This window comes from Symsagittifera roscoffensis, chromosome 1 (genome assembly GCF_963678635.1).
Source record: "Symsagittifera roscoffensis chromosome 1, txSymRosc1.1, whole genome shotgun sequence".
Lineage (NCBI taxonomy): Eukaryota > Metazoa > Xenacoelomorpha > Acoela > Convolutidae > Symsagittifera > Symsagittifera roscoffensis.
In genome coordinates, this window is record NC_087062.1 from 72,759,753 (window position 1) to 72,903,931 (window position 144,179).

The 144,179-nt window shown below is 37.1% G+C and overlaps 1 protein-coding gene across 1 annotated transcript; it reads left to right on the forward strand.

Moving 5' to 3' along the window:
* The first annotated feature begins 9,891 nt into the window (after nt 1–9,891).
* LOC134857007 (interferon-gamma-inducible GTPase 10-like) lies at nt 9,892–59,729 on the forward strand. The gene is made up of 3 exons (XM_063873327.1): nt 9,892–10,062; nt 12,276–13,421; nt 58,971–59,729. The coding sequence occupies exons 2-3, from the start codon at nt 12,278–12,280 to the stop codon at nt 59,405–59,407; spliced, it is 1,581 nt and encodes a 526-aa protein (XP_063729397.1). The 5' UTR covers nt 9,892–10,062; nt 12,276–12,277; the 3' UTR covers nt 59,408–59,729.
* The last annotated feature ends 84,450 nt before the right edge of the window (nt 59,730–144,179 follow it).

Sequence of the window (144,179 nt, forward strand, 5' to 3'; positions counted from 1 at the left end):
ACTTCGGCATTCGGTTGTCGTCGGCCGCAAAGTAACTCATTCTGAAGCAAACAAAAACTAAGTCAAAGATAAATTATGAAGTTCAGAATGAACCGAATTGCCAAAATTTTTGACGCGTAAATAAGAGAAATGCGGAAATTCAAATTGAGTATGCTGCACCTCCAACTATGCAAATTTTTCTAAGTTATACAAAAGCTATTTCTCAGAGCAAAAAACATCATCACAGTTTATTGCCCTCTTTTTGCTTAATTGCGGGTTATGTTTGGGCATTCTAAGTGGTTATTAAATTTAACAAAAATGGGGGGAGTTTGCTTTCAATTGTTCATGATCTACAAGATCGTGAACAAACAGTGGACGATCGTTATGACCTTTGAGCGATGGATCTTCTGGGTGTGCTTCGTTTGGGCCTGTATCCATTGCACTCCTCCTCCGCCCCCGCCGCTGTGGCCACAACAGAGTATTGCTCCGTAGGGTGCCCATAGCCACTCTTAGAAGCCACGCCTCCTCCAGAACTCAGTCTGTCCATGCTAGTGATAACTAGATATAACCTAACTTAACTTTTAAAAAGGAAGCTCTAACCATAGAAGTGCCAAATAAAATTAAACTTAGACTTTCCTAACGCGACAGGATATTTTGTGAGCAGAACTCACCACCAAACAGGAAACCAAGGCTGCGAAATTCAACAAAAATTCGGAAGAAAAATAGTCGTAATGAACCTCTTGGTCAGTTTTGTACTCTAAATAAAAGCCCCTATTTTATTGAAAATCATTTATTTTAGTAAACAATAGCTTGATGAGGACTGTCGGGGTAATTGGCTATGGTTTTTACGTGTTTTACGGTTACATATGTTTTCAAAATACCTGACCCCCGATATTATTCGCCGAAATAAGAAAAAGTGACTAATATTTCACGAAACTGATAGAACTGACGGAATCGGAAACTAACTTTCCTGTATTTATAATGAAAACGGTCTGAACGTAGGAGTTTGAAATGAGTCATTCGTTTATATCTTGGTCGATAGTAGGTGTCTTTGTTTCGGACTTAAGCTTCATGATTGTTGAAAATTCAATTACTCGCTGAAGGTGGGATGTTTTGACTAAATTAAACAAAAAGGTGTAGGTATAGTTTTCTCTGAATGACGGAATCCTTCGTATCAAAAATACAAAATCCTAAATATCACTCAGCCTTTATTTTTCAATTAATTTTTTGAAGTAACGCGAATTGGAGGAGTGGAAATAATTGCAATTAAAAATAGAGTTAGATAAACCTAATTTCGTATCGTTTTTAGCCCCTGGGTCGATAGGAGTTATTTTTCTCGAGTAATCTTATTTTTTGCCGAGGTTAAGGGTCTCACTTCGTCTATTGCAATCATGTAAGCCTCTAGTTTTATTCACAATAACAGGCAAAAGCCAAAAAAATATGTATCATACGTCCCTGATTTGTTGAACATCAGCTTAACGAGAAACATCCATGGCTCTCGAGACTTTTATGAACATTTATATTCAGAATGTTTGAGTTTTTTTTTACAAGCAAAACTGCTCAACTCTGAAAAGTATTCTGCCCGATGTGAGTTTCAGATTCCAGGTTGCTAGCCTTATCTTTGAAACTTCGTATGAACTCATCGCCCCAATTAAGCCCCTATAATGTGTCTCGTCATTTTGTTTCTACGCTTTGTTTGAACAACAGATTTTGATTCGTTTGTATCTGGTGTGTTGAAATATTTTGTCAATTGTTCATTTTTCTCTCTTTCTTTTTACCCTTTATTTTCGTTTTTTATTAAAATATTGTTTTTAATTTAGTTGACCTCTCTTTGTTTATCTATTGAAGGTTTTGTCAAAACTTTTTTTTTTGAAGTTATCACGAATGTTTTGATCCGATCATGAATTGTATATTCGGGTATTTTAATTTTTCCTACTTTTTGTTTCCCGCGCAACCTCAGGTAGCATACGCATTTTCGGAAACGCTTTTGTGCGGGGGCGGATTTTTTAAAGTTTTTCAAAACATTTGTCGAACAAATTGATTTTCCGAGCTCTGCGAAAGCATTAAAAATACCCTGTCCTGGCCAAACTTTCTGCGCCGCAGGCAAATTTATGAAAAAAAAAACATGACAAAAAAGTTTGTTTTGAGGCACTTTTTGGAAAATTTTGACCAAAAAATTGCCTTTTTGGCGCGCGCTCCCCCTCAAAAATAATATATATTGGCGCCCTAGGCGCCTTTAGAAATTTTTCAGGGTCCATCACCCAAAATGGATATCTGAAAATAGTACAAATGGGGGACCTTTTGGGTCGGCAGGGGGTCGCAAACCCCCCACAATCCACCCCTGGTTTAGTAATATATCATATTAAAACCCTTGCAGGCAAGATTTGACCTCTATTAAAAATTTCTTAAAAATCTCCGCAGTGTAGAAAAACTTTTTCAAAATTTTTTTTTATTTTTGGTCTAAAGCTGAGCAAAGAAAGATGGCGAGCAGCATTATAATGAGCTAATAAAACGTAAAATTAAGTTCACTACATGAACATGGATTTTTGAAGCTTCTTTCCTTGCTTTCTTGACAACCAAAAAAAACTTCTACGAAAAGTTTGACAAAAAAATTACACATTGTTAGTCGAAAAAAAAATACGTTCTTTTTGCACCGTTTAAGGTGAACATTTCCCACAATATTGCTAGCATAATTAGAAGATATTTTATGATGATCCAGCTAAATCAGTTCGTTCAACCATGAAAGTGTCGGCCTATTTTTCGAACCTTTTTGTAATCTCGACACTCAGTACCTCTTTGCTTGAAAACTTTTTACATTACGAGGCCAAACTGTGCACTGGATAGGCGCACAATTTTGTGCTTGTATGTTCCTGGATTCCAGAGACAAATCTTTAAACATGTTTCAAAAAGTAAGTGGATTCTACTTACAAAAGTTTCGTCGATTCCGCTTACAAATACCTGTAACGTAAATTTGTCGGCACATTTATTTTGTTGCGGAATCCGCAATAAGTAAATACAGCTAGTTGTTCTGGGTTTCGCAACTGTAAATGGAATCCACAAAAAATAATAAGACATGTGAATAGTTACATTAAGCTGTTGCGAAGTCCGCAACTGTAACGGAATCCGCAAATTGTAAGTGGAAGCCGCAAACAAAATGCGGACTCCACTTATAATTTGCGGATTCCATTTACAATTTGCGGATTCCGTTACAGTTGCGGACTTGGCAACAGCTTAATGTAACTATTCACATGTCTTATTATTTGTTTGTGGATTCCACAAACTGTTCTGGATTCTGCAAATACGGAATCCACGAAACGTTTTTAAGCGGAATCCACTTACTTTTTGGAACATATTTAAAGAATTGTCTCTGGAATCCAGGAACTTACAGGCACAAAATTGTGCACCTATCCAGTGCACAGTTTGGCCTCGTAATGGACCTCCTCAAAATTTTTATCCTTGGGTGCGCAGAAAGCTAATTTCGATGCTGGAGTGCGCGCCGGAAAAACGCAATTTTTCGGTCAATCTTTCCAAAAAGTGCCTAAAAATCCATTTTTGGCGCAGCAAATGTTTGCAAATTAGATTTCTTATAATATTTTCGAAGAACTTGGAAAATCAAATTGATTGAACTAAAAAAAAATACCGTAAAATTTTCAACTTTTTTTGAAAAACCGCCTCCCCCCTAGAAAAATTTCTGCGCACGCCACTGCGTCTGACTAGCATAAATTACTTGTGCCTGCTCTTTTTCCAACTAAGAGACGATTTGTTGCACATTAAATTCTGGACTAATTAGAGACAAAAAACACATCTTTTTCATATTATTCTTGTGAAACCTCTCGTGACAATAGTTTTTAGTCTGCCTGATGGAAGGTCAATATTTTTTTGAGCATTGAAATAAATCATTTTCTGAGCAACCCTAAGGACTCTTGGCTGTACCGTTTTGACACTATCTTCTATTTTTGTGCATGAGCAACAATTTTACGGAGTTGTTTACGAGGACAACATGTGTTTGTGATTTCGTAAGGCGGCCGCAGGGTAATTTTTTTGATAATTGAACCGAGTTGATAAAAATTAGAAACACATAAATTGGCATGTGGGGGGAAACGGGAGAAGAGTCAGCCGATTTTTCCTTTCCCGTCCATCTCACATGAGCTTTTAATTTCTAGAGTAACAAATGGTTTTACAATGTTGGGCAAGAACACTAAATTTGGTTTTCATGACCCAGTTAATCGGCATGCTTATGTTTTATAGCAGTTAGATAAAATGAACGAAACGTTACAGGTAAAAATTCTGGGACAGAAGACGAGGAAAAAGAGCCATACCCTAAAGAAAAGCGAAAACTATAAAACGTGGCTCACATTTTAAAGATTTTTTTTGCACGTGATTTCTTTTATCCAAAGTACGATGATTTTAAAATAAATGCTTTGATTAGTTCATATAAACCGAAGAAAACCCAAAAAAACGACTGACTACGGCGATGTCAAACATCCTGATTGGCGAAAGACTAGCAGAGAAAAAACTTGATAACATCTTTTCCCAACTGTTTTCTAATTTAAAAGTTTCTACCAAAAACTATGGGGTTTAAAGCAAAATGATACTCAACAAAAAATTAGTCGTGAGCTGATCGGATTTTTCTCTACCTAGAAAATCACTCAAAGTTATTCAAACCAAGGTGAACTAATTTTCAATCAGCTTGCCATACATTAAATCAAGAGTTTTGCTGGAACTTTCCTAAAGCTCAGTTTCACTACATTATAGTGAAAGGTTTAAGAAGAAAGCGTAGCCTTACAAAATTATGTTCCCTACCATAAAATGCCAACGCTTTGTAGTGATTTTTGACAATAGTGGGGATTCAAAATCGATTTTTATCCTAAGTAACGGAAAAAGTAAATTTGAAGTTTTGTTGAGGGGTTGGCAAATGAAAGCTTCTTTCTCTGCTGAAACTGAGAAAGACTATAAACTGCTGGTGGAGCCAGCGGCTAAATTTTAGAATCGGCTGAATATCCCGCATTTTTCCGAGTATTCAGTTGACTTCGAAGTCAGCGCTTTGATTCCTAGCAGACAGAAGACATTTCATAAAAAAATATATAAAATTATAAGTTTAATTAGATATCATAGCTTGACTTATGTTATACATTACTTATATGTACAACTATGGAGACACACTAGAAATTGCTCAAAATTGAAGCAGCAGACAAAATGAAGAAAAATGAAGAATCACGACCTTTGTCAGCCACGGACGACGTCGCAAAAAAAGAGAGACGATCGTCCGAGCTGTCGGATGACCTCGGTAAACGAGTGCGAACGAAGTCACTCGGCGCGATGCCAAGTCGCCGCTACTCGGATCAGTCTTACAATCTAAATGAAGTTTCGTACCATGAGTATACTGCAAATCAAACTCTATTATCTGAAAGTGCAAAAAAGACAAGAAAAGAGCCGCTCTCGCCCCTGCCCGGATATTCCACGTTCCGAAACAGCGATGTTGAGAACCACCCGAACAAACGAGGACACACGAGAATGCATGTATTGGACTTAACTATTACGTCACATGACGACAACACCCTGACGACATCACTGTCACGTGATCAGTTAGAAACGCTTTCGAGCGAACCATCGCCTTTTGTCGAAGACGCCTTTTGCTCGGAACCCGAAGGCCACGAGCCTGTCATGGCATATTGCACAAGGTGTCGACAGCGAGTTATTACTATAGTCACGACTGAGCGGACGAAGACTGCGTACATAATATTTATATTGTTATTCATGCTTTTAATATGGCCTTTTTGTCTTCTTCCGTTGTACTTGAAAAAATTTAAAATTCCAGTTCATCATTGCAGCTGCTGTGGGTTGACGCTTTCGAGAGTGGAGAACAGAGTTTCGGAGGTTAGGGCGACGGGCAATGAAGCGAAAGAAAAGAAAAGCGATTACAATATGATAACATCACCAGAGAATAAAAGCAATTAGGTATGATATGTATTTATGAATTCACAATAAGGACTGCTATTTATTGAACTGATATAGCAACCAAGAGTTTCAAACGACTATGATGATATTTAAAAACCAAAATGTAATTGTATTCATTTTCTCAGCTACTGCACTTAATTTGTATCAATCACTTGAGTAAATCAAACAAGTGAACGCTACGGAAGCAGACTGACAAACTTCTCTGTATTTTTTTCTGCCATACCACCCGCACTAACAAAATTATTACGAAGCCAAACTGTTCGCTGGATAGGCGCTCAATTTTGGGTCTATATGTTCCTGGATTCCGGCGACAAACTTTTCAACGTGTTCCTAAATGTAATTGAGTTCCAATTACAAAACTTTCGTGGATTTCACAAAGCTTACCAATACCTGCAGGGGCGGATCTAGAATTTTCTCGAGGGGGGAGCTGATTTTCAAAAAATGTGAGAAACTTTTGTCGAACTTTTTTTAGGTTGACCGAATTGATTCATTTTGCGAGCTCTCCCTAAACTCGGTTAAGTCCCTGTTTTGGCCAAAATTTCAGCGCCGCAGGCAAAATTTTGATGACAGTCACTGGCCAGCAAAGTTAATATATATTAGTATATATTAGTATAAATAAATTGGCCAGCTCCTCCCTCAAAATTAGTATATATTGGCGCCGAAGGCGCCTTTGGAAAAATTTTAGGGTTGGTCGGCCAAAACTGGATTTCCTTAGAAGTACCAAAGGGACCCTTTGGTACTTCTAAGGATTACAATTACGGTTGCGGATTCCGCGACAACTTAAATTTAATGAACACATATATTGCTATTTTTTGACCGACTCGACACAATTTGGCTATGTTTTGACCGATTTGATTTAAAAAAAATAGCTTCGATTGTGTTCGATTGCTGATTCTTCAAAATTTGTTACGGTTCCGCACAATTGCATTCTTTTGGAGCAATTTTGAGGATAACCGTGTTTTAGATATTTGTCCATGGAACCCAAACAGCAAAGAAGAACAAAGAGAAATAACAAAGTTGCAGATTCCTGTTGGCCTGTTGAGGAATCAGCTCATAACTCACAAAATTCAAGGTTTGGCCTCGTATAAACTGGTTTTTAACCAATTTAAACTAAATCGATTAATTATACACGTTTTAGGAAACTAATTGGATTTCAAATCGATAGAAATCAGTCTTTTTCTTGAATATTCAAAACAGATTTCAGTTTTTAAAAACTTGATCAAATCCAAATCTTGCTTAAAGCCATCAATTTTGGCTAAAATCCATTTAAAACGTTTCAAAAAATCTTAGGCAGATCAGTTTTAATGGCTGAAACTATTATTTCAAATCGATTTAGGCAAAATCCAAAATAAAAAATCAAGAAAATGGTCATTATGAATCATTTTTGAATTCCAAAAGATAAAATTATAATCTACAAAACCATAAATTTTGATCAGATTTCAAGCAAAAACTTATGTCATGAATCAATTAAGTTTTTGCTATGAATCTGATTTTGATCTTGAGAATATGCAATTAATTCAGAGAAAATTATGAATGAAAAGTAGATTTATTTTTTGAGCTGTAACTTATGAAACGAGCTTGAACAATGGTCAAAACAAACCAAGTTTTGTGCTCAAAATTAGATCAGGATTTGAACGCAAATTATGCAAAGAAATCATCGATATTTTAAAAATTTTTTGATTTTTTTTATGCCACCAGATGCTATGGATGTAAATTGATATATATTTGGCACGGAATTATTGCAACCCAAATTCAAAACTGATGAAAATTGAACCAGAAAAATTGAGAAAAGGTGATTATAGTGAAGTTTTATTGTCTTTAACCATTAAAGTGAAAAAAAAAAGATTATAAAAAATTTGCAATCGATTCGAATTATTTGTTAGAAAGTAGCAATAAAACCCATTTTCAATTGATTATAGTCGATTGTTTTTTTTAACTTTTGTAGACACTGACAATTAAACTCAAATTTATTTCATTTTTATTCATGGAACTCCAATGCTTGATGATAAATTGTTGCCGGCAAGATCAAAGAGATATCAAAGCTAGTAATCTTATTGCGGAATCCGCGGAAAATGCTTATAATTCACAATTTTGTCCTCTTAATGTTGTAGGAAATCTTTTTTTTTTTCAAAAGGGTTTATGAAAGCTTTTTTTTTCATCGAATCTGGTTGAGAATGGTTTCACAGTATAGAATGACTGAAACACTGCTGAGCTACTGCTTCAATTGATAATAAGCTAGAGAAATGAAGCTAAAGTGGTACATTGTCAGGACGCATTTTGATTTTACAATATTTCAAGGAGCTAAACGGGGAAAAGATAGAGAAACACCCGGGTTGAGGTGCTAGACTCATGATTCCACCGAAATGGTCGAACGATGTCCGTTTTCGAGTTTTTTTAGTCGAACGATGTCCGATTTTGATTTTGTTCGACTTTAGCGGACATTGTTCGAATTTGTTCAACTTTGCTCGACTTTGTTCGACTATACCGGACATTGTTCAATTTTTTTCAACTTTATCGGAAATTAGCCGAAGCGTCCTGAGCTACAACGAAACTCGGACATCGTTTGACTGTTTCTGTCAAATCATCTGTCAAAAACCTCAGCCTGGGCAGCCGCCAAATCTAATAGAAATTGCCACAAAAATGAGCATCGTAGATTCGTGTAGCCTGGGTTAAGTTGTTGGACTTACGTTTCAATCAAACAGACCAATAATGGCTATTTTTCGACCGGTTCGTTTAAAAATGGCTATGTTTTGACCGACTCGACCCAATTTGGCTATTTTTTGACCGATTTGATCGAAGAAAAAATAGCTTGGATTGTGTTCGATTGCTGATTCTACAAATTTTGTAACGGATTCCGCAAAATTTCATGTTTTCGGAGCAATTTTGACGATAACCGTGTTTTAGATATTTGTCCATGGAATCCAAACAGCAAAGAAGATAAAGAGAAATAAAAAAGTTGCAGCTTCCTCATTAATTTTCTGTTGGCCTGTTGAGGAATCAGCTTATAATTCACAAAATTCAAAGTTTGGCCTCGTAATGAATGATTTTGAATCAATTTAAATCAAATCGATAAGATATACTTTTTAGACAGAACATTAAAAAAGTTTAGTTTTACTCAAAAAATATATATTTTTTGAATCTTGAGTTATAAAAACTGCTAATAACAACTTTCATCTATGGGAATCTATTTATGAGGCTCACGAATTTTTCATGTTTGGTGCGTACGTATTAAAATATATGGAATTGTAAGATAAAAAAAATATTTTCTTATAAAAAAATTGTATGATTAGAATTTTTGATCAACTGGTTATTGATTTCCGGGATTAGAATGATTGTTACATTTCAACGTATACTTCTACGTCTAATCTTGTTTTTTCTAAATTTGATTTTAAAAATTGCTATATAGTTTTTCCGATCGTTTTCTCAACTTGCATAAATCTAATGCTGATTTTCTTAAGGAAAAACGAACGAAAAAAATTTTATATTCAAACAATTAGGATTTAGATTTTTTAAAGTCAATTTGAATTGCTAAAAGGAACAAACATTAAGGCTTGCAATAACAAAAGTCCAAACGGCTTCAAAATCGATAATTCAAGTGTCACAAAAAAGTTTCCACATCATAACTTCTCTTATCGATCTAGTTTTTTTTTCCAAAAAAAGTTTTAGATATTTTAATTAAGTTTCAATCATAATTCTTTTTGAAAGGTTTAAAAAACGAAGTGATTTTTTTTGCACAAAAAAAAAGAATGTTTAATTTTAATGACGAGTTGTAAATGTTTTACAATCAATAAAAGCATAATAAAAAAATCAGTCCAATACGTAAAGTTATGAAAAAAGTTAATCGTCTAGTTTTTCTGTCTTCATGCAAAGATTTAGCAGCTTAATAAATACAAGAATAACAAAAAATCTAAAACTGATTGTGTTATTCATAAAAACATATATTTAAAAGTTATTTGCCAGTTGGTTCTTTTTAAGTGTAACGTGCTTTTTTTATTATTAACTTGCAGTTTCTCGTCGACAACAGTTAATTCAGTATTTTATTATTGAAACCTTTATCTGTTACCAGGAAACCTCTGATAAATATTCCAATTTGAATATTTTTCTTGAAACAAATTACAAAAAAAGGTAAGTTGCTCTATAAAATTGCAACTGTAGTGCCAAAGGATTTTTCCCCAATCCTATGTAATTAATAAAACTTGTTTCAGTCTGGGACGTAAACTTCGCTTCTTTGTGTATTAAGAAAAATTGAAAATTTATTTTGACAGCTGCTGCATTATTCTGAAACTTTGCACAGCCTTGAAATGCAACTGGTATACTCTTTCCCATCAAATCGCATTTCGGATTTATAAAGTTTCTGGTCTTGCTTAGAAAAAATTTAAAGCGTTGAGCTTTTGTTTATAATGGAACAGGTTTTAGCAAGATGAGTTTGTTGCTTATTTATCGAAAAATATCGAATTATTATTGCTCGATTAGTTTTTTCTCAACGATATTTTTTTTAGCATTTTATAATTTTGGTCATATAGTAGCATAATATATAATTAGGTTACGTTTTTTCAAAATATTGGAACTGACTCATAGTTTCCAATTAGATAATAATATTACAGACTCTGTTTTTCAGAATTGATTGCCACATATTCCATGTTCGTTTTGGCTTATATCTCTTATGTTTTAATAATCAAGAAACAATTCCTTAGCCTATTATATGTTTCCGCAAACAATTGTCTTTTTTGGCAGCCCTAGTTTATGTACACTCAATAAACAATGGATTAAATGTTATTTTCAAAACACAGCAAGTTTTTGTGAGAGCAACGCCGAGTTCAAAAACCACTAATTACAACGATTTGCTGGAGTGTTTTGCATTTGGAAAGATATCTAAGGCAAACAAATTTGGTGCCCTTTTGAAAGTTTTATTAGAAAAACTGGAAACTTTTTTCAGTATTTCAATATTTCGAAAAAATTTGAATAGATAAAAAACGCAACGTTCAAATCCATCAACTGTACCAAATTTTTTTTTAATAATCACTGAGAAAAAAAATCCACCAATTCTGCGTTTTTGTGAAAATTGTCACACATTGGCTGAAACCTCGTGAAATTTGCAAACATAGCAATGACAGATATTTCTTTTTTCAGAAAATGTCACAAAAAAGCACTATAATGAAGCAATTTGATGATTATCGCGTTAAATAAAAAACTAAAAATTTCAACTTTCCAAGGAATGATGACTCAAAGAAGTTTAGTGAAATGAAAAAAAAACTTGGTGAAAAAGTAAGATAACTTAACCAAAAATCTTTTTTTAATAGCAGTTCTAATTTCCTTTGGAAATTGAAGCTGACTGACAAATTTGAAAGAGATGCATCAAATTGATCATTGTTTGAAACGTTTTCATTCAAGTTTTAAAAGCAGTCAGATGCTTCGAAGATTTGATTTATTGCAAAACTTTTCTTTAGTTTTTTCTTTCTTGGCACGCGATTAATCATTGTGTTTGTTAAATCGGAAGTTGTCTTGTTGAAAAAACATGAAAACTCTGTAGTGTAGCTTTTTGAATATTCTCTTTAAAGTATCATTGTTTGTTTATTTCTCAACAATTGGAAGGTTGCGGTTGAAACAGTGAACAAAAGCTTTGATAAGAAATTGGCAGACAAATCGTCTAAAACTCAAATTTTTGCCATTTTTTCATTTTTGCTGAAAACATTGATTGAAAGTGAGGCCAGCTAATTGACAGAAAAAAACCTTTGCCGAGGTATGATAACTGAAGTTGAAAGACAATTTACTTGCAGTCATTTTCTGTATTATTGTGATGTGATTTGAAAATAGTCAGCTGAGTAGTTTGGGATAATTGAAGCGCAAACATTTAAGCTTTCGCTTTCGAAGATTAAAAACCAATCCGAACGGAATTGAGGACTGCGTATGGTTCCAAAACTTATAAACTTACCAAAGGATGCATCAGATTTTTGCAAACTTACCAAAGGATGCATCAGAAACGCAAAAGCCAGATCAGTTGGGGTTTTGCCCTGTTATGTACAGTTTTTGTGTTTGTTTATATATACTTGTGTGCAGCCCAAATTGAGAGCTTCCAGAAAAAATTCTCTATTTTTTTCACTTTTTTCAGCTGCAACTTTTGATTGCACTCGACATAGTTAGTCGCCACTATATACCGGTGAAAAAATTATTGTATCAATTTTTCACACAACACCGATTTTGAAGATGACTGTGTAAACTGCAGCCAAAATTTTCTAAGAAGTTGTAAATATTGTTTGTGCAAATTTTTTTTAAACTCGTTTCTTTTTCGAAACTCGTTGCGAATTGTTTAACAAATGAATGGTTAAAACACTGCTTAGGTATGAATTCAAATCAGGAGATAAGTGAAGCGGAGAAAAACTTCAACCAAACTTTGGAGACTCTTCAAGATTGGAGGCGCCAGGAAATCAATGTTGGTGTGATTGGACAAGCAAAAGTGGGCAAATCGACTCTAATCAATACCTTGCTTGGATATGAGTATGACGAAGATGGTAATTTGCCCTCAGGTGCTGCGGCTGTGAACGAGGCTGGAGTGTGCACAACTGAGCCACGTCCGTTCGAACATCCTGAAAACAAACGAATAAAAATTTGGGATCTACCAGGAGTCGATGGCAGTAATTTTCTTCTAAGAAATTACTGGCAAAAAATCAGAGCAAAAGATTCGCAGCTAAACCCAGAAGGAGATATTAAATATGATTTTTTCATCATTGCTCTGAATAATGTTATTGGGACAGATGCAAGCAGTCTGATTGAAGGAGCGAAAACGATGAAAATAAAGTGGTATATTGTCAGGACTCAAATTGATGTGACAATTGAATTTGCGAAAAAACGAAAAAGAAATGAACAAAAGACAATTGACGAAACCAGGGGAAATCTGATCATACAGTTGAAAGAAAAATGTCTGGAAGAAGGAAGTGATTTCAATCTGTACTTAGTTGATGGGACAGAAAGAGGGAAATTTGAGATGCCGAAATTGAGAGATGATCTACTGACAGACTGCCCGGAGGCCAAAAAGCTCGTGTTGCTAAGACATGCGAAGGAAAATGGCAAAGTTGTCGCTATGGCAAAGTTAACTGCCCTGCAGTCGCGAATACCAAAAGTAGCATCTGCTTGCACAAAGCGTGATAAGATTCCGCTATCCAGTTTTTTTTGCAAGAAAAAACCGGAGCAACTGATCGTGGAAGAAGTTTTGTTGTATCAACAAACCTTCAGGCTACTGAAAATAGACATCGAAGAATTTACTCGCGATCACGCAAAAGGAAAAGGAAACTTCGAAGATATCGTCAGGAACCACTTTGAAGGAGAAGATCCAGGGTTGACATTCATCCGCGACCAGGCGAACAAGCTCCGGTCAACAGACTCGACTGAAGAAGTGGAAAAGACCGCGGCAAGTATAGTTGCACTTGGCGTACTCGGTGGTGTTGGTGTTGGTGTGGCTGCTGTTTCAACTGGTGCCGTTATCGCAGGTACGCAATAGTCGAATTAGTGTTTTGACTTTTGAAGAAAAATGCAGAACTTCATATGATTGAGGTGTTTGTTGTTCAATTCAAACTCGACTTTTTCATTAGCATCTAAAAAGTATGATGCCGAATTCTAGGTGAAATGGATCACAATTGATTATATTGTCAATTGATAGTCAATATCTATAAAATTACAAAAAAAACCTATTATAACCTTTCAAAAATGGTATTTATTATATTTTTTTATATCGATTTAATCCATTATATTCGACTATATTCAATTATAATACATTAAAAATGGATTGAATCATATTGTTTTTTAATCTATATAATCTATTATAATAGATTACAATAGATAATAATGTGTTTTTTGAGAAAAAATTAATTATGAATTTTGTAACTTTTTTTTCAAAATTATCTCACTTTCCTGTTCCGTGCAGTTGCTACGTAATACATTTCATAAATGTTTCTTTTCACTTAAGATTTTATTTATTTAAGCTTTCTCTACTTTTTTTTATACAACGTAAACTCCATCAGTAGATGTTGGGGCTGAAGTGATGGGGGGGTGGCACCATGGAAGACCACATGTACTAAGATACATTTTAATTTTCCGGTCTTCCATGCTATGTCTGCACACTGGTTATAAAGTCTACAAAATATTAAGATAGCGAAAATAATTGGTAAGGTTTCACGGTCTGTGTAATGGTAAGAGAATGGTTAGAAACAAGATACTTTTTTTGGATTTGTGTAGAAGTGTCTAGTTTTTTCACAAAAATTTCGGCGTGCGTTATCCAATTGGTACAATTAATGATTTATTACGTTTATTTTGTGAAATGAACGTCCTGTAATTAGTTTTTTGGTTCATGGTAATTCAACTGTAAGAGTTATTGAGCAAAAACTTAGATTTTTCATCAAAAAAATTTGAAACGTTTTTCAGAAAAACTTCATAACACGATAACATTTTGTATAACTCGACCTATAAATATTTTGATATATGATTTTTTATTTTGGAACAGTGCTCTATCTACCTAAAAAATGCTGAATCCTACTGATACTTCGAAAAATCGATTTTTTTTTTGAGAAAAAAAATATATTATAAAGAAAGTACAAAAATCACTGCATCGTACAGTAAATTTACTGCCATAATTTAAACTTACAATTGAAAATGCCTTTTTACATGAAATTACTTATAAAATTCAAAACATGCTCACCAATAGTGATCTCCTCTATCATTACTTGCAGCTGAGTTGATGATCGCAAAAGCATATTTTGTTGGTTGAGGTACTTTATCAGAGCAGTAAGATCCCATGTACTTCAGCTCAGCAATCTTTTCAATAACTTTCAGAATTAAAAAATTATCCATCTTCGCAGGTTTTTGAAGATTTACATCTGAAACAAAGAAATTGATAGCTTGATAATGATTTTCAGGATTAAGAAAGGTAAGATTAGTGACTTACACGCATCAAATATTGAATCAACAAAGTCCCATACACAAGTCTTATAAACTTGACCAATGTTATTGAACACTGTTTTACAGCCTGGGTGAAGAACTTTCTCGGTTTTTCCATTTAACACTGTTCATTATCTGCTTTTTCTGGAGATTTAAGTCTGAAGAAAAACAAAATAGATAGTACAGAGACAATAACAATGAAATGTTTTTATAGGAACCTTAAAACTCAAAAAAAAACTTTTTTTAGCTATTGTTCCGGTTTTTTCAGTTTGAACATTTGATAGTCTTTCTCCTAAGACTTGATCCAAAGGAAATTGGAAAAACATATCTAATCTCAAGCTTTCCACACTAAAATCTGGATAATGCATTTATTCAGCAGCATCCCGTAGTGAAGACAAGACAAAAACAAAAATTATTGATTTTGAAAATCTTTTATAGAAAGAGCTGGGAAATCTTGGTTAAACTGCATTTCTCTCAAAATTGTAACACAAGGACAATGAGGAGAAGTTGTATCTATTGAAACGATTGTTCCTCCATTCCGAATAATTCTGAGCTCTCTAAAATCAAATTAATGATAGTTGAAAAGGTTTTAGTGAAAAGATCCCGCATCAGCCGAGTTTTTATTCATCGCAACAGTAATTCTTCTTATTGGAGCGTTATTCAATAAAATTTATTTTATCAATTGGTTTTAACAAGATGGAATGATAAAGGTTTTTGCTATAGTTTCCATGTAATTGTAGTGAGCAGGTTCTCTTTCCAGATTCCATTGCAAGTAATGATTATTAGAAACAGCAACTAAAATCATTTTGGTAAACAGCGAAGAATCAACCATTTCCAGACGAACTTTTGAATCATCAGTTGACATTAAAAAAAACAAAGTCCAACTCAAATTAGTTAATGTCGAACTTTGGTATTTGGTAGCAACAATTTTCTGCAACTAAACAAATCAATGGCAAGCCCCCATACAATGAAAAAGCTATCCCAGTTTCTAAGGAAATGTCACTATCAGTGAACGGATGCATATCGAATGTATCAGGAAATTCTTCAAAACTGAATTCATAACAAGCAATTTTTCCTTTAGAACTCACAGCGGACGAGTTGAATTCGTTCGACATTTAAGCCTCATAAGCATCTAATCTATTGGTGTTGTAAACCATTGTTTTGTTGAACAAATTTCACACTTTGATAAAAGTGAAAGTAATTGATTGTTTATATAAGTTAAATAAGGTTCTGGTTCTTCATCTAAACCATCCTCGGATTTGCTTTATGTTCTGCTTTTTTTCAATGAAAGCATCAAACAACCTTAACTGAATAATTGAAGCTAAAAATTTAGATGGGTATCACTCTTATCCAAAAAGAGATTGCGATCCCTTTCGAAATTAAAATCAATACTGCTTTCATGTAGCGAAGTACTAGGGAATACTTCTTGTGTATAAGACGAGATAATTGTTTCCAAAGCTTGAATTCTATCAAAATCTCCAAAGAAGAAAAACTCCGTACCGAAAATGACTACTTCGGTTTGTGCTCAGTATGTTTTGTCAATTTTTTTTGCGAGAGCGACTGGTTTCCGATCTACTTTTTTGAGAAAGGCATCTGGTTCTACTAGTTCTACGATTGGAGTTCATTGTTCCACATCCCAACTGTTTCCGAACTGTTTTTGTTCCAAGATTTTTTGCATGTTCTGCTTTTTTTCTCTTGAAAGCATCAAACAACCTTCCCTTGAATAATTGAAGCTAAAAATTTAGATGGGTATCACGCTTATCCAAATAGAGATTGTAATCCCTTTCGAAATTAAACTCAAAACTGCTTTCATGAAGCGAAGTACGAGGTATACTTCTTGTGTGTAAGACGACATAATTGTTTACAAAGCTTGGATTCTATCAAAATCTCAGAAGAACAATTTGCAAAAGCTCCGTACCGGAAATGACTACTTCGGTTTGTGCTCACTATGTTTTGTCAATTTTTTTTTTGCGAGAGCGACTGTTTTTCGATCTAATTTTTTGAGAAAGGCATCTGGTTCTACTAGCTCTACGATTGGAGTTCATTATTCCACATGCCAACTGTTTCCGAACTGTTTTTGTTCCAAGATTTTTTGGATATACTTTGTGTTGTTTTTTGTCCAGTGACATCTATTCCGATCTCTGATGCTGCAAATTCAAAAAAATCTGCTTCAATTCTTTTTGCAGCTGGTACTATGTATTTTTCAATAAGGAGGTTGCAGTTCTCCTAAGAGTTTGCGCAAAAGCATCAAAATTTTTTCCACTTTGTCTCGCATGTCTCCAAAAAAACTACTGAATTTTGAGCAATCATTTCGTTTGAAGTAGAAATCAAAAATTATTATTCCATACCTCGCGGAACAAGAGAACAACTCGTGTAATTCCTACGGAAACAAAGAAATTTTTTTAGCCTTAACTATCTCCAGTTTTCACTTTGGAGATGATTGAATTACAAAGCAAAAAGCAAGTTTCTGTATCACCGGTTATGTTGTATTCTATAATATCACTCTATATCATCATAGAATGCATTCTTATAATGTCGTTAGAATACTGAGGATAATGCGGTCTTTTTCCACTCACTATAACCCTTGTTTGCTTTTGTTCTAAATCACAACTAAAAATGTGACTCAAACAAAAAATAAATCAGAAACAATGATTGATCTTCAGGTAAATGAATGGTTATCTTTTGTGTAATTTTATTTTTTGATACGTGTATTCCGTTAAATTCAAAAACTTGATCACCTAGACATTCTCGATATTAATTGTTCATGTCTACAACTGTATCAACAATACTTGAATACAATTCTTTTTCAATGTGTATCAGTTCAATCATTCTTTTCTCCTCAGAACTCTCTCTGCCGTCTAGGAAAGTTAACTCCCTCAAAAACTCCCTCAATAAAATCCCTCAATAACGTTTTGGTACAAAAATTGGTCTGATAATTTTGATATAGCAACCTCCCATTCTATTCTCAAATGTATTTGTTCGTGTAGAAAATTTGTAAAAAAATAAGACTACTTTTTGGAAAACAATTAAAAGAAGCGTTAAGAGCTAGCTCAATAATAAAATAACGGTGACAACAGATCGATAGAAAAAAATATACCTATAATTTGAATGTTTTCTCAGCTCTTTTTCTTAATGTTGTCCCTAATTTTATTTCTTCTGTGTCGAGATCTTTTGTAGGAGGATTTTTCGAAAAATTGCAAAATTTTTAAAAGTTTCATCTGTAAATTGTAGTTTGTATCCTTTTCGGAAAGGAATATCATTCTTTGAAACTCTCACTCTATCTCCATTTCGGAATTTTGGCTTCCCATATCTTGTTAGAGGTTTGTTGTACAGAATTGAGAGGAAATTGGTCTTCTTAACATATCTAGTTGAGTTCTCAGTAGATCTATTGAGGCAAAAATTCATTGTAGATATCAATTGACGTAGCATATGTTCGAACTTTTCACCATGCTCTTCTATGAAGCGGAAAATTATGTGTTTTAATGATTGAATGGCTCTTTCTGCAAATGCAGATTTTGTTTCACTCATTGTTGGTTAAGCTTAAATCCTTTTTCTTTGCAATTTGTCTCTGCAAAACTTCATCAGCAACCAATAAAAGTTTGACTCCACTGTTTTGAATTGCTAATTTGTCCACTAAAGCCAAGTCCATACACCAATTTTCCTTGATGGGTTTTGAAAAGCTTGAAATCTTCCGAAGCGTCTGATTGGAGGACCAAATTTTGTATTTGATGTCTTGCTTTGTAAAAACTGTTCTACTTTTTTTTGACAAACCGCTTGCTTTTTCAAGGTTTGCACATAATCGTACGCCAATTTACCCCTACAATACAATCTGTTTAGGCTTAACTTCTCAGATTTTGAAAGGGATTCAAGTTCCTCTGTCTTTGGCATTTACATTCTTGTTGATATCAAGTTTAGGTGGATTTTAAGTAGCTTCCAAAATGGTAGAGTAAATATCTGCAAATAAGAAAGTCTGCAAAAAACGTTTTTGTGTCTCGTTGATCTAATACGTTATTGTTTCACTGAATTGAATTAATTCTATGATAATTCAAAGTAAATGAATAAGATGATTATTGTTACTCGGTTTCAGCCTCGAATTCACAGCACTGTAAATAGAATCAAAGTGGTACAATTTCTTCTCTTTCATGCTTTTGTTCCAAATTTAGTTTTTTTGAAAGCGTAATTTGTGATTGATAAACTGAATAAAGAATCAGTACAAACTGATTCATTTTTTTGTCAATCCTCTTTTGACAAAAAGAGTGATATGAGATATTAGTTGTATGCCTTTAAACGAGCTTGCAATAGTTCTCATTTTGTGCAATGAAATTCTTCTTCGTGTGAGTTCCAGTTTTTCTCTTCAATATTTTACTACGTCTTTTTTTGGAGATCGTTTTAGCTCGCCTCGTAGCAAACTTACTAGACATTCGCTGAAGAACTGAAAATTTTTTTTGACAATGGAGGATGAAAGACTTTTGAAGTTTTGCAAAGATTTCTAAAGAGTATAGAGACATTTTGTATGCTCATCGTCCAAAAATTTAGATTCTGTTAGTGATGGTTAACAATTTTTTAATGGAATTGAATCGCTGTTTGTGCAATATCTTAGCGAACTAACTGTTGCTGGAGTTAAATCATTGAGTAAATGACCATTAGGAAAAGATGTATCATCTTCATACCACCCTTTCAATTGAGATCCTAGACCTAGCTGTTGGCTCAATGTTTCGATTTGTGAAACATTTCTCATGACTTGAACAAGAATATGTGTGTATTTTGAAGCTCTATATCTCTTCACATTTTGCTTTGATGAAACAAGTTATGCTTTTATATTTTTTGTCATCAGTCCCCTGTTTCTTCTAGCAGTAGCCTTTTTTTTTAACAAATTTTTACAATTTGAATTTCTTTCACAAGAGTCATCAAACTTAACAAGTATTTTGTTCCATGCTTGGAAAGGTTTTCAATAAGTTCAAAATCATCAAAATCAACTCCTGCCTTGGATAAATTTTTTTCTTTGTATTTGTCCATGAAGAGGTTGATAATGTGACAAAAAAAGTCAATTTTGTCAGATATGGGTGTTCAAATGAGCCACTTTTCAATCAATCAAAAATATGATGCCCTTTTCCAAATGGACCGAACTTATGATAAATAACTGGTTCTTTGGTAGAAAATGTTTCATTCTTAGATTTGGAGAAAGTACAATATAACCGAATAAATTTCACAAAACTGCAACCCAAACTGTTGTTTCATCTCATGTAGCGGATAACAATATTCGAACGATTGCACATGCTAGTATTAAGTCTATGACAAAAAAATTTGCAAAGGGAAACTAAAAGAGATCTATTACACGTACGTCCAAAAACATCCATGATTCTCCCCAGCAAAAACAAAATTTCCCAAATGTATTTGATTGTCACCCATCTCAACTTTGGAATGAAAAAACTGATAATGATTAAGATTAGATTTTAAAAAAACAAGATAATAAAATTTGATTTATATGATTAACAAAATTTAATTAGAAAATTCGAGACCTTTTTTCGTATGCAAATGCTTTTCTTTCTTTAATTTTTCTTTCTGCACTTGACAAAATGGGTAATTGCTACACCTCCAATCGTTTTCTTCTTGCCGACGGAATTTTACGTTTTTCATAGTTTTTTGCAATAAACTTCGTTTCTCGAACAACAATTTTTTCAATTTTTTTTTCAAGCTCAGTATATTTTTGATAACCACTGCTTCAATTGATTTCAAGACTATGCTTCATAGATTGAGATGGTGAGTTTTTTTTGGCAGGAAGAAAGAAATGTCTAACAATTTGTTCCGTTTTATAAACCCCTATTTCTTTCTTCATTTTGTTTTGAAAACATTCAGAATCCAAAACAACCAGATTCAAGATGATAAATGCTTTTGCTGGAACTTTTGCTTGAAATGACTAAAAATCGAATAATGCATATACTGATTGAGCAAAAAATTTAGTAAATAAACAAAAAAAGCAACCCATCCACGTGACCTCGAAAATAAGAACTTGGATATCTAGGCAAAACCTAACAATAACCAGGTCCCTTATGCGTAGTAGTTTTCACAGATCCAGCTGCATCATATGGAATAGCTTGAAGTCTGTGAAAACTGAAAATTTGTATGTTTGCAGAAAATAATCCATTCAGGAGTTTCTGGATCCATTTAGACCAACGTAAGAAAGTTTTTGGTCAATTTTTTTTTCAAATGGATTTTTGGGTCCAAAACAATACATATACAAAGAAATTAGTTTTTTTTTGTATTTGACGAAAGGTCATATTTAATCAAATCAAAGTTTCTGAAAATTTCATTCAAGTTTTGGATTTATATTTTCTACAGTGCAATCGTGGATAACCATACGAATTTTTTTGAAAGTTTCTGAATGAAACAAAACCCAGGTGGCAAAATCAGCGAATTTAGTGGACCCATCACTTTCCTACTGAAATTTTAAATTGTTTTTCTTGTTAAAATAAGTCATATGCAGTTCTCAACAAACATTGAACATTGCAGTTCTCAACAAACGTCAAGTCTCCCAGTACTTGGGAGAGTTCTTTGTAATCGTTCAAAGTATATTTGGCATAGGCACTTTGCTTCAAGACTTGTTCTCAGGCATCAGCATCGGCTATGTGTCAAGAAGATGGCATCTGCTATGTGTCAAGCATATCCAACTTTCTATTCGGATTACAATGCATAATCTCATTTTATCTCTGTCTCAGTAAAGTTCTATGAAAAGTTCATTGTCACTCGAGTCTACTGTGTATCTAACCACTCATCAATCTGCCCAGTGGAGAATTGCAAGTTCCACTTAGTATTAATCGGATCATCAATCGATCAATTTTGCAATTTTTAGATAAACTGTTGACTGTATTTATACCCTAAAACTTTAACAAATACAGAGTTTATTCCAAATTATTTTGATCAGGAAGTGAAGTTTTCAATCAAATGAACCGTGCAGTCGAGCACACCTTGAAATTTAGAATACTGGAAAAATTCTCCAGTGTTGTAAAAAAAAGCCTGCTGCTAGAAAAAATCAGAAGACATCCTCTCAGCTCTGCCCAGGAGTTTCCGTCTTATAGACTCTTGGATCAGCCTTTTTGGAAAGGACACGAGAACCTCAAAATTCAAAATATGAGTCTTATTTGTTTGAAATTGTTGATTGTTTCATTGATCTTTTTGGTTCAAGATGCAAACTTTGATTTTATTTTTTCAAAAATTTTGCAAATATTGCTTAAAATGTTTTACAAGATGCAAAAATTGTTTTGCTTTTTTTAACAAGTGTCCGAAAAGTTTTATAAATTTTTGAGTTAAATACAATTTTTTCGATTTTTTTTCAAAAACTATGTATGCAAAAAATGTAGTAATTTTTTTATCATGCTTTCGAAGATTGTTTTTGCAGGATGTTATCGTTGATGTTTGCACGTTTACAATGTAAAGGAATGTTTACAATGTAAAAGAAGATTTTACACGATGTTATCGCTGATTTAACTTTTTTTAACAACGTTTGCAAAAAAAAACGTTTTCAAAACATTTGCCAATTGCAAAATTAGTTTGATTTATAATCCGTGTGCAAAATTGATCCAACAATCTTTCCTATGACTTCTTGCATTATCTTTTCGGTCTTATCTCATAAAAGTAAAAAAAATAGATGCAAAAAAATTAAATTACAAAACTTAAGACAACAAATAAATTACTCACAATTCAAAGAGCTGTGGGCAGCTGAAGAGTTTTGCAAAAGTTTCGAGGGAAGCGCAAAGCTGGATTTGCCTAAATCGCCGATTGTTGTCTTGCTGGTTCGCTCTTTGGAATCCTGGGTTCAGAGAACACCTCATCCTCTTCGATTGTAACGGGGTTCTCCACTGACCTCTTTTCTTCTCACGGAAAAAGGAAATCGATAACAGCTTGAGCCACATATCTGGAGTCAGGAACTTCGAGATTTTCCATCCCAACTTGTTCTGCAATCTTTGACATCATTCCCATTGTTTCAAGCTGATTCTCGGTGATGGGAACCTCCTTCAGGTGATTTTCACTGAAGTTTCTCCTCATGATTTTCATCATAAGCCATACTTGAATTGGTGCTTCCGTTTGAGCTAAGAAAATCCCTGAAACCGAATCGAGCACCTAAATTTTCAAAATTTCTGATAAAAACTCCGAGACCGAGCGTTTGAGGTTGTTATTCGGAACGGAGTAGGTCATTCTGAGAAATAAGTTACTCAGTAAAGGAATATGGAATAAGGGATATGACTGAATTACAGCTGATAGAGGAGCTATTTGACGATAGTTAAAAAGAAAGAAAAATGGTTTTCACTAAAGAGTGAGGGGTACCCTCAACTCAGATGGGTGGGATCAACCAATCGGAACAGATTTTTCTGTATATGGACGGTAGTCGTATCAAGTCAGAACTCAGCTTTCTTTTAGGAAAAATTTGATAAAAACCGTATCCAATCAGAAATGAAGTTCCATTTAAGGCGTTTTTTACATTTTCCGTTTCCAATCACAAAAATTGTTCAATTATCTTGTGTTGTCGTATCCAATCAAAAAAACTGCACCTTTAAGGACTGAAGTTTTCCAATTATGTAAAACTACACAAATAGGAAAATGCAAAACAAATGACCACTGGGTGTTTGCTGTAAAAATAAGAAAAACGTTCAAATCAAATAACAAAAAATAATCATAAAATCATCATTTCCTTGTCAACTCATTAGATTTTTTTGAATATAATCAATGAGAAATTCTTGATTTTCGACTAAATAGTCAAGTTGTTTAATTTTGATGTAAAGTTGAGAGGATAGCTAAAAATTTTTCGAAGCAAATCTTTGGAAAACTTATTACAAACCTTATCAAGCAAAAATTTGAATTTAAAAATCTTTAAAGAAACGGAGGAAAAAAGATTTTAGCTGGGGAGTTTTGACAAAATATGGAACCGGGTAGTGGATAAAAAGAGTCTTTGAAGAATTATCATAAGTCTTTTTTAATAACTTCAAATTTTCCAAAATAGGAATTTCTTTCCTTGTCAAGTGTAACTCAGCTGTAAATTTAAAGCTTTGTTACTCAATACACGGTTCTTAAAAAAATTCTTCGTTTCACTAAGTTTCTCTGAATGGGCCTTTGCTTAGTCAGTGAGCTCTATATTGGACAACATAAACATTTAAAAAATTGGGAAAAAAGAACGAATCTACATCTATTTCATCAATAAGGAAACCACACGGAACTTTTTTTTCTCCTGTAGAATAACCCGAGGCAATTCAAATGTTTTTTAATTGACCTTTTTTCAAATAGTCATATTTTTTCATCCAATAATGCAAGTTTTCTTACGTTTTACCCGGATCATCACTCGACCAAACTTTGCGAAGATTGGATAAATATCATTGCTCGGTGATGTTTTGAGTTGAATTCTCGATAGATCAATTGAGGCGACAGTTCATTGTAGTTACAAATTGACATAACTTATGATCGTTTTATGATAATTTTTGATTGATACAACAATTTATGATGAGTTTTTTTTCTACAGTGCAATCGTGGATAACCATACGAACTTTTTTGAAAGTTTCTGAATGAAACAAAACCCAGGTGGCAAAACCAGCGAACTTGTTAGACCCCTTCACTTTGTTACTGAAATTTTAAATTGTTTTTCTTGTTAAAATAAGTCAATTGCAGTTCTCAACAAACATTGAACATTGCAGTTCTCAACAAACGTCAAGTCTCCCAGTACTTGGGAGATTTCTTTGTAATCGTTCCAAGTATATTTGGCATAGGCATTTTGCTTCAAGACTTGTTCTCAGGCATCAGCATCGGCTATGTGTCAAGGTGATGGCATCTGCTATGTGTCAAGCATATCCAACTTTCTATTCGGATTACAATTCAAAATCTCATTTTATCTCTGTCTCAGTAAAGTTCTATGAAAAGTTCATTGTAACTCTAGACTACTGTGTATCTAACCACTCATCAATCTGCCCAGTGGAGAATTGCAAGTTCCATTTAGTATTAATCAGATCATCGTTCGATCAATTTTACAAATATTAGATAAACTGTTGTTTGTATTTATACCCTGATACTTTAACAAATACAGAGTTTATTCCGAAAGATTTTGATCAGGAAGTGAAGTTTTCAATCAAATGAATCGTGCAGTAAATACACCTTGAAACTTAGAATACTGAAAAAAATCTCCAGTGTTGTAAAGAAAGGCCTGCTGCGAGAAAAATTTAGAAGACATCCTCTCAGCTCTGCCCAGGAGTTTCCGTCTTATAGACTCTTGGATCAGCCTTTTTGGAAAGGACGCGAGAAGCTCAAAATTCAAAGTATGAGTCTTATTTGTTGAAAAATGTTAATTGTTTCATTGATCCTTTTGGTTCTGTAAAAATTGAGCCTGTCACTTTTTCGAACAATGATTCAATTTTTGTTTATAAAAATCTTGTCAATGTAATTTCATTTCAAATTTAAAAAATTATCAACGAAAAAATTCCATAGATTTTTAACATGTGCAAAACTCCTCGCAAGATGCAAACTTTGATTTTATTTTTTCAAAAAATTTGCAAAAAATTGCTTAAAATGTTTCAGAAGATGCAAAAATTGTTTTGCTTTTTTTAACAAGTGTCCAAAAATTTTCGTGTTTTTTTAAAAACTATGTGTGCAAAAAATGTAATGATTGTTTTATCATGCTTTCAAAGAATGTTTTTGCACGATGTTATCGTTGATTTATTTTTTTTTTACAATGTCTGCACGTTTACAATGTAAAGGAATGTTTACAATGTAAAAAAAGATTTTACACGATGTTCGGAACGGAGTAGATCGCTCTGGGAAATAAGTTACTCAGTAAAGGAATATGGAACAAGGGATATGACTGAATTACAGCTGAAAGAGGAGCTATTTGACGGTAGTTAAATTGAAAGAAAAATGGTTTTCACTAAAGAGTGAGGGGTACCCTCAACTCAAATGGGTGAGATCAACCAATCGGAACAGATTTTTCTGTAAATGGAAGGTAGTCGTATCAAGTCAGAACTCAGTTTTATTTAAGGGAAAATTTGATAAAAAACCGTATCCAATCAGAAAGGAAGTTCCATTTAAGGCGTTTTTTACATTTTTCCGTTTCCAATCTTAAAAATTGTTCAATTATCTTATGTTGTCGTATCCAATCAAAAAAAACTGCACCTTTAAGGACTGAAATTTTCCAATAATATAAAACTATACAGGTAGGAAAATGCAAAAAAATGACCACTGGGTGTTTGCTGTAAAAATAAGAAAGACTTTCAAAACAAATAACAAAAATTAATCATAAAGTCAGCATTTCCTTGTGAACTCATTGGTTTTTTTTGAATATAATCAATGAGAAGTTCTTGATTTTCGACTAAATAGTCAAGTTCTTTGATTTTGATGTAAAATTGAGAGGATAGCTAAAAATTGATGAATTTATCAAAGCAAATCTCTGGAAAACTTATTACAGATCTTATCAAGCAAAAATTTGAATTTAAAAATCGTTAAAGAAACGGAGGAAAAAAGATTTTAGCTGGGGAGTTTTGACAAAATATGGAACTGGGTAGTGGATAAAAAGAGTCTTTGAAGTATTATCATAAGTCTTTTTTAATAACTTCAAATTTTCCAAAATAGGAATTTCTTTCCTTGTCAAGTGTAACTCAGCTGTAAATTTAAAGCTTTGATACTCAATACTCGGTTCTTAAAAAAACTCTTCGATTGAGTAAGTTTCTCTTAATGGGCCTTTGCTTAGTCAGAGAGCTCTATATTGGACAACATAAACGTCCAAAAAATTGTGAAAAAAGAACAAATCTATATCTATTTCATCAATAAGGAAACCACACGGAACTTTTTTTTCCTGTAGAATAACTCGAGGCAATTCAAATGTTTTTTAATTGACCTTTTTCAAATAGTCATATTTTTTCATCCAATAATGCAAGTTTTCTTACGTTTTACCCGGATTATCACTCGACCAAATTTTGCGAAGATTGGATAAATATCATTGCTCGGTGATATTTTGAGTTGAATTCCCGATAGATCAATTGAGGTTGGAGATTTTCAAAAAAATGAATTGAAATATTTTCAACTGTTATTTTTGCTGACTTTTTCTAAAAAAATCTGAACTCAGTCAAAAAGTTCTCAACTCTTGGTTGACTTCAATTGTTTATAAACGGTTTTGTAGAGAAAGATTTTTTATTTTTTTAATGACCTAGAGCTTATTTTGAAAGTTTTTTTAAGAAAGAAGAAATTCCTTGAAAACTTTTTCTATAATCGCAACCTTGGCTGAGTAACTTTATTTAAATTTAAAAAAACAGCAAACTAACTAAATTTCACAAATTTTTTCCTGAATCTCATCATCTTAAAGTTAGTTCTGGAGTTTTCGAGACTACTGCGTATCTAACCACTCATCAATCTGCCCAGTGGAGAATTGCAAGTTCCACTTAGTATTAATAAGATCATCGTTCGATCAATTTTGCAAATAATAGATAAACTGTTGTTTGTATTTATACGCTGATACTTTAACAAATACAGAGTTTATTCCAAAATATTTTGATCAGGAAGTGAAGTTTTCAATCAAACGAATCGTGCAGTCGAATACACCTTGAAACTTAGAATACTGGAAAAATTCTCCAGTGTTGTAAAGAAATGCCTGCTGCTAGAAAAATTTAGAAGACATCCTCTCAGCTCTGCCCAGGAGTTTCCGTTTTATAGACTCTTGGATCAGCCTTTTTGGAAAGGACGCGAGAAGCTCAAAATTCAAAGTATTAGTCTTATTTGTTGAAAAATTTTGATTGTTTCATTGATCCTTTTGGTTCTGTAAAAATTGAGCCTGTCAATTTTTCGAACAATGAGTCAATTTTTGTTTAAAAAAATCTTCTCAATTTAATTTCATTTCAAATTTAAAAAATTATCAACGAAAAAATTCCATAGATTTTTAACATGTGCAAAACTCCTCGCAAGATGCAAACTTTGATTTTATTTTTTCAAAAAATTTGCAAAAAATTGCTTAAAATGTTTCACAAGATGCAAAAATTGTTTTGCTTTTTTTAACAAGTGTCCAGAAAGTTTTATAAAATTTTGAGTTAAATACAAGTTTTTTCGTGTTTTTTTAAAATCTATGTGTGCAAAAAATGTAATGATTATTTTATCAGGCTTTTTATGTTTTTGCACGATGTTATTGTTGATTTAATTTTTTTCACAATGTTTGCACGTTTACAATGTAAAGGAATGTTTACAATGTAATAGAATATTTTACACGATGTTATCGCTGATTTAACTTTTTTTTACAATGTTTGCAAAAAAAAACCTTTTTAAAATATTTGCCAATTGCAAAATTAGTTTGATTTTTAATCCGTGCGCAAAAATGATCCAACAAACTTTCCTATGACTTCTTGCATTATCTCTTCAATCTTATCTCATAAAAATAAAAATATTGGATGCAAAAAAATATAAATTACAAAACTTAAGACAACAAATAATTTACTCACAATTCAAAGAGCTGTGGGGCAGCTGAAAATTTTAGCAAGTTCCGAGGGAAGCGCAAAGCTGGTATTGCCTCCATCGCCGATTGTTGTCTTGGTGGTTCGCTCAATGGAGTCCCGGGTTCAGAGAACACCTCATCCTCTTCGATTGTAATTGGGTTCTCAACTGATCCCTTTTCTTCTCACGGAAAAAGGAAATGGATAACAGGTTAAGCCACATATCTGGAGTCAGGAACTACGAGATTTTCCATCCCAACTTGTTCTGAAATCTGTGACATCATTCCCATTGTTTCAAGCTGATTCTCGGTGATGGGAACTTCCCTCTGGTGATTTTCACTGAAATTTCTCCTCATGATTTCCATCATAAGCCACACTTGAATTGGTGCATCCGTTTGAGCTAAGAAAATCCCTGAAGCTGACTCGACCACCCTAATTTTCAAAATTTCTGATAAGAACTCGACTGAGCGTTTGAGGTTGTGATTCGGAACGAAGTAGATCATTCTGCGAAATAAGTTACTCAGTAAAGGAATATGGAACAAGGGATATGACTGAATTACAGCTGAAAGAGGAGCTATTTGACGGTAGTTAAATTGAAAGAAAAATGGTTTTCACTAAAGAGTGAGGTGTACCCTCAACTCAAATGGGTGAGATCAACCAATCGGAACAGATTTTTCTGTAAATGGAAGGTAGTCGTATCAAGTCAGAACTCAGTTTTATTTAAGGGAAAATTTGATAAAAAACCGTATCCAATCAGAAAGGAATTTCCATTTAAGGCGTTTTTTACATTTTCCGTTTCCAATCACAAAAATTGTTCAATTATCTTGTGTTGTCGTATCCAATCAAAAAAACTGCACCTTTAAGGACTGAAATTTTCCAATTATGTAAAAGTATACAGGTAGGAAAATGCAAAAAAATGACCACTGGGTGTTTGCTGTAAAAATAAGAAAAACTTTCAAAACAAATAACAAAAAGTAATCCAGCATTTTCTTGTGAACTCATTTGTTTTTTTGAATATAATCGAAGAGAAGTTCTTGATTTTCGACTAAATAGTCAAGTTCTTTGATTTTGATGTAAAATTGAGAGGATAGCTAAAAACTGATGAATTTCTCAAAGCAATTCTCTGGAAAACTTATTACAGATATTATCAAGCAAAAATTTGAATTAAAAAAAAATCTTTAAAGAAACGGAGGAAAAAAGATTTTAGCTGGGGAGTTTTGACAAAATATGGAACCGGGTAGTGGATAAAAAAAGTCTTTGAAGTATTATCATAAGTCTTTTTTAATAACTTCAAATTTTCCAAAATAGGAATTTCTTTCCTTGTCAAGTGTAACTCAGCTGTAAATTTAAAGCTTTGATACTCAATACTCGGTTCTTAACAAAATTCTTCGATTGAGTAAGTTTCTCTGAATGGGCCTTTGCTTAGTCAGAGAGCTCTATATTGGACAACATAAACATCCAAAAAATTGTGAAAAAAGAACAAATCTACATCTATTTCATCAATAAGGAAACCACACGGAACTTTTTTTCTCCTGTAGAATAACTCGAGGTAATTCAAATGTTTTTTAATTGACCTTTTTCAAATAGTCATATTTTTTCATCCAATAATGCAAGTTTTCTTACGTTTTACCCGGATTATCACTCGACCAAATTTTGCGAAGATTGGATAAATATCATTGTTCGGTGATATTTTGAGTTGAATTCTCGATAGATCAATTGAGGTTGGAGATTTTCAAAAAAATGAATTGAATTATTTTCAACTGTAAATTTTGCTGACTTTTTCTAAAAAAATCTGAAGTCAGTCAAAAAATTCTCAACTCTTGGTTGACTTCAATTGTTTATAAAGGGTTTTGTAGGGAAAGATTTTTTTAATGACCTAGAGCTTATTTTGAAAGTTTTTTTAAAACGAAGAAATTCCTTGAAAACTTTTTCTATAATCGCAACCTGGGCTGAGTAACTTTATTTACATTTAAAAAAACAGCAAATTAACTAAATTTCACAAATTGTCTCCTGAATCTCATCATCTTAAAGTTATTTCTGGAGTTTTTATTGGTTAATTTTTTTTTGGATATTTCTAGACCTTAGCAGATTCAGAAATATCTAGAAGTTAATGAAAAAAATGTTTATAAAATGAATTTTTTTAATTGTAGTTTCTAAAAATTAGAAGATTTTAGAATTTAATGAATCATGATTTCAGTTTCTTTGGCGGAAAAATTCTACAATTTTTATAGTTCTACCAAAATTAAATTGTAATGAATTCGTTTGCTCAGCTGTAATGACTTTTTTATTGCATAAAAAAGCAAAAAAAGCTTTCTTAGCTCTGTCGAGAATCATGCCAGACCCTTGGATTGGCTTTTTTCAAGATATTTGTTAAACGAATCTAGTCAAAATTAAATTTTTTCCAGCCTGAACAGTTCTCAACATATAAATATATATAGTTTTTATTACGTATTCTAAAAACTCTCTCAAAAAGTTTTGCAAGTTGTTAGGGAATCTAAAACTTTTTTAAATTGCATGTTTTTTCTTGGTTTTTAAAAAAAATTATGTAAAATTCTAACTTTATTTCTTTATTGAAAAAGCGAAAAACGCAAAACTTCATGTTAAAACACATGTTGAATTGGAAAACTTCTATATTGATGAGTTTCCTCGCTAATCTCTATGTTAATACATTATTGGTTTACTATTGTTTCTGATCAACAGACATGCAAAAATTAGTTGTCTAAAAGAATATTTTTTTCAAAAAAAAAATTGTAGAGATTAATAATTAACTATGCAAGGAAAATTGTAAGGACATATTTCGACAAGATGCTACAACTTATTCAATTTTTTCTTCAAAACCCGAAAAGTGTTTCGTTATTTTTTTTTCGACAAATGCGAATTTTGTTTCACTTCTTTCATCAGAATACCAAAAGTGTTTCAAATTTTCAGCAAAATACGAAAAGTGCTTCAGTTTTTTCGACAACATGCGAAAAGTGTTTCAATTCTTCTGACAAGATGCGAAAAGTATTCCACGTTTTCCAATAAAATGCGAAAAGTGTTTCACTTTTTTCATCAAAATGCAAAGACTATTTGAAGTTTTTTTTTTGACAAGATGCAAAAACCATCAGCTGTTTTTAACTTGTGTACAAACTTTTTACTTTTTTTTCTCTAATTTGTGTGTAAACAATTTTCTAATCAAGTGTCTTAACATGTGCGCAAAACTGCGGCACTAAATTAAGTTCTGTTGTTTTTCAGTAGTTCATCCTGAACTTCTCATCTGTTTTCATAACTAAAAGGAAATTGAAGAAGCAAATAACAAGATTAAAATAAATATCAAGCAGGAATTCTTTACAAAAAAAATTTTCATTCAAAGAGCTGTCGACAGTTCTGAAGGTTGTGGTTTAGCTGGAGGCGTCATTGTTTCTGAAAATCCCACATCTTCATCTGTTGTGATGGGTTTTTCGGCTGATCCTGCTTCCTCCATAGGAAAGAGGAAATCGTCGATATATCTAGAGTCAGGAGTGTCGGGGTTGTTTGTTCCCACAGGGTTAGCCAATTCCTCCATCATTTGCATTTCCTCAAGTTGGTTCTCTGTGATGTGTACTTGCAACGTATGATGTTCGTCAAAATCCCTGCACATCACTTCCACCATGAGCCAGACTTGGACTAGGATGTCCATTTGTGCCAAAAACGACTCCAAAGACTGTTACTCGCACTTGAATTTGCACTAGATCAAACGAAAAATCTACCGAGAACATAAGGTTTATGTTTTGTACTGAGAATATCATTTTGAGCAATAAGTTGAGTACAAGAGAAAAAACAAGAAGAGATTAGTCTTGAGAGAGGAGGTAGTTGATGGTAGATAAATTGAGGTTTAATTATTTAGAGCTGAGAGAAAAGGCAGTTGACAGTAGTTATATTGAAAACAAAATGATTTTTAGTTAGGAGTTGGGGTACCTTCAACTCGAATGTGTGGGTTTAACCAATCAGAATTGATTTTTCTTATTTGGATTGTAGTCGTGACCAATCAGGTTTCAGCTTTCGTTTAATGAAATTCTTCATAAAGGTCGTGTCCATTCGGAAACAGAATACCATTTTAGGTTATTTTACACATGGTCGTTTCCAATAAAAAAAATGTCTTTGGTTCTAATTTCCATATCTGATCAGAGGACCGTTAGAAAGACTTAGATCTTTCAAATAAGTAAAAACATATGCAAGAGCAATCGCAAATAAATGACCAAAAATTGTTTGCTTAAAAAACAAGAAACATTGCCGATAAAATTAACAAAAGAAAGAAATAGAACAGGTAGCTTTTCCAAATTTTTTCCATCAAGTCAATTAATCTTTTTGTATGTAGTCAATGAAAAATTGCTGTTTTTTGAGTTCATAGTTAAGTTCTGCGATTTTCATTTGAGAGAATAACTCAACGTTGATGAATTTTTCAAAGCAAATTTCTGGAAATCGGATTCCAAACCTGATCAAGCAAGATTTTGTGCTTTGAGAATGAATTTAATGAGCTGAAAGAATAAAAAAGATTGCTGTAGGGTTTTCACAATTTTGGGTTTCGCGTAGGGGAAAGAGTGTCTTTGATATATTAGCATACAATTTTTTGGTCGGTTTCAAATTCTCGAGAAGAAACAAATTTTCTTTCCTGATCAAGTGTAATTCCGCCGAAAGTTTAAAGTTTTGATACGCAATTTGTGGATCAAACAAAAGTGAGCACTTTGATTGAGTAAGTTTCTCTAAAGAGACCTTCACTTAGTCGCATATCTCTTTTTTGTACAACAAACCGTCCAGAAAAATAAGAAAAAGTAAGAGTGAACATCTATTTCATCAATAAGAAAAACAATTGTAATTTTTCCCTTTCTTGTAAAGTAAGTTGAGGAAGTTGAAATGTTTTTTGATAGACATTTTTCAACTGATGGTTAAGGTTTAAAAAAAAACGATAAACAATTCACTTTTAGAAAAAGCTGGATTCTGATTGGTTGATTTCTAACAAACATGATAATAGAAGCATACTTAACTCTGATTGGTTGACATTAACTTAGTTGAAAACTCCATGACCATTGTAGCTCGATTCTGATTGGTTGATATCAAAAGAGATAAAAATTTTCTTATGAGTAATGCTCAATTCTGATTGGTTAATAGTACAACTTTTGAAAAGTCTATGGTAAGATTGGACGACTTTTACTTCAGCTAGGCTAAATATCATATTCCTCTGATTTTCTTTCACGTTAAAACAATTGGTTAAGAAATTGACAAAACTGTTTTAATATTTATTTTTTTCTTTTTTGAGGCTATTCAACTCCTCTTTTCTAAAAACTTGGGACACTCTTAATCTCAAATGTTTTCTTTGCTTACTTATTAAGATGCCGTTACTGAATAGAAAAAAAGGAGTTGCATGTCTTGAATGTGGCAGAGATTACACTCGCTTAGACGCATCAAGACATCGTAAGCACTGGGGCGTTTTAAAGTGTTCCAATTGTAATTTTCATACAAATAGCAGCGAGGAACTCACTAATCCAATGAACAAGAAGCATTATTCTTGTAAACATAATGTTATATTATGTGCTCAGCATTCTCAAAAAACACTGCAGGAAAAGGTGAAATTATTATATTTGAAAAGAAACAGAGGAAAACATTTTGAATAATATTTTTTTTTTGAATCTGAAGAGTCTATACAATTGTGATAAATTTCAAAAAATCTAGTTATAATTATACAGTTTTTTCATCACTATTCTTGATCTGTCATTTATTTTTTTTTCAAAAGTTTTGATTGATGATAAAACCAGCAACAATCGAGTTCAAATGTCGTGAAACTTTCAATGGAAATGAATCCGAAAGTCATTGTTCTGCAGTAAAAACTCCATTGATTGCAAGCTTGCGGAGATTTTGTTGCGATAAATTGTAGTAAAAGAGCTGAAATAATGTAAGAACTGGATATTTTTATAACATCGACTAATTGAAAAGTTTTTCCCAGTTACTATTTTGAAGTTTTCCGTGTTTAGTGCTTCTGAAAGTGTTCATAGAGTAATGCAATTTTAAGCAGATAAAGGGGGTTGATTAATTCAAAATTATGGTTTTCTACCAGTTCAAAAAAAATATATGTTCTTCCTATCTATTAAAATCTTCAACTTAATAACATACATTCTCAATCAAAATTTAACTTCAGTTCAAAAATTCAGAGTTGAAACAGCAACATACAGTTATCAGGTTGAGAAAATTTTTTGGAACTTTTTATCAAAGGGTTTATGGTATAAACTCTTCCTAGGAATATTGAACGTTCATTGAAATGATACAGTTTTCCATCTAAACTCATTTTTCAGGTAAAATTTTGTTCAAATTGGATTAAATTTGAAGATAGTAGATGAAGCAGAAACAAAGAAAATATCAAACTGAGATAGGATTTTAAAGATTTTTTTCAAAATTTTGCTTATAAACTTGAAAAAAACTCAAAATAAAATTGTAATGTTTTGAATTTTTTCATCGATTGATATACTAGGTAAACTGATATAAAAAATCAAATTTTTTGAGAGTAAAATTTTGGAGTATACCCAATTCTAACAGCTTTTGGAAAATGATACATGGGGTAAAAGTCAAAAAATTGCTTTCATGATCTACATTTCGTTCTTTTGGATGAAAAATTTGATGTAGAAAGATGTTTAGAGAAAATAATATGGAGCCTACTGAAAAATTCTAAGCAAACTAAAATACTAGCAGAAACAGATGTATGATGACTTAGTTATTTGCATTTTAACAAGAACAGTTTCAAGTAGACAAACAGTAAAATTGTTGTTCTGGTTAGCTTAAATGTTGTTTTTTCAATTATAAAATAACATAGAATTATAGTTTTTTTTTCTTTAATAAACTTAGCAAAACTATTCATTTCTTACAATTTGCTTCCTGATTTTCTTTCCTTGGCCAGGGTTTTTTGTGAATAGATTTCTTAGAAGTCTATAGTTGTTGTAGTTAAAGGGAACTAGAATCCCGTGTGTATTTTTATTTCCGAAAGTTCTGCAGATTACAAATAATAGAGCTGCTCTTAATTTATTCAAAGAAATTGAAGTAAAAATAGACCATTCTAATTTATCTTTGCCCGCAAACTGTTCGTTCAAATGACACTATTTTTTCCTAAAATCCTCAATTCTGACTAAACATTCTTGCACAGTGAGTTCATTTACGAAAAAATGCAGGAGCAGAAAGCAAGAATAAGCTTAGAACATAAAAAATTTTTACACAAAAATTTATGAAATTTTTGTTTTAGAGGCAACAGAGAGATAATCATGAGTTTTGAAGAAGAGTTTGTTGAATATCATACAATCTAATAGACTTTTAAGGAAAATTTACCTCAATTTTAGTCAATTTTACCGGTAAAATGATCAATTTTGATCAATGATCTGAAAGTTGTTATTATTATGAATGTTAGAAAGTTCTCAGAAGTTAAAAGTTTTGTACAAGTTTGGGTTGATCATCGAGAAAAAACTGAGGAAGAGTTGGATCATGGAGCTTGATCTTGAAGATTCACTGAATATTGCGCTTATTGTTCTTTGAATTGAGATTCTTAAGTTAATTCTCCTTGAGTTGGACAAAAACACAGGTTAATTACACCAATGAAAGGTTGCAAAGGGAAAACTTTGGACAGATTCGATTGAATTTTACATAAATTTCTCAAAAATTACGATTAATTACAACTTTTAAAACTTTTCAGAAACTTGATTTTTTTTGCAAATTTTTTCTAGAAAATTTGAAATTTTTTCAATTTTTTCTAAAAATTTGACTATTTTTGAAGTTTCAATAGGTCTCAGGAAAATCAACTAGATTGAGTCCTGTTTCAAAAAGTAAGACCAGCTGAAAAATAATAATTAAATCAAATTGTGTCACATCGTATCGTGTTTTGAAGTTTTTTGAAAAAAATTCCAAGTTATCGCACATCTTACCATCGACTTGCCATGAACAAAAAAACCTAATACTTTCACTACACTTAATTTACACGTCATACCCACCAGTTTTTTACTGCGTGCCAAGATTTTTGCGAAAAACTAGAAATTTCCACACAAAATCAAAAAAATACTGTTTTTCTTACCATTCTCTTACCATCACACTCAAACCTTACCATTCCCTATCTGAACTGGGAAACCTATTCATTATTTTAATGAGTCCTTATTTCCCTACAAAAGTATATCTAATTCGTATACATAAGGAAATCTATATACTATCTTAAAACATGGTAAGATCTGGCGCCAAAATTTTTTTCTTAAAATTACCATATGAAGCCTTACCATCTTAATTAGGAAACCTATTCCCTATCTTAATACATGGGAAATGTATTCCCTATCTTATTACATAGCTTTGAGACCGGATGCTCTATTCCCTATCTTAAAACAACCCTCCCCCATCTTTGCTCACTCTTCTGCTATTCAAGTTTTTTCGTGGTTCTTTAAAAATCATTTGCAAAAGCCTAACTCTTTTGTTTTGCATATGGGCAAAAACATTATTGCAAAAACATTTTCCTTATTCATGATTTTGAGTGATTTTCCTTATCTAAATACAATTTTTTTGATATTTTTGATCAACATACTTGAAAAACTGTATTTTTTCATAATCGAAATGAGAACGAAGAAATATAAAATATTTGTTTCAAAACAGTGCAAGAAAATGTGTGCTAACAACATTGTGAAAACTTTGCAAGGTGTAAAAATTTTAAAGTTTTTAACATGTGTGCAAAAATTGTAACGATAACTTTATCATGCGTGCAAAAAATACTTGAAGTGAACTTTTGTGACACAATGTTAACCTTGATTTAATTTTTCTTAGAATGTTTGCAAAACAAACGCTGTAAAAAACTGCCAATTGCAAAATTGCAAAGTTTGATTTTTATTCCGCGTGCATGTTTGTTTTAACAAATTTTCCTATGAGCTCTTACATTATCTCTTGGATCTTATCTCAAAAAAACCAGATGCAAAAAAAAATAAATTACAAAACACAAGACAGCAACAACTTTTTCACAAATCAAAGAGCTGTGGAGCAGCTGAGGAGTTTTGCAAGTTCTCAATGAAGCGCAAAGTTGGTCTTGTCCTCTATCACCATGGTTGTCTTGGTGGTTGGCGCAATGAAGTCCTGGGTTCAGAGAACCCCTCATTCTCTTCGATTGTGATTGGGTTCTCCACTGAACGTTCTTCTTCCCACGGAAAAAAATTTCGTTTACAAGTTGAGCTACAAATCTAGAGTCAGGAACCTCGAGATATTCCATCCCAACTTGTTCTGCAATCTGTGACATCATTCTCTTTGTTCCAAGCTGATTCACGGTGACGAGAACCTGCATCTGGTGATTTTCATTAAAATCTCTCCTCATGATTTCGATTATAAGCAACACTTGAATTGAGACATCCCTTTGAGCTTAGAAAATCCCTGATACTGACCCGAGCTCCTTGATTTTCATCGTTTCTGGTAAAAATTGACCAAGTATAGGAGTTTGTTGTTCTGAACGGAGAAGATCATTCTGAAAAAAAAGTTACTGAGTAAAAGAATATGGAACATGGGATATTACTGGTTTAGAGCTGATAGAAAAGCTAGCTGACGTAGTTATTTTGGAAAAAGAAGTCTTTTTTTTACTTGATAGTGATGGATAACTTCAACTCAAATTTGTGGGTTCAACCAATCAAAATATATTTTTCGTACATGGACGGTAGTCGTATCCAATCAGAATTGAAGTTCCGTTTAAGGCGTTTTATACAGTTTCCCGTTTCCGATCACAAAAATTGTTACTTGATCTTAGGTTGTCGTTTTCAAATAAAAAAATGCACTTTTATGGACTTAAACCTTCCAAATAAAATAAAATATACACAAAGGAAATTGTAAAATTAAATGACCCCAGGTTGTTTGCTGTCAAAATAAGAAAAAATGTCGAAACAGACAACAGAAAAAGTAAGCAGCATTTCCGCAAGTTTCATCATCATTACATTTGAATTCTTTGTTCATTGTTTTTAAGAAACTGTTATTTCTTGTCTTAACAGTAAAATTCTTTGATTTTGATGTAAATTTGAGAGGATAGCTCAAAACTAAGGATTTTTCAAAACGAATATCTGAACGTCTTATTTCAAATCTTATCAGCAAAGTTTGAACTTTAAAAATTTTTAAAAAAACGGAGGAATAAAGATATTTGCTGGAGAGTTTTGACAAAACTGGGATTTGGGTAGTGAAAAAAAGTCTTTGAAAGATTATAACACGAATTTTTTAAAAACTTCACATTTTCCAAGAAAAAAGAATTTTTTTTTCGTTGTCAAGTGTGATTTGGCGGTAAGTCTGAAGCTTTGATACTCAATACTCGGATCAAAATAAGTTTTTTCATTGAGTAAATTTCCCTGAATTGTCTTTTGCTTAGTCGGAGAACACTATTTTGGACCACAAAAACGTAGAAAAATTGTGCAAAAATACAAATCTAAATCTATTTCATTCAATCAACAAGAAATTTACATTGTATACTTTTTCTTTCCTGTAGAGTAACTCGAGGCAATTCAACTGTTTTTTGATTGAAATTTTTCAATTAATCATTAGAAATCATTCAAAAGTAACTTCTAGATCTTTGGTCTTTAGTTCTGATAGGTTGAAAATTTTACTTGGTTGAAACTTTTGAAGGATATTTTCGTAGTCGATGACGTCACTACCGTAGAAGGAAAATGCGTGGCTGGTGACGTCACTTGTAATCAAATAATGACCTCATCACCATAAAAAGATAATTGCGTGTGTGGTGACGTCACTTCTATTTAAAGAATGACGTCATTGTCATTAAAAGAAGCTGTGTAGGCGATGAGCTCATTGCTAATATAAAAGCGGTTCTTTTACTAGATTAAATCAATAATTTATGTCGCCAATCAACAATAGTCAATGTACTTTAAATGTTACAAATCGTTACTTCGCAAAAAGAGAAAAAGGTTCAATTATTTACCTCAATTCAATTCAATTTTAGCAATAAAATGATCAATTTTGATCAATGGTCTGAAAGTTATTATCATTATTAATGTTAGAAACTTCTCAGAAATTGTAATTTTTGTGCAAGTTTGGGATGATATTCAAGAAAAAAGTGAGGAGGAGTTGGATCTTGGAGTTTGATCTTGAAAATTCACTGAATATTGCGCTTATTGTTCTTTGAATTGAGATTCTTAAGTTAATTCTCCTTGAGTTGGACAAAAAAACAAGTTAATTACACCAATGAAAGGTTGCAAAGGAGAAACTTCGGACAGATTCGATTGATTTTTACATAACTTTCTCGAAAATTACGATTAATTACAACTTTTAAAACTTTTCAGAAACTTGATTTTTTTTGCAATTTTCTCTTGAAAGTTTGAATTTTTTGCAATTTTTCGCAAAACTTGAAATTTTTACAATTTATTCTAAAAACTTGACTTCTTTTTGAAGTTTCAGTAGGTTTTAGTAAAATTTCACCTAGATCGAATCCTGTTTTCGAATGTAAGATCATCTAATAAAATATTTATTGAGTCAATTTAAGTCAAATTGTATCGTGTTTTCAAGTTTTTTTTGAAAAAAAAATCCAAGTTTTTGCACATTTTACCATCGACTTGCCATGAACCAAAAAACCTAATAGCTACATTACACAAAATATACACGTAATACCCACCAGTTTTTTAACGCGTGCCGAAATTTTGCGAAAAAACTAGACATTTCCACACAAAATCTAAAAAAGACCGTTTTTCTTACCAATCTCTTAACATCACACTGAAACTTTAACATTCCCTATCTGAACACATTGGGAATTTTGTTCCCTATCTTGATGAGTTATTATTTCCCTACAAGTTATATCTAATCCTTATACATAGGAAACATTATCTTAAACATGGTAAAATCGGCCGCCAAAAATTTTTTCTCAAACTTACCATCTAAAACCTTACCATCCTAATTAGGAATTCTATTACCTATGTTAATACATGGGAAATGAATTTCCTATTTTATTACATAGATTTGAGACCGGATGTTCTACTCTTTATCTTAAAATACGGGGGTCTGCACTTCTGCTCACCCTTCTACTATACACTTTTTTGTGGTTTTTGAAAAAAAATTTGGAAAATCCTAACTTTTTTGTTTTGCATATGCGGGAAGTGCAAAATTTCTCTTAAAATTTTAAAATTTAAATATGTTTTTTTTTCATTATTGATGATTTTGAGTTGTTTTCCCTATCTTAATACAATGTTTTTTTGATGTTTTTGATCAACATACTTGAAAAATTGTATTTTTTCAGAATCGAAACAAGAACAAAGAAATTTATACTATTTATTCAAAACAAGGCAAGAAGAGGTGTGCTATGAACAGTGTGAAAACTTTGCAACGTGCGAAGGTTGTTGTAAAATTTTTAACATGTGTGCAAAAATTGTAATGATTATTTTATCATGCGTGCAAACAATGTTGTGAATTTTTTTACAATGTTAATCTTGATTTATTTATTTTAGAATGTTTGCAAAACATTTTAGAATGTTTGAAACAAGTTTTCCCTTAGTAGGATTTTTGAAACTTAACAAATCTCCCAATTCTTGTTTGATTGCCTGAGAATTCAACATAATTGGGACTAGTGTCCTTTCTTGAAAAATTTTTTGTAGAGCAAACTGCTCAGATGAGGAGAGAAGAGAAAAATAATTTTGAGATTAATTGAACTTAGAAGTAAACAATATGAGTCAACGCGATATCAACGCGATATACATATATGGATGTAGTACCAAATATGCGAAAGTTTAATATAATTTTTGCCCACTAGCTGTTTCTTCTTCTATATAAATCCACAATTTTCTGCAGAAATCATACTTCACAATGGCAGCTGCTATGTGTCAAGCTCTTTCCAGCTTTTTTTCAGATTACAGTAAAAAATTGATTTTATTTCTGTTTTCAACGAGTTTTACGAAAAAAAAACATAGTAACCCAAGTTTATTGCATGTCTACCACACTTTTTTTTTGGTTCTTTGGAGAATTGTAAGTTCCATTTGTCTTTAATAGGAACACCTTTTAGCCAAATTTTGCAGTTGAAATTTTTGCAAAGTTTGCAGATGAAAGTATTTGCATACTTCACAATGGCAGCTGCTATGTGTCAAGATCTTCCCAGCTTTTTTTCATTTTACAATAAAAAATTGATTTTAATTCTGTTTTCAACGAGTTTTACGAAAAAAAACTTAGTAACCCAAGTTTATTGCGTGTCTACCACACTTGTTTTTTGGTTCTTTGGAGAATTGTAAGTTTCATTTGTCTTTAATAGGAACATATTTTAAATTTTGCAGTTGAAATTTTTGCAAATTTAGCAGATGAAAGTATTTGCATATATCAGGACTTTGCTCAAACACAGATTCCATTCTAGTATTGATACATAGAGCGCAGAATTATTGAATCAGCTTAATTGAGCAGTTCGACAAATCTTACGATGGAAAGGAGCCGAAAAGATGCCTAGTAATGCAAAGTAAAGACTAATTCGGAAAAAAACAGGAGAAAGTATCTAATTTCTAATCAAGAACTTACTTCCACACAAACTCACGGTTCAGTGTTTCTGGACAGAATTCGAAAATTTCAAAATTCAACTTATGAATCTGATTTTTTGACGATTATTGATAGTTTTTTTGATTTTCATGGTTCTTTGAATAGTGATTAAGTAAGCTTTGTGATAAAATTATCAACTGTCCCTCAATATTTTCATAGTAGTTTGCTATGAGAAACCTTTAAAAACTTTCCACGTCGTTGTCACTCTCTTTTTCATGTGCCACACCATGTTTTCCTCTAAACAGAGCTAAGTTACCCTTTCTTTCTTGTACTTTTTATCACGAATTGTTTCAATTTTCCGCCAATCATGTAGAAAAACTTTGAAGGGACTGAAACACTTCTTCGGTCTCCGTAAAAGTTGTCATATTCAACCACTTTTTTTTCAAAAAAAAAGAATCATTTGAAGTAAAAATTTACTTGTAAGCAAATGAAAACTAATTCCGTATCACAGATTCACAACTTCTTCAAAACAAGGTGAAATATACTTTTTACTTGGTGGTGACTACCAATTCTTTTCTAAACTCTCTGTTTGTTTTACTCTCGAGTTCACCATTCTGAAAAATCTATGATAATTGCTCACTAAATTAGGAGTTTTTAATAAATTTGAGAATCTTGATAGATTTCCGTTTCTTTTAAAAATTTTACTTATGTTGATAGAAATAACTGAATTGTTGGAGACTTTCAAAAAAAGTGAATTGAATTATTTTCAACCGTTAATTTTGTTGAATTTTTCTAAAAAAAATCTGAACTCGGTTAAAAAATACTCAACTCTTGGTTGACTTCAATTGTTTATAAAGGGTTTTGTAGAGAAAGATTTTTTTGATGACCTAGAGCTTATTTTGAAAGTTTTTTTAAAAAAGAAAAAATTCCTTGATAATTTTTTCTATAATCGCAACCTTGGCTGAGTAACTTTTTTACATTTAAAAAAACGGCAAATTATCTAAATTTCACAAATTTTCTCCTGAATCTCATCATCTTAAAGTTAGTTCTGGAGTTTTCATTGGTTAATTTTTTTTGGATATTTCTAGACCTTAGCAGATTCAAAAATATCTAGAAGTTAATGAAAAAAATGTTTATAAAATGAAGTTTTTAATCCGTAGTTTCTAAAAATTAGAAGATTTTAGAATTTAATGAATCATGATTTCAGTTTCTTTGGCGGAAAAATTCTACAATTTTTATAGTTCTATCGAAATTAAATTGTAATGAATTCGTTTGCTCAGCTGTAATGACTTTTTTATTGCATAAAAAAAGCAAAAAACGCCTTCCTAGATCTGTCGAGAATCATGTCAGACCCTTGGATTGGCTTTTTCAAATTATTTTTTTTATGATAATTGAATATTTGTTAAGCGAATCTTGTCAAAATTAAACTTTTTTCCAGCTTGAACAGTTCTCAACATATAAAAATATATAGTATTTATTACGTATTCTAAAAACTCTCTCAAGAATTTTTGCAACTTGTTAGGGAATCTAAAATTTTTTAAATTGCAAGTTTTTCTTGGTTTTTTCAAAAAAAAATATGTAAAATTCTAACTTTATTTCAAAACGCAAAACTTTATGTTAAAAAACATGTTGACTCTAAAAACTTCTATATTGTCTACAATTACATTGGTTTACTATTGTTTCTGATCAAGAGAAATGCAAAAATAAGTTTTCTAAAAGAAAAATTTTTGAAAAAAAAAATTGTAGAGATTAATAATTAATTATGCAAGGAAAATTGTAAGGACTTATTTCGACAAGATTCTACAACTATTTCAATTTTTTCTTCAAAACCCGAAAAGTGTTTTTTTTTTCGACAAATGCGAAATTTGTTTCACTTCTTTCAACAGAATACCAAAAGTGTTTCAATTTTTCAGCAAAATACGAAAAGTGCTTCAGTTTTTTCGGCAACGTGCGAAAAGGGTTTCAATTTTTTTGACAAGATGCGAAAAGTGTTTCACGTTTTCCAAAAAAATGCGAAAGGTGTTTCACTTTTCTCATCAAAATGCAAAGACTATTTGAAGTTTTTTTTGACAAGATGCAAAAACCATCAGGTGTTTTTAACTTGTGTACGCATTTCCTACTTTTTTTCTCTAATTTGTGTGTAAACGTTTTCCTAATCAAGTGTCTTAACATGTGCGCAAAACTGGAGCACTAAATTAAGTTCTGTTGTTTTTCAGTAGTTCATCCTGAACTTCTCATATGTTTTAAATTAAAATGAAATCGAAGAAGCAAATTACAAGAACAAAATAAATACCAAGCATGAATTCTTTACAAAAAAAAATTTCATTCAAAAAGCTGTCGACAGTTCTGAAGGTTGTGGTGGAGCTGGAGGCGTCATTGTTTCTGAAAATCCCACATCTTCATCTGTTGTGATGGATTTTTCGGCTGATCCTGCTTCCTCCATAGGGAAGAGGAAATCGTCGATATATCTAGAGTCAGGAGTGTCGGGGTAGTTTGTTCCCATGTGGTTAGACAATTCCTCCATCTTTTGCATTTCTTCAAGTTGGTTCTCTGTGATGTGTACTTGTATCGTATGATATTCGTCAAAATCCCTGCACATCACTTCCACCATGTGCCAGACTTGGACTGGGATGTCCATTTGTGCCAAAAATGACTCCAGAGACTGTTTCTCGCACTTGAACTTGCACTATTTCAAACGAAAAATCTACCGAGAACATAAGGTTGCTGTTTTGTACTGAGAATATCATTTTGAGCAATAAGTTGAGTACAAGAGAAAAAACAAGAAGAGATTAGTGTTGAGAGAGGAGGTAGTTGATGGTAGATAAATTGAAGTTTAACTATTTAGAGCTGAGAGAAAAGGCAGTTGACAGTAGTTAAGTTGAAAACAAAATGAATTTCAGATAGGAGTTGGGGTATCTTCAACTCGAATGTGTGGGTTTAACCAATCAGATTTGATTCTCTTATTTGGATTGTAGTCGTGACCAATCAGGTTTCACCTTTCGTTTATGGAAATTCTTCATAAAGGTCGTGTCCAATCGGAAACAGAGTTCCATTTTAGGCTTTTTTACACCTGGTCGTTTCCAATCACAAAAAATTTCTTTTGTACTAATTTTCATATCTAACCAGAGGACCGTTTTAAAGACTTATATCTTTCAAATAAGTAAAAAAATATACAAAAGCAATCGCAAATAAATGACCAAAAGTTGTTTGCTAAAAAAACAAGAATTATTGCCGATATAATTAACAAAAGAAAGAAAGTTAAAAGAGGTAGCATTTCCAAATTTTTTCCATCAAGTCATTTAATATTTTTGTATTTAATCAATGAAAAATTGCTGTTTTTTGAGTAGATACTTAAGTTTTGTGATTTTCATGTAAATTTGAGTGGTTAACTCAACGTTGATGAATTTTTCAAAGCAAATTTCTGGAAATCGGATTCCAAACCTGATCAAGCAAGATTTTGTGCTTTGAGAATGAATTTAATGAACTGAAGGAATAAAAAAGATTGCTGTAGGGTTTTCACAAATTTGGGTTTCGGGTAGGGGAAAGAGTGTCTTTGATATATTATCATACAATTTTTTGGTCGGTTTCAAATTCTCGAGAAGAAACAAATTTTCTTTCCTGATCGAGTGTAATTCCGCCGAAAGTTTAAAGCTTTGATACGCAATTTGTGGATCAAACAAAAGTGAGCACTTTGATTGAGTAAGTTTCTCTAAAGAGACCTTCACTTAGTCGCATATCTCTATTTTGTACAAAAAACCGTCCAGAAAAAGATGAAAAAAGTAAGAGTGAACATCTATTTCATCAATAAAAAAAACGGTTGTAATTTTTCCCTTTCTTGTAAAGTAAGTTGAGGAAGTTGAAATGTTTTTTGATAGACATTTTTCAACTGATGGTTAAGATTTTAAAAAAACGATAAAAAGTTAACTTCTAGAAAAAGCTCGATTCTGATTGGTTGATTTCTAACAAACAGTGATAATAAAAACAAACTTAACTCTGATTGGTTGACCTTAACTTTGTTGAAAACTCCATGACCATTGTAGCTCGATTCTGATTGGTTGATATCAAAAAAGATAAAAATTTCCTTATGAGTAATGCTCAATTCTCAATTCTGATTGGTTAATAGTACAACTTTTGAAAAATCTATGGTACGATTGGATGACTTTTACTTCAGCTAGGCTAAATATCAAATTCCTCTTATTTTTTTTCCATGTTAAAAACAATTGGTTAAGAAATTGACATAACGGTTTTAATATAATTTTTTCTTTTTTGAGGCTATTCAACTCCTCTTTTCTAAAAACTTGGGACACTCTTAATCTCAAATTTTTTCTTTGCTTACTTATTAATATGCCGTTACTGAATAGAAACAAAGGAGTTGCATATCTTGAATGTGGCAGAGATTACACTCGCTTAGACGCATCAAGACATCGTAAGCACTGTGGCGTTTTAAAGTGTTCCTACTGTAATTTTCATACAAATAGCAGCAAGGAACTCACTAATCTAATGAACAAGAAGCATTATTCTTGTAAACATAATGTTAGATTATGTGCTCAGCATTCTCAAAATACACTACAGGAAAAGGTAAAATTATTAAAAAGTTAAAGAGAAACAGAGGAAAACATTTTGAATAATATTTTTTTTTGAATCTGAAGAGTCTATACAATTGTGATACGTTTCAAAAAATCTAGTTATAATTTTACAGTTTTTTCATCCCTATTCTTGATCTGTCATTAATTTTTTTTTCAAAAGTTCTGATTGATGATAAAACCAGCAACAATCGAATTCAAATTGTCGTGAAACTTTCAATGAAAATGAATCCGAAAATCATTGTTCTGCAGTAAAAACTCCATTGATTGCAAGCTTGCGGAGATTTTGTTGCAATAAATTGTAGTGAAAGAGAATAACATACGTTAATGAGTGCTTAAGTATTTGCTGAAAAAATGTAAGAACTGGATGTTTTTAAAACATCGACTAATTGAAAAGTTTTACCAATTTACTAATTTGAAGTTTTCCTTGTTTAGTGGTTGTGAAAGTATTGATAGAGTAATGCAATTTTAAGCAGATAAAGGGGGTTGATTTATTCAAAATTATGGTTTTCTACCGGTTCAAAAAAGATATATGTTCTTCCTAACTATTAAAAACTTCAGTTTAATAATATACAATCTCAATCAAAAATTAACTTCAGTACAATAATTCAGAGTTGAAACAGCAACATACAGTATCAGGTTTAGAAATACATTTGAAACTTTTTATCAAAGGTTTTATGGTGTAAATTCGTCCTAAGAATTTTGAATGTTCATTGAAATGATACAGTTATCTATCTAAAACTCATTTTTCAGGTGAAATTTTGTTCAAATTGGATTCAATTTGAAGATAGTAGATGAAGCAGAAACAAGGAAAATGTCAAATTGAGATAGTATTTAAGAGATTTTTTTCAAAGTTTTGCTTATAAACTTGAAAAAAATTCAAATTAAAATTGTAATCTTTGGAATATTTTTTATCAATTGATATACTACGTAAACTGATATGGAAATTCAAATTTTTTGAGAATAAAACTTTGGAGTAAACCCAATTCTAATATCTTTTGGAAAATGATTCATTAGGTAAAAGTCAAAAAATTGCTTTCAAGATCTACATTTCATTCTTTTGGATAAAAAAATTTGATGTAGAAAGATCTTTAGAGAAAATAATATGGAGCCTACTGAAAAATTCTAAACAAACTAAAACATTAGCAGAAACAAATGTATGACGTCTTAGTTATTTGATTTTTAACAAGAAAAGTTTCAATTAGACAAACCGTAAAATTGTAGTTCTGGTTAGCTTAAATTTTTTTTCAATTATAAAATAACATAGAATTATAGTTTTTTTCTTTATTAAACTTAGCAGAACTATTCATTTCTTACAATTTGCTTCCTGATTTTCTTTCCTTGGTCAGTCTATAGTTGTTTTAGTTAAAGGGAACTAGAATCTCTTGTGTATTTTTAATTGCGAAAGTTCTGCAGATTACCAACAATAGAGCTGCTCTTTATTTATTCAAAGAAATTGAAGTAAAAATAGACCTTTATATTCTCAGTTTATACTTGTGCTTTCGAATGCCTAAAATTGCACCGATTCTTTCTCATTTAGACATTTTGAGAAAACTTCCGTCAAAAATCAGTTTAATCACTATTTTGCAAGAAAATTGATCACAAAAATTGTGTTTTTGATGAAATAGTTTGCTGTAGCAACTGAACAAGGGAAATAAAGGAGAATATGTTCAAAATACACGGTAATAATTAGACGTTATCAGTTCTAATTTTATCTTTGCCCGCAAACTGTTCGTTCAATTGACACTATTTTCTCCCAAACTCCTCAGTTCTGACTAAACATTCTTGCACAGTGAGTTCATTAGCGAACACATACAGGAGCATAAAGCAAGAATAAGCTTAGGACATTAAAACTCTTACAAAAAATTTATGAAATTCTTGTTTTAGAGGCTACAGAGAGATAATCATGAGTTTTGAAGAAGATTTTGTTGAATATCATTCAATCTAATAGACTTTTAAGAAAAATTTACCTCAATTTTAGTCAATTTTACCGGTAAAATGATCAATTTTGAGCAATGATCTGAAACTTGTTTTTATTATTAATGTTAGAAACTTCTCAGAAGTTAAAATTTTTGTACAAGTTTGGGCTGATCTTCGAGAAAATACTGAGGAGGAGTTGGATCATGGAGTTTGATCTAGAAGACTCACTGAACATTGCGCTTATTGTTCTTTGAATTGAGATTCTTAAAGGAATTCTCTTTGAGTTGGACAAAGAAAACAGGTTAATTACACAAATGAAATATTAAAAACGGAACACTCTGGACAGATTCGATTGATTTTTACATAACTTTCTTGAAAATTACGATTAATTACACTATTTTCCCGAGAAATCTGATGCGTGCAAAAAATAGTTGAAGTGAAGTTTCAATATTGATTCAGCTTATATTAGCTTTCAATGTTCAGAGCATTATCAATTTCGTTTGTAGCTCAACTTAAGGTAAACTTCATCGTGTTTTTCCTTATTCTGAGAGAAAATTGTGTATAAATCCCTTTTTTTATTAAAAAATTTGTATCACTGCCTCAATATGATGCCAATTGAAACACAATTTGAGCTTAGATTTAAACTCTACACGTATGCATATTTTGTCAATTAGATCAGAAGCAACAAAAACTAGCCAAACCTTCAGAGTTTACATTTCTTTCCAAAAACTTGATTTTTTTTGCAATTTTTTTCTAGAAAATCTGAAATTTTTATAATTTATTCTAAAAACTTGACTATTTTTGAAGTTTCAATAGGTCTCAGGAAAATCAGCTAGATTGAGTCCTGTTTCAAAAAGTAAGACCAGCTAATAAAATAGTTATTAAATCAAATTGTGTCAAATCGTATCGTGTTTTGAAAATTTTTGAAAAAAATTCCACGTTATCGCACATCTTACCATCGACTTGCCATGAACCAAAAATTCTAACACTTTCACTACTCTTAATTTACACGTAGAACCCACCAGTTTTCACTGCGTGCCGAGACTTTTGCGAAAAACTAGACATTTCAACACAAAATCCAAAAATGACTGTTTTTCTTACCATTCTCTTACCATCACACTCAAACCTTACGATTCCCTATCTGAACACATTGGGAAACCTATTCATTATTTTAATGAGTACTAATTTCCCTACAAAGGTATATCTAATTCTTATACATAGGGAAGTCTATATACTATCTTAAAACATGATAAGATCTGGCGCCAAAAACTTTTTTTTAAAAAAATCATCTGAAGCCTTACCATCTTAATTACGAAACCTATTCCCTATCTTAATACATGGGAAAAGTATTCCCTATCTTATTACATAGCTTTGAGACCGGATGCTCTATTCCTTATGTTAAAACAACCCCCCATCTTTGCTCACTCTTCTACTATTCAAGTTTTTCGTGGTTTTTTAAAAATCATTTGGAAAAGCCTAACTCTTTTGTTTTGCATATGCGGAATTAAAAGTTTTTTTTTGTAATTTTTTTTTAATTATTGCAAAAACATTTTCTTTATTCATTGCTTTGAGTGGTATTCCTTATCTTAATACAATGTTTTTTTGATGTTTTTGATCAACATACTTGAAAAACTGAATTTTTTCATAATCGAAATTAGAACAAAGAAATATAAAATATTTGTTTCAAAACAGTGCAAGAAAATGTGTGCTAAGAACATAGTGAAAACTTTGCAAGGTGCAAAAACTGTAAAGTTTTTAACATGTGTGCAAAAATTGTAATGATAACTTTATCATGCGTGCAAAAAATAGTTGAAGTGAACTTTTGTTACACAATGTTAACCTTGATTTAATTTTTCTTAGAATGTTTGCAAAACAAACGCTGTAAAGAAACTGCCAAACAAACTTTCCTATGAGCTCTTACATTATCTCTTGATTCTTATCTCAAAAAAAACCAGATGCAAAAAAAAATTAAATAACAAAACACAAGACAGCAACAATTTTTTCGCAAATCAGAGAGCTGTGGAGCAGCTGAGGAGTTTTGCAAGTTCTCAATGAAGCGCAAAGTTAGTCTTCTCCTCTATCGCCATGGTTGTCTTGGTGGTTGGCTCACTGAAGTCCTGAGTTCAGAGAACCCCTCATTCTCTTCGATTGTGATTGGCTTCTCCATTGAACCTTCTTCTTCCCACGGAAAAAAAATTCGTTTACAAGTTGAGCTACAAACCTAGAGTCAGGAACCTCGAGATAATCCATCCCAACTTGTTCTGCAATCTTTGACATCATTATCTTTGTTCCAAGCTGATTCACGGTGACGGGAACCTGTATCTGGTAATTTTCTTTAAAATCTCTCCTCATGATTTCGATTATAAGCAACACTTGAATTGAGACATCCCTTTGAGCTTAGAAAATCCCTGATACTGACCCGAGCTCCTTGATTTTCATTGTTTCTGGTAAAAATTGACCGAGTATAGGAGGTTGTTATTTTGAAAGGAGAAGATCATTCTGAGGAACAAGTTACTGAGTAAAAGAATATGGAACATGGGATATTACTGGTTTAGAGCTGATAGAAAAGCTAGTTGACGTAGTTAACTTGGAAAAAAAAGTTTTTTACTTGATAGTGATGGATAACTTCAACTCAAATTTATGGGTTCAACCAATCAAAATAGATTTTTTGTAAATGGACGGTAGTCGTATCCAATCAGAATTGAAGTTCCGTTTAAGGCGTTTTATACAGTTTCCCGTTTCCAATCACAAAAATTGTTACTTGATCTTAGGTTGTCGTTTCCAATAAAAAAATGCACTTTTAAGGACTTAAACCTTCCAAATAAAGTAAAATATGCACAAAGAAAATTGTAAAATTAAATGACCACAGGTTGTTTGCTGTCAAAATAAGAAAAAATGTCGAAACAGACAACAGAAAAAGTAAGTAGCATTTCCGCAAGTTTCATCATCAACACATTTGAATTCTTTGCTTATAGTTTTTAGGAAACAGTTATTTCTTGTCTTAACAGTGAAATTTTTTGATTTTGATGTAAATTTGAGAGGATAGCTCAAAACTAAGGATTTTTCAAAACAAATCTCTGAACGTCTTATTTCAAATCTTATCAGCAAAATTTGAACTATAAAAGTCTTTAAAAAAATGGAGGAATTAAGATTTTTGCTGGAGAGTCTTGACTAAACTGGGATTTGGGTAGGGATTTTAAAAGTCTCTGAAATATTATAACACGAATTTTTTAATAACTTCACATTTTCCAAAAAAAAAATATTTTTTTTTTTCGTTGTCAAGTGTGATTTGGCCGTAAGTCTGGAGCTTTGATACTCAATACTCGGATCAAAAATAAGTTTTTTGAATGAGTAAGTTTCCCTGAATGGGCTACTGCTTAAATGGAGAACATTATTTGGACCACAAAAACGTAGAAAAATTGTGCAAAAGTACAAATCTAAATCTATTTCATTCAATCAACAAGAAATTTACATTGTAAACTTTTTTTTCCTGTAGAGTAACTCGAGGCAATTCAACTGTTTTTTGTTTGACATTTTTCAATTAACCATTAGAATTCATTCAAAGTTACTTCTAGATCTTTGGTCTTTAGTTCTGATTGGTTGAAAATTTCGAAGGATATTTTCGCAGGCGATGACGTCACAACCGTAGAAGGAAATTGCGTGGCTGGTAATGTCACTTCTAATCAAATAATGACGTCATCACCATAAAAAGATAATTACGTGTGTGGTGACGTCACTTCTATTTAAACAATGACGTCATTGCCATTAGAGGAAGCTGTGTAGGCGATGAGGTCATTGCTAATATAAAAGCGCTTCTTTTACTAGATTAAATCAATAATTTATGTCGCCAATCAGCAATAGTCAATTTACTTTAAATGTTACAAATCGTTACTTCGAGAAAAGAAAAAAAGTCAGTTTTTTTCACTTATTAAATTGGTACTCAAGTTTTTAAATTTAGAACATTTCTTAAGTTCCCATTTGTTCTCTATTTTTCAGATAAGGCCTGCTCTTAAACGAAACAAGAAAGTCAAATGCGAGGATTCCATGATGCGAGGATTCCAAATGCGAGAATTCCATGCGAAACCATGTACACTCGCCAAAACGCAGCCCAACATCAAAGGAGATATGAATACAAAGATGAGCATAATTGTCCGAACTGCCTCTCTTATAAAGAGAGCAATTGGATTATCATGTTGCCAAGAAGCATGTTCAACCAAATTTGAAGCAGTCGACTGCTTTTTCTTCTCGAGAACAAGAGTTCCCAAGTTACTACTCTCACGAACAACATCGGATAAAGGAACATTGAGCTAAAAAACAGAAACCCAGTAATACGGTGGCTGACCTGAACAAGGTTGTGGAGGAAGGATGGGTAGATGTTGAAAAATGTAGGCAGGAACTTGGTGTTTGTCTAAATTTTCTGGTGGATACGGAGATGGAAAAGGGGAGACATAAAAATTTAAACTTCTAAAGTTAAGAGTTAGTTGCTAAAATAATAAACGAGAAGCCTGAAGAAGTATTCAACAGGCCCCGTAAAGTCAACACTGCTGTGGGGTTTGTTTTTGAAAATTTTGAGATTGATGAAAATCTAGCGATATTTCTACGCCCATGAAAAAAATACTTTGTTTGAAAAATTCCATTTGCTTTGTACTAAAGAAGATTTGATAACAATTCAACGGAAAGTAGAAAAGTTTGTGGAGCAATATATCCAAGAACGTCGAAAGACAAAGTGGAGATTCAAGTTGATTACTAACATTACAATTTTTGCTGCTTGGCTAAAAATATCTCAATGGGATGTCCGGACTCTGTCCTGCCCGAGCCTCTACCCGACGCACGCAGGTGAACTGTCTTTTATCTAGCAAGAAACCATACGAAGATCATTTGTGTCTTTTTTGCGCATTGGCCCTGTGCATGAACGGACACAACGATCTCGACTCTCACACTTCTAAATACTTGTTGTACAATTTGTATCAAGGTCAGGTCAGGATCCTAAAATATTTCGATGAGTTTCATTAGAAAACTTACCTGTTGTCGTAGAAATTATACAAAGATACATCTTTATCCCCGGTTTCGAAATGCAACAAGGGTAATATGTGAGAGAATTAGCTCGACGAAGTTTTAAAAGTTTTGACGAAACAAACAAACTACTGAGTTTTCACAATCATATCATTCATACAAATGATATAGATAGTTTCTTGAAGTGTTTCCAGTGTACTAGTTGTGACACCTTTTTCCACAAATCAGACCACCTCAATAAGCTTTTCTTGAGATGCAAGGATCGAGTTTGAGATATTTACACAAGGAACGTGTATGCGCTCCACGAGAGTTTGTTTGAAAAAATAGAAGGGTTCAATTTTCCAGTTTCTGAAGATAACAAACTTTTAATATTCTAGCAATTTTCGATTTTGAGTCAGTTTGTGTTCCTACAGAAAAACTAAAAGAAACAAAACTACAATCTGAATTACAAAACATGGTTCAGTTTTAGTCTCTTTATCATCGAATTTGATTGATGAACCCATCGTTTTGAACAACAAGGATCCACAGAACTTGATGACTGATTTTGTAAGCAACCTCGAACTGTTGGCTGAAAAAAGTAAGCTAAAGATGAGATCAAACTTTCAAGATACTGGTTTAGCTGTCATTTACAAATTACAATTTTAACCAATTTGCGAAAACGATAAGGATTTGTGTGAAAGTGACAAAGACTTGACTGGTCGACCTTTCAATGTTTTCACTCAAAAATCTGTAGTTGATGAGAAATTCATCAGAAGATCATCAATTAAATGTCAAACAATCGCTGGAGTTGATGCAAGCCAGCTTTGCCTTTTTCTGAAGGTAAAAAAGTTCATCAACAGGACTGTTCATTAAATGGAAGTTTGGCGCGAATATGTAAAAGTTCAAAGCTACAACTAACCGTTCTCGCAATTTTGAGAATATGGTCATGTCTATTTAGTTGGAAACAAGACCAGAATGCAAAATTGTGAGCGTTTTGAAATCTGGAAAACAGAAGAAAATTGACAGTTTTATTGTGGACGGTTATTGATATCACTGTAAAACAGTGTTCGAAACAATGAGACGATACTGCCACTTCCTTTCTCGTCAAGAAGCTTGTCCCGGGATATTGACCGAGGTAATGAAAAGAGAGAAAAGAACGATATAAGACTCGAATACATTAAAAATAAAGGACAGTAGGCTGATGAAATGAGGGAGTGTCTGGTGCGAAAAAGTCAAAACCGATGACAAGATGGAAATTTACCTCAGAACCCATATTCCTCACAAAAAAAACTCTTTCTATAGACTCATATTTTGTAAAAATAAAAGATGGATATAGTTTTGGCTATGTTCAAGGCAATTTAGTTGTTTCACTTGAACTAAAATCAAAATTGGCCAAATTCTCAATTTTCAAAAACGCCGACGTTTTTCCAAATAAAACTATGCGATCGAGATAAAAATGTTAAAACAACTTTAGAGAACGCTGATAGCTAGTTTTAAGCTAGAAAATGGAACAATTATAGCTCGTCTGTTCACCTTTTATTTGGCACTTGACTTGCAGTGCACCAAAAATCACTGTTTTGTTCACTATAATTGCACAAAAAATGTTTCAATAAGTTCGGTCAAACAGTGGTTGATGCTAAAAGAGAAGGAGATGAAAACCCTCTATCATATAGCTGAAACAATTAAACTTTTGGGTAATTCCTCGTTTGAATATCAGATCATGTGATCATGGATAGATCCAGACATACAATCTCGACATGACTCAATGATGAAAAAACTCATAAGGCATACAACATACCACTATTCAAGATACTGAACACAGTTGAGAAAGACTTGTATGAGGTGAAATTGTTGAAATCAACCATTGCACACAGAGAATCCATCAATATTGAGTTTTTAATTCTGCAGTATGCAAAACCGAGAATGTCGGAGCTTAACTACAGCTTCTTTGACAAATTTTGCGATGTAGAAAAACTCTAAGAGTTGGAGATGGACAAAGACTCACTTTAGTTAGCACTTGCTGAAGAAAATTTATATGACTGCATCCAAATAGATAACAGTGCTGTTTTGGAAAAATTTAGGAAAACTACTGCAGACTCTTTCAAGGCAGATGCGAAACTTAATTTTTTTTCCTGAACGTGTTGCAGTACCCATAAAATGCATATTAAATGGGACCCGGGGTTTTAGATATACGGAAATCCTCTGTTTGAGTAGCAAGACGTATTGCTGCTAAGACACTAAGTCAGATAAATTCAAACTCAGTAAAAATAGTAAATGTTTGACCAAACGAGTTCTAAAATTTTATGCAGATGGGTCCATGTCAAAGTACAGGAGAGTACTCGATGAAGCAATCAACCTAACATCTACAAATAGAGGATTCAGAGCCGTACACCACATACGAGCAAACAAATTAAGAACTTAGTTATTTTTATCCAAAAGACAAGTTAAAGATGATGGCGTGCATACTAAACCATTGAGTTTAAAAGACCTTCTGCAATATAATAAACTTATAAGAAGTGATGAAATGTATTCAACTTGTGTACGATGCAGTATTCTGCTGGTTTTAAATTTTTTTTGTTATGTGAAAGCGGTAAACTTAAACTACGACGCAGTGATTTATATATTTTCTTTGCAAACAATTTTTTTTCACAGGTTGAGTTTTTTCTCGAAGCAAATTTTATCTAGGTTAAATATAAGATGATAATAAAAAATAAAACATAGCTTGAATAATATAGAATATTATCGTGTCTTGAAGTTTTTTGAAAAATTTTCAAATTTTTTGTTAAGAAATCTAAGTTTCTGCCCAAAAATTCATTCCATTGACTTAACATGAAGCAAACAGACTAATTACAAGACCTTCATTTCACAACTTACACGTAATTAACCATTGGTAATTTCCAATTAGATAAAGCGCGCCGAAATGTTTGCGAAAAAACTAGACACTTGCACACAAAATCTAAAAAACTATCGTTTTCTTACCATTACACAAACCGTGAAGCTTTACCAATTGTATTCCCTATCTTAATACACTGAAGTTTCTTTACCCAATGTTAATGCATAGAATGGAAGACCGGAAACTTTTAACCTAATACATGGGGTCTTCCATGCCCCCCTCCCCACTTCCAACCCAACATCTACTACTTCATCACCTCTTTTAGCAACCCCTTCCCCAGTTTACCCCCCTCCACAGCTTACCCCTCGTCAGTTTGCCATCCCTGCCACCTCCCCCAACCAATTTACCTCTTCTCAGTTTAACCCCCCATGTTAGCATCAACCCCCCACCCCCGTTTACTAAATGTGGGCGGGCGGAAAAAGTAGGGAGAGAGTGGAACAAAAAACATAGGTAAAAAACAGGGGGTTAACTGTAACTGGGGGGGGGGGGGGGGATGGAGGGTTAGGGTTGGGGGTAAATTTTAGTAAACATGGGGCTGGGCGCATGAATAAATGCAGGTGTGGTTTAAATGCAGGCGTGAGAGGAGAGGGAAGGGTAGGAACAAATGCGGATGGGGGCAAAGTGACGAGGAGGGGGGAGGTTTAATTTGAGTAGGTTTAGATAGCGAGTAGGCCGTGACTAACGCAGAACTTTTGACAGTTTTGCAATTTATTTTGCAAAAAATGTAAAGATTATAATCCGTTATAACCAATTATAATGGATTTTGATTGGATTATAATCCATTATTGAGAATTTTATTGGATTGTGTTTTAACGAAAACATTCGAGTATAATGATAAGTTCATCAATTTTTTGGTCTAAATTTGCAACATTAATGGATTATAATGACAATTTAGAAAAAAAAATTCCATTATAATCGATTATTATCCATTAATTCATGGAATTCCGTTGCGAGATGTAACCATCCGCAATTTTTTGTAATGAAACTTTGTGATTTGATTTTGAAATTTTTTGGGAAAGATTACTGTTGTTTTTGATAGGTTCGCTCTTCTGATGAGACATCAGAGAATATAGAATCAAATAGTTAATTCTCCTGAGGACAACTTTCTTGGGCCAGTGCCCATCTTTTGGTCCAATCTAAAAATCAGATATGCAGATTTCTGTTCAGATTCTTCGGAGGTAATTCCAGATTTGCAGACTTATGGTCATTGCTTGCAGCATTTGTGTTGAGGTTTAGCAGACGTAGGTTGAAACTTGGCAGATTTTTGTTTGGACTTTGCAGACTTATATATCTACATTGAAGTCCTAGGTTCAGTTTTTTTAGATTCTTGTTCAGACCTTAGTTTGCGTTGCTACTAGACATTTTTGGTCTGCTGATCGGCTCAAATTTTATGCAGAATTGTGTTCATGCTTAGCAGACTTATCAGAATTCATAGGTCGCAGACTTCTTTACAGACATTGTAGATTTATGTTTGGACTTTGCTGGCTTGTGCTTAGATTTTGCAACTTTTTTCAGACTTCCAGTTATATTATTAGGCTTTGCAGAACCATGTTCAAAAACTGAGAGCCCGTGTCGTCTTTTTTGCAGATTTCTTTGACGAAATTGTAGATTATGCTCAGATTTTGAAGTGTTTTTGTTTAAATTAGGAGACTTTGTTCAGATTTTGCGGATTTTTCCAAATTGCAGACATATTATCAGACGTTGCAGATTTATGTTCAGATTTGCTGACTCACGTTGATTTTTTCAGACTTGTGATAAGAGAGTTTATGATGCAGTTCCAGTTATGCTCAGACTTATGTACAAACTTTTATTCAAACTTATGTTCAGACTTTGCAAGCTTTGATTCGCACTGCGGTTCAAACGTGGATCGTTTCAGACTTATGAATTTTCTCTATAGGCTTAGTCGACTTAAGCACATACTTTTCAGACTTCTTTTCAGTTTTTGCTGCGTTGGATTTAGACTTTGCAGTTTCATCTTCCAATTTTGCAGACTTAAGCTCAAACTTTGAAGCATTGCGTTTAGCCTAAGAAGAAATATTTTTAAGTTTGCAGAGTTGTTTTCAGATTTTGCAGCTTTAAGCTCAGAATTTGTAGGCTATGTTACGGTTTTGCAGAATTTAGTTCATACTATGTAGACCTAGATTTGCGTTGCGAATATCACTTTTTGGTCGCAGCGCGGATCGGTTCGGACCCTCGATTTTGATTTAAACTCTGACAAACTAATCAAAATTTAAACATTGACGAAATAATCAAAAATTTATGTTTCGTTTTTTTTTCTTGAATTTATTTTGCAGACGCTTCTGTTAACTTCAAATGGTTGTATTGAGCGAAGAAAAACATCAACAACCCAATTCGAAATCACGAACAAAAACTAAACAAAACTGCTCGTATCAGGGCGAAGTACTGAATATTTTGACTGCCTTTTAAGGCTTTTGGAGCAGTAATAACAAGGAAAATTTAAATATAATCAAACAAATTGAATTTTTTTTCTTCTAAAAATTGCCATTTTCTTCTGACAGGTTAACTCTTCGCTTACACGTTGATAGCGCGAAATAAATTGCTCGTTAGTTGTCCCAAATTGGCAAAAATGGCAATCTATAAACCCCATAACTTTACAAAAAATGATCTTTTCAAATTTAAGCTCATGACAACAATACCTTCGAATGATATAAAAAATTCTGTCATCAAAAATTGCTAGGTAAAAAGTCAAAATTTGTCTGAAAAAGAACCACTCCGAGCACAAATATTCCGTTACTTTCGTACTGAAAGTCGAAACAAATAGGAAAATTATAAATATGTTTGAAAACTAAACTTATACAACAGGAGCTGGAGGCACAGCTACGACTGGAGGCGCAGCTGCAGCGGCAGCAGCAGGAACCACGGCAGCAGGAGGTACGGCTGTGGCAGCAGGAGGCACAGCTGGGGTGGCAGGAGGTACGGCTGCGGCAGCAGGAGGTACAGCTGGGATGGCAGGAGGTGCCGCTGGGGTGGCAGGAGGTGCAGCTGCTGCAGAAGGCGCAGCAGCAGGTGGTTTGTCAGTGGGAGGGTATGCTTTAAGTGCAGGAGCCGCTGTAGTTGGTGCGGTGGCGGCTGTTGCTGTTGTTTCTGTGACTTCATTGATAATCGGAGGCGTCACAATCTACAAATATTCAAAAACCAAAGATGGATACGAAGAAGAACTGCGCAAAAGACTCAATTCAACTTACAAACTGGCCATCAAAGTGGAAGAAGAAAAGGCAAAACTAGCAGGGATCTACTAAACTCATCGCAAAAGGAAGAGTTCAAAAGCCTTTGACCGAAATTTAACGATTTTATATGAGCTACAAAATTAACAATTTCTGTACAGAATTGAGATATTTTTCCACTTTCTGAAAAAACCACGAATTTTCTTTGCGCCTATTATGTATAAAATTTGGTGCTGCTTATTTTGAACAAATTCTAATTGGCATTGGAGCAAACTCTAATTGGAGAGCTTTTGTTCGATTTTAACAAACGGAAAAAAAATAATGAAGGTGCTTTCAAATAAAACAATTAATTTGTTAAATGTCAAAAAAGGCAAATGTTTGCAAGCAAATCGAAAAAAGCTGCAAATGAATTTTCTGTAAATAAACTTCTATTGTAATCCATTTGTTTTAACCCGAATTAAATAAAGTTAGAAGTTCAATCTGTTTTTTTTTGTGCTGAATGATCCAAAATCTATGCGTTACGTTGCGCGAACCCTTAACTTTCTCATGATATGCAACTTTCAGCTAAGATATGGCTTCAAATGACAAGTGTTTGCAGTTTACTAGCGTTGGCATTGTGGGAGAGACTAAAAACGGATTATCATCCTTGGCCAATGCATTAATGGGATATAGATTTGATGAAGCCGGTGTATTACCATCAGAAGCGGCCAAGATTGACAACGAAAATCCGCCTAAAGAGCCTTGTCTATTCTTATTACCTGAAGGTGAGAAAATAGGTCTCTGGGACTTTCCAGCAATTGGGATGAATCATTCACTGGAAGACTACACACGCGTGATGAACAAAATGACAGAAGCAGGCATGAACATAATTTTAATTGTGTTTCGAGATGTGGTCAGCACAGTGGTTAGATCTCTCATCGAAGATGCTGTGGCAAGACAGACGCCTTTTATGCTCGTGAGAACGCACGTGGACGAAACGATAATGAAAGCGGCGAAACGTAAAGCTCCTGAAAGTGAAGTTGTCGCGACAATAAAGACAAACACATTAAATGATTTGAGCAGCATAGATGGATTGAAACCTGAAAATGTGGCCATCTATTTGGTCGATTGCTATGAATGGGAGAGTCATGACCTTGGAATGCTGAAAGAAGCCCTGATCAAAAAAGCGTCAAATATGCAGACAAATATCGAGCCCACCGAGCAAAAATTACCTTTAAAATCAACAGAATGCTTGACAACGCTGACTCTCGATGTCATAAATGATACTAACCATGATACAGAACCGAAGGAACGCATGTCGAAGACTAGTTTCGAATTTATTCGCACAGTAGGAAGAAACCTCATGAGATGTGGACGAGCGGCGCGAAACCATTTCCTTTGGTGGACCATTCCAATAATCACACTAATTGCCTATTTCATTTCTGGTCACAAGATGCCATCATATTCTGTTGTGTAAGCTTGGGTTTTCACAGGAAAATTACTCTTCAAATGAAGCCATAATAAATTAGATGGAAATATAACAGAAGATGTCAACCTCAACCACAAAACTAAATCAAATCTGAAAAGTAGAGACACGACCACCTGACTCAGCATATATCAATTCAAATAAAAATGTAATCATTTCAATTGTTGCTACTCTCAAGAGACTTTACCAAATGCGTGCACGCAGTAGATCGATCAGCTGGAAAAAACTCGCCCAAAACGAAACACGTCTTTTAGTATCAGGGCGAAGCATTTAACGTTTCCACTGCCTTCTTAGTCCAATTGGACAGTGTTGGCCTAGAAAAAATTGATGAATTTTTCAAACAAAGTGGAAATTTTTTCTTATAAATATTTTATCATCTAACCACACGTCATATAAATAACAAAATGATAGATGTTGCTCCTACTAACGAATAAGTTATGACAAAATGCCAGTTTCAATCAATTTGGAACGAGTTTTCAGCGGGATTAAACAGCCGCTTACATGTGAATAGCGCAAAATATATCACAAGGCCAAATTATCTTCCTTAAGTTTGCAAAAAAAATCACAGGTGAAACATTGTTTTAAGTTTGAGCTCAAGACAACAATACTTTTCTGCTGATATAAAAACTTCGACAAAAATGGCTTGTTGAAAAGTCGGAACTTGTCTGGAGGAAAATAAACGACCCCGATCACAAAAAAGTTTCAAAAGCCGGAACATAAATGAGTCAAAAAGCAAGAAAACTTGAAAGAACGGTTTCTCATCACTAGAAAACAAATTAGACAACAAGTGCAACCGTTTCAAACACTTCAAACAATTATTTTATTTTCCGCAAACTATTTTTTGGGGATCAATTGAAACTGAGTAATCTACGCATTTTAGACAGACCTGGAGCAAAAATTAAAGTGTCAGACTTTATTCTTTTTAATGTAGTAAAACATGAGAAATTTTTCTTTACACGTTAAAACCGATTCAAAGCAGAGTTTAGATACATTCTTCTTTATATATTGGTTACCTATTTCCCCCCTTACAGACTTTGTAAACTATTTACCCCCGTTGCGTGTATTAATATTCATGTATGTAATGCAAAGCCCTGAATGTTCTGACTGCCCTTCAATTGATCTGAGATAGTCTTTGATAAAATGAATTTTGACAAAAATGTGAATTTTTAGCTGATAATATCAAAAATTAAGTGTTTTAATCTCAGTCAGGCATGGAGTTAATAGAACCAATAAGCTGCATCAATTCAATTTCGAATGATTTTGTAGTGTGGGATTAAAAAACAAGCAGCTATAGATATACTCTTGCCAGGTTACTATAGTGTTGTGCACACTCGGCTGGCCCATGGATATCAGAAAATTGATATCTCGAGGGACAAAAATTTCCTGAATAAAAAACCTCCCCGGGCATATATATTCCTCACTTTCATCGAAAGTCGGAACGAAAACCATCCCCAGCACTAAAGTTGCGTTTTCCGTCACTTTTTGCTATAATCTGAACAATAACTCATATTCTCTTAAGTCCTAAACATCTTTACCTGACTGCTCGTATCAATCGCAAGCTCTGAAAATTCCGACTGTCCTTTACGGTCTCTAGAAGATCGAACACTTAAAACGAATGGATGGCTTCTCAAGAGAAATTGAAAATTCAATTTTTTCAATTTTTTCTTTGAAACGCATCTATCCATGCAAAGCGTTTTTTTTTAAAATTCACGCTATGCAAAGAAGAAAGTCGTATTATAAGATAAAGCTTAGTTGTATGCCTTTGAGTATGATCAAATAGTATGCCAAATTTCAGTTTGAAATGTTTTATTAGACGGATAACATCTCTGCTTACGCGTTGTTAGCATAAAAAGATGGTGCGTTAATTATCCTAATTGGTCATTTTAGCAATCTTTAAACCCTCATAACTTAACAAAAAAAGTTCACAAACAAACAATTTTTTAAAATTTGAACTCAATACTTTTTGACTGATCAACAATACTTTGGCTGATAATTAAAATACAAATATTCCGTCACTTTTTCAAAGAACGGATCAAAAAATATTTGCTTCAACATTTGCTTCAAAAGTGATTAAGCATGAACAACGGCACATCTAATATAAAACTCATCAACCACTAACCAATAAACTAATCCGAAAAGCAAACAATCCAGACCTTTTATTTCGGCACTCTTCGAGTTTCTTTTCAAATAGTTTTTGATATCAGATTACGACACAGAAGGCGGCTTTGATATTAAACTACCGTCAACTGTGTTTTTTATATGAGATATCTCTGAGCGCAAGAAGCGAAACGCTCACTATGCCTTTCTTCATCGTAAATGAACTCTTGAAATATACCGTTACCCCTGAACACTGATGAAAATGATTATATTTCCATCCTGTTACATTTTTCTTCTAAACATCAAAAACAAGCACGAAAGCAAAAAAAATGTTAATTTTAGTATATTGTTTTGCAGAAAATTTTCATTGCAAAAAAAAATTTAAATGAAATTTCTAAGATTTCAGTAAATGAAATTAGGATTTTTAGCCTTAAACACTTTGAAAAGATTATTTTTTTGAACACTACTCGGCCGTTTTATTTGCTCCAAAGTGAATCAACACTCTAAAAGTATAAGCCAGTTTTTCTCGTTATTGGGACAATTTTACTGAAAAATATAGAGGTTTATCACAAAGTTAGGAATATCAAATCACGACTGAAAAAGCTTTAAAACAATATTCTATTTGATCCAAACCCATGACCTGATTTATCCTAGTTTTTTCTAGAAAAAAAGAGAAAAAAAGTCATAGCTCCTTTTTCTCGATACTGTTGTAAGTGTCTCGCTCGTTTTTTCTCGATACAAATACATTTTTTTGACATTTTTAAAGGTCTACAGGATCAGCTTGAAAGGATTTTATTTTGACATATCACTTGGCCCATTCCAATAAGTAGTTTACTGAATTTGCGTGAAAAACCAAAAAACTTCATGAAAAACCTTAAAAAAAACCAGAATACAATGTTCGTCCCCATTGTCAATTGTCAAGATGAAAACAACTTTGGCCTGAAAGTTTTCCCGGGTTGACCTCGATACACCGAAAATGCTTATCATACAATTGTATACAACAAAAATCCTTATGATACAATTCCATACATCAAGTATACGGAGAAAACGGACTTTACTTTTTTTAATTATGCTTACCATATAAATTCCATATATGAAACACGTATGACAAGCAATTTGGCCTCAAGGGACAATTTTTTCAAAATTGTTTTGCAATACTGTTTAAAAAAGTTCAAATCAGTTAGTAGCATTTTTAATGAAGGATGAGAACAAATTGCGAAAACAAATCCGTTCAAATCCAAGTGAAGGAGAAGCAACTAAAAACGAAAAAATAAAAATTTCGTTTAAATTTTTTCTCTAGAAATTGGTTTGATGCAAGTAACTTTTCTGGAAACTGTCACCGTTTAGCATTAATAATAATTCAAATTAGGTACTAATGCCTTATAATTATGTAGTTTACTCATTTCTATAAAAAATAATTAAAGATGAAAAAAAAATAGAAATTTTTTTTTCCTTGGCTGAAAAACATTACTTTTGCCTGATAATAAAACGTACAATTATTCCGTCACTTTTTCAAAAAACGGAACAAAAAATATTTGCTTCATTTTTTTTCTGCGAACTTCAGCCGAATGACGAGTTAATTTTACCGATAAAACACGTTTTATCAGCTGGCAAATTTTTTTGTACAAATAAGAAGAGCCAGTCGCTGTGATTGACTATCCAAAAATACCAAAAAACGTTACAATAAAAGATATTTATTAAAAGAATGCATTTACTTCAACTTTCATTTGAGAAAAAAAACTTTGATTGAAATAGTGCATGCCAAAAAGTGACTAACCATGAACAACGGCACATCTAAAATAAATTTGATCATCCACTAACCAATAAAAAAATCCGAAAAGCAAACAATCCAGACCTTTTATTTCGGCACTCTTCGAGTTTCTTTTCAAATAGTTTTTGATATCAGATTACGACACAGAAGGCGGCTTTGATCTTAAACTACCGTCAACTGTGTTTTTTATATGAGATATCTCTGAGCGCAAGAAGCGAAACGCTCACTATGCCTTTCTTCATCGTAAATGAACTCTTGAAATATACCGTTACCCCTGAACACTGATGAAAATGATTATATTTCCATCCTGTTACATTTTTCTTCTAAACATCAAAAACAAGCACGAAAGCAAAAAAAATGTTAATTTTAGTATATTGTTTTGCAGAAAATTTTCATTGCAAAAAAAACTTTAAATGAAATTTCTAAGATTTCAGTAAATGAAATTAGGATTTTTAGCCTTAAACACTTTGAAAAGATTATTTTTTTGAACACTACTCGGCCGTTTTATTTGCTCCAAAGTGAATCAACACTCTAAAAGTATAAGCCAGTTTTTCTCGTTATTGGGACAACTTTACTGAAAAATATAGAGGTTTATCACAAAGTTAGGAATGTCAAATCACGAATTTTGATTTGATCCACACCTATGACCTGATTTATCCTACTTTTTTTCTAGAGAAAAATAGAGAAAAAAATCAAAGCTTCTTTTCTCGATACTGTTGTAAGTGTCCCGCTCGTTTTTCCTCGATACAAAGACTTTTTTTCGAACTTTTAAAAATCCACAAAATCAGCTTGAAAGGATTTTATTTTGATATATCACTTGGCCCATTCCAATAAGTAGGTTACTGAATTTGCGTGAAAAACCAAAAAACCAAGAAAAACCTTAAAAACACCAGAATACAATGTTCGTCTCCATTGTTACTGGTCAAGATGAAAGCAACTTTGGGCTGAAACTTTTCCCGGGTTGACCACCGAAAATGCTTATCATACAACTGTATACAACAAAAATCCTTGTCATACAATTCCATACATCAAGTATACGAAAAAAACGGACTTAATTATTTTTAATTATGCTTACCATATAAATTCCATATATGAAAAACGTATGACAAGCAATTTGGCCTCCAGGGAAAATTTTTGCAAATTTTTTTTGCAATACTGTTAAAAAAAATTCAAATCAGTTAGTAGCATTTTTTATGAAGAATGAGAACAAATTGCGAAAACAAATCTGTTCAAATCCAAGTAAAGGAGAAGCAACTAAAAACGAAAAAATAAAATTTCGTTTAAATTTTTTCTCTAGAAAATGGTTTGATGCAAGTGACTTTTCTGGAAACTGTCACCGTTTAGCAATAATAATAATTCAAATTAGGTAGTAATGCCCTATAATTATGTAATTTACTCATTTTCTATTAAAAATAACCCAAAATGAAAAAAAAATAGAAAATTTTACCTTACTTGGCTGAAAAACATTACTTTTGGCTGATAATAAAAAGTACAATTATTCCGTCACTTTTTCAAAAAACGGAACAAAAAAAATTTGCTTCATTTTTTTCTGCGAACTTCAGCCGAATGACGAGTTAATTTTACCGATAAAACAAGTTTTATCAGCTGGCAAATTTTTTTGTACAAATATGAAGAGCCAGTGGCTGTGATTGACTATCCAAAAATACCAAAAAAACGTTACAATGACGGATATTTTTTTAAAGACTGCATTTAATTCAGGTTTCGTTAGGGAAAAAAAATTTTGATTGAAATTGTGCATGCCAAAAAGTGACTAACCATGAAGAACGGCACATCTAAAATAAATTTGATCATCCACTAACCAACAAAAAAATACCAAAAGCAAACAATCCAGACCTTTTTTTTTCGGCACTTCTCGAGTTCCTTTTCAAATGGTTTTTGATATCAGATCACGACACAGAAGGCGGCTTTGATCTTAAGCTACCGTCAACTGTGTTTTTGTATGAGATATCTCTGAGCGGAAGAAGCAAAACGCTAGCTATGCCTTTCTTTTTCGTTAATGAACTGTTAAAACACACGTAACCCCTGAACACTGGTGAAAATGATTCTATTTCCGTCTTGTTACGCTTGTCTTCTAAACATCAAAATCAAGCACGAAAGCAAGAAAAATGTTACTTTTAGTATATTGTTTTGCAGAAAATTTTCATTGCAAAAAAAACTTTAAATGAAATTTCTGAGATTATAGAAAATGAAATTGAGAGTTTTAGCCTTAAACACTTTAAAATGATTATTTTTTTGAACATTACTCGGCCGTTTTATTTGCTCCAAAGTGAATCAACACTCTAAAATTATAAGCTAGTTTTTCTCGTTATTGGGACAACTTTACGGAAAAATATAGAGGTTTATCACAAAGTTAGGAATGTCAAATCACGACTGAAAAAGCTTTAAAACAAAGTTTTATTTGATCCACACCCATGACCTGATTTATCCTAATTTTTTCTGGAGAAAAATAGAGAAAAAAAATCAAAGCTCCTTTTTCTCGATACTGTTGTAAGTGTCCCGCTCGTTTTTCCTCGATACAAAGACATTTTTTCGAAATTTGTAAAAATCCATAAAAAATCAGCCTGAAAAGATTTTATTTTGATAAACCACTTGGCCCATTCCAATAAGTGGGTTATTGAACTTGTGTGAAAAACAAAAAAAACTCAAGAAAAACCTTGAAAAACACCAGAATACAATGTTCCTCTCCATTGTCAATGGTCAAAGAAACAACCTTGACCTGGAAGTTTTCACGGGTTGACCTCGATACATCGAAACTGCTTATGATACAATTGTATACACCAAAAACCCTCATCATACAATTCCATACATCAAGTATACGGAAAAATGCTCGTCATATAATTTTCATACATTTTCTAAAATCAATTGAAATTAAAATTTAAACAATTTATCTGGAATTTTAGAAACAGTTAAGTGTTTTATAATTAGGCTTACCATATAAATTCCACAAATGAAAATGTATGACAAGAATTTTCGCCTCAAGGGACAATTTTTTCAAATTTTTTCTTTGCAATCCTGCTGAAAAAAGTTCAAATCAGTTAGTAGCATTTTTTCTGAAGGCTGTCACGAATTGCAAAAACAAATCCGTTCAGATCCAAATAAAGGAGAAGCAACTAAAAACAAAAAAATATATTATTTTATTTTAATTTTTTTTTCTAGAAAATGATTTGATGCAAGTGATTTTTTCTGGAAACTGTCACCATTTAGCAATAACAAAAATAATCCAAATCAGTTACTAATGCCCTATAATTAAGTAATTTACTCATTTTCCATGAAAAATAATCAAAAATGAGAAAAAAATAGAAAATTTTACTTTACTTTTGAGCTAACAAAGCTAACATTTTACATTTCCATACCCAAACGTTATATCTGTGATTTTTGCGATCTCTGGTGAAAACTGTGGTTGATATGCAGCTCGTGATTGTAATCTATTTTAGTTTTCAATTTTCAATGAAACAAAAGAATATTCTTGTTTGCTGGATCCCAATTCGGGATTTGGCAATGGAATTGAGTTTATCGGTCATTTTATATCCGTTCAATTTTTTCGGTTGAAACAAAATCTGAGTCGATTGTTTTAACTGCGTCAAATTGTTTCGAAACGTTTCTCTCCTGCCGTTTTCCCCGACTGCTGTTAATTTTTTTTCGAGATTTTTACTTTAGCATGAATTGTTTGCTTTTCAACTGATTGCTACTTGATCAATCTCTACTTGCTTTCCAACCCCTCAGCCCTTCTCTTGCTTGTAAAAATGTTCTTGTAGAAAACGAATTAGTGAATGTCTAAAGAAATGGATTCGCGATGTTGGGCAGATTTGCCGGAAATTTTTTCCATGCAGGGATATGCAGATTTTTTTTTAAAAAAATTGATACAACCCACTCTCCAATACCCTCCAATAGCTGAAAAACAACAGAAAATTTCATTACCAGTTATTTTACCAGAAAAAACGAGCCTTAAACAGAAAGGCGCAATCATAAAAACTGACGGAGGCGTTTGCTGATAGTTTTGCCAGGTTAGTCACAAATCGATACTTAATCAATCAGTAACTCAGGGTTGAAATTCTCAAAAATGAGACGTGTGACTAAGTTTGTTCAGCCAATGTTTTGGCTTCAAAAAGTGATGCAAATATGGAGATGGTGCAAGAAATGATTTATAAAAAAATTTTTTTGCCGTGTTGACCACCGAAAATGCTTCTCATACAATTGTATACAACAAAAATCCTTATCATACAATTCCATACATCAAGAATACGGAAAAAACTGAAATTCTCAAAAATGAGACGTGTGACTAAGTTTGTTCAACTAATGTTTTGGCTTCAAAAAGTGATGCAAATATGGAGATGGTGCAAGAATTGATTTAAACAAGAAGTCTTGAGGTCAGACCAACTCAAAGTCAGATTACTTGATGCAAATCAGTGTGGCGGTGAAAACCGACTGAATTAGTCAAAAATGTTTAAACTTAGACAAGGCCATTTAGTCAGTAACTAATTAACTGTTAACTTTGAGAAACTTAGTTAGTCATTTCATTTATAATCAGTTTCTCATTTCAGTCTTCAACAATCACTACATCTTCTCAAGCCTCAGATTCTATCTCAGTCTCCAACACCAGTCCTCACTCTTCATCGTAACAGGTGATGGGCTCAGATTATTTTTCATGGACTTGAAAGTGTAAGTTCTGATGATTTTCCGGCTTAATCGATAATTTATGTGGCTCAGTGTAAGTTCTGATCATTTTCCGGCTTACTCGAAGATTTATGTGGCTCTGATGATCGCCAAGGCCTGTTCAGGACAGTAATGGGCAATGATGATCTGCCAGATGCTGCACCTCTTCTTGCCTAGAGTCCTAATGCTGATCAGTCCTTATGCTGACGATACCAATATGAGGAGCTGTTTTTCCGATCAATTCAAGAGGGATTACAGAGGCGTATTGTGCTGGTTCCTGAGAATGCAAGGCAAGCAGCCATCTGGTATGGTAACAGTGAATCAATGACGTTACATCGCCGACTGCTTGGAGGTTTTTGGCCAAACTGACTGCAAACCAGTGAGCACGCCGGCGGAAATCAAACCCCAATTGTCGAATAAGGACTGCTCTGAAGCTGGGTCTAGAGTTTTTCTTTTCAAAAGGCATTGGCAGCAATTAGTTGGAGCACCAAGAAGCAACCAACTGCAGTCATATATACCAGTGAAGCTGAGTACCAAACAGAAGCAGCAGCTATTTAAGAGGCTCTATATCTGATATCACTTCTCGAGAAGATGGGCCTGGCTAATGTTGGACCAACAGTCATCAAGAAGGACAACCAGAGCTGCATCAAAGGAAAACAGATTAATTGAAGCAAATCAGTTTTGAGGTCAAAACAGATTAAAGTAGCCAAAGTTGATCGAACTCAGACAAGATTAACTAGCGATCACAAAATAATTAATCAATTGTTAATTATTTAAATCTGTGCCATTTCCTGGGATTGGCCTAATTCGTTCTAGCGGAGGCACTAGAAAAACAGCGATAGAGGCCTTAACGATCATTTCTTATTAAAAAGGAGGGTCACAATATTCTGGAATTTTTAAATTTCAACTTTTCGATTCTGAGCGGCCTATTTCTGAGAAATGCAGAAACGGCCATTTTTAATATAAAATTACGAAAAAACACACAACCGTAGATACTGAACGAAAAACGGTCGATATAAAACACGAAAAAAACGAGACGTCTTATCGTGGTCACAGAACATGATGAGACACCTAGCAGGAAGAGATCCCACGAAAGGAGACTTCAGTGGAAAGCCCGAGTTAGAAGCCTTATTGTCCTGTATTGTATTAGGCGGAAGTTACCGACCCTCCGCCTGGTACTATTTGGCTTTTTATCTTAGTTAAGACCAAAAATTCCGGGGCCGGAGGGTTAAGTGGGAAGTCTCGAGCCCACTTATCCCAAGGCCCTGGGACCAAAAACAATAAAATAGAAAGCGTAGAATCGATCAAAAGTAGTGTATAACTAAAAAAACCAAAAACAAATTTACTTGAAAACAAAAAAGTACAAAAAACAGTAAAAACATAAAATACAGTAACAAAGTACAAAAAACAGTAAAAACAGTAAAAACAGTTGACACATTTTTAGCATCGTTCGGGTACTATTTCATTAAGACTTAAGTGTTGGGGGGCACAAATAGATCGGTCCAATTGCACACTCCATCGATTGCGAACTTCCGAGTTAAGGGTCTTAATTCGGAGTTTTTGGTGCAAAGGAGGGTATAGTTATTTTGATTAACGACTACTAATATGTTATTATCCTTATCATATATTACTTATCTCCTATTTAGACCCGAGAAGCAACCCAATTTTGTCGAAAAAGACTGATTTTCGACCAAACTAATAACCCCAGAAATTTGGATATCCGAGTTTTTGCGAGCAGCAAAAAGCTTCAGGGCAGTGAGCTACTATGTAATTCGACCCCCCTAACTAAAGAATTTTTTTTTAATTTTCCAAATTTTGTCAATAAGTTTTAAGAAACGAGTTTTTGAGTTTTTAGAGTTAGAGTGTAAAAGTCTTTAGGTTGGGAGCCTGCTAGCATAACGTGCTGAGTTGCCAGGGCGATTTTTGAGTAACCCTTCGAATAGCTCCGTGGATAGAGCATGAGACTTAAGGATTGGAAAAGGAAGGAATCGGAGGGTCTCAATTTGATAGTTTTTGGCCAAATGTTTTGTTTCTAAACCAATTTGGTCCAAATTTTTGCATTATTCGAATGCCTTACATGGCTATTACGCTCGTTTCGAGTACTTTTAGGCACTGTCAGCAAGAATTGTGGAAAAAGTCTCTGAGAACCTATATATGTGGTAAAAAAGCCCAACTTAACGAATGCGTTTTTGGTGACTTTGGTACCATAAGTCGACGTTTATGATCAATTTTGTAGAACGCAACCTTTTTTGGGTTGATTACTTCAGGAAAGAAATTTTTGTTTGAAATTTGTTAGTTCGGAGGGTCCAAAGTTTAGGGAACCCTCCGAGCGGCAGAGTTTTTTTTATAAAATCATCTTTTTATCCTACTGGGAGGGTTGACCGAGTCAATCAATCTTGTTTTAAGCAATTTAGACTGCAATTGGAGGGTTTACAGCGGTGAAATGATCTGTTTTCGTGATTTTTAGGAAACACTCCGAAGCAACCCTACGGAGTCAGCTAAGCCCCTTAGCAACCCTCCTTAGCGGAAAAATTCACGTAACACTCTGTGACCATAAAAATGACCCACCAGAGTGTATTTAGGTTGTTTTGATTTCTTTTGAGACTAATTGGGGACCCCTATAGGATGGTACCCTCAAAAATTCAGAATTTTGAGGGTACCCTCCGAAGCAACCGTCGTAGTGACTTAGGCCTCTTATTGACACTTCTTAGTGCATTTAAGGGCACCCTCCGAAGCAACTTAGATGTTTAAGGTACCCTCCGGAATAACCCTCCGGAGTAAGCTAAGTGTCTTAACAACCCTCCGAAGTAACCCTCCGGAGTGACTTAAGCCCTTTAACAACACTCCTTAGTGAAAATTTGGAGGTACCCTCATGGACAATTTAATTATCCTTAGATATCCTCTTAAGGTCTAAATAGAAGTTCGACTACTGACTAGAAGGCGTGAATATTAAGAGAATAGCGGCCCAGTTTTCCCGGAGATTCGCGATTGACTTTGGTTTCTATATCGGGTTCATCAAAAGTATCCGAACAAATTTTTTTTTTGATTGAGATTTATGTTGTGTGGTTGCATTGACCAGCTTAATAGGAAGGCTCGGGCAATCCGAGAACACATAAAAGAAGACCTCTGTGAGTGTATTAGACAGGACACACTCACTTGAGAAGACAAAGTTGTTCCCTACTCTCGTGCGCTTGGAACTGTCCGGGTGTAGGAGAAATTTTGCTAAGACCCTAAATATTTTCGACCAAGAGGTTGCCTTGAGCTACGTAGTAATACAGCTCGGGCAATTGCAGGACATATAAAAGAATAACCTGGTGAGTGCATTAAACAAGACACGCTCACTTGAGAAGACACGCTCACTTGAGAAGACGCTCACACGCTCACTTGTCCTGGGCTTCGTTCTTTTGGAGTGTTCCAATCGAGGGAAGTCTTTTTCTTTAAGAATGAGTTTTAATTATCTGTTACTGAAACCATCACTGCTCAAATATTGTTTGGTTTGAAGCAGTGATTTGAAACGTCTGTAGCGGTAAAGTGATACTGAACAAAAAGATTGCTGTCACCTGTAGGGTATTCTTATCTAGTTATCAATTCTGTTTTGTGTGTTAATTATAATATCTTGTGAAATTTTATGATACTGTTATACTATGTGATAGATGGAATTAGTAATATGTAAACTCTATGTGTAACTTTAGCTGAGTCACTTTTAGCATCTCCGAGAGATTGAAAGGATATTTTTGATATTGAAGGAGTTGAGTGAGCAGGCTTAAGCAAGTTTTTTTTTCGAACTTATTTTTGGATCTTGTGCATTGCCGTCAAAAGAATTTTTTTATCAAGAGACATGCAGCGTAGAGACTCGTTGAGAGAAGTAAGTAAAATTCCCAGGCTGAGCAAGGAAAGCACGCGGATGAATCATTAGTAACATAACGGACGTTTTCGATTTTGAAGCAGCTAGTGAAGGTCATAGTGATCTTTCAGTGAGCGGAATGAAACTAAGAAGTGAGAAGAATCGAGATGGTGTTGAAGAGCGGGAAACCGAGGCCGGGGCGGCTAACTTGACGCCAACTGATTCCTTCGAGGAAGGTGAGCCGACACTAACCCGACCCGACCACCACCATCACGAGGAACAGGAAGAGCCTGGCGAGGAATTTGAGCCGGAAGAAACCGAGCAAACTCAAGAGACCTCGGAGTGTTCCGAGGTCAGAGTACGAGAGGAACTATTGCTTAAGGGAACCTTATGTCAGAGACCAAAAGCAATAGTCGGAGAAAAGAGCAATCCTCTCTAGTCAAGCAGGGCAAGAAAGCGATGATGTCGAGCATAAATCCGAGAAAGGAGCAACCAACTCACGCCAAATGACTCACGGAGGCGGTGTCCGCGGTCATGTAGCGGTCCAGCCGAGATCTGGAACCATAGGGAGAGACCGAGGGTAGACTCGTTGAGGGCGGGTCGGACGAACCCGGCCATGCCAGAAGCGGTTCCCCATGCCCCAAGTCAGATGCCCCAAGTCAGATCGGTGCCAGATCTGACTACCATCTCGCAGTACACCACAATGTACGCCTCAATGTTTGAGCTCTTGAGCAGATCTCTTAAAACATTCATCACCAAACTCTCGAAGTTAACCGAGAGAGGAGATAGGTCAAGAAGGACACTCAAAATGCCGAAATCATACAAGGACGAATCAGATGGCTGAATCGATACCTGGATAGAGGCGAAGAAGTTACCTTTTGCGGAAGAGAATCTCTCCAAATAACAGGAAAGCAGCGCACTGACAGCCAACCTAGAGGGCACGGCCCTTAACTGTGTAATGGCGAAAAGGACTAATGAACGAGACAGCGCTCGCAAAATAGTCGACATCGTGCTGAAACGCTTCGGCTCGGGTGTACAGGGGCATCAGGCTATGGTGAAGTTTGAGACGAGGCGTCAAAGAGATGAAGAATACATAGACAAGTTTTTGGATGACCTCGAGTTAATCAGAAGGAGAAGCAACCCTGACGAAAAGATATCAGAGCGGAACTTGGCCATTGCCTCAAATTTCATGGATGTAGTAACAAATGATGAGCTAAAAACCATGTTGGCCACACACTTCATCCTATCGCTGGATGAAGTGCCCACTCCCGATGATTTGCGCATGAATTCGAATGAATACTTACTCATAAAACCAAGAGCGCAAAGTCGATACAACAATTACGGCAACTATAAAGGAACAAATACTGGCACGCATTCTAGTTGGTATAGACCTCGGGTTGACATGGACAAGAGGAGGTCATGTGCAAATTTTGGTTCGATAGACCACCATGTTTCAGCCTGTTCTACTTACAAACTAAATATGAAGGCGATAGTAGACGACGTTAATGCAACCGACGAGGAGCACGGAGAGTATGTGAAAGGGCTCATAATGAAATATGGACCGAGATGATTATTCTGTAATTTGCAATGAAATTTCAAGTTTGATTGCTCTAAATTCTGGGATGTAGTAGCGGACGCGAAGTTTCCCATCCGTGAATAGGCGCTTTTGAGGGTCATGGCTAGTCGAGCCCGCCTGATGAATGAGGCCGAATCGCGGAAAAAAGAAGTGACAACAGGCACATTCACAATCAAAAAGGTAAAGACCTTACCTGATGAGGCGATAGCCTTGAACCTGGAGGCCGAGTCAGCTGGTGCGCTCAAATTGGATTATGGCCTAGCGGCACGGTTTGTTCAGGTTACGGATTGTTCAGCAAGATATGGCCACCAAAGAGGTTGAACAGTGCGTAAGGTCAAAGTTAGAAAACACGGAGCTGCGCGAGGAACTTGACAATCTAGGAGAAACGACGAAAGATGAAGACAACCAGGAACCCAGGAAGCAGGGTCTAAAGTTGAATGTCATCTCCTGAAGGACCTTCGGCTTGACAAGAGTGGGTACGAAAACAAAGTCGATTATATCGGTCCCGTGCCATCAGGTGGTGAAGAACTTGAGCGTGCCGTCCGAAATCACGACAGTTCACCTGGATATCTACGCGGACTACCTTAGACAGAAAGTCCCCAATCTGGATTTCAGGGCAGTGAGAGCGTTACTCACAACAGGTGGTCCGAGGCTAATGAAAATAGATGGGCACTACATTGAGGTTTATGGCCCATTGCCATTTCTCATAAACGTGGACGACATAAATATTTTCACTAAAGCTCACGTGACCGTTGCAGGTGACCAGGTAGGCCGGATTTACATTGGTTGAGAAGATCCTAAGATCCGACGAATCGTGTACTGGACGTGCAGGGTAATCAACTCTCCGTGAAGCGACTATAAGACACCGGAGCAGTGGTGGTCAGTGTCATGCCGGTGAGCACTTGGACCGACAGGGCGTTTGATAGGTCGGATCTGATTCCGACTAACATCAGACTGGCAGCGGCTAAACAGGGTGCATTATATGTGACCGGAAGGAGCCCTATCATCTCGTTGCAGCTAGGAGGGAGACAACTCTGGATGAGTTTCCTGGTCGTGGAGAATCTTGTTCAGGATCTTGAGGATCTGAAGGCCGACCAGTTCATCCTTGGACAAGGTTTCGTACGCAACTTCGATGTCACGATTTTCCTCAACGACGGTTTGATAAGAATCAAGGACCCTGAGAGGAAGTGTGAAAAGAAACCAATCAAAAAAATCCTGATTAACCAAGCGAAGTTGCCAATTTTCTTAGATGGGAAGGTTAGGTTAAAACCACATCAGGCTGTAATAGCGATATTTAGGATGAGGAACCTGAATCAGTCTAGCAACAACAGACAGGTGTGTCTGGTTCCCAATCCAAACAGTATAAGCTCAGCTATCTTAGGAATATGCTTCTCACTGACTCAGAGCGGACTGTGTCTGAGTGTGTTGCTGAACACAGATGCAACAACGGTGACGATACAAAGAGGCAAGAAACTTGGCTACGCATTGTCTCTGAGCACAGACTATTAGAGTGTGGAGACTTTCAAGAAACATGGAGTAAGTGAATGCCTTTTACACGCTAACCGCAAATGCAAATTAATGAGGATAAGCGAATTGAAGTCTTCTAAAAAGTTGTTTTCATTGAAATCAGAGACAGACGATGGGCTGTATAGTTGCTCAATTTTTCCTGAGAGTGAAACAAAACGGAGTTAGCATCGAACAAACCGGTCCTACCTGAGATAGAGCACTTGAAAGCTAAATTAACAGATGAGGAGTTAAACTCGCTCAGAGCGGTGTTAAATCGGAACGCAGAGGTTTTGTCGAAGCGCAAGGCTGATATAGGCTGCTGCAATTCTGTAGAACACGAGATAGAGATAGAAGAGGGTTCAGAACCTCATAGGGAGGGAGCTAGGAGAATGACCCCACACAAGTCTGAAGCATGCAGAAGAGATATTGAAATGTTAATGGTATACGACATGATGGAACCGTCGAAGTCCCCGTGGGCTTGCGGCCTGGTCATGGCAAAAAGGAGGCAACTTAGGTTTTGTTGTGATTTCCGCTACCTGAATGTGGTAACTATACAGGACGCATACCCGATTATCCGCATCGACGAGAGCCTCTCCAAGTTAGGCGATGCAAAACTCTTCACGACGCTGGATTTGGGCTCTGCGTTCTAGCAGGTTCCTCTCAGAAAACAGGATCGAGAGATGACAGGCTTTGCGTGCGAACTGTGGCTGTACCAGTGGATTATGCAATGCGACGGCTATGTACCAACGATTGATGCCTCAGGCACTCGCGAATGTAACTAAAAAGTATGGCAACCTCACAATGTTTTATGTTGATGACATGGTCATCGCAACACCAACGCTGGAGGACCATGTACGGAGACTAGACAAGGTATTTAGTTGCATGAAACAAGCTGGTCTGAAGTGGAAACGTTTAAAGTGCGAAACCCTCAGATACTCAATCAAGTTCTCCGACCAATAGCCTATGGAAGTAAGGTCCTGAGTGAACGTTAAACCGACGGAGTGACAGAATTTTGTTCGGGGGTCGAGAAAAGTTTAAGAACAAATCAGAAAGCGACGGTGCAGACTCCGTCAGTTCGAGTGATGGTTCAAAATCTCAGTCCTGGTAGAGTGTGTCGGAGATTGCAATTTATTCCTTGCTAGTGGAATGGAAACAGCGCGGGATGGATAGAGACCTGTATCAAGATCCAGACAGTCACAGGTATACTTCCAACGAGGGAGGCACTGTAGTCATTAACGTCGCAGATGAGCTTGAGTTGATAGCACTGTTGAAACGTCCGATTAGATTACTCCCGCATGCTGCGGTTGTCCGTACCAACCTGGAACCATCAGTGCAAGAGATTACACCTTTGAAGAAGATATGGTGTGTTAAGTTGATGGACCAGGCCCATGCACCTGAGATAGTTAGCGGACAACTAAACGTGATAAAGACAAATCTGAAAGCCAGATACCAGCAGTCGGACCTCTCAAGGGCTGAGCAAAGTGATAGAATGACGAGTAACCTAAAGAGATGGATCGAAACAGAGCACCTGACAATGGTGATTTGGAAAAAGACAGCTACAAGATTATAAAGTAATTTAATTTAAAGAGAAAGGACTTGTTGTACTTGAATAAAGAAGGGATGGTGGCCTGCAAACGCAAGGAAGAGGACAAGTTCCTTTACAAATACAATTCAATAGTGCTACCACAGTTCTACCAAACTGAATTGCTCTTTCGTTCACATGATCAGATGGGCCATCAGGGCGTGGACAAAGTGTATAATCGGATACAGAAGCGGTTCGAATGGCCTGACTTGAAAAAGGCCTGTGAAAAGTGGATCTCTGCATGGTTGTCATGTCAACAGGCGAAGGACTCTAGGAAACTGAGTTTTCCTCTACTGAAAATAGAGTCATCTGGGTTCAATGAGGTGGTGCAAATTGATCATCAGAAAATAGTCATGACAGCCACGGGCTATAATCGAGTGCTGGTATTGATTGATCATTTCACAAAAGACGCAGAAGTAGCTCCATACATGACAACTTCAGCGGAGGAAACGTGCGATCACATAAAATGTATGGATAGCGAGACACTGCTGCCCATCACATTGCAATCGTACAATTGCAAAGCATTCGTAGGTGATCTCACGAAGGAGTTAATGAAGAGGTCACAAGTGGCGCAGGCCCACTCGACCACTTATCAGCCACAAACGAATGGTTTAGTTGAAAGGCAAAATCGCACGTTAGTGTCCATGTTGATAGTTTATTGCTCACGATACGTGGACGACTGGGATAGACATTTGCCGCAGATGATGGGCGCTTATAACAGCACCGAACATTCCACCACGGGAATAAGCCCGCACATTCTAACCTGGGTAAGGAGTCAAGAAGGAAAGAAAACGTTCGTGATGTGATCAGGAGGCAGCAGGATCCTAATGACTTATGCAGGAGAAACACGCAGCAGGCTCAAATTAGACAGAAATGAAGATTTGATAAAAAGACTGGGGATGCAAAAACCTACTCAGTCGGAGATTATGTATGGGTGTTTCAGTAGGTAGTTCCACCAAAGAGAACTAAAAAGTTGCTAAAAAAGGGCGCGGTCCATTTCAAATAACTGAAGTGCACGAAGGAGGTCGTTCTTATCGGTTGAGTACCGGACAGGCAGCTCATTACGAAAACATCCAGCCCCCCAATGCCTTATTTGCTTTGAGGACTGGTGTATGCCAGCGACATGCATGATAAAGACTATTTGATAGTGGACCCTGCCTGCGAGGGGAATAAGAAAGGCACTCGCGACAAAAATGAGCGCGTGGAGGTGGACGACGAAACTCTTTCACATGCTAAAGAAGACTGGGACTGCCCAGAGCAAACTGAAGTTGATGAAGGAGTGCAACCTGACTTTCCATTCATCATGGAAACATGCCAGGGTAAATGAGGAAAAAACAAGGAGAAATATAACCCATATGGAGAGGATTTTGTCGTAGACAGGATACTTTTGAGCCATGCAATGGACTCGATAGTGGGCCTGGACGAAATAGTGGCGCCACAAGAGATTGACCAGAGTGATGACACAAAAACAAGACTGGATCGACCATCACTCTGAATCGGAAGTGGAGTTCGGACCGGAGACGGAGCAGATACATGAGCCAGAATTGACAAATCTGCGAGCGCTCGAATGGCTCCATGATCTGCCAGCAGATCCGAAGTAGACAATCTTGACGATTCAAGATGTCGATCAAAACAGCATCAAACACATCAGTCACTGGGTCGCTCCAGATGGTCCTTTACACATTAAGGAATCCAATCTCGATCTGCTCGATCTCGGGCGATCGACGGGGATGTCGATGGATATTTTTTTCCGGGGAGTTGGGGTACGACTCACCCACACCAAAAGTCGTATGATCAAAAGTTTTAAATCAGCAAGGGAAACAGGAGACTTGGAAACAGGGAGCAAAAAGATCAAAAGAACGCTTTTTAGACAAATTTTTGAGTCATAGTTCGACCTACCAAATCACTATTCGAACAACATTGTCATGACAGACAGTGATTTTATGTTCACAGTTATTTCAACGTGCGCTATAGCGATAACTGCGAATGCGGATGTAAGTTTTAAAACAGCACTAGCGGCCGACTTCAAACGAGAGTATGAAATATCGAGTTTTTGTGGAAACAGAGGACTGGTGTAGGAGTGATGGTAGCGCTGCCTACTGTTGCATCACAGATACCAGGAAAAAACTTATGTTTCTTGTTAACAACGGCCACTGATAGGCAACACCGCTTTTTGGACGAATTTTTGGATCAGGTTTTGATCTAGCAAATCACTACTCAAACAATATTGTTGTCACGGACAGTGATTTAATCCTCACGGAACGTACGTGGGCTTTAGCGATAACCGCGGATGTAAGTTTCACGACAGCGTTAGCGGCACACTTTGAAGGAGAGTACAAGGAAATCGAGTAATTATGGAATCACAGACACCAGGGAAATATTAGTGTTTCCTGGTAACTAAGGCCAATGGTAGACAACACGTAAATTTCAAAAATTTGGTGCTGGCCTTAACTCGACTCAGAGATTTGCTGGTCGAGAGATGAGTGACCTCTCTCTTTTTACTATTCTACGATCCCAATAGAGGAAAACTGCATCTGAGAGAGTTGTATGCCCTCGTACTTGTAATATTTTCAGAAACGGACATAGAGGTCTACTTTTATAAAAAAAATATATATTATCTGAGCATATGCTTGAGCCACATTTGGTGTTAACTAGTCTTTGTTAGGTTTGCAAACGCAAGGAAGAGGACGAATTCCTTTACAAATATAATTCGATAGTGCTACAACAGTTCTACCAAACTGAATTCCTCTTTCGTTCATATGATCAGATGGGCCATCAAGGCGTGGACAAAGTTTATAATCGAATACAGAAGCGGTTCGAATGGCCTGGCTTGAAAAAGGCCTGTGAAAAGTGGATCTCTGCATGGTTGTCTTGTCAACACGCGAAGGAATCTAGTAAACTGAGGTTTCCTCTGCTGTCAATAGAGTCATCTGGGTTCAAGGAGGTGGTGCAAATCGATCATTAGAAAAGTTGCATGACAGCCAAGGGCATAACCGAGTGCTGGTATTGATTGATCATTTCACAAAAGACGCAGAAGTAGCTCCATGCATGACAACTTCAGCGGAGGAAAAGTGCGATCACATAAAATGTATGGATTGCGAGACACTGCTGCCCCATCACATTCCAATCGGACAATGGCAAAGCATTCGTAGGTGATCTCACGAAGGAGTTAATGAAGAGGTCACAAGTGGCGCAGGCCCACTCGACCACTTATCAGCCACAAACGAATGGTTTAGTTGAAAGGCAAAATCGCACGTTAGTGTCCATGTTGATAGTTTATTGCTCACGATACATGGACGACTGGGATAGACATTTGCCGCAGATGATGGGCGCTTATAACAGCACCGAACATTCCACCACGGGAATAAGCCCGCACATTCTAACCTGGGTACGGAGTCAAGAAGGAAAGAAAACGTTCGTGATGTGATCAGGAGGCAGCAGGAACCTAATGACTTATGAAGGAGAAACACGCAGCAGGCTCAAATTAGACAGAAATGAAGATTTGATAAAAAGACTGGGGATGCAAAAACCTACTCAGTCGGAGATTATGTATGGGTGTTTCAGTAGGTAGTTCCACCAAAGAGAACTAAAAAGTTGCTAAAAAAGGGCGCGGTCCATTTCAAATAACTGAAGTGCACGAAGGAGGTCGTTCTTATCGGTTGAGTACCGGACAGGCAGCTCATTACGAGAACATCAAGCCCCCCAATGCCTTATTTGATTTGAGGACTGGTGTATGCCAGCCGACATGCATGATAAAGACTATTTGATAGTGGACCCTGCCTGCGAGGGGAATAAGAAAGGCACGCGTGACAAAAATGAGCGCGTGGAGGTGGACGACGAAACTCTTTCACATGCTAAAGGAGACTGGGACTGCCCAGAGCAAACTGAAGTTGATGAAGGAGTGCAACCTGACTTTACATTCATCATGGAAACATGCCAGGGCAAAAGAGGAAAAAACAAGGAGAAATATAACCCATATGGAGAGGATTTTGTCGTAGACAGGATAGTTTTGAGCCATGCAATGGACTCGATAGTGGGCCTGGACGAAATAGTGGCGCCACAAGAGATCGACCAGAGTGATGACACAAAAACAAGACTGGATCGACCATCACTCTGAATCGGAAGTGGAGTTCGGACCGGAGACGGAGCAGATACATGAGCCAGAATTGACAAATCTGCGAGCGCTCGAATGGCTCCATGATCTGCCAGCAGATCCGAAGTAGACAATCTTGACGATTCAAGATGTCGATCAAAACAGCATCAAACACACCAGTCACTGGGTCGCTCCAGATGGTCCTTTACACATTAAGGAATCCAATCTCGATCTGCTCGATCTCGGGCGATCGACGGGGATGTCGATGGATATTTTTTCCGGGGAGTTGGGGTACGACTCACCCACACCAAAAATCTTATGATCAAAAGTTTTAAATCAGCAAGGGAAACAGGAGACTTGGAAACAGGGGGCAAAAAGATCAAAAGAACGCTTTTTAGACAAATTTTTGAGTCATAGTTCGACCTACCAAATCACTATTCGAACAACATTGTCATGACAGACAGTGATTTTATATTCACAGTTATTTCAACGTGCGCTATAGCGATAACTTCGAATGCGGATGTAAGTTTTAAAACAGCACTAGCGGCCGACTTCAAACGAGAGTATGAAATATCGAGTTTTTGTGGAAACAGAGGACTGGTGTAGGAGTGATGGTAGCGCTGCCTACTGTTGCATCACAGATACCAGGAAAAAACTTATGTTTCTTGTTAACAACGGCCACTGATAGGCAACACCGCTTTTTGGACGAATTTTTGGATCAGGTTTTGATCTAGCAAATCACTACTCAAACAATATTGTTGTCACGGACAGTGATTTCATCCTCACGGAACGTACGTGGGCTTTAGCGATAACCGCGGATGTAAGTTTCACGACAGCGTTAGCGGCACACTTTGAAGGAGAGTACAAGGAAATCGAGTTCTTATGTAATCACAGACACCAGGGAAATATTAGTGTTTCCTGGTAACTAAGGCCAATGGTAGACAACACGTAAATTTCAAAAACTTGGTGCTGGCCTTAACTTCGACTCAGAGATTTACTGGTCGAGAGATGAGTGACCTCTCTCTTTTTACTATTCTACTATCCCAATAGGGGAAAACTGCATCTGAGAGAGTTGTATGCCCTCGTACTTGTAATATTTTCAGAAACGGACATAGAGGTCTACTTTTATAAAAAAATATATTATCTGAGCATATGCTTGAGCCACATTTGGCGTTAACTAGTCTTTGTTAGGTTTGCAAACGCAAGGAAGAGGACGAATTCCTTTACAAATATAATTCGATAGTGCTACCACAGTTCTACCAAACTGAATTCCTCTTTCGTTCATATGATCAGATGGGCCATCAAGGCGTGGACAAAGTTTATAATCGGATACAGAAGCGGTTCGAATGGCCTGGCTTGAAAAAGGCCTGTGAAAAGTGGATCTCTTCATGGTTGTCTTGTCAACACGCGAAGGACTCTAGTAAACTGAGGTTTCCTCTGCTGTCAATAGAGTCATCTGGGTTCAAGGAGGTGGTGCAAATCGATCATCAGAAAATTTGCATGACAGCCAAGGGCTATAACCGAGTGCTGGTATTGATTGATCATTTCAGAAAAGACGCAGAAGTAGCTCCATGCATGACAACTTCAGCGGAGGAAAAGTGCGATCACATAAAATGTATGGATAGCGAGACACTGATGCCCCATCACATTCCAATCGGACAATGGCAAAGCATTCGTAGGTGATCTCACGAAGGAGTTAATGAAGAGGTCACAAGTGGCGCAGGCCCACTCGACCACTTATCAGCCACAAACGAATGGTTTAGTTTAAAGGCAAAATCGCACGTTAGTGTCCATGTTGATAGTTTATTGCTCACGATACATGGACGACTGGGATAGACATTTGCCGCAGATGATGGGCGCTTATAACAGCACCGAACATTCCACCACGGGAATAAGCCCGCACATGATGTTGACAGGTCACGAGAAAGCACTTCCATTACCGGTCTTCTCACCTGGGTACGGAGTCAAGAAGGAAAGAAAACGTTCGTGATGTGACCAGGAGGCAGCAGGAACCTAATGACTTATGCAGGATAAACACGCAGCAGGCTCAAATTAGACAGAAATGAAGATTTGATAAAATGACTGCGGATGCAAAAGCCTACTCAGTCGGAGATTATGTATGGGTGTTTTAGTAGGTAGTTCCACCAAAGAGAACTAAAAAGTTGCTAAAAAAGGGCGCGGTCCATTTCAAATAATTGGAGTGCACGAAGGAGGTCGTTCTTATCGGTTGAGTACCGGACAGGCAGCTCATTACGAGAACATCAAGCCCCACAAGTCCTCATTTGATTTGAGGACTGGTGTACGCTAGCCGACATGCATGATAAGGACTTTTCGATAGTGGACCCTGCCTGTGAGGGGAATAAGAAAGGCACGCGCGACAAAAATGACGGGAATGAGGTAGTGGATAGTTGCAATCTTCCACTGGACCCGGAGTTAACCGAGCGCGTGGAGGTGGACGACGAAACTCTTTCATATGCTAAAGAAGACTGGGACTGCCCAGAGCAAACTGAAGTTGATGAAGGAGTGCAACCTGACTTTCCCTTCATCATGGAAACATGCCAGGGCGCTCCCATCAATCCATGAAAAACAAGGAGAAATATAACCCATATGGAGAGGATTTTGTCGTAGACAGGATAGTTTTGAGCGATGCAATGGACTCGATCGTGGGCCTGGACGAAATCGTGACGCCACAACAGATCGACCAGAGTGATGATACAGAACAAGACTGGATCGACGATCACTCTGAATCGGACGTGGAGTTCGGACCGGAGACGGAGCAGATACATGAGCCAGAATTGACAAATCTGCGAGTTCTCGAGTGGCTCCATGATCTGCCAGCAGATCCGAAGTAGAAAATCTTGACGATTCAAGATTTCGATCAAAACAGCATCAAACATATCAGTCACGAAAATACTGAGTCCATTGAGTCGCTCCAGATGGTCCTTTGCACATTAAGTAATCCAATCTCGATCTGTTCGATCTCGGGTGATCGACGGGGTCGTCGATGGGTATTTTTTTCCCGGGAGTTGGGGTAGGACTCACCCACACAGAAAACCTAATGATCAAAAAATTAAAATCAGCAAGGGAAACCGGAGAGCAGGAAACGGAGGGCGAAAACGCTAAAAAAACGCTTTTTGGACAATTTTGATCTACCAATTCACTACTCAAACAATATTGTTGTCACGGACAGTGATTTCATACTCACAGAACGTACGTGCGCTTTAGCGATAACCGCGGATGTAAGTTTCGCGACAGCGTTAGCTGCTCACTTTGAAAGAGAGTACAAGAAAATCGAGAATCACAGATACCAGGGAAATATTAGTTTTTCCTGGTAACTAAGGCCAATGGTAGACAACACGTAAATTTCGAAAACTTGGTGCTGGCCTTAGCTTCACTCAGAGATTTCCTGGTCGAGAGATGAGTGACCTCTCTCTTTTTACCAGACTATGATCACAATAGGGGAAAACTGCATCCGAGAGATTTGTATGCCCTCGAACATGTAATATTTTCAGAAACGGACATAGAGGTCTACTTACATCAAAAGTTTTATCTGAGCATTTGCTTGAGCCACATTTGGTGTTAACTAGTCTTTGTTAGGTTTACTTTTTAGGCACTAGGGTTAGGTTTTAGGTTAACTATTAGGGATTAGGTTATTATGCGATACTGTTGATGTGTGATATTTTTGTGTTATGTTATTTTTGGGTTATGTTTTATGTGTTGTTTAGGTCACGAAAGCCTGGAACACTCCAGGTAAAAACAAGTGACAGCGCTCTATTATGTTGTTCTGACAAGATCGCAGTTGGACGATTCCACTTGGTGCTAGCTTTTAAACTAAGAACAAAAAGAGAACTTTAATCGACTGTTTTTGAAATTAGATGTGAATGATGTTTTATCTCGAACATGAGGCAGCTCCTAATGATTGAACTAAGTTGTGACTTGTCTGTCAGATCGTGATTGATTGCACGTTTGTTTATTTTATTTGCATTGGACCTCTCTTTTTTTACCAGTCTATGATCCCAATAGGGGAAAACTGCATACGAGAGAGTTGTATGCCCTCGTACATGTATTATTTTCAGAAACGGTAATGGAGGTCTACTTACATAAAAAATATTATCTGAGCATTTGCTTGAGCCACATTCGATGTTAAGTAGTCTTTGTCAGGTTTTCTTTGTAAGCATTAAAATTAGGTTTTAGGTTAACTATTAGGGATTAGGTTATTATGCGATACTGTTGATGTGTGATATTTTTGTGTTATGTTATTTTTGGGTTATGTTTTATGTGATATTTAGGTCACGAAAGCCTGGAACACTCCAGGTAAGAAACGTGAAAGCGCTCACTTATGTTGTTCTGACAAGGTCACAGGTGGACGATCCACCTTGGTGCTAGCTTTTAAACTAAGAACAAAAAAACAACTTCAATCGACAGTTTTTTAAATTGATGTCAATGATGTTTTATCTTGAGGATGAGGCAGCTCGTAATGGTTTATCTAAATTGTGACTTGTCTCTCCGATTGTGATTGATTACACGTTTGTTTATTGAAGTTGCATTGGAATTGAAGAAAGAAAAGACAAAATCTATTCCAAGAAACATGAGTGTCACGAACGAATTGATGGATTTCATCTTAGCGAGCCTAGGAACGACTCTAGGCGAGATATACCAACGCCTGGTTGTGTGCAATTTCGCACTAGAAGACCCGGAGATGGCGATGTTGACCGTCGCACTCCTAATGCAATGGGAAGAGAAGGCCGTGGAGACCGCCCCTCGGAATTGGTCTTGATGTTAGCGTTCGGTGAGTCCGGGACAGCCGATAGAGGCCGAAACAGACTAATGAGATGGCAACGAGGAAAAATTTCTGGTCACGATTAAGCTCGTGAACCAGGACTAGGTTAGCAGAGGGATCACCGGCTAGGAGAATTGCCCCTACCTGTTCGGCCTATGCAGCTTCTCATTGGAGCTAAGCCCTCTCCAACAGCAGCTCCTCTACCGAAGAAAGTCAGGATGAATCAAATGGAAATCCAGACTTCGGAGACCATTGAGACCCTGGATAAGAAGGAGAAGGACTGACATGAGTTGCGTGCCAAAATGGACGAATACAAGGCGATGCCACGGGAAGGGGATGAAAGGAAGAAGAAGTACGATTAACTGCTAATAAACTTCAAAGAGGAAGAGATAAAACATCTGAAGAAGTTTTATATGGCGCAGGTGGGCCAGATGTCACCGGAAGTCCTGGCGACGATGAATTCAGATGGTTTTAAGTACCCATCTTCTAGGAAAAAACACAGGAGCTGTGTATCCCTAGGGAGCCCATGGCCCCTCCACAGACATCGCAGTCTACCTCAAGTTATAGGAATACGATACTTGACCACTCGGATACCAATATGACTTCCCAATTCCAAGATTCGTTCAATCAACAGTCGTTCAAGCGGCGATGACCAAAACTAACGGGCCCGGCGGAAGGTCGCTGGGTAGGGCTGTCCCTTCCCAACGCACGGATAGCTCTTCAAGCAAATCAGAACGATCGTCCCGAGCCATTGTGCCATTTGGTCCGACACGAGGCGTTACTGCCTTGAAATCTCGTGTCGTGGATATCAGAAAGAATCTTGCGGTTCGTAAGTTCCTCCTGCAAGTGGCTGGGGAGCGTCCTCGAGCCCGACTGAACGGGATGAGCTGGAACCCGGCCATAAGCGATCAAACGATTCCTTCAGCAATTCTTCATCTGATTGTAGGAGATTGGCGAGTGGTCAGACCACTGTCGTGTCTTTCGGAGGAGCCTCTGTGACCCAAGTCATCAAGATGATGGGGTTCCAGAATGAGGACCAGGTGGACACCTTGATAGTGATGTTGGGCACCAACGATATCTCTAGGGCTCCTGTTACCCGAGACAGCAGGTGGAAACCTCTGGGGGTCTGCTTATTGAATGAACTGAAAGAAGAAAATAAGCGGAGGCTTGTGGTGCGTGCACTATCCGACCGAACTCGGAAGTGGGCACGCCGGGGGCTGGCTTCATGAATGGCAAATTGACCCGATGGAATGAAATGGTCGCTAATCTGATCAAGAGCAATCCAAGCAAATTACGGCTCATGGTTTTGGAAAACACATTGCGCATGACTGACCATCTCGCGCTCACCAGAGATGGCAAGACATGGCATACATTTTAGTACACTGCAAGGAAGGCGATGGATCAGGTTCAGACGAGATTCGAGGGGATAGAAGGAGAACTCAGGTCGACTGACGCCATGGCGCGGACCAGCTTGACTGGCAGAAGAATAGTGAGGAGCCACGTGCCAGAGCCACTCGCTAATCGTCTTGGACCCCTGACATCCGAAGCGGGTGTTACTCCTCCCTAGGCCCCTAGCTTAGACGTAAGAGAAAGACTGGGGACGGTTTCCGAGGACAATCACTGGAGAGCCGATTGGGCAGACCTAATGAGACGAGTTCTCAGGACTCGATGAGTGCGAGTAGCTTGCCCAAGATAACCCCTGCTCCTGCGGGAAATTCATTGGCAACTACTACAACTGCAGAGAGAGTTGAATCAACCAGTGTTCTGCTCTGAAACCGTCCAGATCCCGGGGCGTGGGGGCAATATAAGGCTGACATTCTAGCGACCTTGAATCTGAATACGTTGACGAGTAGAGCAGACGCCAGAAGAATAGTAGACGGGAATGGCCCCACTGTGTCGGGGTTGTACCGGATATCGGGTGTGAAACGGTTATTGGCGGAGCAAGAGCAGTTCAGCTCCGCTACCGCGCTCAGGTTTATGGATCTCGATGGGTTGCCTCAGCACAACCCCTTGGGACCCTTAAATACACGATCCCTGACTGATGTCCGTCGGAGAGCCAGAGAGTTGATTTCACCTCCCCGGAGGGACAAATTCACCACGGAGAAAAGGTCCAATAATAAACACCACAAGATGTATCGGCAATTCTCCAAGCCGCCGGGCCAATTGCCGGGCGAATGTTCGAGAGAATACCCCAGAGCTACCTCTGTGCAAGGAGACGACAGGGGGTATAGAGGACTGGAGATGCCAATGGGCGATAGTCTGTTTGCTGCCTATGATCCCGTAGACATCAAGAATGCCTTCTATCTAATAGTCGCTAGTTCGTATTATCTCTACACGCCTCAATCCCTCTTCTGTCACGATGTGATTTTTCTAACGGCTCCCTCGCTGGATTGGGGAGAAGCGTGCAGAGAATTGTCAGTTTGGATCCACAAGTGAGGATAATCGCCGGCTTCAATGATCACCTACAGAGCCGAGAGCTGCTGGCTCGCCTCACAGACGCTCCTTTCGTCCATGGCTGAGGTGCAAGTAGCGGTGCGGCAACGCTTCACCAGAAACGCGGTGTAGATTGTCTTTGTGTTGTCAACGGCATATGCGGCGGTGCCAGAACCATTACAGTTTGTGTACACGACGGTCACTACAATAGCAGAGGGACGATTCGATGTGACCATTCGCTGAACAGATCTGTCGATCACGACAATTACTATCCTCTTCTCTCTGAACTTCCTGCTGTCTGGGCGGACATTTCAAACGCCATCCAGTGACTTAAAGAGCATAGCACATGTCGTGTGGTGCTGGACGAAGTCTGGGGTTGGAACTGTCCAACTTCGCCAGGTTGCTAAAACTAGATGATAAGGAGTAGATGACAACCACATGTTGGTGCAACAGGTGGCGAATGACCTCTGGTTCAGGCAGATGAATTAGGTAAGGGAGGCACAAGAAAGGATGTTCAGAAAGAATCTGACATCATCAGAAGAGTACCTCATGAAACTGGCCCTGAGGACAAAGCCGCACACTGACTCGTGGCTGTATTTGTCACCAAGAGTATGCACATTGGGGGAAAACGCTTTCGAACATGCTCCAGCCGTGATAAAAAAAATACAGGAGTATCTGAAAAATTTGTTTAATGAACGGGAGCTGGCCCAAGAGAAGATGCTCCAATTGGTGCAAGACGTGAACACGATGTAGTTGGACAGGTTCCACGCGGAAGTTTTGGACACAAGGGCACAGTACAAAAGATCTGACGCAATCCTGGGAGGAATGGAATGGGAGTGGGATGGATGCCATCATTTTTATGTACAGACTACCCGAGGGCCTCCAGAACCTCATCGCGAGCTTCATCAGAGACATCCGGAATTTGTCGATGTCTTTTGTGGCTTAGTGTTGGCACTATACGTGACGTTTGGCCATGAAATTTTCGTGCAGGAACCCGCGGATCTGTCCACTCAAGCGTTGGCGGACATGAGGCTGGATGGTATCCTCACCTTAATTACGATGACGTATGGTCGATTGGGTGACTTATTCGTGTTACCATTAACAATTACAGCCGCAGAGAGTTCAACGCGCACTTGGAAACCGCCTCCTATCAGAAGATCAAAGATTGGAGAACGCTCTTGATCCAGTTTCTCCTGGAACAGAACAGGAGCATCACAGGACAGGACAAGGTCGCAACGGGAATTAGGGAATGTAAACGGTATTTTGGCATGCCCCTGCTGATTGACCTGGCCTTGATGATGCGGATCGATCCGCTTGCTCTAGTCTTTGGACTAAGCGAGTTCGTCACTGTGGTATATGGACCGGTGATGTCACACGCCTTTCCTGACATGCAGGTGAAAGCGTACAAGAACTCTGTACTGTACGTCAACTTATTCTCAGTGGTGGATTGTTCCGTGCTGATTTGGGTGGAACAAAAGTAGCTGAGAGGATTGGCCATGGTGACAGGTTGTTCGGAAGAATAGCAGAGGCGGCATGGATGTTGATGGACTTCAATAACAATTTCAAATGTTGAATGGGCGGAAAGGACCTTTGCCATGTCCAGTAAAACCCTAAGCTTTGGAATCTGCGACCAGTGGTGAAGGATTCAGGAGAGGCGATGCGGGCCCCAGCTTGGCTGAAAGCATATGCACACGTCAAGGAGAATCAGCAAGTGTGGCTTTCCGGGTCTGAAACCAATGCCGGACCAATGTCCCCGACATCCGCCGATAAGGAGGATGCTGCTGGGAGTCACGTCTCCCGATATTGTCCCTCGCATCAGAGCGGCTCGTGACGTGGAAGAAAAATCGCGGAAATGGAATGAAGGTATGGAGCCGTGCTTCATCAACTGGAACGTTGCCGCCATGCACATGTTTGAGTTTGTTTTTCCTGATGCATGGATCCGGAAGAAGATTAGGGCACCATCTTCCAGGAAGCCCGGGGTTTCCGCTGATGTATTGAATATTGTGTACACATCAGCCGATAATTGGTCACGACTGAAGTGGCCAGGAGAAGTGAAGGTTATACTGTTGGAAGTTGCAAGGGAGTGCAGAATAGGTGTCTACATGACAGTGGATGAATTGGCGCCACATAGCGATGCGTCGGTAGAATTCCTGGTGAACGATGAACTTTTATACCAAGCAGGGGATTTGACTGTGCCTGCTTGGCCGGATTCGGGCATGGATATGCGCCAGGACACTTCTGGACCTGGACCAAAACCAGATGCCAAGGACGATAACGTGATAGATCAGGAATGAGGACAAGACGAGTGGATTAGACTAAGGTGCGTTGGTAAGGGACTTGCTGAATTATCCGTTTAGTGAAGATGACAACGACGGGGAAGTCGATGAGCCCCTATTGTTGATGATGCCATCTTCATTTATGTCCCCTACGAAGGAGTCACCAGCCAGCCTGTCTCCAGCAGACCCAGTAAGCCTGGTATTGAGCTCACCGAGTGGGGAGGTACATGAACTGCTTCACGAGTCACCTAGGAGAAGAAGAATGGAAAGAAAAGAATGCCATGCAAGAATACCTACAGGAATTGACGGAAAACGCTAATCTCGAACGAAAAGAGTATGGCACTGTGATGTCCTCGGAGGCAAACGAAATCGGGTTAGAGCATTATTGAAAATCTCTTGGAGGGCGGCCCTCCAGAGATACTTCGATGAAACCATGCATGCGCCCGCGACGGTGGCAGCATTGCTAGCCTACCCTTGTAAAAGGACTGACTAGCAAGTGGGATTGGCTTGGTTCCTGATGGGAATAATGAGATCAGAATGCGAGGCTGGTAACGATTTGAAATCGAACGAGCAGGAGCTGGAAGTGATGGAAGCCCTGCGAGTGTTGAGTAGTAGAGAAGACTCCGCGATAGCCTGGGCTAAGCGCAAATATGCCCTTTGCTTTCTTAGATTTGTGGTGGATCGTATCCCCACTCCTGTGTTAGAGGAATGAATAAAAACTATTCGGCAAGGGGGAGTTGATCGTGAACGAATTTGTCTAAGGGCTCTCTTGCAGTCAGGACATGCCGCTGCTGATATCAACCAAGGCGTAAGTAGAGAGCTACCGCAAAATTGAGGAGGCGAGGAGATACTCCAACAAGGAGCTGAAAGTGAGTCGTGAATCCATTGAAACAGTCAGAGATCCCAAAGAAAAATTCAATCTTGGGGAAGATGAAGTCATTTCAATAGGTATCCGGCATACCAAGGACAGCGTACAACCCCTTTGTGGATGAGGAAGCCAGGGAGGCATATTTTGAATACGAACATGTCATAATCATTTAATCCTTGATTTCTGAGTCGAGAGAGTCAAGGAAACCGGCATGTTATTGGTGGAACAACCCAACTGGGAATCATATTGGAGGAACGAGTGGTTGAACTCTCGGTTCCCGAGCTGAATGGGCAAAATAGCTTTGAATGTGGTTCAAGGGACGGTCCCTTGAAGACCAGCTTAGTAACCATGTGGGAGGTCATGAAGCCTTCATGGTGCCCACAACCGAACGCTGGTTTGATCTGGGATATGACGGCAGAGGTCGCTTTGGACTTGGATGATGACGCGACTCTGCATGATTTGGCAGATACACCATCTGTTGGACCTGAAAGTAGAAAATAAGGACAGAAAACCAGCCACAGAATCGTCCAAGGGAACTTCTCCAAGTAAAGGTTTGAAACAAAACGCTTGTCTAGCTTCCAGTTGTGGAACGGAAGGACACGTATGTGGTACGGGCCATTGCCTAAATACGCTCAGTGAGCAAAATTGCCAACTAGCTAAATTTTATGGAAGACTAAGCATGTCGAACAAGATATGAATGGAATTGATTGCGGACTGTCATGGAGTACGGAAGTAAACTTGATCACTGCTTTGGGATTTTGCAGCATGATCAGCTCGATCAAGTCGTTGCAACGCCTGCAGCGTGCCCATGGGCTGGTTACGTGCTTGAGTGTGGAAGTGTTCACTGGAGCGTTGCAAACGGAGCAGAAAGTTGGAGGTTGGCGAGAAGCTTTGGAAAACGAGATGAATATGAAGGACAGTGAGGCTAATCATAGACCAACTGGCTCGAAGTATCTGGTGGGTTTGAGCTTCGCACCATAATGTAATAGTAAATACCCTACGCACATGGTGGTTATGGATGCGAGGACGCAGCAGATGTTGGTTGACCAATTCTTCTCCTCACCAAAATGCGTACCAGACTGTCGGAGAGGTCGTATGACTTACTGACGAAGATCTCTAAGGACAGATCTGAAGGCTAGTTGCAGGAAGTAGTGGGTGAGAACTTCATGAGGTTGAGTGATTGAGTTCCAAAAGAAAAAGGCGAGTGGAGCATCACCTACTGAATTCTCCACCATGGATGAGAAAGACGATGTGCATCGAATTATGACAGAAGTGCAACTGTTGCTAGGAGCTGCAGGGTACCGGACACGAAGGAACATTTTAATGACCAATGGGGAGTATCCTTGTCATTGCCTGCCGCAGATGTTGTGGTACCCCAAGCGCGGAAACTTGATGTTGGTGTGGGACGTGGATGAATTGTTCTCCATGGGGTAACCTGACCGAAACCAGCTGGTGTTAATTGTGGTAGTTAGTGCCATGTTGGCGGTGAGATGGTTAGAAACGACTCCGCGATAGCCTGGGCTAAGCGCAAATATGCCCTTTGCTTTCTTAGATTAGTGGTGGATCGTATCCCCACTCCTGTGTTAGAGGAATGAATAAAAACTATTCGGCAAGGGGGAGTTGATCGTGAACGAATTTGTCTAAGGGCTCTCTTGCAGTCAGGACATGCCGCTGCTGATATCAACCAAGGCGTAAGTAGAGAGCTACCGCAAAATTGAGGAGGCGAGGAGATACTCCAACAAGGAGCTGAAAGTGAGTCGTGAATCCATTGAAACAGTCAGAGATCCCAAAGAAAAATTCAATCTTGGGGAAGATGAAGTCATTTCAATAGGTATCCGGCATACCAAGGACAGCGTACAACCCCTTTGTGGATGAGGAAGCCAGGGAGGCATATTTTGAATACGAACAGGTCATAATCCTTTAATCCTTGATTTCTGAGTCGAGAGAGTCAAGGAAACCGGCATGTTATTGGTGGAACAACCCAACTGGGAATCATATTGGAGGAACGAGTGGTTGAACTCTCGGTTCCCGAACTGAATGGGCAAAATAGCTTTGAATGTGGTTCAAGGGATGGTCCCTTGAAGACCAGCTTAGTAACCATGTGGGAGGTCATGAAGCCTTCATGGTGCCCACAAACGAACGCCGGTTTGATCTGGGATATGACGGCAGAAATCGCTTTGGACTTGGATGATGACGCAACTCTGCTTGATTTGGCCGTGATACACCATCTGTTGGCCCTGAAAGTAGAAAAGAAGGACAGAAAACCAGCCACAGAATCGTCCAAGGGAACTTCTCCAAGTAAATGTTTGAAACAGTACGCTTGTCTAACTTCCAGTTGTGGAATGGAAGGACACGTATGTGGTACGGGCCATTGCCTAAATACGCTCAGTGAGCAAAATTGCCAACTAGCTAAATTTTATGGAAGACTAAGCATGTCGAACAAGATATGAATGGAATTGATTGCGGACTGTCATGGAGTAACGGAAGTAAACTTGATCACTGCTTTGGGATTTTGCAGCATGATCAGCTCGATCGAGTCGTTGCAACGCCTGGAGCGTGCCCATGGGCTGGTTACGTGCTTGAGTGTGGAAGTGTTCACTGGAGCGTTGCAAAAGGAGCAGAAAGTTGGGTTTGAGCTTCGCACCATAAAGTAATAGTAAATACCCTACGCAGGTGGTTATGGATGCGAGGACGCAGCAGATGTTGGTTGACCAATTCTTTTCCTCACCAAAATGCGTACCAGACTGTCGGAGAGGTCGTATGACTTACTGACGAAGATCTCTAAGGACAGATCTGAAGGCTAGTTGCAGGAAGTAGTGGGTGAGAACTTCATGAGGTTGAGTGATTGAGTTCCAGAAGAAAAAGGCGAGTGGAGCATCACCGTCTGAATTCTCCACCATGGATGAGAAAGATGATGTGCATCGAATTATGACAGAAGTGCAACTTTTGCTAGGAGCTTCAGGGTACCGGACACGAAGGAATATTTTAATGACCAATGGGGAGTATCCTTGTCATTGCTTGCCGCAGATGTTGTGGTACCCCAAGCGCGGAAATTTGATGTTGGTGTGGGACGTGGATGAGTTGTTCTCCATGGGGTTACCTGACCAAAACCAGCAGGTGTTAATTGTGGTAGTTAGTGCCATGCTGGCGGTGAGATGGTTAGAAACCAATGCCGGCACGAGCGAGCAGAAAAGGACGATGTCGACGCCTGAGCAACTGATTAGCGTGAAATTTAACCACAGTTTAGATTTTTTGCGTGAAAGTTAACCACAGCTCTGAGGAAACCCAAAGCCACTTAAAGGATATAGGCGAGGCAGAGATTAATGAATGGGTTCCGTGCAGTTATGACGTTATAAGGTCTTTGAAGGTGGAATGGAAGGACACGTATGTGGTACGGGCCATTGCCTAAATACGCTCAGTGAGCAAAATTGCCAACTAGCTAAATTTTATGGAAGACTAAGCATGTCGAACAAGATATGAATGGAATTGATTGCGGACTGTCATGTAGTAACGGAAGTAAACTTGATCACTGCTTTGGGATTTTGCAGCATGATCAGCTCGATCGAGTCGTTGCAACGCCTGGAGCGTGCGCATGGGCTGGATACGTGCTTGAGTGTGGAAGTGTTCGCTGGAGCGTTGCATACGGAGCAGAAAATTGGAGGTTGGCGAGAAGCTCTGGAAAACGAGATGAATATGAAGGGAAGTGAGGCTTATCATAGACCTACTGGCTCGAAGAATCTGATGGGTTCGAGCTCCGCACCTTATTGTAATAGTAAATACCCTACGCACATGGTGGTGATGGATGCGAGGACGCAGCAGGTGTTGGTTGACCAACTCTTCTCCATACAAAAATGCGTGAGGCTGGCCAGACTGTCGCAGAGGTCGTTTGACTTACTGATGAAGATCTCTAAGGACAGATCTGAAAGCGAGTTGCAGGACGTAATCGGTGAGAACTTCATGATGTTGAGTGAGTGAGTTCCAGAAGAAAACGGCGATTGGAGCCTTACCTACTGAATTCTCTACCATGGACGAGAAAGACGATGTGCATCGAATTAGGGCAGAAGTGGAACTGTTGCTAGGAGCTTCAGGGTACCGGACACGGAGGAACATTTTAATGACCCATGGGGAGTATCCTTGTCATTGCCTGCCGCAGATGTTGCTGTACCCCAAGCGCGGAAATTTGATGTTGGTGTGGGACGTGGATGACTTGTTCTCCATGGGGTTATCTGACCAAAACCAGCAGGTGTTAATTGTGGTAGTTAGTGCCATGCTGGTGGTGAGATGGTTAGAAGCCAACGCCGGCACAAGCGCGCAGAAAACGACGATGTCGACGCCTGAGCAACCCATTAGCGTGAAATTTAACCACAGTTTGGATTTTTTTTCAAAACCACTTGCAGTGTTCTGAGGATACCCGAAGCCATTTAAAGGATGTGGGCGAGGCAGATATTGATGAGTTGGTTCCGTGCAGTTATGACGTTATAAGATGTTACAAGCTGACCTAGAACGAAATGTGAGCCTGTTTGAGGAACCGGTTCCTTTTGCAGGAACCGGGAGCCAAAGGTGAACGTTGGTTTACTGCCGTGTTGCAAACCGAGGTTGCTGGAGCAGGAAAGTTGGGGCACTGCCCGCAACTCTGTTGACATGTTGCCGAAAGTCCTGGGGGATAGTGAAGCAGGAGAGCAGGAGCAAGCGAGAATGGAGTGAGTGATGAAGACGAGACGCGAGATAGAAGAGAGAAAAAAAACTTAATAGTCGTTGTGCGTTAAAACTTGTACCAATCAACTAAGCTTGAATATTGAAACTTTTAAACTTTTTCTTTTGCTGTAGTTTGGTTAAACCAGGCTTTGAGAAAAGTTAGGACTGTTAATAAAATTGTTGTGTTACAGCGAAAAAATTAGCTTATGTTGTATATATATATATATATAGGCCATAGGTGAGTATATTTACCTATTTAAACCTGACTGGAGTTTTTATCCTGTGTAGGACACAACTTCACTTTGTGGCGACCTGGAAGGGTTTGGGTACGCTTGCTCGAAGAGGGTGAGTACCTCCTTACCTTTCCTAGCTACAGAGTTTCTTAGTTTTAATATTCAGGGCAACAACATAAATGAATAATTATAGTTGGTGAGTGACGTTAAGTTAAATTTGACGGGTGCGTGGCCGTGCCACGTCCCAAAATTTTTTAATCAGCAAGGGTGAGAAGAAATGTTATAGAAAAATGACGTAAGTAGTCAGAAAAGAAGTTGTATCTAGGACACTCCTCATAGTGCAAATTTTGTGAAAATGTTGGGACGCGGTGAGTTGAGGTGGAGTAGATGAAGTTCTTTTTCTAATGCGATTTGTAAAGTCGTTTATAGAGGACTGGATCATCACTTGAAAAAAACTCAGAGTTATGAGTTCAATGGGGACTTGAAGGGTACTGTCCGGGGATTTTTTGCCAATCCCTCAGATTGGCACAGTCCGAACTAGCGGCAGCACTAGAAAAACAGCGACAGAGGCCTTAACGATCATGTATTAATAAGAAAGAGGGTCAGAATATTCTGGAACTTTTTGTTTTCAAAAATTTGATTCTGAGCAGTCTAATTCTGAGAAATGCAGGAACGGCCTTTTTTAATATAAGAAAACGAGAAAACACAAAACCGGAATTACTGAAGGGAAAATGGTCGATATAAAAAAAGGAAAAACGAGACGTCTGATCGTGGTCACAGAACACGATAAGACACTTTGCAGGAAAAGATCCCACGAAAGGAGACTTCAGTGGAAGATCCGGAGCGGAACAGTACCCTCCCATGCCACGAAATTGAGTAAACAAGGATGTAATTTTCAGTGGAGCACGGAATTGGAGACTAAATTAGGATACTAAAAACGTAGTAAATAGGATATTCAAGCCGTGTTTTGAATAACAATCACGTAGTCTGGAGATCCGAGACCCAGCTATGTGGTTGTCTTTGCATACAAACGAAAGCTGATCAAAAGTCGTTTGACTGATGGCCTAAAAACGTTAACTTTTACTTAGCCCTAGACAGACCAGAAAATCAACTGGATTGGCCGATACGGTGAAAAACGGGTAGAAGTTAGGTAACTAACGCCGGCCAGTCGTCACAAGGTACTTTTTCTACGCTCCGTCACTATGTAGTATTTGGGCGAACGTTACACTGGTACTTTTGTGATAATTATTTGTCATGTTATTTATAATAACGTTTTCAATTCATTCTTAAACAATCACTACTGCCTCCTTTCAATCCGCAGTTCAAATCTCAATTCTATCTCAAAATCCAACCCAAGATCTTAATGCTATGTATTCTAACTCTGAATCTCTTTAGATTTCTAATGTTAACGTTTTTTTCCTGTAAGAGGTTCCACCTTTTAGCTATCATCTTATAGCATTCATTAACTTGAATATGGCGGCTTTGAGTAGAAATTCTGAAAAAATTTTGGCCTATTGTCTGCCAGATATTGAGCCTACTCTTCGTGAGAGTCCTAATGCCGATCTGCAGGTAGCCCATATCCTATATTTTTAAGATGAAGTGTCCTTTATCCTAACGATTTAAGACATTTGACAGAGGTGCATGCTCCTGGTTCCTTGTGATGCAAGGCAAGCAGTCACCTGGGACCGTATCAGCAAATCAATCACTTTACATCGCCGACTGCTCGGATCTTTTTAGTCTAAATGACTGTAAACCAGTAAGAAGACCAAGGGAAATCAGTTCACAACTGTCGAAGAAGGTTTTTCCTGAAACTGGGGCAGCAGAGGCAGTGGTCAAGAAGTCTGAGGAGTACAGAGGCATTGTGGGTTCATTATTATGCATATTTATGCAAACAACGCCTGCCTTATATCCTACTGTGACGCAACTCTCCCGTTTCCTGGAGAGTCCATGAGGGGTGTACTGAGTGGCTGAAAAGATATGCCATTGTTACCCGAAGAACAAGAAACATCTGAATATGTGCTACACTAAGGGCGCTGGCGGTGTAAAACTCTTCGGAACCGCAGAAACTGAAAGTGCTGGAGATCTGGACGATAGAGGGTCAGTTAATGGCTACAGCTCTGATTTGCAGAAGGCAGAGGCAGCAGTTAGTTAGAATACCAAGAAGCAGCCAAATGCAGTCATATATACTAACGAGGCTCTAAAGAGCAGCTGTTCAAGAGGCTCTATATCTGCGATCACTTCTCGATGAGATGGATGTTGCCAATGAAGAATCAATGAAGAACCCTAAATCCTGATAAGAAAAGATTTGAATTTTGTGAAAATGACAAGAAATTTATCCTGAAGTTTTTCCTCCTGTCAAAACAAGAAAACACTAGAGACAGCTAAAAAGAATAATTGCCGTTGTTTAAAACAAGGTCACTTTGACCGCCTTAAAAATCTCGAGAATGAATATATAACTCTGACGCAAATCGTAAATCTATCGAGCGAATTTAACTTTATACCTTTTTTGTCGCTCAATTGGATTTTTCGCATTTGTATTTTCATCAATTTTACACAGATGGTCTGTCAGTTTGGTAGTCAAGCACAGGTGCTATGCATAACCAAATTTTTGTTTGGCCACATGTTAAAATTTTGTCGGAACGATCAAAGAAAAAAATAAAACAAAAGAAGAACAAAGGGAGCGTGATTATTGTGGAATCCACTTACAACCCCAAAAAGCACAGTTTGGGCTCGTATGTTTACATATGGTAAAAATTCAAACAGAAGTCACGATTTTTCATCACGATTTTTAGGGCCGTGCAAATCTATTGAGCGAAAGTTCGGATATGCGTAAAAAAACCAGCTTGAACCATCAATGCTTCAGTGATCCAGTTAGGAGAAAAACATTGTGTATACCTTTGCTTACAAGGTGAAGTCGACGAATAATGTAAAGCAAATACAGATATGGAATAAGTTCTATTGAAAATCCACTGAAACATTCAACCATACCGAGATTTTCACGAAGGAAAACGGCAAGGCTTTTTTCTATTGACCAGATTGGAGGACGAAAGCTCAATCGATGTTGTTGAAGATTAAATTATCGATTGAGAAACACTTTCATGTAATTAGTTTTTTTTACTTATTGACAAAAATTTTACTTATTCTTCTACAGAGATTATATGTTTGTGAGTATTGTGACTATTCGTTATTTTTTTTGCGAGTCATTTTGCGCGTCTTAAAAGAAAGGGCAGCAAAAAATGTATCAGAACCCGTACGCAACAAAATTTTCTAAACTGGATGGAAACCTAATTGATAAGCAAACCTAATTTTCTTTGTTTCCTTTACAGAAACTATTTATGTCTCAACTAACGTTAAAATTTTGCAACTTCTTGATAGAATTATCTGAACTACGATCTCTGCACAATCTAAACGAAATAAGAGTTTATTGTTGCGACTTTCCTAAAAAAAATAACGGAATGTTTGTCCTTGAGATGGGTTTCTTTCTTTAGACAATTTTCCACTCTTCAACAAGCTCTTTTTGACAAAACTTTCTATCATTCGAAAAGTATTGTTGTTTCGAGCTTAATTTTGGTAATATTATTTATTAGAAAAATTAAAGCGTAAGCGGAAATTTAAACCGTCTTAGAAATTGTTCGAAATTGGTTGAAAGAGGCTTGTTTGTCAAAATTGATTTGTTAAAAGGAGAACACTCTATCATTTTGATAATTTTATGGCGTGTGTTTAGATCAATTTCACAAAAAAAGGAAATTTTAAATTTTTTTTTATCATTTAATCTTTTGAAGGTTTTTTTTTGATCTGTTATTACTGCTCCATAGACCATAAAAGGCAATCGGAACTTTCGGGGCTTTACTTAATTCGAAATTTTGTACGCGATGGCTGCTTTGCTCTCCGAAGGAAAGTACGATGTAGTCATACCTACTCAAACCAGGAATTGGACCAAAAAAGCCTTAGATCAATCAGAGACCTGATACTTCGAACGTGATGAAGGGTTCAGATCACATCGCCTACACATGTTAGTGCTAGACAAGCTGTTAGGATTAGAATTTGCCAATTTCAGTAGACAAATGAAAAAGAAGCCGGAAAAAGATGAAGACAAATGAGGGACTATTGACATGTCGAACGACCATTGCTTCCTCGAGAACGAAGTTAAAGAGGGAGCGACAACGAGACAACGCGACAAAACGCGAAGGAAATTGAAGCTGATGTACCGCACTTGATTCATCAGTTTGCAACATTGAGCTGGGACTTTTTCGAAAAAAGTCCACCAATGATCGCCAAGATCCATAGTTTTATCCCGATGGATTTGAATCTGGCGGAAGGTGAACAAGCGAAACCTACTGAGTTTGTGGATAGGATAAGCAGAACTACATTGGAGGCGTTCTGGATTGAGATTGTACGAGGACAAGAAGGCTGTACGAGAGTGGATATCATGTTATAAGGCGTCTGAGCAGGATGGACCGTGTCCTCCTGGGCCAAAGCGTAACCTGCGCTTTTTCGCTACCTGATTTGATGATTCGTGAAAACAGTTTTCAAATTGTCACTTGTCATGATATTGGCATTGTTTGTGACATTTAGAGCAGAGAACTTGCTACAACGATCTGCCGTGCTATTGTGATAAGGAGTACAAAATATGCGACTGGATGCTTTACTGACACTAATCGCCATAAAATACGGCAGACTGTTAGAAGTTATAACTTAACGAGATATCCGGAGCAGATGCGAGAGGACGTGAAAAATTGCGATCTGCAGCAAAAAGCTAGAGCCTTTTGGTCAAAGGTGAGGGATCTGAGACATAAGCTAATACAGTATCTCTTACAACAAAATCGTTTCGAAACTGGAGAGGGTGAAAGATTCGAAAGATATGAGAATGTGCGACGCAATGTGGGTGGCATGCAACTACTCGCTGATTTGTGTCTGGATATGAGGATTGATCCTCTGGTATTGAAATGGGGAGTCAATGACTATTAAGCAAAATTTGTTACTGTTATAAACAGTCCAATGATGACGTTTGCATTTCTTGACCCAAAAGTGGCCTTCAGGAGGTCGGTGCTGCACCTGCACCTCATCTCAGCAATCGATGGAGGCGCACTCAATTGGTTTGCGCAGACTGTCCCGCCCAAACTCATGAGATGAATTTGCTATTGTGAGAAATGGCGAAGACTTACTAATCTGAAGTATCGCTGGAACCGAAATGGCAGCCAATAGTTTCAATAACCACTTCCGTGACAGAATGGGCAAGTGGAAAATTTTTTTTTGAAACGTATCCAGAATTGTGGAATCTCCGACCGTACGATAAGACAAACGGGGAAATAACAAGCTTCCCAAAACTATTTACATTGTATCAGAAATTGAGGAAGGAAGACTAGGATGACCTCAAGAAGTAGACCGAAGAGATACCTGAACATCCTCTCATCAGAAGATTATTGCTCTGAACGCTACCGTACTGCAATACACACAGTATGCGTTTTTGGAGGAATCAACCAGGCGGAGGATGAGCAAGGCCGCACCTCCTAAGACCCGATAATTTGAGGATTAATGGGCTGAGTTGAACATTGCGCCAACCGTTATGAGGGCAAAAGTCAATCTCCAGGAACCGTCAAAACGGTCCTAAATGCTCGGTCAGGTTTCATACCGACAGGAGGGTTGTTGACTAGAGATGTTCTAGCAGCCTTTGATTGTGAAAAAGCAAGAAGAAAAATCAGCCGGCGAGCTGACAATGCCGAAATTCTTTGCCGAGGAGATAGAGTGACAGCCGAGAGGACGAAGATCAGGAGGAAGATCATCAAGCAGGAGAACGGATGAGTGTTGCAGCAAAAAAGACATCGTCCCAAGATAGGAACAGGGGTTCAGCACATGCGAAGATACGAAGGTGGATGCCCTTTTTTGGGAAGGGATGGGTCTGGTTCTAGCCAGGCCACACTCCACCATAAGCAAACAGAAGGCAACAAACGGGCCCAAGGCCAGTATCCCTGTGTGGAAGCTGGGTGAACAGCATACGAGGAAAGTCTAAGAAAGAAGGTTAGAGACGATGCATCCGAACCCAGGACGAATAATCGGAGAATATTGCACAAAACTGAAGAAATTGTAGAAAAAAAACTAAAAAGTTAAGGAAAGACGAGAGGTGAGAAAAATGGAAAAACAAACACGAAAACAGAAGAGAAAATGCTGAGACTAAAATACAGAGCGGCGAAATTGGGTCTATTAAAGGACCATAAAGACGCTCTGACAAAAAAAATGACAGCAGACGCATACCAAATAGTGATAAAAAAACAAGAAGACAGCAATAAAGTACAAGCTATTGAGCAAGAAGGCAACATAAAAAAGCGAGCTTTTTGGACCTCCAGAGGGCATATCCCAGAATGAAACGTTCAATTTATCATATCTTATCTAACAAATACCACCAAGTATCGATACGAACATTACAAATGGAATGGCAAAATACTGGAAACGAAATAAATTTGCTACTAGAAACTGCTGCTTGGAGCAAAACCGACAAAAGAAAATCGAACAAAGTGTTTCAGTAAGAGTGAGATATTAACTTTTTGTGGATGATACGACAGTTTTGGCAACGTCAGATGAAAAAAGATCTGTAGAAGTAATGAATTATTACATCTTGAACACGTTTGAAGATAGAATGAACGACGCGAAAAATGAAAACATTACACTAGGGATAGTCGAAGCAGAAGAAACTAGATTCTTGAGAAAAGGGATGAAGCTTTAGAATAATAGTAGGAGAGCAAAAGCAACTGGAGCACGGTTTGAAGTGAAGACAACTGTGAAAATAACCTGATTATTGAAAAGAACCTAAGCGAGAGTTGGGGAAGCGAATGTGGAAAGTACAATGCTGTGAAACTGTCACGCCAAATCCTTGAGATTCGGAGAAATAAACCGATTGCATAGAACAGGAAAACTGTAGCATTCGCCCAAACATTACACAGTGATGGGGGCGTACAAAAAGTACCTATTGACGACTGCCAGGCGTACTTACCTTACCCCAAATTACTACTTTTTATAAACGTCTGGACCTAGCCAGTTAGTTTTCTCGTCTGCTTAGGGCTTAGTAAAAAGATACCATTTTTAGGCCATCAGTTAAATTAATTTTGATCAGATTTCGTTTCATGCGAAAAAACCACGTAGCTGGGTCTGGGATCGTCAGACTACTTGATTAATATAAAAAAAACGGCTCGGAAGACATAATTTAGTTTATTTTCATTGACAGCTATATACTAAATTCATTGGAGATGGATTCACTTTTTCCTCTCTCTAGCTACTCATGCTCTGAAAAATTATATAAAATTGGTCTTAATTAAACTATTCAGGGCATCACAGCAGCTAAATTGTACAAGCTATTGAGCAAGAAAAAAACACAAAAAAGCGAGCTTTTTGGACCTCCAGAGGGCATATCCCAGAATAAAACGTCCAATTTATCATATCTTATCTAACAAATACCACCAAGTACCGATACGAGCATTACAAATGGAATGAAAAAAAAAATACTGGAATCGAAAAAAAATTGCTACTGGAAACTACTGCTTGGAACAAAATCGAGAAAAGAAAGTCGAACAAAGTGTTTCAGTAAGAATGAGATTTTAACTATTTGTGGATGATACGACAGTTTTGGCAACTTCAGATGAAAAAAAATGTGTAAAACAAATGAATTATTGTATCATGAACACTTTTGAAGATAAAACGAACGACGCAAAAAAAAGAAAAAAAACATTACACTATAAACAACCGAAGCAGAAGAAACGAGTTTCATGGGAATAGGGCTGAAGCCTCAGAAAAATAGTAAGAGTGCAAGATCAAGTGGAGCAATGTTTGAAGTGAAGACACTTTTGAAAAACACCTGATTATCAAAAAGAATCCAAGCGAGGGTTGGGGAAGCGAATGTGGAAAGTACAATGCTGTACAACTGTCTCGCCAAAACCTTGAGATTCGGAGAAATAAACCGATCGGATAGAACACAGAAAAAATTGTAGCATTCGTACAAACATTACACAGTGACGGAGCGTAGAAAAAGCACCTATTGACGACTGGCAGGTGTAGTTGCCTTATCCCTTAAATTCGACTTTTTTCATAACCGTCAAGATCTAACCAGTTAGTTTTGTGGTCTGTTTAGGGCTAAGTAAAAAAGTTACCAATTTTAGACCATCAGTCAAACAATTTTTGATCAGATTTTGTTACATGCAAAAGAAACCACATAGCTGGGTCCGGGATCTTCAGACTACATAATTATTATGAAAAACGCGGCTCGGAAAACATAATTTACTATATTTTCAGTGACATCTATATACTAAATTCATTGGAGATGGATTCACTTTTTCCTCTCTCTAGCTACTCATGCTCTAAAATAATATATAAAATTGGACTTAATTAAACTATTCAGGGCATCACAGCAGCTAAAATACACGTTTAACAGTCTCACAGTAAAATTACAGTCTCTGGGTACCGGGCCTCCAATTCCATTCTCCTCAGAAGATGATGCTGTTATCCCTCCAGTTTCGTGGTACGGGAAGGTACGGATCCGCTCCGGCTGTCCCACCGAACCGTCCTTTTTTTCTGATCTTCTTCAGCTAAGCGTCTTATCGTGTCTGGTCGTCACGATTAGAGGCTTCGTTCTTCTTCTATTTTTTTTACGACTGTTCTTCGTCATGTTATTTCGGCATATGTGTTTTTCTGTTCTTGTTTTTTGTCAAAATGGCCGTTTTCACATTTCTGAGAAGTTTTCTAGTTCCAATGGAAAATTTCGTCTCCTCCTTTTCTTGACGATTTTGATGCTAACATCGATTATGCCTTTTTTGTTCTCGCCAGAGGGTTCGTCTGTGCCAATCCGGGTTCGTCAGAGGGTTCGTCTGTGTCAGAGGGTTCGTCTGGCACATACTCCCCGGACAGTCCCCTCAATGTCACAATTGAACGCATAAATCCCCGGACAGTCCCCTCAATGTCATCTCTCTAGCTACTCATAATCTGAATAATTATATAAAATCGGATTTAATTAAATCACAGCAGCTAAAAAGGTTAGTTTAATAGACTCACAGTAAAACTACAGTCTCTAGTAACCGGGCCTCCAATTCCGTTCTCCGCAGGAGATAATGCTGTTATCTCTCCCATTTCGTACAGTTCCCGGACAGGCCCCTCAATGTCCCCATTGAACGCATAACCCAATTTATCTACGTCACCTCAACTCAATAAGCGTCATAAATGGCATCATACTACATTTCACTGGCTTCTAACTTTTTCCCTCTTGGAGGATTTCCCTCGAACGGTCCGTGGGTGGTCTGTCATCCTGCTTCATAATTTTCAGAGCCAGCAAGTGGTTTATCATGTAGGCTCTCATCGTCGTTCTCTTCTTGCTCAACTTCAGCGGTAAGGTCCCATATCAGACCCGCGTTCGGATTTAGGCTCCACGAGCGTTTCATAAGTTCCCATATCGTTACTAACCTGGTCTTCAGTGGACCGTCCCACAAACTTCACTCGAATCTTACTAGCCCCTCCAATTGGGGAACCGAGGGCTCGACCACTCGTTCCTCCAGAATCACTCCTAAGTGTAGCTGTTCAGACGATATCGTCGCCAATTCCCGCACTCTCTTCACCCAGAAATCGAGGATCACCACTTGCTCAAAGTTGAGGTATAAGTCACCCGCTTCTTTGTTGACGAATCGATTATAGGCCATTCCCGGAAATCCTGATACATATTGGAAGGACTTCTGCTTCCCTAACGCTGCGTACTCTTTCACACTCCGAATTCTCTTTAACAACTCCCTAATGACTGTCAATTCTTTGTTGGGGCACCTCCTGACCTCCTCCGATCTCCGGTAGCTATCAAGATTGTTTAATTCCTTCGCCGGGATTTGCAGTGGCATATCCTGGTAGAGCTCTCACAATATTACAACCCCCTAACAAAGCTCTCAACAAGATTTCTTCACGCTTCGTCGCCCTCTGTCTGATAATTTTTACGCATTCCTCTAAAACCGGAGTGGGGATACGACCCACTACAACCTTAACAAAACAGAGCTTATTTTTCCTTTGCCCATGCTATATCGGAGTTGTCCCTGGCGATCTTTACTTTTGGGGCTGCCATCAGTCCTAATTGTTGTTCTCTGACCTTCGTCTCGATGGTGGCTTCATTTTCGCGTCTTCTTATCCCAATAAGGCGCCACAAAAATCTCACTTGTAAATCTGTCGTGATGCAGGGGTTGGCGATGTACGCCATTACTGACGAAGAACTATGCATTGTTTCATTGAAAAACTTCTGGAGTTCAGAAGTTCCGAACCATTCTCATCCGCTTCCGTTGACATCGCGGTCTTTTGATTTCTCTTTGTATTCGTTGAGCTTCGCGCACAAATCTTCCTAGTCTTTGTCTCTCTTTTCGAGAGTTTTGCTGGTTTCTGCCGTCTGTATTTCGATCTCGTTCTTTATCACCTTTTTCGAAGGTGGAACTGCACTTGGTGAATCCGCAAAATGCGACGCGGCCGGCCCATCGCGTCATCTTTTTGATCCAAAGAGAGGCTGTGCTGAGAAAATGGGGCGTACTTGCATCGGCTCTTCACCTAGCCTATCATTCCTGTGTTTGCCCAATCCTGGCCCACGATTCGAATCATGCCCAGACATCTCTCCGCGTATCGATCGCAGGAGTCGATTTCCATTCCACTCGGCAGTATCGGACTTGCCGAAACTTAGCATTTACACTACTTCTGTGGCGCGGTCCCCACCGCTTTCTCATCCCATCACATTAAGGAGTGCGACGGTGAATATAGTCAGCTCGGGTATACCAGTCAGAAATTTTAGTCCAGCAAGCGTTCATATACCTCATCTAGAGTCGTTCCTAGGCTCGCTGAGATAAAATCGATCTAGTCATTATTGTCGCCCATGCTTTCTTATGTAGATTTCGTCTCTTCGATTTCAATTTAGATTGAGTAAACAAATGTACGATCAATCATAATATAAAAGACAAGTCTTTTAAAAGCAGTCAATTGAAATTCTCTTCTGATTTCTAATTTTAATTAAATCACGCAGATGGATCGTCCACCTCTATTTTCTCGATGTAAAATAATCAGTGCACCTGGAGTAGTCCAGGTCGAAAAAACATAACCAGACATAATCATAACCACACAAAAACGCAAAAAGTCAATACCATACATCAACACTATTACAAGAACCTGTACCTAATTTTTATCCTAAAATCTAACTCAAACTAACTCGAACTCAAACCTAACTCAAACTCTAATGCTCAAAAAACATATCTAGTAGAAAACTCTTAGCACTAAACATAGCTCTAGCATATGCTCAGATAAAGTTTTTAATGTAAGTAAATTTCTATGTCTGTTTCCGAACAAATTACATGTACTAGAGCATATAGATCGGGGATGCAGTTTTCCCCTATTGGGATCATAGACCGGCAAGGAGAGCGAGGTCGCTCCTCACTCAACTAGGAAACCCCTGAGTCGATTTGGTGCCAGCACTAATCTCTCGGGATTCAGGTGTTGCCTATCAGTGGCCGTAGTTAACAAGAAACATAAGTTTTTTCCTGGTATCTGTGATGCAACAGTAGGCAGCGCTATCATCACTCCTACACCAGTCCTCTGTTTCCACAAAAACTCGATATTTCATACTATCGTTTGAAGTCGGCCGCTAGTGTTGTTTTAAAACTTACATCCGCATTCGCAGTTACCGCTATAGCGCACGTTGAAATAACTGTGAACATAAAATCACTGTCTGTCATGACAATGTTGTTCGAATAGTGATTTGGTAGGTCGAACTATGACTCAAAAACTTGTCTAAAAAGCGTTCTTTTGATCTTTTTGCCCCCTGTTTCCAAGTCTCCTGTTTCCCTTGCTGATATAAAACTTTTGATCATAAGAGTTTTGGTGTGTATGAGTTTTACCTCCACTCCCCGGACAAAAATAACCATCGACGTCCCCGTCGATCGCCCAGGATCGAGCAGATCGAGGTTGGATTCGGGAACACGTAAAAGACCATATTGAGCCATCCAGTTGGACTCGGTGATGGCGTGAATGATGTTTTTGATTTTAGTCTCATCAACAATTGTCAGGATCGTCTCTTTGGGGTCTGCAGGTAGATCATGGAGCCATTCGAGCACTCGCAAGTTTGTCAATTCCTGCTCATGCATCTGATCGACCTCAGGTTCAAACTCCATCTCTTGTTCCGAACGATCGTCGATCCACTCCTGTTCTGTATCATTGATCAAGTCGATCTCTTGCGACACCACTCTTTCGTCCAGACCCACTATCGGGTTCGCCACGTCTTTCAAAACAATTCTGTCCACAATCCAAGCTTCAATATACGGGTTGTATTTCTTTTTCTTCCTGCCCCTCTTGCGCTGGCGCGTCTCCATAGTGAAGGAAAAGCCTTTGTCGACTTTGGTCTGCTCTGGGCAGTCCCAGTCCTCCTCAGCATACGGTAGGGTTTCATCATCAACCTCTATTCGCTCGGTTAACTCCAGGTTAAGTGGCAGATCACAGTCATCTATCAGCTCATTTCCGTCGTTATTGTCACATGTGCCTCTCTCATTCACTTCGCAGGCAGGGTCAACTATCAAGTAGTCATCATCAGGCATATCAGTCGGGATGAACCAGTCCTCCAATGAACATTGTGCGGTTTGATATTCTCGTAATGAGCTGCGCGTTTGGTGCTCAACCGATAAAAACGACCACCCTTGTGCAATTCATTTATTTGAAATGAACCGCGCATTTTTTTCAGAACCAGGCATAGTCCCCAACTGAGAAGGCTTTTGCGTCAGCGGTCCTCTTATCAAACCTGCTTTTCTGCCTTATTTGAGACTGCTGCGTGTCTTTCTGCACAGATCATTGAGTTTCTGTTGCCTCCTGATCACATCACGCACGTACGTTTGCAGTGGCATGTTAACATCATATGCGGGCTTATTTTGATGTGGAGTGTTCAGTACTTTGGATCATGGAGCAGTTGAGCAATAGAACCTTAGCATGGAAACTAGTGTACAATTTTGCCTTTCGACCAGGTAATTCGTTAGCAGATGATAAGTAGTCGAGTGGGCCTCCGCTCTTTGCGACCTCTTGATTATCTCCTTTGTGAGATCTCCGACTAAAGCTTTACCATTATCTGACTGGATTGTGTCTTGCTATCAATACGTTCATCAAATGCTCGCACGTCTCCTCCGCTGACGCTGTCATACAGGGAGCTGCCTCTGCGTATTTCGTGAAGTGATCAATCCTTACCAGCACTTGGTTATAGCCCATGGACTTCATGGATATTTTCTGATGGTCAATTTGTACCACCTCATTGAATCCTGATGACTCTTTCGATTGAATGGGAAATCTCAGCTTCCTGGGATTCTTCACTTGCTGATATGACAAGCAAGCAGAAATCCATTTCTCACAGGCCTTTTTCAAGCCAGGCCATTCCAACCGCTTCTGTATCCGGTTAAACAATTTTCCACGCCCTGATAGCATATCTGGTCGTGTGAACTAAACAGTAATTCAGTTTGATACAGCTGTGGTAGCACTATCGAATTGTAATTAAAAAGAGCTTCGTCTTCTTCTTCACAATCACGTCTTTGTTCAAGTAGAACAAATCCTTCCTCTTTAAGTAAAAGTGATTTAGGATCTTATAACTAGCTTCTTCCAAATCACCTTTGTCGGAAGTTCCGTTTCCTATCTATCTCTTTACCTTGCTCGTCAACCTTTTGTTTTGCTGCGCCCAAAAAAGATCCAACAGTCGGAACCCGGCATCAGGATTTGTCTTCATCACAATTAACTGTCCGCTGGTTATCTCTGGAGCATGGGCATCGTCCATCATTTTAACACACCTTATTTTTTCCGAAGGTGCCGCCTCTTGCTCTAAGTATTTCAGATTGGTACGGACGACCGCAGCATGCGGGAGTAATCTAATCGGACGTTTCAACACTGCTATCAACTGAAGCTCATCTGCGACGTTATTGACTACAGTGCAATCGTCGTTGGAAGTATATCTGTGACTGTCTGGGTCTTGATTCAATTCCCTATCCATCCCGCGCTGTTTCCATTCCACTAGCAAGGAATAAATTGCAATCTCTGACACACTCTACCAGGCCTGAGACATTGAACCATCACTCGAGCTGATAGAGTCTGCACCGTCGCTTTCTTATTTGTTCTTGACTTTTCTCGACCCCCGAACAAAATTCTGTCGCTTCGTCGATTTAACGTTGAATCCCCGGACAAGTCATCCTCGCCAGGCGAAGTATGACATGACTCAACAGGAATGTTTTTCAACTCCGGATGAGCAATCCGAGCACGGCTCGTACTCCTCGTCCGCATCAGTGAACTGAACTCTTCTTGCCATGCTGCAATTTAGTTAAGCAATGACCTCTTGATTGGTTTGAATACTGGTTAGTTGTCGGCGTTCCAAGTTCACCAGCTGCTTCACTATTGATCGGCAATCCCGTTCAACGTCCCGACTCCGTATGGCTACCGTTCTCTTCTCCGTTCTTTCGATATGGTCAGCTTCTGCATGGTATCCGTCAATTCAAGATCTTGTCTTTCAACTTCTCTATCAAGCAGTTCGCGAAGTTTTGGCATGACATCCAGTGCTACGTTAACCGCCGTAATCAGCAGCGCTATGCGGTTGATGCCTAGTCTGGTAAATTCTTGCTGTACCAGGTTGGAGCGAACTAACAAAACCAAGGAAACCGGATCACTTTTTGCCAACAATTATATCTTAGCAGCCGTTTGCACAGGAAGTTCGGGGTGTCCTGACTTATCAAGCCATCTGGTGAGTGGCAGCTTCTCATAGGTGTCTTTCTCAAGAAAGGAAAAACCATCCTTAACATCTTCCTGGTTAACTGACATCTCTTCTAATCGCTCATAGAACTCTGTCTTCTTGCTGTGGCTGTCCGCATTCTGGTGCTTGTCACGTGTTCGGTGCTCTATGAGCATTTGATAGCCATCCAGACGCACGATCCAGCTACGACCAATATAGTTTTGGTCCAGCGAATAAGTCTTCAGCCAAGCAGGAGCTCGATTATCTACGTGCAACTTGAACGGAGCACTACCTTTGTAGGCTCTGTACTCTTCAACAAAGGTAATTACTGCGAACATATCCGCTTTCGGTGCACCGTATTTCATTTCAGGGTCGCTCAGGTCTTTACTCCCGTAGGCTATTGTTCCTGGTGAAGTATGCCCGATATCGCGACTTTTGATGCGTCTGTGTCTAGCCCAAACATCCGTTTTTCGGTCGGCGTGCCGAGGTCCGAAGCTTGGCATAATTCGCGCTTGGTGTTTTCAAAAGAAACATAAGCCTCGTTAGTCCAGCTGAATTTATTACCCTAATTTCGCATCAATTGCTGCATAGGGTAAATCTTGTCGGCTTGCCCCTTTCTAAACTCTTTTTAGTAATTAGCGAATCCGAGAGAACTCATCAATTGTGTGTCGGTCTTCGGTGCCTTCCATGTCAGTACTGCTTCAGATTTTTCAGGATCTGGTCTGACTTTGTGTTTATCTACAGGGCGACCCAGATATTTTATTGAGTCTCTCAGGATCTCGCTTTTGGAGGGTTTATATTTCAGGCGTGCCTGTTTCATGCAAGTAGAGACTTCGTCCAGTCTCTCTATGTGTTCCTCAAGGGTTGGTGTTGTTATCGCAACATCATCAATGTAACACATTGCGAGGTTCCCATATTTTTTAGTGATTGCCTGGGCCATTAATCGTTGAATTGTAGCCGTCGCATTGCATGGTCCAAAGGGCATCCTTTTTCACTGGAAAAGTTCCAGCTCTCACGCGAAGCCCGTTTTCTCTCGATCCTGTTTTCTGAGGGGCACTGGCCAGAACGCAGACCTATGCTTCTGTGAGCTGGAGCATGCTTCTGATCTATGTGGGGTCATTCTACTAGCTCCCTCCCTCCCTGTGAGTTATTGAAACCCCTTCTAACTCTATCTCATGTTCTACAAAATGGCAGCAACCCATGTCGGTTTTGTGCTTCGAAAAAACATCTTCAGTCCGACTCAACACTGCACTAAGAGAATCTAGTGTCATCCGATCTTTTACCTTCTAGGTGTTCTATCTCAGGTCGGACTGGTTTTTTTTGCCGCTTATCCTGTAACCTTCGGTCTCTCAGGAAAACTCGAGCAACTAGGCAGCTCAATGCCTGTCTCTGGTTTCATTGAACACAACTTTTTTAAAGACTTCAGTTCTTTTATTATGTTCAATATGCATTCTTGGTTGGGAAAAAATGGACATTCAGTTTCTTTGAATCTCTTCAAGTTCTCCAAACTCTTAAACTCTGTGTTTAGAGACAATGCACACCTGAGCTTCTTTCCTCGTTGTATTGTCCCGTTGTTGCCTGTGTGTTCAACAACACACAGTCCGTTCTGAGTGAGTGAGAAGCTTATTCCTAAAATAGCTGAGCTCTTACTGTTTGGGTTGGGTACCAGACACACCGGTCTGTTGTTACTAAGGTTATTCAAATTCCTCATCCTGAGCGTCCCTACTACAGCTTGATTCGGTTTTATCCTAACTTTCTTTGATTTGATTTATCCGACAACTTGAATTGGATCTAGGAATATTGGCATCTTTGCATGGTCAATCAGGTTTTTACTAACAGGTTTATTTTCTTACTTTCACTTTGAGTTCTTGATTCGTATCAACTAGTCATTGAGGTCGAAGGTGAAAATGAAATTGCACACGAAGTCTCGCACTAGGATGAACTGGTCGGATTCGTTCAGGTTTTCGACAGCCACAAAACTCATCCAGATATGCCTTCCTCCAAGTTGCTGCGAGATGTTGGGAGTTCTCCCAGCCACGTAGATCGCGCCCTGATTGGCCGCTGTCAGTCTGATATTAGTCGGTATCAGATCCGACCTATCGAAGGCCTACTTGGTCAATCGCATTGGTCACGTGGGCTTTCATTTAATTTTTCATGCCATCCACAATCATCAGAATCGGGTATGGGCCATAGAATTCTATGTAATGTCCATCTACTCTTATCAGTCTCGGCCCACCTGTTGCGAGTAACGCTGGCACGGCCCTAGAATCCAGCTTGGGATCTTTTTCGTTCAAGTAATCTGCATAGATGTCCAGATGTACTACTTGATTTCAGACGGTTCATTCAGGTTATCCACTACCTGATGACCTGCAGCCGATATGATTGACATTATTTTTCTCCCCTCTCTTGTCATGACGAAGATCTGCCCTGAGATGAAATTCAACTTCAAGCCCCGTTTCTTCGGTTCCAGGTTGTCCTCGTCTTTCACTGTCGTCTTTAGGATCTCGAGTTTCACGCGCAGCTCTGTGTTTTCCAGTTCAGACATCACCCATTGCTCAACTTCGTTCGTAGCCAATTCTTGTTGTACATTCTGTAGTGCGGTCCGAGCCGCTAGGCCAAAATCTAACTTGAGCGCCTTATCTGACTCAGCCTCCAGCCTGGAGGCATTTGCGTCGTCTGGCATGGTTGTCACTTTCTTAGTTGTAAGCGTTCATTGTGTCTCTTTCTTTTCGCAACTCAGCTTCGTTCATTAGGCGTGCTCGACTAGCCTTTACCCCTGAAAGCGCCTCTTTGGGTCGGAGATGCTCCGCGTTCACTACTGAATTGCAAAACTGAGGGCAGTCGGATTTGAAATGTCCTATCAGATTGCAAAAGAAACATCTCGGTTATACTTTATTATGAGCCCTCTCACATTTTCTTCGTGTTCCTCATCGGTTGCGTCAACGTCGTCAATAAAGCAACCAATCGTTTTCATGTTTTGTTTATAGGCGGAACAGAACAGGTTGAAACGTGATGGTTCAACGCACCACAATTAGCGCATGACCTCCTTTTATCCATGTCTTCCCGAGGTTTATACCAAATAGAACTCGTGCCAGTGTTCATTCCACTGTAGTTGCCGTAATTGTGATATCGATTTTGCGCCCCTGGCTTTATGAACAAGTACTCAGGCAGTTTCATGCATACGTCATCGGGCATGTGTACAAAGTCAGCTCACAAGGTAAGTGGGTGGCCAACATGGTTGTCAGTTCATCGCTCTTTACTACGTCCATGGACTTCGAGGATATGGCCAAATTCCGTTCCGAGATTCTTTTGTCAGGATTACTTCTCCTTTTGAGTATTTCGAGGTCATCCAAAAATTTGTCAATGGAATCATCATTTCTTTTGCGCCTGTTTTCATACTTCACCATGGCCTGATGCCCCGAACACCCGAGCCGAAACGATTCAACAAAATTTTGCGAGATCAGCAAGATTTTGCGAGCACTGTCTCGTTCATTTGTCCTTTTGGCCATCACACAGCTTAGGGCCGTGGCTTCTAAGCTACTTGTCAGTGCGCTACTTTCCTGTTTCTTGGAGTGGTTCTCTTCCTCAAAGTGTAATTTCACCACCTCTATCCAGATATCAATGTAACCATCTGACTCATCTCTGTACGACTTCTATTTCTTGAATGTCCTTCGTGACCTCTCTCCTCTCTCAGTAGACTTCGAGATTTTAGTAATAACGTCTCAAGATTCCTGTTTAAGGGCTCAAATATTGACGCGTTCATTGTACTGTTATGCAATATGGTGGTCAAATCTAGCAAACGTGTCCCCGATATGGTATCTGCTTCTGGCGTGACTGGATTCATCCCACCTGCCCTCAACGCGGCTGCCCTAGATCTCTCCCTATCATTAGACTCAAAACTCGTTCTTGATCTCTGGGGAGCCTTTGCATGAATGTGGGCTCTGGATCCATCAGTTGCCTGACGCGAGTCCTCCACTGGACCGAAACGATTCTCCGGTTGCTGCCGCTCAAGATTTCATCAAGCTTCCGCACAAAAAAGTCAGCCTTGGCATCTAATCCTTTCTCCAACCTAGCCATCGTGTGAGCATAGGTGTTGCCATGAGCGTTCAATAATCGCTCAATCTCTCTTGTCATTCTACATTATCTCTCTTCTTAGTTCTTGGTTGCTAGAGACAATCTCTCCACGAGGCACAGATCGGTGTTTCAAATCAACTGGGCCTGATCGCTTCTTGCTTGTGATATCGCGTCTGCCAGATCGTCTCCTAACCATTCATGGCCCTAGTGAGCCTTTCCTTTCACTCGGTCGATCCTTTTTGTCATATCCTGTCGTAGTTCTTCAAGGCCTGTCATTACGTTGACAAACAGACCACTCATATCTCTGGCCGTTCCTAACACTGGGGTGAGGCCTTGGGACGATGGCGCTAAATGAGGCTGCAGCCTAGTGCTCGATGACGAACCACCCTTCTGCGTGCATATCAACATAAGCCTATCGAATGTCGAGGATGCTCCCATCGTTATCCCATCTGACACCCGTCTTGATGGCGAGTTGGACATAGTTTTCTTACTCTTCTCATGTCTCAGGCTACGTGTGAAGCCTGTGTCCGAGTGCATTAGTCCTGAATGGTCAAAGCCAGAAGAGTATCCATCAAATCGGAGCGACGACATGTGTTCATCAAATAATGCTTTAAGACTCTTGGTTGCTCTTCCCTGGGGCCTATGCTCGACATCATCGCATTCTTGCCCTACTTGACTAGGGAGGATTGTTCTTGGTCTCCGATTTGGACGTCCGTTTGAACAGCAGTTCCTCTTCTGCTTTGTCCTGGGAGTGCTCCGAGTTCCTCTGGGTTTCTCCGATTCTTCCCGTTCAAATTAGTCACCGGGTTCCTGCAGGTCATCATGAGGGTGGCGGTCGTTCGCATTAGCGCTTGCTCCCCTTCCTCGAAGGATTCGGTTGGTGACACGTTCGCTGCTCCGGCCTCAGTGTTTAGCCCATCATCACCATCTAGATTTTTCTCACTTCTTAGTTCATTCCGCTCGAAGTGACTCGGATAATCTTAAACACAGGGTCCGCCCAGTGTTGAGTCGTTACTAACTCCTCTCAAACACTTAGTACAATAAAATCACAAAAATCACAATAATATCACAATTTTGACAAACAAAAAAACACACCCTATAGGTGACAGCGATCTCTCAACTATTACTACTTTAGCGTCTCAAACGTATCAAATCACTGCCTCGTTTAAAATCAAACTATTCTTTATGAAATAGCAGTGATGGTTTCAATAAGAGACAAATAAAACTTTCTCAAGAAGTCTTCCCTCAGTTCGAACACTCCAAATGAACGAAGCCAAGGACACTGCCGTCTCAGATGAGTGTGCCTTACCTAATACACTCACCAAGGTCTTCTTCAATGTGATTGTGTCCTATCAAGTAGCTCAAGGCAACCTGTTGTCGAAAATGTCTAGAATCTAATCAAAAGCTCTCCCACACTCGGACAGTTCCAAGTGCACGAGAGCAGGGAACAACTTACTTTACTGAAGTGATTGTGTCTCACCTAATACACTAACTGAATTCTCCGTCTATGTGTTCGCGGACTACCTGAGCCGTCCTTTTAAGTAGCTCAAGGCAACCCCACAACCAAAAAACTAATAGAGTTTAAAATTTTGTTCGGATACTTCTGATGAACCCAATTTAGAATTCAGAATTGATCAAATTCAAAATTGATCCAAAAATGTTGATTTAGAATCCAAATCAACAAAAACGAGTTTGCTAAGTTGGCTTTTTTCTCATCTAATAGATTTTCAGAGACTTGTTTCGCAATTCTTGGCGAAAGTGCTTAAAATACTTAAAACGACCGCAGTAGCCCTGTACAGTACTGGAAGAATGCCCAAAAACCGAATCAAAGATGGTTTATAAACACAACTTGGCCAAAAACTATTGAATTTGGACCCTCTGATTCCTTTGTTTTCCAATTTTTAAGTCTACAGCTCTATCCACAGAGCTATTGGAAGGGTTACTCAAAAATTGTTCTAGCAACTGAGCACGTTATTTTAGCAGGCTCCTAAGGCGCAATTTTTATCGCTCTAACCCTAAAAGCTCAAAAAATCAATCCTCCAATTATATTGACGAAATTTGGAAAATTACGAAAGTTTATCATCAAAAAATTTATTTTCTACTGAGTCTTTTTCTGCGCAGTTTCTTTAGTTAGTGGGGTTGAAAAACGTATAAGCTCACTGCGCTGAAGCTTTTTTTTCGAAAAAGCTTGGATAACCAAAAATTTGGAGTTAACAGTTTGGTCGTTTTTTTCAACCAAACAGGGTGTTTTTTGGGTTTAAGTGGGATGTAAGTGTTATACCAAAAAAATAATAACACATTAAAAATCGTTAATCAAAAATACTATACCCTCCTTTACAACAAAAACCCGAATTAAGACCGTTAACTGGGAAAGTCGCTTCGATGGAGGGTACAATCGGACAGCCTATTGTGTCCCTCATCACTTAAGTTTGATGAAATAGTACCCGAACGACAGCAAAAACGTAGTAACGATACCCAAAAGTTGTTGTCCCTGCTGCCTTCCACCAAAACACTCGACCTTTCAATCAGAAATAACGTAAACCAATCTAAAACAACGACAAACAGGAAAATCAGATCACATCTTGTTCCAAAATTAAATAAAAACTGTCAAAACTTAAAACGAGCGCAGTAGCCCTGTACAGTACTGGAATAATGCACGAAAACCGGATCAAAATTGTAGAATAAACATAATTTTGGCCAAAGACTATTGAATTTGGACCCTGCGATTCCTTTGTTTTCCGATTTTAAGTCTCCAGTACTATCCACATAGCTATGGGAAGGGTTACTCAAAAATTGTTGTAGCAACTGAGCACGTTATGTTAGCAGGCTCCTTACGCAAAATTTTTATCGCTCTACTTCTAAAAGCTCAAAAATTCAATCCTCCGAACATATTGACCAAATTTGGAAAATGACAAAATTTTTGATCAAAAATCTTATTTTCGCCAATTTCTAATGAGTCTTTTTCTGCTCGGTTTCTTCAGTTAGGGGTATTGAAATATGTAGTAGCTCACTGCACAGAAGCTTTTCATTGTTCGGAGAAACTTGGATAACCAAAAATTTGGAGTTAACCGTTTTTCGGGTTCAAGTGGGATGTAAGTAATATATGAAAAAAAAATTAACCTATTAGTAGTCGTTAATCAATATTACTACACCCTCCCTTACACCAAAAAACCCGTTTGCTCGGAAAGTCGCAATCGATGGAGGGTTTAATCGGGCCGCATCAATTGTGTCCCTCATCAATTAAATTTGATGAATTAGTATCCGAACGATACCAAAAAATTATTAACGAAACCAAACAGTCGTTGTCCCTGGTGTCATCTGTTGCATCTGGAACACGTCGGTCAGGTTGCCACTATACCCGGCAAAGTTATCATTAACGTGCTTGAATACTCAAACAACACTCGAGAAAGGGTTCCTAACCGACAACCAAAATACTTGATTTTTCAATCAGAAAAAATATGAACCAATCTAAAACAACGACAAATAGGAAAGTCAGATCACATCTCGTTCGGAAATAATATATAAATGGTCGTTTTATGTTTTGTTTTGCTGTTTTTGGTCTTTTATTGATTTGTTTACTGTTTTTTGTACTTTTCCTGGGCATTGTGGTTAACGTGCTCTAGATTTCCAACCTAACCCTCCGTTCCCCGGAATTTTCGGTCTTGACTAAGTTAAAAAGCTAAATCGTACCAGGCGGAGGGTCCGTACCTTCCGCCTAATACAACATAGGATATTAATACGCCTAAGTCGTGCATTAGCCCAAACATTACACAGTGGCGGAACGTAGAAAAAGCATCTATTGACGACTGGCAGGCGTCAGTTTTTTAATCCTACTCGTTTTTAACTGTCTACACCTAGTCAGTTAGGTTTCTGGTCTGTTTAGGGCTATGTAAAAATTTAATATTTTTCGGCCATCAGTCAAACGACTTTTGATTAGCTGTCATTACATGCAAAAATAACCACATAGCTGGGTCTCTGATCCCCAGACTTCGTGATTACTATTAAAAACACGGCTCGGAAACCATAATTTTCTTTATTTTTGATGTTAGTTATATACTAAATTTATAGGAGATGAATTGGCTTTTTACTCTCCCTAGCTACTCATGCACTGAAACATTGTTTAAAAAAGGAGTTAATTAATGTATTCAGGGCATCACAGCAGCTAAAAAGGTACGTTGATAGTCTCACAGTTAAATTACAGTCTTTGGGCACCGGGCCTTCAATTCCGTTCTTCTCCGGCAATAACGCTGCTCTATTTCAAATTTCGCGGCGCGAGAGGGTACGGATCCGCTCTGGCTATACCATTGAACCTTCCTTCCCTCTGACCTTCTTCAGCTAAGTGTCTTATCGTGTCTGGTCGTCACTATAAGAAGCTCCGTTCTTCTTCTATTTTCTTACGACTGTTCTTCGTCTTGTTAGTTCGGCGTGTGTATTTTTCTGTTTTTTTTTGCCAAAATTTTTCATTTCTGGGAAATATACTTGTTCCAATCGAAAAATTAAAAAAAAAAGTATCTGGGATATTTCGACCCTCTTTTTTGTGACAAGTTCGATGCCAACGTCGATATTGCCTTTTTTTGTTCTCGTTGGTGGTTTTGACTGTGCCAATCCGGGGGAATGGCACGAATGGTAATGCTACAAATGGAGCACGAAAAACGCGTGCAATGTCAGAAAGAGTCTAAATAACAAATCAAAACCGAAGATTAGTAGGAGGACCCATAGGAGAACAAGTAACAAACCAGAATACTGGATGGAATTAGCAAAAAAGGAGGATGAAAACAAACTTATCTAGAATATCAAAATAAGGACACGCACATGTGGAGGAGCATGTTAAGAGAACGGTTCACACATAATTCAAGGTGGGAAACAAGTCATGCAAAAGTAGGGTTAGGACGGCAGTTCACACTAAAAGGAAGCAAGCAGAGAGCTCGATCCACAAATTCATCGATGTGACAGAGAGTACTACCAGTCAGATAGCCTAAAGAACCACTTGAAAGCCTGCATTGGAGCGGAGTTCAAAAAAAGTCTCAACCGAAATACGAGAAAGGCAGCGGATGTAAGAAAATGATCTCTAAAACTAACCTACCAAGACACGAGAGGTACTGCCGAGGACCCGGGCTAACCTGACAAAGGTGGACGCCGGAAAAGGAAAATAAGAGCGTCAAGTCTGGAGTTAAACTTTCTCGACGAAGACCCAAGACGTCGGACAGTGGCTGGAACAACCGAGCCATTCCAGGACGAGTCCTATTCACTGGAACGTACCTCAGCGTTTAGGATTACAATTCGTTATTTGCCGGAAAGCAACTCTCCTGGCAATGTGAAACCAAAATGAAAAAACTATTGAACGAATCACCTCGCAGAAGGAATTAGGAAAATGCAGCCGGAATACTTTTCCAAGGAACCCTACGTGGAGAGAAGTGAGAGTTCTTTGCCGTGGCCATGAAAACTGGTCTAGCTGTGCAATGAATCGAGTGGTTTTGATGGAAGAGTTATGTTTGGTATTACAGTGATACGGGACCCAATCAATATCCAAAACTGGTCCCAATAGACCACTGATACAAGAAAATCTTGAGACATTCGATAAATGCCAGGAAACAATGAGTGAACTACTCATTGATTCTGCTACTGATGAGTGCAAAACGAACTCTCGCATAAGAAAGACACGTCAAAAATTAATGAGCAAGCAGTGTATCAGTCCAGGATGCGGAGAGGTACAAAATGCGCGAGGCTAATAATTGAGAAGATCAGCGGCGTGAAGTTGAAATTGGGCAGCGAAGTTGTAGGATGAAAATTTGGAAAAGCAAAAGTACATACCTATCTCCAGCGAGGACTGTCAGTTTAGTAAAAAGAAAGCTAGTGGAGGATGCCGATGATATGGGACAACACGAAAACAGATAGCAACTCTCCTCGAAAATGACGAATATAACGATAGTACTGTCTATCCCTTTTGCTGCACTAAGATCTACCAGATGCAAGACTGAAAAGGCGACCGCACTCTTACAGGAGCAAAGTAGGAAATGGATATTTTTCGTCAGTGCGGTGAAAATACAAACCAGAGAAAAAGAGTATGAACCAGAGGAAAAGAAGCGTCGTATGTCAACTTACTCCGACGGAAAGCAATCGATTGACAGTGTCGGACACAGCGGCAATAGACGAGCCCATTAGTGGATACCATGAATTGATGGAGTGTAGGAACTCAGTCAGAGGACACTTGACAGCTCTGGAGAACAAAAGAGCGATAGAGCCTGGATAGCATTATCAAGGACTCAAAGTTGAAGCAGAACTGTTGCGGAAAGCTGGTTTTCTCGGAAATGTGCACAGAATTGGTGGAACAACTCGTGAATTTGCCTTGGATAGCAGTATCGAGAAAAGAACGAAGATGACTTCGAAAGTCCTTGCTCTGACAGGTGTGCCAAATGTCAGGACGTCAGTCCAGAGTTGCAACTCAGACCTAGCAGGTGCATAGCAGGATTGAATATAGAAGAGAACAACTAAAAAAGAGGCCGAATGACGAAAAGCTTCTCTTAATGATGCATTTAAGATTCTTGATGATTTGCAAAGGAGCAGCAATGGTGTGCACAAAACGGCAAGAGTCTCTCTGTCTTACCAGGTTCCTGATGGAACAAATGACCGCACTCGCGAAGAGGTTGAACTAAGGCCGGGAGCCAAAACGAACGCTATTTTTACAAATTTTCGTGTAAATTCATCAGAAAAAGCCACTGAAAGTGAACATGGAAGAACCAGTGAAATTGAAGCCCATGAGGAAGTTAGACGAGATCAGGGTAATTTACAATCAAGAAATCAGACTCTCGAAAGAATCTCTGGGAACAATTTTGAAGTCATTTGACAACTGTGAACCGATCCTAAAGAAGTCCTATTACTATTCGTCGGGAAGTATTGGAATGGCTTATAATGCTTTCATCAATGAAGATCAACGTGATTGCTATTTTGATTGCGGAAAAGCAATGATGATAAGATTCTGGTTGTCCCAAATATCAGCGATAGGGAATCTAGATTGCAAGTCAACAAGTCAAGCTGGGACTTGTATTGAGAGAAAAGCTGACTGCACTTTCCATACCAAAATCTGATAGAAGAGTGGACTTTGGATTGGGAGTCTCGTATGAAGTTCTGAAAGCAAACTTGTTGGCTTTGTAGGAACTGCTGGAGCCCTCATGGTGCCGGAGCCCTAATGCTGATACAATATTGCGAGCAAGGTTTTATGTCCAAAGGGTGTTGAATGTTGATTGCAATTTGCGCGACTTGAACACCATATACAACATGGTTACCGCAGCATCCAGGAGCAATCAAGAAAAGACTCTTGAATTGCCTGGCTTAGAACCGGAAGACTGGGTGGAGTCTGGTATCTCTCTGCCAAATATCTGTGGAATATAAGGTCACATGTGTGGAGGTCTCGAATGCGTGAAGACACTTGCGAAATAAAAAAAAAACAACAACTGATGATACTGTTAATCTAAAAATGAAAACAAAACCGGAAACAGAGTTAGTTGCAGATTCTCGTGGAGGAACTGAGATGAATTTAACGATTGCACTGTGAGTCTGAAGCATATTTGGTTCTGTAGAACCACTATGGAATCTGAAACAAGAGTATTGCTGACCGGAATGACCAATAATGGAGTTTATCGGAAATTGGAGAGAGGGAACCGAAGTGGAAAAAAACCTAGTTTAAAGAGTGAAGCGTATCATTGACCATCTGGAGTTGGATACCTAATCCGTTGAAATGGGGTTTGTGTGTGTAAAAGCCGATACACAGTGCACTTCCTAGTAGTGGGTGCGAAGAGCACGAGGACTAAAATGTGTAAGGCTTGCGAGAATGTCAAAAAGCTTGCACGAGTTGCTCTGTAAGATACTTGCCGCAGTTCCAGAGAGAACTAAGGTTTATTTGGAACCGATAGTTGGAAATAACTTCATAGAAAATGCCAATGTGATTTTTAGTGATTTCGAGAGACAGATCCAGAAAGGAGCAACAGCTACGGGATAAATTGGAGTAGATGGCAGTGAGAAACGTACCGCAAAACAATGCAAGTGTATCCAAATCTAGCAGCGTCGGGGCAATGAAATTGGAGGAGCCTAATGCTAACGCCTGATTATTTTCCATGCCCTTGTTTATTACAAAAATGGTGATATCCTGCACAGAGTAATCTGATGTTAATGAGTTTACCAGACTCATCGCAACCAGTAAAGTTAAAAAAAGTTCTGAGTAATGATAGCAATCAGATTGCTGGATGAGAGAAAGAGGAAATCAGAGAGAAAAATAGACAGGATATTATTTGGAAGGGCTTAAATATCTGAAAGGTTAATTTTTTTTTTGAAACTGTGTACAAGATTCTGAACATTCTGATAGAATTGAAGAATATATGGGCCGAAAGGCAAATTTTGCCCTGGATCAGAAACACTAGAACTGCCTGGTTGTACAAAAATCCCAAGAAGCTTTTGCCGAAACATTGCAGTGTGAACCGTTCTTTGTAACTAAAATTCAACCTTCGCTATAGATCAGAGCCACCATAACTGCCTGGTTGTGAGACAATCCCAAAAAGCATTTGTCGAAATATTGCAGAGTGAACCAATCGTTGCAACTAAAAATTGGTTAAAAAGCTTTCAAGTGAGGTTTGTGACCCACGGGACTGCAGAGACTACAGCAGTGAGAATTACTTTGAAAACAATCGGTTAGGACTGCAACAGGCGAAAAGAGATGTTGAAGGAAGATCTGGAGAGAAACATGACGTTCACAATAGCTTCTGCAGAACTAGAAAAACTACTGAGTATCCTCCACTTAGTTAAAAACAGAGGGTAGATTAGCCAAGGCGTTGGATTACTGCCTCCAATAGCGTGAGAAAGGCCACTGACTTTTTGCGGGGCACCGAAATCGAGATTGCGGAATGGAACTGAGGTCGGATAATAAACTTTACAAGCACGTCAAAACACTTGTTTTTGATCTGTACAATGTTCTTTTTTTAAATGTAGTCAATTTTAATCAATAACAACCCTCATTGGTAGGAAGGATTCAATTAGAGTTTAGCTTTCTTTTCCGTAGGAAGGTTTTTTTTCCGTAGAAAGGTTAAATTTTCAATGCTGGGATTTCAAAGTCGGATAATTGCGATATCCTTTTTTATGATTCACCTTGATGATTTTGATTTTGCTTAATGTAAATAGGAAATAATATTAAGAACATTTGAAGAATGAGTTGACTTCACTTGAATGTTGTTGATTGACTCCTTTAACTCCGATAAGCTTTTTCAGATTTGTTTTCCATGCTGGAATCCAAAACTTTCCATCGTCACATATAGTCACATATGTTTCAAGCTGCTAAGCATATCTTGAAGACCTAAGCATCTAGATTCTATCTCATCAATCAGAGCTAGTCATAGCAAAGTAGGATTAAATAAGTATCTGTTTTTGATCAGTTGGTATAGAGCTCGATTAAATCTTTCTAATGTATTGTGGAGTTAATTATCATTGTTTACATAGATAGCTAATTTTAAGTTAGAGCTCCAGCTTAGTGTAAAAGTGAATTACAAAATCATTTTTATCAATGAAGTTCGATAGCAGGGACGTCACACAACCAATTTACAGCCAAATTCGATGATTAAAACTGATTTTCAATATAGGATATCTATCTATCACAAGCATGAAAAGCTAATGTAATGTGAAGTAATTCTATTCAGTGCATCTTCGAAAAAAAGGAATTGCACGATAGTTTATAAAAGATTTTATCGTTGAGCCACCTTGGGTCGAGGTATAGGGAAAATGATTTATTTTAAAGTCAAGTTTTAATGATATGGTATGAAATGAAAGATTTTTGATTAAAGCAGTTTATCAAATGTAACTAAACTTGCAACTTTGACACTATTGTTCTCCGAATCGAGCTCAGTGTATTTGTGCTGTTTTCAATTTGACGGACGTTCTTCGTCACTATTCTTCTGTGTTGTTTCATATTCAGATTGTTTCGCTCGATGAACGCAGGTCAATTTTCTAAATTGCCGCGGTTATTTCGATTCTCCTTCTCAAATGAGAAGTTTTAATCGCAAAAATGTTTCCGAAAAGTTTAAATCGGGCTCTTCATTAGTCAGTAATGCACATATTTGGTGTTATTTTCGTTTTTTTGCGTCAACCATATTTTGCTAGTAATGTTTCTCAAATTGAAAACTTGTATCAACTAGCAAAAGAGTCAGTTGCTGATTTGTGATGGAGTTAAGGGATGATTTGTAGCAGCCTCCATTGAAATAAGACACAATTTTTCATGCGGCTGCTGAGAATCAGGTTTGTGATCCATTTTTTGAACTTTTTTTTTATCGTGATGACTTCTCAAAGCGCACCGGTGTTGTAAACTGTTTATGAATAATTAAAGCTGTTTTTATCGAGTTTTAGTTTTTTTGGTTCAATCTTTTGTCAAAATTATTTTTTTATTAAGGAACTTTAAAATTTGGTGCTGAGCCAATCAGGAGATTTTTTCAACAACTCTGGGTACCTTTTGTGATTGGCGGTTTTTTTTCTAAGTATGATATGTGAGTTTTTTCAGGCTGTTACTCACTGATATTTCGGAAAGTCCTCCCGCTGGTTATAAAAAACCAATGCGATTACTCGGCCAAATGGGTCGAAGCAAAATTTTGAAAGATATGGCTGATCAAATTTATGTTTTTTTTTCTGTCTTTTTGAGCTTTCTGTAATTGCAATCCTTTCTGAGTCTTGTTACCCTTCAGAATGGGGGCAATGGGCGTCCTTTTTTTTTGCAGAGAGTGCAAATTTTCTACGTAGTTTTGGTTATAAAAAGTTGATTGAAGACTGAATAAGGATGAAAGTTTTTATGGTTGTCTTTTCTTGTGTAGCCACATAGTCATCTCGTTTATTCACCTTCATTATTGTTTTCAAAATTTCCTAGACGTCGTCGGGTGAAGTTTTCCTTATTTTTTTACTAGAGGGTGTTATCGGATATAGCTTTTGTTTTTTCTGGGCGCTCCTCGTCCACGAAAACTTGGACCACGTACACGAATACACGTCAACATACACGAATAACATCGTTAATCATGTTTAGACCAGATCTTTCTCTGAATTTAGCAAGTCCACATTTTTTTTGGTAGCGCTAATTTGATATACGTTGTTGGATTAGCTGCCTCTTTAAGCAAAAAAAGCTGCACAATAAGTTGTAATAGGACGCTTTTCGAAAAAATTGATTTTCGCGATTAGATTGCAAATTGATTCAATCTGTTGTGTTATACGGACTGAGACTGATGCTCGTACTTGTGGTGTTTCTGAACCTCGAAGAGTTGTTGGTTGTCACGAGTAGGCGTCTTTGATATGTTGCGCTACTCCTATTTGAAATTAGCTCGATACACAATGGGGGATGGAACGTGGGAAGCTTATAACATTTCTTGCTCCATAGAAATTGTTTGACTTCTCCGAAATTGTGTTGATGTTCTAGTTATTTGGATCAGCGATTTCGCTTGCGGTAAAAAACTTTATCGTCTTTTTCGTGCATCGTATACTTTTTTGTATCATCTTTTCTATTTAATCGCTTGATATGATTTTGTTGTTGTACTCATCTACCTTTTTCCGTGTTTTCACTTCTTCTTCCGGTGTTGGTCTCGACTAAAGGTTATTGGTACCATTTGGTATCCATCTATTGTCCAAAGGCTGTGTTTTTGTAAGTGTTTCTCTCGCGGTGGTATTGGGTGAACGCGAACATTGTCGCTGAATCTAACTTGGCCTTAACATCCATCTCTGGCATCAGCTGCTGCTGTTCGTCTTGTTCGCGATGGCTCATCTCGCAGATTTGGTCCAAATAGTATCTTTCAGAATCACTATTCTCTGATGCTCATTCCGCTGGCTTATCGATTGGCTAATTGTGAGTGAGGCATTCATTCTATCCTTGTTGAGGTGGAAGTAGTGGCTCTGGAACTGTGTCCGGCGGAGGGACAGGTGATGGTTCTTCTAGTGGGGGTGGTAACGACGCAAAAGCGTACTGTTGGTGCTGGAGGCCCTCGTATAGAATTGATAGTGGAACTGTTGTCGTTGCGCTTTAGGTGGTTTAATTGTCATTTAACTGCGGCTGAATAACTTTGAGCAGCTCTGGCAAACAAGCATTCAACAATCCTGGCCTTTTTCGGTATTTGCCTAGCGAAAGATTCATCACGATCTTAGTCGGAACAATTGGCTCAACGTCTTCTGGCTGATGTTGCGGTTGATTTGGACGAGAAAATTTCAGGATAAACGGTTCCAACTTTCCATATGATGAAATTCGATTTCATTTTCAAAAATTTAACTCTGTACAATTGTATCCAATTTTGCAACGATTTGCTCCCCAAATCTGATTGAGTTGTCACCAGACGATTGAGTAATAGGCAGAACGAAGGAAGCTTAAGTGTCTGTGCTATTGTTTGCGGATCATTATCATGTCGGATCATCATATCTTTGCTATGAGGACAGTGAATTATTTTTTTTATACTTTGATTTTTACATCGTTTTTTTTTTGCATCTGTCAAAAAGCAAAAATCAAGGGGTTTTGTTGGTTCTCTTCCGTATAAAAACGAGCTTGGACAACATTCGATTGATAAATTGTATGGCGTGTTATGTAATAAAAGTTGCCAATGGAACATAACTGAGTGACTCTGAGCATTGTTGGTCACTGGTCAGTCTCAATATTCTTCAAAGAGGTCCAGGTGATCGTTCAACGGTGCCAAATGATTGAGGATGTAACAGCGTCGCGTAAAGGATTTTAAATTTGAGCAGAGTTGTCACCTCATGCAAGATTTCTGACGTGAAAGGCTTTACAATATCTGCTGTTATCTTTTTCGTTATCTAACTATTCTTGAAGAAAACTTTTGTGAGCTCCTGCGCAACTGTATCTGCATCTGCGCCATCGGTTCTTCAATCGTACTGCGAACAGATATTTTGAGAAGACATCGATTCCAAGATAACAAACTTTTACACTGGTGACGTCAGATGTCCAATGACATCGATTTGCGTCTGGACCCCAGGCAAACACTGCAATGAAGAAAAAGGTTGAAGCGTTGGAATCTGATTTTTTGTGTTTTTTCTTTCGAGTTGCAATCACCTCAAACTGTTTTTTATGGTGTTGGCGAAAAACAATCGCTAGAACTAAAACAGTAGAAGCGTTTCCTGAATTCTTTTGCTGTTCTAGTCATTCCAACAAGTCCACCTGATAGAGAGTCGCGGATTCGGTATAAAAAATTGTGCCTCGGATAATTTAGCAGGCATTTTTGTTTAAATTCAACTTACCCCGTATCATCATAGAATTTTCTGCGGAGTAGTTCGTCTTCAATATCCAGCCGATTAAGTTGCTTGTCATATTTTTCCTTCCGACTGTTCTCGTATGTGATGTTTGGAGTTTGTTCAATCTTATCCAGCTGTTTTCATCTTATTCATCGGTATCGTTTTCATGTTCTAACTTTAGCTTCAGCGTTTCATGCTCCGAATATTCGGCCGCTGAAATGATTGATCTCGCGATTCTGATAAATTTTTTGGGACTATCATGTCGGTATCTTCCCGAACGTTCATACTGCGGAAAGAAGTCTGGTAAAATCCAAGTTTTCCAATTGAGCTTTTAGAATTACGTCAATTGTGTTGTAGTAAGTTTTGCTAAACGCATTTTTCACTGAGTCAACTAGCTTGAGTGATGCGTCAGTTACTTTCGCTGTCTTGTCAATCTGTAAGTCTCTCACTCCGAAGGTAGCATTTTCTGGCTTGGAAACATTGCTTTAGTTTTCGGTTGTCATTGAGAAATATCACTGGTTTTGATGATCGCGGATGAATTTAAAGAACTAGTAAAGAGCGAAGTAGAGCGCTAGAGAGTCTTTATACTAGTATCGAGAACTTCAGGTGTGATGGGCTGAAGTGTCTTGAACCAAATTGCATACGTTTTCGTTTTAAATTTGGTGTCAAGTTTCACATGGTTTTCAACCATTAGCAAAAACCGGTTCTTTGGTTGCTTGCCGTACAAAGCAGTACTTTTTGTAATTCTAATTTTTGCAAACGAAGTGTTATATTCGTTTCTTGAATTAGGTCACGTTTTAGCAAGTCAAGGCTTTTACAAATGCACGAATACACCTCAACATACACGAATAACATAGTTAATTATGTTTAGACCAGATCTTTCTCTGAATTTAGCAAGTCCATATCTTATTTTCGGTAGCGCTAATTTGATACACGATGTTGGATTAGCTGCCTCTTTAAGCAAATAAAGCTGCGCAATAAGTTGTAATAGGACGCTTTTTGAAAAAACAATTATTTTCGTCATTAGGCTGCAAATTGATTTATTCTGTTGTGGTATACAGACTGAGTCTGATGCTCCTTTTAGGTGTTTCTTTAACTTGAAGAGTTTTTTGTAGTCATGGGTAGGCGTCTTTGATCTGTTGCGCTATTCCAATTTGAAAGTCGCTCGATACACAATGGGCGATGGAACCTGGGAAGCTTAGATTTTTTCTTGCTCCATAGAAAATGGTTGACTTCTCCGAAATTGCGTTGATGTTCTAGTTACTTGGATCGGCGTTTTCGCTTGCAGTAATGTATTTTATCGTCTGTTTTGCGCTTCATACAATTGGTTGTTTTATGTTTTTCATTTCATCGTGGATCTGATTTTATTGTTGTAATCATCTACTTTTTTGCGTGTTTTCGCTTCTTCTTCCGGTGTTGGCCTTGACTAAAATTTATTGGTACCCTTATCAATCTATCGTCTTAAGGCTGTTTAATTGTATGTGCTTTAATCGCGGTGGTATTGGGTGAACGCGAAAATTGTCGCTGAATCTAACTAAGTCTTAGCAATTATCTCTGGCATCAGCTGCTATTTTTGTTTTGTTCGCGATGGCTCATCTCGCAGAGTTGTTCCAAATAGTATCTTTCAGAATCACTATTCTCTGATGCTCATTCCGCTGGCTTATCGATTGGCTCATGCTGAAAGAGGCCTTCATTCTATCCTTGTTGAGGTGGAAGTCTTGGCTCTGGAATTGTGTCCGGCTGAGGTACAGGTGATTGATAGTCGAACTAATGTCGGTGCGCTTTGGGTAGTTTCATCGTCAGTTAACTGCGGCTGAATGTCTTCGAGCAGCTCCGGCAAACAAGCGTCCAACAATCCTGGCCCTCTTCGGAATTTGCCTAGCGAAGGATTCATCACGATCTTAGTCGGAACAATTGGCTCAACGTCTTCTGGCTGATGCTGCGGTTCTTTTGGACGAGGCAACATCAGGATAAACAGTTCCAACTTTCCATATGATCAGTTTCGAATTTTTTTTAAATGTAACTCTGTACAATGGTTTCCAATTTTGCAACGATTTGCTTCCTAAACTTGTTTGAGTTGTCACCAGAGGATTTGTTAATAGGCAGAACGAAGGAAGCTTGAGTGGCTGTGCGATTGTTTTTGGATCATTATAGCGTCGGATCAGCATAGCTTTGGTATGAGTACAGTGACTTATTTTTTAATACTTTGAGTTTGCAGCATCGCTTTTTTGAATTGATGAATCGAAGGTGGTTTTGCTGTTACTGCTTCTACTGTTTCTGTCGAAAGGCAAAAATCAAGGGGTTTTGTCGGTTCTCTTCCGTAGAAAATTGAGCTTGGACTACATTCGTTTGATGAATACTATGACGTGTTATAAATAATTGTGCCCCTCTGACCATTTTTGGTCACTGGTCAGTCTCAGTTTCCTTCAAAGAGGTCCATCTGATTGTTCAACAGTGCCAAATGATTGTGGATTATACAGCGTCGCGTGATGGATTTTAAATTTGAGCAGAGTTGTCATTTGATGCATGAGTTCTGACGTGAAAGGATTTACAAGATCTGCTGTTATCTTTTTCGTTATCTAACTATTCTTGAAGAAAACTTTTGTGAGCTCCTGCGCAACTGTATCTGCATCTGCGCCATCGGTTATTCAATCTTACTGCGAACATATATTTTGAGAAGACATCAATTTTAGGAGAACAAACTTGTAAACTGGTGATTTCGGATGTCCAATGACATCAATTTGCATCAGGACTCCAAGCAAAAACTGCATTAGAGAAATCGGTTGAAGAGGTGGAATCTGATTTTTGTGGTTTTTTTTCGAGTTACAATCACCTCAAACAGTTTTTATGGTGTTAGCCAAAAAAACTTGCTAAAAATAGGACAGTAGAAGCTTTTCCTGGATTCTTCTGCTGTTCAAGTAATTCCAATATGTCCACCTGATGGCGAGTTGCGGAGTCGGTACAAAAAGTTTCCTCGGGTGATTTAGCAGGCTTTTTTGTTTATATTTAACTAGCCCCGTATCATCATAAAATTTTCTGCGGACTAGTTCGTCTTCATTTTCCAGCCGATTAAATTGCTTGTCATGTTTTTCCTTCCGACTGTTTTCGTATGTTATGTTTGGAATTTGTTCATTTCTTAACCAACTATTTTCATTTTTTTCATCTGTATCGTTTTCTTGATTTAATTTTAGCTTCAGCGTTTCAAGTTCGAAATACTGAAATGCTTGATTCTGTGATTCTGACAAAAAATTTTTGTGACAATCTTGTCGGTATTTTCCTGAACCTTATATCGCGGAGAGAAGTCTGGTAGAGTCCAAGTTTTTTCCAAATGAGCTTTTAGAAATATGTCAATTGTGTTGTAGTCGGTTTTGCTAAAAGCAATTTTCACTGAGTCAACTAGCTTGAGTGACGCGTCAGTTACTTTCGTTGTTTTGTCAATCTGTATGTCTCTCTTTCCGAAGGTAGCTTTTTTGGCTGGGAAACATTGCTTTAGTTTTCGAATCTTACTGAGAAATATCACTGGTTTTGAAGATCACGAATGAATTTAAAGAATTAGTGAAGAGCGAAGTAGAGCGCTAGAGAGTCTATATAGTAGATGGAGATCTTCAGTTGTGCTGTGCTGAAGGGTCTTGAACCAAATGGCATACGTTTTCGTTTTAGTTTGGTGTCAAGTTTCACATGGTTTTCAACCATTAGCAAAAAACCGTTTCTTCGGTAGCTGGCCTTACAAAGTAGTACGTTTTGTAAACTTAGTTCTTGCAAACGAAGTGTTATGTTTGTTGCTTGAATTAGGTCACGTTTTAACGATTTTTAACTTTTATTTCGAAAACGAGCTTTTTTTCTCAGTAGTCAATAAAAAAGTATCAATTTTTTGCATAAATTTGTCATATAGTTCCTAAAGAACTGAACAAAAACAATCAGTCTTTTCAATTTTTCGACAAATTTCGGAATTTTTATAATCTTTGGGAACGTTGAATTTTTTCCTGTTCTGGCGACACTCTGGCTGGTGTAACAGTTTTGCCTAGAAGTTTCATTCTTTATGTTCCAATTTCACTTTCATCAAGTGAAATTTCAAGTGTGGACTTCATTGAGCATTGAATTTTTTTCGAAAGTGCTGATGTGAGTTCATCGAAGTAATTTACAGCAGTTTCGCTTTCATCCATAAACTGAGCACACAAACTTTGCTGTTTATTTTAACTGACTAGTTAGCTGCCTTGCTTACGCGCGACCGGGGTTAAACTCATGGCTGTTCTCGTGATTGAGCAAAATAATGGTTTCGTCTCAAGTTATAAGAGTCACTGGGCATTTATATGAACCACATTTTGCACAACGCCAGTGAGTGGAAGATTTTATGTCTCGCTTTTTAGTGAACTCGTGTTCGTTCAAGATAAGTAACGCTTTGTCTTTTTGAGTTTTACCGTTGATAAAATCTGTCATATTGGTGTTCATTGTTTTGGTGCTAAGTGTGTAATGATATAACTTTGCGTTGTGTTTCACTATCAAAATTTTTTCAAATTTGACTCGATTAACAGGTTGGAAAACAAATTTTAAACTCTACAAAAGAGTAGCTTACCAATAGCACTATCTCTATATGGCGTCACGTCACTGTTTTAACGCTTTTTGCCTGAAATTGAAAAATTTTCTGTCGGAGTTCAACAGTTTTTTTTTCTAGTTAAGATATCGGAGTCTTTCTCTGGTTATAAAACTGGGCAAGGCTGAATGCTTCTTGGTATCAAACTTGTTTGTTGCTTTTGAAAACCTATTAGAAACAATTAACTAATTTCTGTGATTACAACTTTTTGTTGAAAGTATCTTTCGTATGTGATCTGTAAATTATTTTGTTGGATTGCTTCATTGTAACTTTGAAAATTCGACATCTTCACAGTTCTCCTTTAACGCAAGTTTGGTAATATTAATGATTAGTGCAATTTTCAGTTGTATGAAGTTGATATGTAGCTGCTTGCTAAAAGTGGTTGACTTGAATCAGTTATGTGTGTGATTTTCTTTTGAATTATTTTTCTTCAAACCGTTTTAAGGTTTTTTTTTTCCTTTCAAAACCTTGTCTATTGCCGCAGTTGTTGAAAAAAGCATAAAAAACTAATTTGGTATTACAATGTTCATGTTCATTGAATCATAAGTTCTAAGACTTTTGATTTGACTTTACTTTGTTGTCTGTTCATTTGCACTATGCAAAATTGGTATCTTGATTATATGGCTTGTTCAGGTTTTGAGATGTTATGTTTTTGTAATTTGTTTAATTTGTAATGCAATATTATCTTGAATAAAGGGATTTTAACGTTAAAATTTGTTATTTTCTGCACTGGAGTTCCATGGATAACAATCGATTTTCATTTCATTTTACAGCCGTTATCTTTAAACTTTCAAAAACAATCGATTATAATTCATTAAAAATGGAAAAATGGATTACATTTGTAGCATTTTTTATGATTTTTTGTAGGATTTTCAAATTCATCCCCCATCATCGTTTATAATAGATGAAATTCCATTAAAATTGGATTATCATATAATCATAGTTTTTTTTCAATCAATAATAGTCAATCTATTAGATTATAATGTGTTTTTTGAGAATTTTTATGACTTTTGCAAAATTTCTTCAAAGTTATCTTACTTCTTGTTTCAAGCAGTTGATACGTATTGCGTTTCATAAATTTTTACATTTGACAGGAGAATTTACTTATTTAGGTTTTCTCTACTTTTTCTAAACTACATAAGTTTCATCACAACTTTACCTTTTTTAACAACCCCTTCACCAATTTACCCACCCCTCCCAATAACTTTAGTAAACATGGGGGTGGGCGAAGGGATAAAAGTAGGGGCGTTGCTTAAATACATGTGTGAGAAGGCAGGAAGCAAAGTGAGGAGGGTTAGTTTGAGTAGGTTTAGATTGCGAGTAGGTTATAATGAATTATAATGGATTTTCAATGGATCAAAATCCATTTTAATGGGTTTTAATGGATCGGGTTTTTACGAAATAATTGATTATAATGACGATATGATCGATATTGTGGTCTAAATTGGCAACAATAATGGATTATAATGAGAACACTTTATACAATGATTTTCCATTATAATCGATTATTGTCCATGAGAGTCCGGTGAGGTTGTCTACTAGATAGTATGAATCGTTATTTGTCTGTGTCACGTTTTACTTAAGTTTTATTTTTTTTATAATCTTAAGTCAATAGATAATTTCAGTAAAAATGGTGAAACTAAAATGTTATTTCTGGGGTTATTTTGCTCATGAACGTAGTGAAAAGTTGTTCTTAAAATCGGCTGTTCGGGTTTTAGTTTTTGTTTACTGAACTTTCTATTTAAGAAATAAAACTATCAGAGCGATAGTTTTTAGTTAGATTCCGGTTGTAACATTTGTTTTGGTAGAATGTTTTGCCGTTTTTGTCGGTGTTTGATTATTTTGTTTTCTATCAGGTTGATATTATTTTGATTGGTGGGGTTGTTTTGTTAAAAACTACTGTTTTGTCCACTAGAGAGTGTTATTCGTTAGTTGTTTTTTGTCTCGTTTCACTTTACTTCTTTTTAAATCTTTACTTGGTAGATACTTTTACTGTTCTTTTTAATTATCTCTTGTTGGTGGATAATTTTAGTATAAATTGATTATGAAAATTCAAAAGTTTTCGTCTGTATCTGAGCTTTCACGTGGTATTTTACGTAGATTTCTGACTAATTTGCCAAAAGTTTCTGTTCCAGCTGAATCTGAGATAATGTCTGTTTCTTGTTCATAGCTGAATTGTTGAGAGCGGTGTTTACTTTCAAGGGGTTACTTTCAGGATGTTTGATTTTGTCAAGGTTTTTTTTCTCTTTGCTTGGCTTTTAAGTACTCTCTAACTTAGTGCTGTGACTGATGCTGTTGAAAATGTCCAACTTGTTTTGTTGCTTATTCTAATTTTAGAAAATTTTGATTATAATTATAAAAACGCGAGAAAAGCAGGGGAGGGAATGCAGAACTGAACCCATGATGAGAAACGAAAAAGATTTTGGCTCAGCTATGCCATGAAAAAATTTAGGATTGTATATGGGCAAGAGTTTGAATTCGGATGCCTTGAAAAAAATTAGGCTTGTATTTGGGCAAGAGTTTGAATTCGAATTAGTTGCGAAATCTTAAAGAATGGTGGACTAACATTTGTTTTTTAAGTTAATTTTTTTTCCAGTAGATCTTTGGCGCGTGATCTACCATATGTGCAACAATTTTGTAAAAATTGAGTATGTAATTTGTCATCAAAATTATCTTGTGTTAGCATCATGCAAGAAAAGTATAAGTTTAGTAGGTTATTAGAATTTTTAAAAACATAACATAAAAGATATGACTGATCTGACCTTTTTGGGCTCTCACTTGTTTTTGGTAGTAATTTGAAATTAAACTACTTAAAGCGAAGCTACCTAGCTGCATTGTAACAAAAATTTTCGACCCAATTCGATAATTTGAATAATCTCAGGCACTGTTCTAAGTTTCTCTTTTTAGGTTTTGAAAATCGAGCAAATCTCCCAATTCTTGTTAGATTGTTTGAAAAATATATATAAATGGACCATCTAAAAGTTTTCTATCTCAATTAAAAGTGCTGTTGATTTGGACAGCCAACTGATGTAATGAACGAAATAGAAAAAATATGAATTGCAAAAAAAATGTTTTGTAGTTGAGAGATTTCATCAGCTGGATTTAATCCAATGTAATTGAATCTAAGTTCAGGAGTTCCTTCATTAGTCTCTGAATGTGAGAAATTTGCCATCTTTACTGCTTCTACTTGATCTATAAATAAAAACAAAAGAAGATCATTTGTTAGAACATTTTGTTAAGTATAAGATGAAAAAAACTGAGGTTGATGACTTGCTTGCATCAAGGTAAGGAATGTCTTATGCAGGGGTTAAAAACTGTTGAACACTGCTTTACAGTCTAGGCTGCAAAAATTTCTCGACTTTTCATTAGTGCAGCTTTATTATTCTGTTGTTTTACTTAAAAATTTTAAGTGAAACGAAAACAACAATTGAAAAAAGTCTCAAAAAAACAAAATTGACGAAAAACGTTCTTCGACATTAGACTTTTTCAGCAACTGTTCCAATTTGCTGTGAATAATTGATTAACATTTTCCCCAGACCATCGCTTTCTTTTTTTGCCCCAAAGCAAAACGGAAAAACGTTTTTAAGCTCAACTTTCGAAAATCTGCCATCTGAAGAGCCGCAAAACTTCATTAAACTTTGATGTTTTCCCTGTTTTTATCGTATGGGTAAAAAGGAGAAGTTGTCTCTAATGAATCAATTGCTCGCCCATTCGAATAAGTCGGAACTCTCTCAAAATAAATTGTTGTCATTTGAAAAGGGGTTTTCAAGAAACGATCTCACAACCGCAAAATTTGTGTTCATGGCAACTGCTATTCATCTTATTGGAAAATTATTGAAAATAATTTCCTGATCGAAGTTGTTTTGGCAAATTGGAATAATACCATTGGAAATATTGATTGCATACTTCAGCTAAAGAAACTCTTCTAGTAAACAGCGACCAGTCAACCAGTTTTAAGTCAGATAACATGGCAAATTTGGATTTAGCTCGAATGAGTTTAATTGAAACTTTGGTAATTACTAGAAACCTTTGTCACGAGTAAACAAATCAATGGCAAGCCACTCAGAGAGGAAAAAAATTATCCCTTTTTCTATCGATTTTGCTCTATCAGTGAATAGATGATTGTCAAACGCTTTTTAAGGAGAGAATTCCTTCATTACTCACAGCCGACAAGTTGAAGTCATTCGATGTTTGTGCTTTTTGAGGATATATTTCACAGGCAACTATTGTTTACCATTGTATTGTTAAAATGAATTTCTTAATTTGAGAATAGAGAAAGCAGTATGTTGCTTACATTAGTTAAGTAAGGTTCTGGTTTCTCATCTGAATCATCCTCTGATTTTCCTCTGTTCTGCTTGTTCGCTCTTGAAGGCATCAAATAACCTTCCTTTGAAAAATTGAAACTCTAAATCACAATTGGCATAATCTTTGCCCAACTAAAGATTGCGATCTGTTTCAAATTGAAACCTAATACTGCTTGCATCTACAAAAAAACTGGGGAAAACTTGTTGCGTGTAAGATGGAAAAACTGTGTCCCAAGAAATAATTTGAAAGAGTCCCAGCACCAAAAATCCATAGTTTGATCTAAAATAATTTTATATTAGCAAAAATGTCTTTGCGAGAGCGACTCGTTTTCGACATACAAAATCGAGAATTAATTGTACCAGTTACAAATTTAGATCGGTTTCTACCTTACGAATGTTTTCAAATTGTTTTTGTTCGAAAATTTGTTGAGTTTTTTTTTCACTTTTATTTTCTCCTTTCTCTTAAGCTGCAATTTCAAATGACTCTGCTTCAGTTTTCTTATGATTTATCTCTTCTCTCAAGCTGCAATTTAAAAAGACTGTGCTCCAATTTTTTTTTTACAGCTCGGACTAGAGATTGCCGTTCTTCCAGGAGTTTGTGCAAGAACACTCAAACCTCTTCCACGCTGTCTTGGATGTCCACAGATAATCGGCAATCCGTTTGGTCTTTGAGGAACCATTTCGTTCGCAGTGAAATTCTAAAATGAGTATCGGAAATCCTACGGAACAGGAAAGCAACTCGTTAAATTCCTACGGACACAAAAGTATATTTTCGCCTTTAGTATCAGCTAACTTTGTGGTGCTGTGAAGAGAGTTTTTAAAACCATTTTTCAAATTGTAGTTGCGAAAAGGACTGGCATTTCATGTACTGTCTTGTAGTAATAAAATGCGGTAGAAGTATTTTTTGTCACCTACAATATTTTTTTCTCTATTATCTCTATATATCATCACTGAATGTATTCTTTGAATGTCTGATGAAAACTGATGAATCTGTGGTCTGCTTAAAAGTATTATGACCCCTGTCTCAATTGAGTGATAAACACTGATGCATCAGCTTTTTGAATGATAAATACTGATGGATGCTCAAGCAAATGAATGGCTTTTTTTGTGTAAACTCATCTACTGATACATTAATTCCGTCACAACTATATATTTTTTGCACCTGGATGTTTTCGGTCTTCATGATTACAACTACATCAACAAAACTCGGATACTATCTATGCTCAATATGTATCGGTTCAAACACTCTTTTTCCCTCAGAACTTTCTCTCCCATCTACGAATGAAAATTTTTCCTGAGTAAAGTTCTGGTACAATGAATATTATGATATTCCGGAAACAGCAAACTCCGATTCTCCTGAAAGATGTCAGTCATTGTTCCGGGAGAAAATTTGTGAAAAAACTAAGACTAATAATCGAATTGAAATTGAAGGAAGAATTAGAAGGTTGCTCAATAGTAAAAGAATTCATGACTACTGATCAAAAAAAATTTATTTTAAAAAACCCTTTACTTTCAATCTGAACAATTCCTCAGCAGATTTTAATAAATTTTTGAGAATTTCTTTTTTCTGAGATCTGTGATGATATATGTTGCTGGTTTCTTTGATAATATTGATGATATTTCAAATATTTTATCTGTAATTTGTGGCTTGTATCGTTTTCGAAACGAAATATTTTTTTCCGAAAATTCCACTCTATCTCAATTTTAATTTTGTCGAGTATGTTTCTTAAAGGATTTGCTGAAAAAACTGATGAAATGTCAAGGTTTTTCACTTCTTGGAGGTTTCCAAAAGTGGGCATCTTGTTCTTATTTAACGATATTTTATATGTTTTGAAGACTAAATAGCTCTCTCTACAAATGTTGCTTGAATCTTACTCATCGTTGAAACAATTGCATTGCTTTTCACTTTGCAAATACTTTTTGAATCTTCAATATAATCTGTTCCTTCAACAACTCACCAAGTTTCGGGAGTGTTTTTATTGTAAACTTTATTTTGGAACATTGGAAAGTGTCTTTGCCTTACTCTGTTTTCCTTGTTCGACAAATTCTAACATATTTCGAAAAAATGTATATAAAAACTAATAAATACTTGACTACATTGTTTTCACTGGCTAGTTTGTCTACATCAGTCGAGTTCGTATACCAGACTACATGAATTTTGCTTGAAAAAACTTCGAATCCTTAGAAAGGACTGATTGATAGACCAAGTTTTGCATAGGTTGTCATGATTCATAAGAATTGTTCTCCTTTCGTTTTTGATAGACCCCTTGATTTACTCAATTCCACAGAGAACCAAAGGCAGCTCCACCACAAGAACAAAATCTGTTAAATCTTATTTTTTCAGGTTTTGAAAGTTATCCAAGTCTTTTGCTTTGGCATTCTCGTTGATAACAAGAGTAGGAGGAGTTTGGGTGTCTTCCAAAAAGTGTTCATTTTTTATCTGGAAAGGCTGCATTTCTTTCGCTTTAGTGCATACGCAAAGTCTAAAAGATAATCTTTTGTATCTTGATCATTTTTCACGACGTTTTTGGACTGTTTCAAGATAATTAAAGGAGAACTCAATTTTAATATAAAAAGATGCTTTTTGTTACTCATTCTCAGTCTTGCCTTTACAGCACTGTAAATTGAATTAAATTTTCTTTGGTAGGACATTTCTTTGCGTGTGATCCAGTTTTGGTATTTCTGAAAGGGTGCTAGATAGACTGGTTACAGAATTGAAACAAACCGTTTCATACTATGCCGACCGTTTAATGGAAAATTAGGTGATGACAGATATGATTTGTAACTCTTCAAACGAACCTAAAATGATTTTTTTTTGTCAGAGGATTTGTTTTTTTTTATGTTAGTTCTTGAATTTTTCTTCAAAATTTTACTTCATCTTTTCTTTGGTGATCTTCTACCTCTCCATGTAAAAAAAGTTACTAATTACTTGTTGAGGAACTGAATAATTGTTTTTTAAAGTGCTAGGCAAAATTTTTGAAATCTTGATCTTCAGAGACGTGTTTAAGGCTCATTGACTAAAAATTTTTATCTGTTACTGTTGGTAAAAATTTGGTTTGAACTGAACCAATGGTTGTGCAATATTTTATCGAAACAATTATTTTGGAGTGAAATCAATGAGTAACAAGGATTCAATGTGGCATCTTGTTACCACTCTTTTGTTTGAGATCCGAGACCTAATTTTTGACTTCTTGTATTGATTTGTAAAACATCTCTAGATGACTTAAACGAAACTTTCATGATTCAACATTTCTTCCTCATTTGCTTCGGTGAAACAAAATGTCTTTGGTGTATATTGTTTTCAAACACTTATGCCTTCCAGTAGTTGCAGTTTTTACAAATTGCTTAGATTTTTTTTTCATATAAATCATCAAATAATAGCAGGTATTTTTTTCCAATAGTAAGAAAGTATTCAATCAGTTCCCAGTCAACTACTTCTTGAAATTGTTTTTTAATTTTGCATTTGACTAGAAAAAATTTGATAGAATTAATAAAATTTTAAAAATTTGTCAAAACCTGGACGAATTGTGCCAATTCTCAACAAACCAAAATAGAGATGTAATTTTCTAGATTCACCTGGATGCTCCATTTCTTTAGATGCTCCATTTTTTTGGAGAAGGTAAAACATAACCGAGTGTACTAAATAAGATTGCTGGTAACTAGCCATTTGGTAACTTTTAGTGGTTTTGAATTCATTTTTACGTTCGGGCTAAAAACAACAAACGTACAAAAAAGTTTTTGTATTTTTTTTGTGTTTGATGGAAACTCTTGCTCAATCAAATCATAAATTGGGAGAATTTCATTCAATGTCTGAAAGTTTCAATTCAACAGTGCATCCCTCAATAATGATGCAAGTTTTTTTGAAATTCAGTACATGACTTAGTAACTAGGGAAGTATATTATGCATTTTCTCAGATTTTTCTCTATGTATTTTAAAGGTTGATTGTTTTTTTTTTCTTGATTCCAGCTTCTACGATAATCTCAAAAACCTATTTTTGATATTAAACCGTATTTTTGGACCTATATGCAGGTTCCTTTCAATATGGGATTTTTGTGAGTCTACATACAAATTTTGACAGGTTGATAAATGTTGTGATTCTGTAAGAATTACCGGATTTTATTGAGATTTTAAAAATAATATACAATTTATAAGCATCCAATTTAATTTGAAACTTTTAAAGTAAGTTTTTGAAAAACCTACTTTTGAACTCATACTTTTCAACTCAAAATTGAATTACCAGACAAAAGTGCCCTTGGTAGTAAATTTTTTTGAACATAACAGCTCTCAACAATCACAAAGTCACCGAACATTTAGGAAATTTTTTTGAGTTAGTCCAAATATAGTGACATTAGAAATTTGCTGCATTGCTGCTTTCACTTTTACAACGAAGAGTTGAATCTAAAAGCAGGGAATCTTGTTGAATTTGGCTTTCTTGATAGTGACATACACCCTCTGTGCTGTTTTGCATAAAAGTTATCGTTAACAGTATTATGGATTGCCGAGATTATTTCTTTTGCTTTTTCACAAAGATGGACTTGATGTTCTTTGGTGATTTCATGTGTTTCGATAACTTTCTTAATGATCAATTTTTTTTCGATGCAAAAACCCTTGTTCCAGATGGCTGCTGCATGTGTCAAGCTCTTCGCACTTTCTACTTGAATTATGAAACAATTGCTGTGTGTTTCCTTTTTGTTCGATTTCTACAAAACTATTGTGTCTCAATCCACATTCGTTCTTTTGTTAGAACATTTGTAAGTTCCATATAGTTCTTATTAGTTCTTTTCGTGATCAAATTTTTAAGCTTTGGATAAAGTTTTTTTTTACATACCAAATTATAGTTTGTCTTTACACTCTACACAAACACAGACTTCAATCGGGTAATATTTTGATTGGCTTAATCATGCTGTTCATCACAATTTGCAAAAGAATGCAGCCTAAAAAAGATAAATATTGCAAAAAAAAGACTAATGCGCAAATTTAGAAGATTTTAACTAAATTTTTACCAGAAATTACTAGCACAAAAAGTAGGCTCGGCTTTTTCAGAAAAAAGAAAGAAAACTTAATATATGAAACCGAGTTTTTTTTTCAAAAATTGCCTGTTCAATTACTGGCTATGGACTTGTAAACAGTGACCGTGTCAATATTTCAAAAAAAAAATTAAATTGTTGACAAAAAATGACTGCTATTTTGAAGGCTATGGAATTGTTAATGGTAATCATGACAAGGTTTCAATGAAAAATACTCTGATAACCTACTTGTTGTTTTCTCATTTCTTTGAAAAAACACCCCAAATAATCAGGATAAAAGGAAAAAAATCAATTTTTTAATCTAATTCTGGAACGCATTCCAGTTTCTTGTGACAAAAAAGGAAAAGCATATTGCAAAATGTTTCAATTTTTTTGAAAAAACTCGAAAAATAATTCATTTTTTTTTGGCAAAAGGCGCAAAGTGTTCATTTTTTTGAAGAAGATTCGTTTAATGGTTTAATTGAATAAAGGAGAAAAATTCATAGAGCTTTTGAAATTTCAATTTAATTGGAACCAGTGTTTTTTCTGGAGCAAGTTTTTCAACACAAAAACAACCTGACCTGATGAATAGAAAAATCAAAAAAAACATTGAGACCGAATGAAAAATTGAAGTAAGCAAAATGAGGTATTCATTGAATGATAAAAGGAAATATCTCTATCTATAAAAATTTCGTTTGAAAATTGCACAAAGGAAAAATTGTATGGGCCATTATTTTCTTTATAATCATTCCTTTCTCTGCAAAAGTCCTTGTTCCAGATGGCTGATGTATGTGTCAAGCTGTTCCTTGCTTCTGTTTAAATTTTATTAAGCAATTGCTATTTAATATCTTTTTAATCAATTTCCACGGAAAACCTACTTTTTAACTCAAACTTTTCAACTCAAAATTGAATTACCAGACAAAAGTGCTATTGTTAGTCACCTTTATTCTAAATAACAGCTCTCAACAATCACAAAGTCACCGAACATTTAGGAAATTT

What these genes read in the sequence shown, in the direction of transcription:
- LOC134857007 (XM_063873327.1), top strand. Translation starts at nt 12,278, where the DNA reads ATGAATTCAAATCAGGAGATAAGTGAAGCGGAGAAAAACTTCAACCAA. An exon ending in AACTGGTGCCGTTATCGCAG is followed by an intron (nt 13,422 to 58,970) that starts GTACGCAATAGT and finishes CTTATACAACAG; the next exon opens with GAGCTGGAGGCACAGCTACG.